Source organism: Telmatherina bonti (genome assembly GCF_933228915.1).
Source record: "Telmatherina bonti genome assembly, chromosome: 4".
NCBI classification, from domain to species: Eukaryota; Metazoa; Chordata; class Actinopteri; order Atheriniformes; family Telmatherinidae; genus Telmatherina; species Telmatherina bonti.
The window spans coordinates 21360776-21494002 of NC_136622.1; the positions used below are offsets into that span (position 1 = coordinate 21360776).

General features: G+C 37.9%; 2 protein-coding genes across 2 annotated transcripts; one reads left to right on the top strand and one right to left on the bottom strand.

Annotated features, from left to right (window-relative positions):
- Positions 1 to 17191: 17191 nt before the first annotated feature.
- On the top strand, positions 17192 to 22577 carry dclre1b (DNA cross-link repair 1B). The gene is made up of 4 exons (XM_079238420.1): positions 17192 to 17426; positions 18063 to 18228; positions 18360 to 18542; positions 19432 to 22577. The coding sequence occupies exons 1-4, from the start codon at positions 17229 to 17231 to the stop codon at positions 20604 to 20606; spliced, it is 1722 nt and encodes a 573-aa protein (XP_079094546.1). The 5' UTR covers positions 17192 to 17228; the 3' UTR covers positions 20607 to 22577.
- A 16148-nt stretch (positions 22578 to 38725) lies between these two features.
- cpne5a (copine Va) lies at positions 38726 to 113874 on the bottom strand (the record flags this gene model as incomplete). Its single annotated transcript, XM_079239558.1, has 21 exons — positions 113753 to 113874; positions 95207 to 95247; positions 94357 to 94403; positions 88041 to 88144; positions 86927 to 86966; positions 85980 to 85994; positions 85745 to 85821; positions 74434 to 74497; positions 69029 to 69132; positions 67314 to 67418; positions 64044 to 64085; positions 63694 to 63769; positions 61831 to 61884; positions 61234 to 61295; positions 48822 to 48868; positions 48224 to 48405; positions 45692 to 45819; positions 43815 to 43917; positions 40158 to 40215; positions 39864 to 39937; positions 38726 to 38914 (listed from the first exon to the last, which is right to left on the bottom strand). The coding sequence occupies exons 1-21, from the start codon at positions 113860 to 113862 to the stop codon at positions 38726 to 38728; spliced, it is 1722 nt and encodes a 573-aa protein (XP_079095684.1). The 5' UTR covers positions 113863 to 113874.
- Between the last annotated feature and the right edge of the window lie 19353 nt (positions 113875 to 133227).

Consider the following 133227-nt stretch of genomic DNA (forward strand, 5'->3'; position numbering starts at 1 on the left):
TCTGGTGGAGCGTTTCTGGCGATTGAAATCCTCCTTAATATTCCCAATGGGTCATGAACTGATGCAGAACAGAAGCACATATCTATATGTAGAGAAAACTCCTGAAAGGGTATTAAAGAATGCATTTCAGTCCTGAATACTTCTACTGATATCATTGCCCAGTGGCGTCACCAGCCAGTTTTTCTGGGGCTTTAGCTCCAGATGTTTTGAGTCTAACCCCGGTAGCCAAAACCAGTGTAATGCCAGGCGGACACTGTGCGATTTTAGAAATCTGATGTCGGAAAAATGCTCCCACTGCACGACCGGGTTTGTCCCTCGTACTCTATTTGACCCTACGACATGTGTACTCATACTGTACGACTGCTGTCAGCCACGATTATTGACAACCACGACTACTTGCCGGTGTCAGTCGGCGTGTGAGGGCACAACGTGCTGGAGTGTGAACAATGAAAAACAAAGGTTCCTAGTTCCTATGACAACCACCGCGTGCCTGACAACAAGATGGCGAGCAGGCAGCAAGTTGTTGCAGTTGTGTGCAGTGTCTTGTGCGCTGAAATGAAAAAAAAAAAGTCCACCACACACATCTGAAGTTTGAGTTGCCCGTCATTGTTTAAAGCTCCACTGGAGTCTTCTGCGCAGATGCGAACGTAGAATCGTGACGTAATACCACTCACACTGTACGAGCGACGGCCAAAATTTCTGACATGCCAGAAGTTTGATCGGGAGGTCGCAGCACGTAGAACGTAGCAGCAATTAATCCTTCCTCGTGAGTGTTCTCACACTGTTCGTCTCCCGACCGGACATCCCAACGCTACGATGTTTCCACGATGATGCAGCGTGGTCTGCGACAGCAAAATCGTAGTGAAATCCCCTCGAAATCGCACAGTGTCCGCCCAGCATAAGTCACTGTACATATGCTCTTAAACTAAGCTGCCACCCGCTCCGTGACTCCGCTCAATTTTTGCTCCTCAGTCGCAGGCTTACACACTCACACACACACCAAAGCAACGCTACAAGCACACATGCAGACACTGTGCTGTTCACAGCGCTGTGTTAACAAAACAGCGTGGCTGCTTTAAGACTGGTCAAGCTAGAGAAAGGACAGATAGATGCACAGCGTGTCAGCTGTATTGGAAGCAGAGGAAGTTATTTCTGAGAAGCTGTCTGTTTAACAGCGAATGTTTTGCTATTAGCTTTAGACATAAACACCACAAAGCGGTGTCTGTTTCACTGCTGCTGGGTGAAGTGAAGGGAGTTTACCCCAAACCTAGCTGAAGCTAGCTACAGCTTCTCGTCTTCCTCTTAGTCCGCCGAGGCGGAAAGTTTATCAGCTGTTTCTGTTGGAGTTTTCAGACAGTGGACACAACAGAGCAGAGCAGCAGGGTTACTAAACTGTTGAAGAGCTGTTGCACTTTAGGACCAAAATGACCAGACAGAAAGACAAGGAAAATAGCTGTTTTCAAGCTGAATGCTCATATTGGTGTTTAGGTCACCTGGTAAAGCAGCTGCTTATTAAACGCACGTGTAAGGTTCAGTTCCCACATCTCCCTGAGTCACTTTCTCATCTACTGCTGGACAATAAAGGACAGTAGAGCCCACACCATGTTAAACATACAAATGTAAAAAACACTTGTGCTTGGATCATACCGTATACAAATATTTTATACCGATTCCATTTGAGTATAATATATAAAACATAAATAAATTTATAAGAACAAAGAAAAAACAACAAATTTCAGATATAAAGAGGTCATTTTTACCCCAGGCAAAATTTAGTTTCTGTCCCCTGATCTATGCTTTTATCTAAGCAGTTATCTGAAACGATTAAGTAATACTGATTCGCAGATCAAGACTGAAATATCTATTTCTCCTATCCCAACATTTTTATAACATATAAGTGAACCTTCAGAACAGGTAGAAACTACTTTTTCAGCTATATATACATACATACATACATACATACATACATACATACATACATACATACATACATACATACATACATAAAATGTGTCCATTAATTTATAAATTTACATCTGGTTTGTGCAAAGCTCAGGTTGTCCTCAAAGGCTGCCACGAATCAAGTCTCTGTCATTGCCTAAAACTAACAAGGTAGTTTGTCAGTCATGGAGGAAAAGTAAAGAAACAGTTGGCTTGTTGGTCTTCAACTTGCATCCCACTGTTGAAAACAGATCAATGACTGTAAACACTAAATTTTTTAGCTACTGCATCTCAATGGGGGGACAAATTGTATAAACTTCAACAGTGCATATTTCCTAAAATGAACATTTGAATTTCTCTTTATAAGAAAAGGAGATATTTTTGTGATATAAAAAACTGAACTTGTTTTGTTTTATCATTCATCAGTTTGCAAATCAATTTGATTGTATGTAAGTGAATCTTATTGCTACAAATCACACCATTTTCTGCTTAGCACACATCTTGAACCATGAAGCAAACATCATAAAAAATACACAGGACAATCAAGGATTTCTTGTGTTGGTAGGAGAAACATTTAGTCCTTGCATTGAAAATATTCTGCACTGAACAACAAAAAGGAGAACAGATGGAAACTGGCATGGTATTTCAGAGACACGCTGGTTGTTATTCTGCAAGCTGCCTGCACCACACTGGCTGCTACCACAATCCCAGCTGCTGAAGTGGAAATTACTGTGCGTCTTGAGGCACAAAAGTCAGGCTCCATTCTATTTCTTCAACTTTGTGGCAAATAAGTAGCAAGTCTGTACAAAAGAAATACAGTTTCAAAAATGTAAACACTGTATCCAAAATTTAAGCATCTTCCAAACAAACAGCAAAATTGAAGCAAAACAGTCAGTAGTGGCAGTACTTGACACAATGCTTATATATATCATAAGTGTACTGATATGGCCATTTTGATAGGAGACCTTGGTGTTATGCCCTTGGACCACATCCTCAGTCTCAGTTAGCTGCTCCAGACAAGCCCAGTCACAGGTGATGCCTGCCTTTGAGGTATTGTGTGATGACCACTGAAATTTAACAAACTGGATGACCTTTTTTTCCGCCTGGTTGTATCTCATTTTAAATCACATCACAAACTTCCTGATCTTTATTTTTCAATCTTTTCCCTCCGCTGCTCCTACATGCCCAGTATGCCCATCTTTCCTGATGTTTTCAGTCCAGTTGGGAGGCTTCTCTCCAGCACGTCTTCTTCCAAACTCCCAGTTCCTCACCTGCCTCAGTTCTCTTTACTCTCCACCCCTTGTTATTCATTTATTAACACTTCAAACTGCACCCTGCCACCCACACCAGCCACCTACAGAGACGTGTTTTCACACTTTCATCCAAGCTTATGTTTTTATATTTCCCCAATTGCTGCTGCACAGCTCAAGCGTCATGCTGACACGAGGGCGCTGCCAATTAGATGGGAGCTTTAATGTAAAATTCTAGTGTGCTCTCAGCAGGAGGCAAAGCACCATTTCAATCAGAACACAACGGACTATAACACATTTCAACCGTGATTCTTACAGCAACGCTCTTTCATGTCATTATAGATACGCTTATGTAATGATGATGGTGGAGTTAATTCCACACATCTGTGGAGGATTTCAATTTGAAAATGACACTTTGTGTGCCGTGATAATGTGTTATGTGTAAATATGTGTCCTTTCATTTCTCTTCTTTTGCCTGTTAACATATTCTCCTTATGTTATGTGACTTAATGAATGTCACTGTGGGAGACTGTGTCACTGTGTGAGTGGATTTTCTCATTGCTCAGCAGAGCAGTGGGAGTTTCCCCATCAGCTGTTGCTTTATAAAAATGTTTTGCCCTGACTTGTTTCTCTTACACACACACAGGCATCCCTCCTGAAAACAGCAGAAATGTAAAAGTGCAGCTTCACGCCATGGCATGTGATGTACGTGTAGGCAGCCAGTGGTTTAAATCAGGACAACTAACACAGAAAAATGCACAGTTCCTCCCAGGCATTACCATTAATCAGCTTTCTTTGTTCAGATATGTATGTAATGCATGCTCACCCCCCCACCCAACACACACACACACACACACACACACACACACACACACACACACACACACACACACACACACACACACACACCCACACACACACAAAGGTAAAAAAAAAAAAAAAATATATATATATATATATATATGCCAACAGGTAGATTCATAAATTGTATTTGAAGTGTTCAGAGCAGAGAACTGTCATTCAGAAATGATTCAAATACTGCTTATTTATCTCTGTCTTGTCTTGTGGTGATACTGACAGATGTGGAGCGTTTTTTGTTTTTTTTTCTAATTATTTTACTATGGCAGGGTAATTTAGCTAGTTCAAATAAGAAATTCTTCATTAAGTTTTTAACAATAATTGTGTAATGATAGAGGTATGAACTCAACATCTACCTAACATTAAAGATTTACATTAAGAGCTGGTGCTGCTCTTATACAATTTTGAAGGCTTTTATTAATAATAATCAAAACCTTTTTATTATTATTGTATGTAAAATGTGTCCAGAAATGGTCACATTTTCAAACCGAATTTGAAAAACTGCCATTTGCAAAGTTTTCAACGTTTTTTTAAACACTTTGTAGTTAAGTGCTTCCTTATGTTAAGTCGGTCCTTTCTGGTTTAGCTTTTCTCTTAAAAAAAGAAAAAAAAGATGTAAAGAGCTGTTTAGCATAGTTAAAGTATCAGATTGATTAAAATTATTAATGAAATAATAATAAATAAATAAAAAACATACAAAGTGTACTTATTGACTGTTGTTTTTGCAGAAACTTTTTTTTAATATTAAGGATTTCACAAACTATCCCAACAAACAAGAAAGCCTGCATGCTTTCTGCTTCCCCTCCCCCACTGACAGCACTGGGAGACACCTGACTGGCTTGCATATGGGTGCACTTGACTGTCCAGCCTGGACCTCACCTGGAGGAACTTTGTGTTACAATAACACATGTGACAGACACCTCTTCCCCATGGCAGCGGGACATTTCATGGCTGACAGCATGTTATTGCTTCTTTCTGTTTGTCTTTACACCTGCGCAGGTTTCATACTGAATGGGACAACTGACTGCTGCAGAGGTGGTTTCAAAAGTTGCTCCCCATAAAGGTTAATGTACTGTACTGACAGTGTGCTGCAGTGGAAGTGCATACAGTCAGCAAAACGGCAATGGGAAGTAAGAGGAACATCCTTAGTTTCTTCTGGTCATATAATCCAATACAGGCTGCACAGCTGCAAGCATGAAAAATCCATGTATGTAAAACTCACACATACAGCAAGGACTTTTTATAACATTAATTATAAATGGACTCTTGCTCATCTCCCAAAATAGTCCTCAGCATGTCAGCCTGGCATGACACTGAGAGGATATTGAATAGTTGACTGCATCTCTCATTTGTGCAATCAATAGCTGGCAGGTCAACATCTCCTCAGTCTATGAATCTGACACATCAAAAATGAAGAGGGTATTTGTGATTACACAAAGACTAAACTGCAAACTCTGGTTCAGCTTTGAGTGAAGATGTTAACAGGTAGATATAACAAAAAAGTATTTAAAAAAAAAAACTTAAAAACAACAGAAAAAACCTGAATAATCATAACTCAGAGATGAAAAGTTAATGAAAGAAAAGCAGTTAATAGTGAGAAAAAAGGAAGAAAAAAAAACTTTTTCAACATCTTTGCTGTGCGTCTGCTTTATCACTGCAGAGAAACGTAGTTTTCTTATCTCTCACGGCCTCTTTGCAGCTTTTTCTCACAATGAGTAAATCTGCCCTCAAGGAGAACATTAAAGCAAAGGCCCATTCCTGATTAAGTACAATTGCAGTCCTCCCCTGTGGACTCGCTTTTTTGTGACATTAATTGCCAAGAAACTCCTTAATGACTCAAGTGGTGTGAGGACAGATGTGGGAGTCAGGGATTTCTTTATAGTATCCTCTCAGAGCTGCTGGCTGCTCACTATTTCAAGTGACTACTCTGTGAAAAAAATCCAAGAACGGTTTATCTGAAACAGGTTTAAGGGAGCGAAATCTGTTGAATTTCTGCTCCAAATCCACTGAAAAGCAATCAGGACACATCTGAAACCATTTTCTTTCATCAAAATGACCTCTTTGTGAGAAAACTTATTTTTTGTTTCGTGTTTTTGACAAAAACTCTTCATATCTGTCAGCATGATAACTGCATGTGTTAGCTTTAAAGAATCCACCATCACCCATGGACACAGATAAGGTGAAGAGCCCAGTGAATGTGCGGTGGTGCTGAGTTTAAAGCTATCTTTGCTTCCCTCCACAGCAGGCTTATCTTTTTCCTCCTAGATGAACAACCACATCTACCAGGATGTGATATATTCAGAGCTGCTGCTGATTTGTGAAGAGTCTCACCTGCAGAGGTAGTCTCAGTGTTGAGAGCAATTCATTCAAGCCAACAACATGATAATAAAGATGTTGAAATTTATCGTTCCATACTGAACAAGATAATAGTAGGGTGTAAATTTACAGCAGACCATGGTTCATCAGTTATCCTAATGAAACGATTGCTTCAATAAATAGTTATTACAAGTCAAATTCGGTTACTGCATTTCTTTGGGCTTCAGTTTCACATATATTGATTTTAGGGAATGAGATGTAGTGGAAAATACATTTTTCTCAATATGAAGTTGATATATGTGAGTGAGAGAGTGTAATAAAGTAAAAAGATCAAACTCCAACTTCTTCATCCTGAATTCTTATCAGCTCAGAAGCAACGGCCCCGGAGCAGATTCTGCCTCTTACTGCCTGAGCTCTGGACATTCAGTCCCTGCAGCCTCTACACGGGAATATACTAAAAATATCCAGAGAGAGATCCTGTTAAATTAATTCACTCCAACAGTTTTTGGGCGTACAGAACTCTGCCAAAGACACTCTGCCAACGCTTCCTCATAAAAAGGTAATGAGAATGCTGCTGACAATGAAATCAGCGCTGCAGACACAGAAGCGCTGGCAGCAGATTGGGATTGGCTGCTTATTTCAGAACTTTGAAAATATATTTATGATTTCTTGACTTTGTCTCACTACTTCAATGTATTCAAAAGAAAAACACTTAGAAGAAGTCTTTTTTCGCTGACTCTGCATTCTGTTGCCTGTCATACAGTGGAGCTGAACAGCTGGCTACCCCTGTCAACCCACTGGCGAATGGTTCATTATTGATAGCAGCATAATCACTGCTGCAGATCAATATGACATAACCTGTCAATTTGCTAAGCACACTTTAAAAACTCAGGAGTAGCTCCTTTCTTTGTTCCCATTTGAGCTAGCAGCTATTTTTGTAATCTACATCAGCTCTTTGCTGCAGTCCCTTGTGAAGACAGTAAACATCATTTGTTAACACTTTGAGCTCTGCAGCCTCTGAAGGTATGAATATTTCACCCTCTGAACAAAGCACAAAACTTAAAAGAGCATCAAACTGACAGTTTGTTTATCTTAAGGGTCAGATGACACAACAGATGGCACGATGAATGTGAATCAAAAGTATTTTCAATCTCAGTGGAGGACTATATGGAAATGTGACTTTCATTGCTGTGCAGGATGCAAACAGTTGAATCCCTCTGTAAGTACAGTCTGCATGGTAATGTGTTTTAGCTGAGCAAATATAACCCTGATCAGGAATTGGATGGTTTCCAGAGTGTAGAATAAAGCCGTTCTGTTAAAGCTGTATAATTAATCATTCTCAAGCAGTATTATCAATAGCTCATGTGACAATGGATGTAAAACTAGCCTCCTGTGGAAACTGTTACAGGGTTGGATTTGTCTTTATCATTTTGTTCGCCTTTACTGCTCTCATTGTGTCATTTTCAGCCGCAGCAGGTTACTGTTTTCATTGCAAAGCTGTAAAAACAGATCAAACCCAGGATCCCTCTGGAATATGTGAGCACTAGCAAGGAGCAATAAAGAGAAAGAGCATTACCCCTCCATTCATCAGTCGGTGAATAAAAGGGCCACAAGTTCATCACATGAACTAGAAGAGATTAAATTTTTACAATGATTTGAAAATGAACTCTTTAATACAATGCTGATCAATCGGACGGTTTAAATATTATGTTTTTTATAATTATGTATTTTATGCTTTGATTTTGCTTCTAATTTTTCTAGTCTAAAAACCTTTCCATTCTTCAGTTCCAGTAAAGAAAATATCTCCTCAACTTATTTCTACAATCTATTCTAGATGTGATGTTTCAGTCTTGACAAGTAAATTGGTTCCAACTCCAATTCATTAAAGACTTTTAACTTGACAGTTTGCATAATCTTGTCAAAATACTGGCTTCTTACCTTAACAAATGAATGCACAGTGTGTTGTTTCTCCTCTAAAGTGGTTTGCTGCCATGCTGTCAAACCAATAAGTGCTACAATGCCACAATGGATTTTTTTTTTCTCGTCTAAGTTAACTCTGATCTTTGAGGTCTGTTAACTCAGACAAGAATTAATGAAGACAAACGAAGTCTTGCTGTTAAGCCTCATTATTGAAAATCATTCTTCTGTATAAATTTTCAGCTCCTGGCATTAAGACATAACAGGAAATGTTTACAGCCATCTTACGCATAAAGCAGCAGTTTACTTCAGGGTTGATTTATTTTGATGCTTGTAGTTTATCTGAAGGAGACTACTTTAATGGCTAATTGGACACACAGTGTATTGCAATCCTGTGCAACAAAACCAATAACAAAATAAAAAACTTTGTAAGGCTTATAATGTTCAAGTTTTTGACAACACACCATTTATTTGAGGGATTTTGCTCAATTTAAAGCTATTTTTAAACTTTTGTCCAACCCTGTTTTTATATAGATGAATGGCAGGAAGGAGGAGTAGACGGGTGTTGCATGCTAGCAGGATATTTGTTTTCTAATATGCAGCAATGGTCAATCCCAATAAATGTTGGCTAAATTAGAAACACCTTTAAAATAAGTGCAGTGCAGTTCAACCACAGCATGGCCAATGGCTTTAAAAACATTCTTGCACTCATGTCAAAAGAAAACAGTGAAAACTCCTACAAAATTAAGACATGTTGTATTTTATAAAACATGTATTGCAAAAGAAAATCACAAAATTAACAGGATCACCCCATGTTGCAGCGCTGCACCCTGATTGACTCTCCCTGCGCCTGCTTGCATAGAAGGAAGATTTCTCTGCATGACCTTTAAAACTGTTGTATCAGCTCTCTAAGTGTTCTACAGTCATAACATGTGCTCTGATTCACCTCACTTTATACAGGCTGTAACTGATGCTGAGTCGGTCATCTATAAGCATTATTTATTAGCATGAGGCTTGTGGGCTAAGGGTAAGAGATAAAAGAGCTGTTTTCATTGTCCAGTCTGTGGTGAAAGCACTTTGAGGTTCACTTGGGTATCTTTCTGTTTCCTTATATGTTCATGTGGGTCTTTTAAAATGTGTAGAAATATGAACTGAACCATAGGTTTAGATCTATCAAGGCTGATTTCAGGAAATTAAAGGAAGAAAATCCTACAGCAAATATTATTCTACAAAGGGATTCTCTGAAATGAGCAATAACTTGATAAACTAATCAGACCCTAATAGTATCTGAATAGTTTGTTTCCTATTGAGAAATAATAATTATTAGGACCTTAGAAATGAGAAAATTAGGACCTCCTTTAAAACCATCTGCATAATAAAATACATTACACATCCTTTTGTTGAGATTTTATCAGAAAACACTTCGACTACCAGAAGTTTTCTCTTTTTTTTAAGGTTGCATAAGACAAATACAGAAAGATCTGCAGAAAATAGAGCAAGAACAGAAACATCCAGGGAAAAACAACCGGGAGAGATGCCATAAAAGTTTCTTTTATGTCAGCTCAACTGGAACTGCATAAATAATTTCAGCCATTTTCTACTGCGCTGAGTGGATCCAAAGCTTTGTTAATGACAGAGGCACAACACAAGTGGGTTAACCAGAAAGTCAAGAAAGTGGGAACCCAGAGGACTCTGAGCTGACATGTGAAATCATTCATTTTAATTTATCTTCTCATCTACATATCCACTTAGAAATACAAACACAACTATGTCTCAATGGAGTGACAAGTTATGGCTTTCATAGAAAATTTACTTTAATTTTTAGGTCTTTTGTACAAACAAGACTCCGCACTGGCTTGTTATCAATCTTTCTGTACAAATGACCTCAGCTACCTGATTCTATAGATGATAAGTCTTAGCAGCTATCAAAGTGAATCCAGCTGATCCCATATTATATATATTTACAGACAATCCAAACTACTCTGGCAAGCTGTTGAACTAAAAACATTTAAATCTTCAGACCCTAGAAGGTCTTAATTAAACACTCTCTAACATGACTGCCCAGTAAAATAATATTCTATTGATAATACATTACGTAAAAATGATCACCAGCTTTTATAAAGCAAACTGATATTGCAGATGTTATATTGATTTCTTTGGAGTCCAATGGGAGTACAATGGCCCTTTAATTCAATGTAAATCAATTATAGGTGCAAGTGTATGAGAGTATCCACTACAATGGCTCACATGGTGGATAATGATGCAGCTAATGAAGAGCTGTCATTTGGAGTCTTGCTCAGATTGACCCACTCGACCTGGATTTTCACCAACCAGTGTTTCTGTTACATTAAACTGTCGCCCATGCTCATTTCACAGGAATACTCAGGTTGACACACATGACTAACCTTCAGGCCTGCTGTGCTGTTGTGCGCATGTGTATTTGTGCACTCGCCCTGGTGCCTCATTACCAAGAGAGTAAAGTACTGTTCTGATATTTGTCTGCTTCAGCAGCCAGAGAAAAATGGGCATAAACAAGGTTACCCCCCAGCTGCTCAATGCCAGTCTTCTTTTTAAGCAACAAACCAACAAAAACATTGCTCACCTTCACTGTAATGCCAACATAAAGACTTTCCCTGTCAATGTAGAGCACTGTTAAAGCATGTAAAACAAGAAAGTACAACATTTTATGAAGTCTTCTTGTGGCCTTGTGGGGGCTCTCATCATGTTGGAAAAGAATGAAGTGCTTCTTGTGCAGCTAGACGTCCCTCTGTGACACTGGTTCATGCATGCACAAGGGAGCACTTTGTTTTTTTGGTTTTTTTAAGCTATTAAACTATGAGCAAAGGTATAATTTGTCACGCACATCGATACACTGAAGCATATTGCAGCACTTCGAGAACAGTTTCTTGAGGGCTTACGTAATAGTGTCCAGGGCATACTTTTGGCACAAATTCAAGCTCTTTAGATCTGAAACATCTGTTCAGAGTGAGAGAAGAATTACAGCAAGCACATCTGATACACAACAATTCTTTTATTTCCAGCATTTTTCCAGTCTTTTTTCACAGTCCGACTCTCTCTTCGATGTAATCACCTTACATTAAGAATATCCATGCTCACTTACTTATTCTGTTACACAAACAGTGTAAGTGAATGAGCATGGATATTCTTTATGTAAGTGAGGGCCCTCCTTTAAAGTCCTTTTTAAATATAAGAAATGTTTCTTATTTAGGTTAATTGATGCCTTCACTGCTGATTTGTTTTTAATCAAATCCACTTTGTGTCCATTATGTAACATTTCAGCAAAATTTCATTTTGAACAGTTTTCATCTTGAAAACGTCTCAATACTGAATTTCACTTTTCTGCTACATAGCCTGAGGACAGTTTATTTTAAAATATCAATCCACGTCTCTGGGATGTTGATCCACATGAAGAGAGTCAACAGAACTGACATGCAAGGTACTGAAAAACATGTAAGACCAGCAGCAAGCCAACTGAGCAAAACAACAGACTGAGGCCATTCAGTGTACATAAACTACCTTGTTGAAGCTCATCCTGAAAAGTGGAAAGATACACAGCTTGTCATATTTGGTGACAGTACATTTGTAAGGAGATGTCATCTTTTTGTCTGGGCTGCTGTAAATGTCAGAGACAATCTGAAGATGCTTTTTAAAAACATAAATGCTTTGACTTATTGTCATGTCATGAGACAAATACACAACATTACAAAACAACATTGAGGATCAGTACAATAAGCATTGCTTGTATCACTTTCATACACCCCAACTTCAAACCAGTGAATTTTACCAGCACATGATGTGTCCAGTGTGTATTTTACAATATTCATGCAAATAAACAGTCAATACACCACAGAGGGATTAGAGCATGTTATCTTATTCTTTTTTTTAGTTTTTTTTTTAGCAATATTCATATAGTTGTTATTCTTTCATGAAAACTGAAGAGTAAGATCAATTTGTTTACTTTCTCCTTCAGAAGCACACATTACATCTGTTTTAATTAAAGACAACTCTAGCTGATAAATTGAGCAGGGCTCAGCCTCGGCACATAGATGGAGAGAATTAATGACCATCTCCAGCTCAGCCCTTTAGCTCTATGATGCTTATGAGGATGGCACTCTATTAAAGCCTTCAGTCCTCTTTGCCCATCATTTTCTTAATCCATGCATCCCACCAGGAAAAATACAAAAAAATACTTGAGACCCCTCCAGGAAAACAATTAGAGTAATATTTCTGTCAGTGTGACAGCAAGCCATGAAGCCATGCTGTAGATAACACAGCTCTGACAATTTCAGCTTTTATTGTTCCATGCTGAATGCAGATGAGCCTACCATTCAGCTGACACTTGATTCTCATGAACTAATCAAATCATATAGATGAGATAATCACCAGCCTACTGTAACTCACATACTGTGCCTCATCACAGTAGAATCTGCAGAAATACCAGCGTCTTCACTTTTGAACAGAGGTGTTATAGCGGTGTGGAAAAGGGGTTGGGTCACTCTTGACTGAAGCACTTATCAAGCTGCCATGCTGTGGTATTGTGGAAGAGTACTGGCACGTCAAAAAAAATTTTTTTAAAAATTGACAAACAGCAAGCTAACAAAAGGAAGGAGCCCTACTGGGGATGGCAGTGGGAGACAAAGAAGTCAAGACAATGTAAGAAAATGTCTACAGAGAGAGTAAGGAGGAAAGAAAGTGACAGAGAGAAAAACAGAAAGGCAGATGGGATCTGTGAGAACACCTGCCAAAACGTGAATGAGTTTCCCCACTAGCTTTAAGCCGCCTGCTCGCTTTTGGCCCCTCCAGATATATTTTAGGCTCCTTTCAAATGTCTATGAATATCTCTGCAAGAGTTTATGTGTGGCACTGCGGCATCATCCCCGGGGGGAGATATAAGGCATAAGCAGCCATCACCTCTGACTGAACAAATTTGTTCATTCTAATAAATGGACACAATGAAGATGGTTCGCAATGCTCCTCATTCCTGTGGGGTCGATAAATAGTGATGCTGGAGATGAGAGAATGCAGACGGAGCCTCAGAGAAGAAACTGTAAGATCACAACATTTCATTTAGTCATCAAACCCATCCTCACAAACATCAAGACTTGACAACCTCAATGCTTATAAGTGCTTTAAATAAAATCTGGATGACAGCACATGAAGCAGTAAGGTCACAGCAGCGCACTGAGGTCAGTACAAGTGTACGTGAAGGATTTAAAGCGTTGACTTCAATAACAGCAGTGGCAGATCCCAGACTGTGCAGCCATCTGTTTTCACAGCATCTCAGTTGCTGTTTCACGGCACTTTGGGTTTTCTGGGTTTTTTTTTCTTGCATAACATGACAGAAAAGCCAACGTCTCCTCCTGACCTCTGCAACCTTTGGTTTGACACATAAACTTGGCCTCTGATTTCATCATTCTGCTCAATCTGTTCTTAATCTGGACAGTGATGAGATCGCACTGATAATGTGTGACTTGCTGTTTATGTTAGTGAGGATTTTCATTTGGGAAAACACTTAGAGATGAAGGCCACATTATGAAAAAGTGTTAATTCAAGTGTGTCCGCATATAATTTATTTTTGGGAATATTTAGCATGGGACTTCAATGGCAGTGGTAAATTTACATCCAAAGTCAAACTTTGATAAATTACTTTACATCTATGGCTTGGCTATTTACAGTTGCACCATCAAGTACTAATATTAAGGGCTCCAAACTGTTTGATGTCTCATTAAAACATTAGTGCGCAGTCACAGTAATAGTCTACTGGCTTCCTGCACAGTAAGTGTATTTGTGTAGTACATAGCGTTAATTAACTGTACAGCAGGCTGCAATTAAAGTGCTTTGGGGTGTGAAAACAGGACACATGCCGTGTGGAAAGGAATGGAAAGAAAGGAATGTGCTGCAATCCCAGGTATAATCCTGGAAGTGGGCAGTGTGAAGCCAGGATGGTGGGGGAGGGGGTATTCAATCAGTCGCTGTCTTCACCATACCAACGTCCCTATTGCATTGTATCCTATTTTCTTATTACAAAACAAATTGTTATCTAAAATTATGTCCTGATCATATTTTGTGTCACATAAATCAGGTGGTCTCCATTTTCCTTTTAGGGGAAGAAAAACAACCTTCCATGCAAGTAAACTAATTTTTAGCTGTTGTTTGTTTTTTGATGTAAATAATCTCAAATAATATTTAGTGAGCTGAAATAATGTCCAGAAGATTATTTTTCTTTCCCTAAAATTCATTGTTGTAGCATAGCTTTTTCTTCTGCTTTGGCGCCACCTTGTGGAAAGAAGAACACAGTGGCATTAGCGTGGCTTGCAGTACTACTGTGAGGAACCTTGAGTCATTTGTGTGATTGGCTTGTACATATGAGGTGTTGCTACAGTTGAGGACATCCTTCCACAGAGTGATGCAAAAAAACAAGTCTGTGCTTTTGTTTCCCCAAGATCCCTCAAGACTACAGCAATTTCTTTATTGGGTTTAAATATACCTTGAAACTTTTCCAGCAGATCCAAAATGGGATATCATGAGAACAAGCATGAAAAATTATATTTCTCCAGTTTAAGCTTCTCTTTATGGACTTCCTTTTAAACCTATGATAGAATTTAGAGTTCTTCTCATAACACAGAAAGACATGACCAAACTCCTTTGCACATCACAGATCTGATAGTTCCTTACTTTCCCAGAAGAGCACGTCACTCTCAGACTGCAGGCTTACTTGTGGTTTGTAGAGGTAGGTTGGTTTAGCCATCCATTTGTTATGTTGTCATAGACTGCTGGGGGAAGCCCCATGATGCACTTCTCTCTATTTTCATCTTTCTGCTCCTAATTTTCCATTTCTAATTACGTGACAGCATATGCATCACTGACTTGTATTTCTCTTCTCTCTCTCAGCTGGTGTTCTTGACTAAACATTGTGTGGTGTTGGTCCCTCTTTCCTCTCCTCTCCACCCCCAACCAGACAGGACAGATGTTCACCCTCCCTGAGCCTGGTTCTGCTGAAAGTTTAAAATGTATGGGTTTTTTTTCTGTCCACCATTTCCCACCATCCTTCACATGCTCAGAATATTAGTATAGAAAAAAAAAGGCTAACTATGATGTAATCCCTTTGTTTTACATAGGAGTCAATTCTTTTTATTAATATGCTTTGATGAACACAGTGATTACAATTTGAAAAAAGTGGACTTGTTTTGTTGTTTCACAATGAATTTACTTAAATTCATTACTTTTGTAAAGTACCAAGAGACAATTTTGTAAACTGTCTCTATTCAAAAGTTTCTGAATTAAACTGAATTGAAATTGTAGAATAGAGCTTATTTGGTATTCAGTAAGATGAATAGATAGATAGATAGATAGATAGATAGATAGATAGATAGATAGATAGATAGATAGATAGATAGATAGATAGATAGATAGATAGATAGATAGATAGATAGATAGATAGATAGATAGATAGAAACCCATTTCTGACCCTACCATCTGAATGTGGCAGCTGAAATAGATACTTTTCACACCAGACAATGTTTTTCCAGTCTTTTATTGTCCAATTTTGTTGAGCCTCAGTGAAATGTAGGCTCATTTTCCTGTTCTTAGCTGACAGAAAGGCCACTGGGTGAGGTCTTTGTGACATGCTGTGCATTCTGAGACAATATTCTGTACTTTAGTTGTTTGTTATTGTCACCTTTCCATTGTCTCCAGCCAGTCTGCTTATTCTCATCCAACCCCTGATATCAACAAAGCTTTTTGGTCCAGACACCTGCTGCTCGCTGGATGTTTTCTGTTTTTTGTACCTCTGTAAAGCCTAGAGATGGTTGTGTGTGGAAATCCCAGTAGATCTGCAGTGCCCAGCCTTTGTGGCACCAACAAGCAAGCCACTTTCAAAGTAATTCACATCCCATTTAGTTCTCGTTCTGATGCTCAGTTTAAACTAGCAAATTCTGACCATGTCTAGATGGTGATTTGCTGCCATGAGATTGGAAAATTAACTTTTAATAAGCAAGTGAAAATGCGTACCAAATAAAGTGGCTGGTGAGTGTACACATGTAGTGACAGGAATCTATTCTATTCTATTCAGTCATTTAGCAGACGCTTTATCCATAGCGATTTACATATAATCCTTCTTTTAATCCAGGGGTGGGCAACTCCTGTCCTCGAGGGACACAGTATTGCAAATGTTGGGAGTGGCCCTGTTGCAACCATAGACTGTAGGTTGCAACACACCTGACTCAAGTCAACAGGCATTTAGCAGACTTGTGCTGAGTCTGATGTCAAGCTTTGCACAAGTCTGTTAATTGTTGTGTGTTAGGTGTGATGTAGCTGGGAAACCTACAACACTTACAGGACCACAATAATTGCAGGACTGCAAGTGTTGTAGTTTTAGGACTGGAAAAGGACTGGACTTGTCGATCTCCATTTTAATGCCCATGTAGTACATATGTTGTCGTGAGCTGTTTAACCTGTAGATGGCAGTATGATACAAAAACGGGCAGTATAGCACATATAGCATGAAAGCAAAGAAGACGCAAAGCAGGAGGAGGCGTTAAAAGGTAAATTAAAAACAGAAATGGCGGGGTATGTAAGCTGCGTAACTATGTAAATTTAACGTGGGACCCAGATATTTAAGAATAAGAAGGCTGGGTAGAAGATTTTTAAAACAACAAATTCATCGCATCTCAGAGCAAAACGATAGCATGTGGTTGGACTGTGTTACGTAGCATTGCAACTGTGAAAAACAGCAGGAGATCGTCAATGTTGGCTAGCTACCACTGTATTGTCTTACTTCTTTTGAATTGCCAAACTTAACTTGACTTTTTGAGTTTTGAACAGTGTGTTGAATTGTGTCATGTACGATGTCACATGTGTGCTTACTTTAGAAAGAGCAGCTACGAAGCATCTGAAAACTTTTGAGCTCCAATGAAGACGTGAAGAATGTCCGTGAATGGGAAAGTCATTCCGCACACGCCTCTGGCTGTAGACTTCTGGCACCTGAGGAAATGTCCAGGCACTCGGTTGTTTTTTCTGTCCCACATGCACAGCGACCACACGGTGGGTCTGACATCCACATGGAGCAACCGGCCCATCTATTGTTCCCAAATCACCGCGAATCTACTCAGACTCAAATTACAGGTGAAGTGTAACAAGTGTTCAGTTTTTCCTAATAACAAGGCAGCAGTGGTGAAAGGATCCCATAAAGAGGGAAATTATTGGTTCTTGCACAACATAAATGACTGTAAAGACCCTTCTCATTTTACATATGTTTTAGTTCTCATCAGGAGAAATGAAACCAGATTTTATGTTGCATTAAAGTAAACTGTAATATCTAATATTATTAGAAAAACTTGTACTTAACATTCCTTCCTTCACAAGTCAAGTAGATGCTGTGATAATGTCTTATACTTTGAAATCAAGATTAAAGCCTAGCTATTACCCCAAATACTTATTTGATATTTTTTATATCCAGTGTAACAGCAGTTGTATGCAAAATAATGTTACATGACTGGATGTAGAATTAAATTAGGGGTATTTTGATTTGATTTCAAATGTAAATATTAATGGTTTACAGAAGTAAATAAACTAGCTGAAAGCTGAAATAATAACTGAAACTAGCTATAATATTCATTTATCCACTTTATCTAGATAACTTTCATATATGTGCATGTAAATAATTATAACAATTCTAATAATAATAATTATAATATCTCTTTCCCTACCTTCCTTCCACAATTTTCCACTGATTACTCTTGTTCTTGTTTCCCTGCTCAGGTGAAAGAAAAGTGGATCCATCCTCTAGAGCTTGGTGAGCCATACCTACTTCCACTGGATGATATAGGAAAGGAGAAGCTTGCTGTCACACTGATTGATGCCAACCACTGTCCAGGAGCTGTCATGTTTCTCTTTGAGGGTTACTTTGGCTCAATCCTGTATACTGGTCAGTATGTCTGTCTGTATCTGTGTATAAATATCCATATATATACATTTCCTTATATTTACCAAGAATATACAATTTTTTTTCCCCTGTACATTATGATTAAAATTCATCGTTGGCATGTCCATTTTTAGGTGACTTTAGATACACACCATCAATGCTGCGTGAGCCGTGTTTAAGGACAAATACCACTATAGATGTTCTGTATCTGGACAACACCAACTGTGATCCCAACCGCACTCTGCCATCCAGACAGAGAGCCACTCAACAAACCAAAGAGATCATTCGCAACCATCCTGACCACAATGTTGTTATAGGTGAGTTAATGTAGAAACAGTGTTTCACCCACATTATTACAAGTCAGGCCTAAAAAATTTTTTTTTTTAACTGGCAAAGTATCTCAAAATAAAAATCATTAACTTGATAGGCTGTGCAGTGGTCAGTGGCACACAATCTCCCTAATATATATTACATTTATGTGATTTATTCAATTTATGTGCATTCATGTAATTTCAACATCACTATGTGTGGTGTCATTTATTGTTCTCATTATTTTCTCATCTTGTATCTGCTCCTCTGTTGCACCAGGTAAGCTCTTTGTGTGTGCAACTGTGCCAAGCAGAACAGAGACAGATTAAAATAATGGAAATTGAAAAAACTATGGACTAGAAAATGTCACCATATTGACTTTTTTATTTTTTAATGTGTTTTCAAACGGCAAATTCAAAAAATGCATATCGACAGACTGATGTTTCTTTGGGTCTTTGTTTCTCTGGTAAATTTGCCTGCACTACTAGGGGATTTGATACTATTTGTGGTATGCAAACAGTCAGCAAAGAATAACCTAGGTTTCCATGTTTTTTTTGAGTGATCAGAGCTCTTTGAGCTGAATGAGGAGGGCCTGCTCAATATTATGCAGGTGTTTGTCGTGGCTGATTGATGTATATCTTTTTAAAAGGCCTTGAATAAAATCTAGCCTTGTATTGGACAAACTAGCTACTTTTCATTCAAAAGGGTTGCAAAAGACTGTCAACAACTGTAGCCTGTCCTCGACTGTAGACATATTAAGTAATTCACACCTTCATCTTACGTGCAGTTAAAGTCAGTATCACAATACAGTTTTTATCTCTGGTCAGTTTATCAGATTACTTCAGGTTTGTAAAACCACTTACGACTGATTTCTTCTCACTTCTCCCTGTCTTCTAGGCCTGTATAGTCTGGGTAAGGAGTCCCTGCTGTTTGACTTGGCAATGGAGTTTAAAACTTGGATTGAGGTGAGCATTGAGAGAATGGAGACCCTGAAAGCTCTGGAGCTGCCTGACGTCTTCACTACTGAGCCTGGGGCTGGTCGTATCCGAGTGGTCGAGCAGTCACAGATATGCTGTTTAGCATTGCACCAGTGGAACAAAGAACACCCCACTTTGGCCATTTTGCCAACCAGCAGACCCCTCATCTCTTTCCACCCCAATGTTCATGTAGTGCCCTATTCAGATCACTCCTCCTACCAAGAGCTGGAGGATTTTGTCTCTGCAATCAAACCCACCTCCCTTATACCCATCGTAGGAAACTGTTTGCCTGGAAGTTTGTCTGCCTTACTGCCACGCAAAAAGAGGCGCGAAGTCCTGATCCCTGAATCCGTTCGACACTATATGCTGAGTCAGCCTGAGATGCAGCTCAGCTCATCAGCATGCACTAGCCTAAAGCGGCGATACGTCAGATCTCTTTTTCCCAGAGGAGTAATATTTGATTCTCCTGTGAAAGACTTTAAAAATTCATGTGAAGAAACTTGGGAAGCAAACAGCCTGGAGGGGGATGAATCTGAGGAGGAGATGGACACAGGAAGTAGTGAAAATGGTGCAGACTGCATCCTTGTAGGCCAAAGCGACAAAGTTACCCCCAACAAAAACACAGGAGGCGCTGGGGATGTGTGGAACCTCAACATTGTCCAGACAGTCTCTGAAGAAATGGTGTTGGCAGAGTCGGTACCACTTAGTCAATTCTCCCAACGCGACTTTGTCCCAATGGAGATTCGGACAAACACCAAAGCCTGCTTAAAGCCTGTCAGCAGCGCGGAGCCTTTTGAAACTAAAGCCAAAATATTCAGTAATCACCACAGAGGACATGGAAATGTTCCGAACTGCCATACGTTGTCAGATGAGGATAGCATGAGCCAGCATAGTGAGACTTCATTTCAGGGCAGCACTTCATCGAACTCCTCAGCCGAGTTGCTGCGTGAACATATAGAGGAGCTTGAAGACAGACTTTTAAGTTGCATCCACTTTTCAGAGGAGGACATAAAGCATGAGGGCCTCCTGCCGCACAGCTTCGTGTGCCAGTTCACTCTCATACCTGTCAAGGACTCTGATGAGGATGACGTTTGAGATGGGTGTTGTGATGTTTCCGTTTCTGCCTTCTTGTAGAGGCCTTTTTGTTCTTTGGGATTAGAAGTATGCTCTTCAAAGAACTGCCATTTCATTGGGATCTGATTTTATTTTCCTTTTGGTGTTTAGTTATTTGTTGGTGACCTGGACTTCACCAAAACAGGAATTTTGAAGATATTGGCAGAAAATCAGTGATTCTGTTTATGCAGCTCTTTTTCTCTTCTGTCATTTATGTTTGCAGAGTCGCCATTTGTTTTTTGTCAGCAGGCAAAGGGCCAGCCTGCTTTTAGTACAACAATTACCAGTATGTGATTTATAATGATCTAGCTGTGGCCCTCCTTGATTTGAGTGGTCCCCAACCAGCTTCTTTTAGTCCTGGGTCTGCTCTGTACTTTGGACCACTGATACATCTGTGTAAAGTCCTACATGTTTTAACTTCTCTCTGTGGATTCAAATTAAGATTTATTCCACTGTGCTCATTTACACTTTCTGATAGCAGTCGTTCTTTGTACTTGCAGCTTGTAAAATTAAGAGTCCATTGATGGTTTAAGGACAGCCAGGCTGGGGCTTAACTGTTCCAGTGTAAGAAAAGATAAACATACTGTATTGCAGATGTAGACATGCTTCCAAACTAGTTTTGTGAAGGTTTATAGATCAGTTTTAACCCAGAAGGTAAAGGACGAGCATTAACAAAGTCTTTTGATTTGAGCCTTTGGGAAAGGAAAAAAACAAGGAAGAAACAAACTACTTTAATTCATGTGCTCTTTATGTGACTGTGTAATGGCCTTTTAAGTTAATTTTGCACAAGTGGCAGCCATAGGATCCCTTAAAATGAGTTTAATATAATTTTACAGGAGCAGTGATTATTGGTTTATTTTGACTTTGCTTTAGGAGATTGCTATGCTTGTAATTTATACTTAAAGGTTAATAATGAATGCTTCTTGTATTTATTGTCATTGTATTTATGTGCGGTTTGTGCAAAAGCTCAATACTAACTGTAAATTGGGATGGATGCATCTGAACTGAGTATTACTAATGCCTTTGTTTTCCATTTCTGTAATGCAAGTTTATCTATCCATCATCTAACAGTGATGCGTTTAGAAGGTGCTGAAACCCTTTTTGAACAAAGATGTTTTGGAACTTGTTTTCATTTGCTGTGTTATGTTTTTTGTTGTTTTTTTTTGTTTGTTTTTGGGCCAATTATTTCTAAACTGTTAAAACTCAGTCGTCTATTTTTCCCTGCAGTATTTGAGAACTAGTTTGAGATTCGTGCCACTATGAATGGCCTACTAAATATGGTTGAACTTAAACTGTGCCAAAACCTTTTTGCAGTTTTCAGACATAATTTAACTAGAAACTCATCAAAAAGACTAAGCTGTTATCACTTTAAGGCTTTGATTCTTGGGTCTGTGTGCTGAGTTGCCAAAGTTTAAGTACTTAGAGCTGATCATCCTTTTCAAGTCAGCAACTTAAACCTGGTTTGAGCTGTTTAGAGTTGGCTGGATTTTCACTTGTACTATATTCATTTGTTTAATTTATGAAAGGGGCCCTTATTCTTGACTCATTGTGGAAACATGTACCATAAGTTTTTCTGATGTACTGATGTACCGCAAAATTAATATGTGAAGATTATTGTGTGTTCTTGGTAAACTACTTTTAGTTTAAACAACCTTACTATATGCAACACTTAGTATTTAGGTATCTTTAATTTAAATAACGATCCTGTATTTAAGACAAAGCGTACAGCAGCAAGGTTTTAGGATTGATGTTTGCCTTTAGTAATTTTCCTAATATGTCTTCTTAATCTGGGCGTACAAAGACGTGGATGCTCTGATTCATATGTGAATTCCGTGTAGCTGAGCACCATGGTCCTTTTTATTTCCTAAAATCCTGTAAGAATAGTGAATCTATTCATTGCCTTTGTGTGAAAAAGCATTTTTTTGTTTCTAAACAAGTCATATGTGACCTGCATACTAGCCTTTCTGTGAATTTGTTTTGACTACTATTTTCTTGTGAACTGAAGGGCAAGGCAGTCCACTTTGCAAGTAATAAAAGTATAATATGTATTAATACAGTATTGTCTTTTAATGCTTTGCATATGGCACACATTGATGTTCAGAGGTTTTCAGATGAAATTCTGTTGTCATCCCCCAGATGGCAGTAGTTAGTTAAAGAATTTCACTGTCTTTAATTGGCTCTTACGCTTTTGCTCGTGGAAATATGTCAGGTGGAAGAAATTAAGCTGGAAATCATATTTGAACAATATGTCATTTTGTCCTGCAAACTTTTTCCATAACCTTATAGAAAGTTAATATGATACAAAATACAATGACAGGAGTTGTAACAGGTCAGGGTGCTGTAAAAAATAACTAGATGCTCCCTGGGCTTTAATTCTGAGAAGCAAGATTTGATTTGACTAAGTATAGTCTTTTGACCCTTTAGACTTCTACTGTTACTGTATACTGAAGCTGATTACACAGCAGAAACAGATGCATATCCGTTTTAGGAGTAGTTGGAAGCACGACATGATCTTCATCCCCCATCCTGAGAGCAAATCCAGCAGAGGGTGATGGACAAATGCAAAAGAGACAAACAACTTGACAGTATTCCACTGAAACAAATCTCTCTAAAACACCACTATGAGCATTATGAAATCTCTTAAAGAAACAACACAACGGGTCCAGCTGTGTGAACATTTGTAGTTGGTCTGAACCTAAGATAACCCATTAAGTTGCACTCTTAGAACATGCTTTATGGGAGGTTATCTCTGTGTGAAGCTCAGAAGTCTCTGAGGTATCATGCAGCAGCATCATCAAGTCACCGTCAGTGAGTTGTTGGGCTGCTACGAGCTGCCAACAGGAGTCTCTTCAGCGCCCTACTGTGCTCATAAAGGATGAATGACCTGCAGGATTTTTCCCAGCATGCTGGAGGAGGCAGCACTCAGCTCGTACACAGATAAATTCCTTGGATGGTCTCTGGTGAGAAAGCATCCACATCTTCCAGGCCAAACCAAGTAAAAGTATCAATACCTCCCTATGGAGATACTCTTAGAGTAAATCACTCGGCACAAGTCCAGTTCCTGACTGTATTTATCTTACAAAAGTGTGTAAAGCTTCAAACATTGTCGGGGATGTATTGCATCATTACATTATAGTTCCTGTTATTGCTGTAGCTGAGTTAGTGGGGGAGATGTTTTGAACCAGTAGATACAGAGTAGTAATTACTCCTTAATTACCAAACAGGATCCAAACCATTTAAAAATAAAAAGCATCATCACTAAGTAGTGAATCATGGACTGGAAACCAGTAATTTACGTAGCATTTTCCAGTAACAAACTTAACAAATCTGCCTTAATGTACAAATGCTGATATTCAATCTCTGATTCTGACTTCGCCCCTCCTTGACAGATAACTGCTACAAGAGTCCTCACCTTCATGAGCAGGATCAGGGGATAATCTGCTCTGTTGAGACATCAAGAAATCCGATTTGAGGACAAAAGGAACATATGGATGGATAGCTTTTGAATGCTGATACTGTGACTCAGATTACATATATCCATTATACATATCCATTTGTAATCTTTCCTGGCAGCGAGGAGGTCAGACTCTTGTCCTCCTGAGATTGGATGAATTATAATCACAGCCAGACTCAAGACTGGATACGCATTAAGATTCCTGCATATTTAACACAAACTTGCTTTATCAAAGATTGTTGCAACGCAGTGCAATGTAATACAATGAAATGACAAAAATAAGAATATGACGCTCTGGCAGAGGGGCCAGGAAGTGGAAGGAAATGGAGTGTCACATACCCTCACGGCATCGCAGCAGGGTATTAGGCCCAAAGTAATGGATTCCTTGCACACACCATTACTTCAAAGTGGAAATCATGAGGACAGTGCCACCTGCAAGGCCAGGACCTCTTACCAGGAGTCACACAACAATGAGGCTTTTGCATTTCGCTCAAGTTCCCTTCAAATCAATATTTCAATTAAGGATGATGATCTGATTATCAAAGACTCTTGTTTCTTTGTCGTGAATGTGATAAATTACAATTTTATGGATGTAATTGCTGGGCAAGGGGGAAAGCAAACAGAACTTCACTCAGAATCAGTGTGGCTGTGGGTGTTTCTTTTCCCTCCGTGTGCTGCAGAGAAGAGAGGCATCCAGCTGCGTAAATTATAGTTCTTCTCCAGCAAGAGTTGTCTGTGTTTTCTTCCACTGCGACTTGCTTTGGAGGATAAAATTCTCTATGAATCACAAACAAAAAAGAAGTTAATGCACATTGTATAGTGACAGATTTTCTGTTTTAAGAGTCCCACAAGCAGTTAACAGACTTTCTGCTGCTGTGGGGAAGTCTTTGAGCAAAGAGGAATGATTTGTTTATAATTCAGTTTTCTTTTTTTTTTTTAGTTTGGATGTTTTAGTAATTTGTTTCATTCGTTCCCATTTCATATTTTTATTTGCAGCAAAACTCCTCTTCAAGTTATTCCATACTGCCTGCCTCATCATATACATCGTAAATCTTGAGTTTGAAGAAAGTTTCTTAGATTTTTCCAATATCGCCTCCCGCAGGTAATATTTTGGGACTTTATTGCTTTTGACCTGGCAGAGGAGAGCTGTAGCTGTGCTGCTTGTTTATATTCTTCAACAGTGAGAACATGGTTTGGATTTTGACTACCAGTGCTGGTGTGACATTTCACTCATAATGGAAACATACTCTCATTTCCAGATTAGGTTCACCAGTATACCCATTGGAAACCTTCCTTTTAGCATGTGTTTAGCTGTAATTTGATGATTTTAATTCATTCAGCTGGTTGACATGATTTCACATGGTCATGAATGCATTGGAGTTCAGGTGTCGCTGATGAAATTATGAAATGCGGTCTGCAACTCTACACTTTCCCTTGGATTGTCTTTGTACTTCATCAAAGACAAAACACAGTAAATCTTTTCATTTCAACAGTTACTGATGGGCTTATTTGTATCTTCTTACAGCATAATTCCTCATAAAGCTGCACTTCTTTGCATGTTTGTCTTTTTCCTCTGTCAGATGAGAAATCTTATCTAGTATTTGAAAATATAAGCTGTATTATAAGAACACAAATGAACATTTTCAATCTGATAAAGTCAACATCTTTACAGGCTTACATTACAACAGATGTGCTAGAATTCAGATTCAAACATGTGCGATTCGTCAGTTGTTTCTGGAGGAATAAAAAAGAAAAAAATCACCACCATTTAGGTTCCCATTTCTCTGCTGTTGCTCCTTCAGCACACCCACCATGCCAGACTCTTATTTCCACGTCTTTCCTGCTTCCTGATCTGATTGGTCTCCTGTCCTTCAGAACAGGGGGGGGGGTTAGGAAGCAGTATTCCTCTGTTACACTGATTTACAGTTAGCTTGGGGTTACCTGTTGTCTCTCTGTTCTGTAATCACACACTAGTGAATACCTTAAACGTTTACCAGCAGTTTAACACAGCGGGGTTTGTATCTGCCTGCTTGTGGTTATTTCTGCCTTCTTAGTTCTATGTCCAACCTAGAAGTGGTGTGGAGCTTTGTTGAGGATCATCAAGGCATTTATGTATACTATATATAATATATATATATATATATATATATATATATATATATATATATATATATATATATATATATATATATATATATATATATATATATATATATATATTATGTATACATAAATGCCTTGATGATCCTCAACAAAGCTCCACACCACTTCTAGGTTGGACATAGAACTAAGAAGGCAGAAATAATATATGTATATATATATATACATATATATATATACATACCAAACCGCTGCTCCTCAACAGTTTGGTGAACCCCTGGTCTAATACTTACCTTTGCAAATAATAAAGACTTTTGAATTGGAGTCTTTTGAGTGGGTGTCACTGATTCTAGCCGCTCAGAGGCAAGCATTCTTTACATGGCAATATAGTGGACGCCTATTTACAAGTTTTTTGGGTTTCTTTTGGTTTTTTTCTTTTTTAGCATATTCATGAATGAGGATGGTGTTTTTATAAATAAACCACTTCAGTGGATGTTAATGAGTTATCTACGTTTCCACTTACTGGGGAATAAATAAATATATGAAATGATTTAACATAATGTAATTACACAAGTTTGCCTTTGCAATAAATAGGAAAATAAAATTATACAGCAATATTTTATAGAAGATTTACATAAGATAATAATAAGATCTTTTAAAAATATTTTATTGAATATGTTAAAATAAATAATAAATTATGATAAATGAATCCACTAATAAACAAAATTATCATTGCATATGTCTGTAGAGGTAAAATACTGTATTTTGATAAATGTTGCATTATTTTATTTTATTTTTTATTAATTCAAGCATGAAAGGAATAATGCAATTTTTTTTTTTTCATTTCTATGTGTATATATTTCTTCATTTATTTCATTATTTTCTCCAGATTTAGTCCTTTTACATGGCTCTTCTATCATTCAATGTATATCCTCCTTGAAGAGAAAAGCCAATGTTTATGTTAATTCTGTGAATAAAAAGCAGCTCTTGTTTCTCTATTGTGCAACCGCTTAGAAAAGATTATTATTGTGAAGATGGGTTTTTTTTTCACAAGGATTAGTTTTAAGTTTAGAGAAACATTCATCCATAATGCAGAAGCCCTCTCCACCGTAGTCAAGCATTTACACAGAAAAGTTAAACCAAACATATCAGCTTGACAAACCGCTTGACTTGACACAGGACCTTTCTGCAGGGTAAACCAATAAGCAACAGGACAGCCTTTCAACTCCCAGCTCAGAGAAAACCTGATTCCCTATTTCATTGCCACTTTAAGGCCTCATAATGCTGAGTCTGTCAGCTTTTTGTGGCTCTTCAAAGCCAACGCCTCTCTGGCAGAGCTGTGTGGGAGACAAGCACCAACTCAGAGCTCAGCAAAGGTGACATCAGACGAGCAGCACAAGTCTTTCAGTGTGGTAGAACAGACAATAAGAAAGCCAGTGGTTTCTGCACTTTGTACTGATGTCTCTTAGTCCCTTCTCCTAGACTGTTGCAGAGAGTCAGAACGATGAGGCTCAGCTGTGTCACACCCACACAGCAGCAGAAGCTGTTATCTTTTTGCTCGCAGTCTGCTGCTATTTCTGTTGCCTCTGCCAGTGTTTTTCTGTGCAGGGGTCTACACACAAATATTGGAGTGCATGTGCTTGTGTGTCCTCTGAGATTGTAAGTACACACGGATGAGCAGGAGTAAGAGGGATGAAAAAAAAGCAGCTCTGTTAAATGGGGAGAAGACAGGAAAAAAGGATTTGGGGCGCAGAGGTAGAAGCTGCCAAACTCATTATTTTCTGAGATGTTGCTGCAGTTTTGTGATTCTCATAGATTTTCTTTTTTTGCACACCATCATTAAACTTAGTCTTTCATATGCAGTGGAACATGAAGACACAAAATAAAAGTTATTTTCATTCATTCATTCATTCATTCATTCATTCATTCATTCATTCATTCATTCATTCAACCTTAAAAGATTCAGCAACTCTATATATTTATTTCTTTACCCTTTATGTTGCTTGCTCCAAGCCCATAAAGCCTGAACAGGCCGGGATCCAGCAGCTGTCTACAACTCATGGGAGTCTCTCTTCTCCACTCCGACTGCCTCTTTTCTTTCTCATGCTATCTTATCCCCATGATACACTTGTTTTCCTGACTCTATCCCCTTTCAATCCTCTTTATCGCACTCTCCACCCTAAACCTCTGTCCTCTCGTCACCTGCTTTTGCATCCCTTTAAAACGCTTTTCTCCCTCATATTTAAAGTTACCTCTCACCTTCTTCCCCATGATTGTCTCCTATATCTCGATTCTCACTCCTCCTTCTCAACACACCACTGATGTGAGGCAGGCTTCGGGGGTCTGTGGAGGTAGCTAAGAAGAGGAGTGCACACATGCAGAGCACCCAGCAGAGAGAGCAGCGGTTGTCGGTGTAGGAATTATTATCAGGATACTACACGACACTACCACCTGCTTTTATTTCTGTGAACTCTCCAAAGCCTTTTACCACATGACATTCTGGCCATGGTGAGCACTGTGAGTGTCTTTCAGTTTAGTACTAAATGGTACATGTCAATAGGGAATGCTTCTCACCAATGAAATGCATTATAGCTGTTGGCAGCACCCAGATGTGTAACATCCTTTTTATTTGCACGGGGTTGAGTTTTCACAAGAGCTATCCCTTTTGAGAATTAAAAACCTAACAAGATTTTTTTTTTTTTTTTATCAATTGGATGAGCGCTTTCTCCATCCACAGCTAAATCTTCCAACAAGCCCTGTAAATGAAATGACTCCATATTTTATTCATCATGTCAAGAACAGAAAAATCACTGTCCTCCTGACATGTCTATCATTACTTGTTTGGGGCTGATTTATACTTTGGTTTGTCGATTTCAAGCACAAAAGCATCCCTTGCCAATTAAAGCTGTGTAGGCATTTTGTTTATTAGTTTCAGTCTGACTTATTTACCTTCCAAGTGTTCCTGTTTTGTCCAGTCGTAAAGAATCAAATGAAAGCCTCAAAATATCCCTGACAGTTTCAATTTCATGTTATTTTAGTCTGTAATGAGAATACATGTTGATGGGGAACAGGCTGATTTAGTGTGCAGTAAACAGTAAATAAGGCTCTCTCTACAAAATGTTAAAGCCATCCAGCACCAAACACTCCCCTTGAGGAGCAAGTACTCGCATGCTGTGTGTGTATATATGATATTAATTTGCCATTCGTTGAGTCGTTCTCTTTTTCACATAAAGGTAGATGTATTTCAAGGTTACTGCTAATCAAATATTTCCATTCTGTCTTTTAAATGAGTAGGTAAATGAAATATGTGTGTTTGTTTCCTTCTACTGAACTTGACCTAATTTTCAAGCTGATCTATCACAATTTTTTTCCTGAGTGGATGGCTATCCCAAGCTGGCCTTATCCAATATAGGCAGTAATGGGAAACCACCCACTGCTCCCTACTGGCTACATTTCGGTGCACCATAAATTCATTCATTCTTATAATATCATTCCTTTTCAGTAGCTTAATGATGATTTATAGCCAGTACTGCAGTAGCTAGTGAATTGTGGTGAGTGGGTTGTGTGCTACGCAGTGAGACCTGTGTTGCTGTCCTGAGGTGAGAGGAGTTGAATGTGAACAGCAGAGCACGAAGCTTAGAAAAGAAAGGAGTAGAGTATAGTTAGTGGCAAATGTTAAAGGAGCTGCAACCTACCAGCAAGTTCATATCTCACCAGAAATAGCTAAATGTTTTCAATTGAGCTGAGCTCAACGAGCAATGGATGTTGTTGTGAGGAAGTTCATCTTGGTGCTTGAGAACATGCAATTTGTTTAAATGGGGCAGAGCTGTGACATACTATGAAGATATGTGGCTATGGTTAGCTTTCAGATCAATACTGGAAGTGCAGCCCACTCTGATACAGAGAGGTAAGAGCTTCTGCACATCTACCTCCTCACCGCTGAGAAGATATTGACTCCTAATGTTTGATCACAGCAGTTATAGACTTTACATATATGTAACCATTTGATGAGTTATTGCTTTGTTATGTGTGTGTAATTCACGCAGCTGATCATATTTAACAAACATTTAAGTGATTCTGTTTTAACTAGTTTGCAGATTCACTATTAAATAAATAGATTTTTTTGGGATAGTAATGACATTTTTTGCAAAGGTTTAGTTGTACCATTTCTGCTGACTTCTCTGAGCACAAGTAGGTTAGAAATTAGACTTTGCTGGTGATGATGGGTTTTGATGACTGAAAATGAAATATTGTTACAAATACACTTTTAAAATTAAACTTGGTTTCTATTATCAAGGAAAAAAAATTAAAGAGGGTGTATTTTATTTTGAATAACTAAAATTCTGCCAAAAAAAACTCCAAGAAAATTTCACTGCCAATATCTGATCAAACTCACCTGTAGTCTACAAGTGCCTCCGGTGGATAGCCTACTCTTGCACCAAAACCTGTAAGCCCGGTGAAGCTACTGAATAATCAGTGACCCCACCTGCAATGTTGGACATGTCCAGAGACAGCTACTCCCGCCACAATTGATACCACACCATCAGACCCCCACCCCCTAAATGAACTCTAAAGGGAATCCGCTCTAAATCCAACAGGGATGGAACCACAGTGACTTTCTTCAGCTGGCCACTGGACCGGCAGAATAAACCCCACAGGTTCACAACAGAAGCTCTTACTGCATACAACACTACCTCCCAATTACTAAGAGAACAACATAAGTCTGACTGCTGTTTCTAAACAAGCTACAATTAAGCATGATCATGCATCCAGGAAAATGGCAGTCTGTGGCTAACATCAATCACATCTCCTGCAAACCACAATCCAATTCAACAACCCCTACTTGTTACAGCCTGGCTCAATGACTGCAACAAAGAGGGAGGCAGGCACAACGTTCTTTACAAAAAATATACTTTATTAACCAAACCATTAAAAAAAAGTAATGTGTAAAGGGTTATAGCTGTTATTTATGTTGTACGTGTAACCAAAACAAGAAGAGCTGTCCAAAACCCAGGTGACCTACAGGCCCAAGCCTGGGAGGCACTCTGACTTCAGGCTGGTGGAGTGCTGACATGAGAAGCAAAGCACGCCAGGCCCTGGTGTGACTCGTACCACTAATCACCAGAAGCTCCTGCAACACACTCTAAAGAAAAGTGGCAGCAGGTCCTTTACTAGGTCTTAACAGAAATATAAATAAGTGTTTGTTCCCAAAATACTAAACTATTCGTTTGGGTTTGTGCACATTTCAGACAAGGCTTATACGTAGATGCTGTTCCATGAGATTTTATTTGACAGAACTTGTCAGTAATAAGGTTCTTAGCAGAACTCTCCTCTCATTCAATTTTGGCTATTACATGGGTGAAATTTTATATGCAGTATAAGTAGGATGTAATTCTATGTCATTAGCTGTGGATTTTATTCCTGGCTGCCAGTTGGTGGTTATTGTTTAGGCAGTATGTGGGTGGGCAAGGGAGGTATTGGTATTATCTTGGGCTGGTAATTTATGGCTCCAGCTGCTGTCTCCCTCTCCCCAGGTGGACATCTTGATTCCTTAGCAGTGCATTTAATTAGGGGGAGAAAAACACATGTCTAAGGGAGATGTGAAAGGACACCAGTTTCCCAAAGGAGCAGATGTGTACATAAACAAATTAGAGGGGAAAAAAATGCTTAAAGTGTTTGATAAAGTCTTGTAACAGCAGTTTTTTAATGCATGATCCCATTTTAGACTGTTATTTCATCAAGTAAAATACAGATTTTTATAGTTAATGATGTTAATAAAATGGTTATCTTCCCTGGTATAGAGCAAAAATTTGTCAACACATCCCTATCTAGAGTCTTATTAGATCAGATGGGACAGAGTGGAGTGTGTCAGACTAATCTGAAGGAGGATAAGCAGTCAGGGTGTTCTGGGAAACACTGGGAATAAATACACCTAGCAATTTAATTCTATACTATACAAGTATTTTCCTACATTCCTGTGAAACACATAGAGAGACCAGCGATGGTTGGCCATCTCTGGTGATGTCAAGCATGAGAAAAAAACACAAGATCCCAAGAGAGAAACTGAAGCTGTCAGAGGAAAAAAGATTTAAAAATCAGTATTAACAAGGCTGCAGGTATGAATAGAACTGACATGTTGACATGTCTGGATATTTCTGTGTGGACCATAAAAATGCTATCTGGAAATTTGATGTGGACCCTCCCTTCTTTTTTAACTAGAATATGTGTGCCAGTCTTCATGGTATCACACTTCTTACCCTCTCTGATAAATATCATGCCAGGTTGCCAGGTTAGGGGTCATGGTTCAGTTCGCTTGGGTGTTTCTGCTGTAAGAAAAAAGCTAAGACGTAAGAAATTCTGTTCAACAGTAAGTGTATGTCTCTAATATCACCACTGAACTTTGGTAAAACTTAATGTCAAAAGTCCAAGCATTGAATCTTTCTCCCCTTTGTATGTAGTGGACAGGATTATTGTCAGGAATGTAATGAGATGCTCAGAAATCAGGGAGAGGTTCAGAGTCAGCTAACTGCTAATCCACACAGAGAAGAGCACAGAGGTTCATGTGCTTGTCAACTGGATCCCCCCTCCTAGATGTTCACCAGGAATGTTGTGCTGGACAGAGGTTCAGTGGTTGCCTTAAGCTACTCTGGAGGGATTACATGGTTAGTACAGCTGCTGCTGGACATCCATCAGATGGAGGCAGAGATTATTTATAGGCAAGTATGTAAATATGTACACACCTAATAATGGAAATTCACACATGTCACAGTTCAAGTTTGGTTATTCAACTATTGCTTTGATTTATATGAAGCATCAGATATGCAACTCAGTGAAGTTTGCATGTGAACATCATCACTTTATCATTGTACTTTTGGACAGTTTAAAATGAGTCCCAGTTACGATATGGCCCAAAAAGGAACTTTAATAAGATTCAAGAAATTAATTATAAAATATTTAATCAATGTTTTTAAAACATACAATCACATTAACAAAAATAATCTCATGACAGATTATATGATTGAGACAAAATATTGCAGTTTTACAAAGCAACTCCAATTTTGTACCATTAATCCCCTGATTTCCATTTAAGAAACTAGTAGTTTGAGACTCCCATGGTACGTTTCCTTTGGTTCCCATGTGTTCTTTTTTCTCTTTGTAATTTTCTACGGCATCGTCAGGGTTAACTCGTTTATATGGAGATCCAAAGGTTCATATTGATTTTTTTTTTTGTGAAGTCTAATGGCGTGTTATGACAATAAATGAGGTGGCATTTTCACACATCTTTTCCTTTTATCTAATCTGTTAGGACAGAGTATAAAAAGCGATTTTACAGAGTTATAATCATAGTTAACTTTTCACCTGGTCACTTTTGGCTTTCTGAAGCTTTATGTTGAGTTTAATCTTATTTGTACTTTTGGCTCACTGGTTTATTGTCTCCCACTGCAGGCAGCTGTTTCCAGCAAAGCTCTTACAAGCCACAATTATGCAGAAATCACATTGTTAATCATGTGTGCAGTACTATAGGGAACAATAGAAACAAGGGAACTTAGACTTGCAGAATACCGATAAAATTTTGGCAGAACATTATGATGTTCCAATTATATTTGGACACCTGCATGAACAAAAAAGGGAATAAAATCATTAAAACTGATAGATTCTTAATGATTACATCCAGTCACACACCTGCAGCTGCAGAGTCAGACTTCCAGAATGAGAAAGACCTTCACAAAATGGTGCTCCTGGGCATAGTAAACTCAAAAATGTAACCCAAAAGAGAGTTAAAATAGATAAATAAATCACTTTCTCCTCTGTGAATTTTGATAGAAGTGTGAACAAAGATCAGTTTATTTGTTCCTTTAATGCTGACTGATATAACTCCACATTACAGCCTTTTGCATGACTATAGGTTAAGATTAAATGTCTAACACTTGCAGATGTCATATTATCATATCACATCATAACACCCCCCACCACGCACACACACATACGCACATACACATACGCACGCACACACACATACACACACATGCATATACACATGGTAAAATGTACCTGTTCTGATAACAACTACAGATAGTTTGTTCAAAGTACATAATAATTTGTTATCATTTGTGATAGCATATTAGAGTCGATTTGTGGATGATAAGGTGTGGACAAAGGTGTTAAAAAGAGTATTGTGAATTGCAGTTCCTGTTATTGCTGTCCTGGTGTTAAATTCCTTGCGCCCCTTCCCATTTGTGAAGAACATCTGACAGAACCCACATGTTTGTATCACAGAAAATACCAGGCAATGTTCATTCTTTTGTTCACAAATAATTTGTTCAGGTCCAGCTAAATAGCTCTAAAACCAAATAATGACTGGATTTTCTGCACATCTAACGTGTTGTTCCCATATGGATCAGGCCCTCTCCAAGCATTCATCTTTTTCTGGATCAATCTAGCTCGATAGCCTAATCCTACTGACAAACAAATGAATGTACTTAATCTTAGAAAAATTAAATGATTATTATCTATAGCCACCAGTTAAGTTGTATTGAGCTTCACTGTTCCTGTTTGTTTTGTTTTTTTTAACTTATATATTCATAATGAAATCATGGATTACTTAACGATGCTGGTTTTATTCCACATAATGTTCCCATAAAAGAGAAAAATGGCATGGCAACTTTTTTCTCTCTCTCCATTTATTTGTATAAATGTTCTGTCACTGATATTTAAACTTGAGACTGACTTCAAGCCTTCTCTCTGATGTTCTGTGCAGAGGCTCGCACAGGGAGTTTAACAGATGAGATCTCCACAGATTTATGATGTATAGCTGCAAGCATTCAAAGTTATTCATGAGTGGTAAAAAGCAAAACACAACAACAACAGCAAAAACACTGAACGCATTATTTTCACCAGTTACATAAGCTGAAGAACATGCAAAGCGTACCAATTATTCCACTATATTAGATTTAATGCAGCGACTTGGCCCAATTATGTTACCTACTCAGATCTGAACACCACAAACACAAAGTTTGAAACGACTCAGTGGAGCATTAGCTACTAAACTGTCTGATACTTCCTCAAAGGTATGGTAGAGATAAAAAAACAAGACTGGATTTTGGACTTACAGCTAGTTTGAGACTTTTTTTTACTTTAAAATTTCTGTTGATATGTTAGCTTATCAAAATAAAGTAATTGTTGTAGGTTTCCTACCTGACAGGGACAGTAAAAACACAACAAGCATTCTGCCAAAGTTGTCAATATTTTATTAATGTTCAATTAAGGCAATCCATTACAAAGCATTTCACAAACCACAGTATGATGACAATATTGTGTCCAACACCTGGTTTGAAAATTATTCAGCATGCAAGTCAGAGACCAAGAGAGGTATGTAAACAACCTGGCATAAACAGGAGAAGTGTCAAGAAGAACCCATACAGTATGTGTGGAACAGAATGGAAAGAAAACGGAGGTACAACATGCTAGAAGTGGCCTTTATCTCCAAAAAACATACTATGTACCAAATAGAATTTGAGGCCACTTTGAGGCTTTCTACCACTTTGGCACAAACATGCACATTGTCTAAAGAGGTTCAACAACTGAACACAAATTGGCACTGAATATATTTCATACAGGGCTTATATACATAATTAGAGTTCAGCCTCAAAGACCATTTAAACAGAGTGACAAATTGGGTCATTTCCACGGGAGAAAATAAATCATTCTGCTGCTGAAAAATGTAATTCGTTATCATTTCTTTTTTTTTTTTCAAATTGCATAAGTGTCAGTAATGTGTCCATGGTAGTTTTTCCTTTGGGGATCTCATAGAGCTTACAAGCTTCAGGGACAAAAAGCAAAATAAAAAAGCTCGGCATAATCTCAGAAGAGGCTTGTAAAAGCCTTTTAATCCTACTCCAGCTGATTTGGAGCCTTAATTACATTAGATGTGTTTGAAAAAGTGCAACATCGCCACTCCACATTTGTGTTTGTTAACTTCTCGAGCACTCTCAGATTATGAGCTGCATAACAATGAGCTTCATGCCTGCTTAATGAATTTTTTCACATTATGAGAAATGCATGAAACCCGACTCATTTTGGAAAATCAAACTTTCAAAATGTTGCTTGCAAAATAAAACAAAATAAAATCAGATAAGTGATCAGAATTTAAGGTGCTAATTCATGGCATTAAATGTATTTAGGGTATATTATTTATTTCTGTATGGACTGAATGACTTCTGTAGAGGTATACTGGTATTTATGAGTGCTATGTAATAAAAAAAAAACACCCTCCTTTCAGTTCAGATGAACCAGTGACTTTGGTAGCAGATTTAATTCTGCTTTTATCTTTTGGAAGAGAAATATCATCAGTAATGAAAATCCAAAAAGAAAAAGCCAAATAAGATTCTGAACTTGTGACAAGAGGGCCTCAGTGCCTCTGGACTTTCTGTGGACTCATCAGACTCTTTGTTCTCTCTGAGAGCACTGAGAGCAGCGGGAGTCAAAGAGCAACAAACAACTCACAAAAATTGTTACATAAACACATTTGCTCCAAACACAAAGTTCTCAAACAGCCCATATCTGTGTAAACATTGCTTGTCCAGTGTCATTCAGTGAAAAGCATGAAGTACAAAATAATACACAAACAAAACTCGTCGAAAACAGAATGATCTCTTAATAAAACCCGTGAGTGTTAACTTTTTCCTTGAGGTGATCGCCACAGCTGAATTGTAAACAAGTCTTGACTTTGAATATTACACAACAAGGCTCATTGACTCCGTCAACTTTCATAACTTCAGAGATTGTTTATGAGGAGATGTGAATATAAAAAGTACAGACTAGTGGTAGAGACAATGTGTACCAGCTGCTGCAGCTGCAATAGTCCTAATCTGGAAACATCTCCAACATTTTTGCATTTACTCATTAAACACGAGATGCTGCTGAATGCAGAATGACACCTGGGTAACAGAATTTGGATATGTTTCAATACAATAGGCACATTTGGATCGAGATAATGACTGACTGAAAAAGAGTGGTTTCTGAAAATTATGACCATTATGTGGAGATTATGTAGTATGTGCACAAAGTTATACACAGTCACCTAAAGAATAAGCCATAAAGATATTGTGTGTGTAACCAAGTGGAAAGTAAGTGCAAAATTGAAATAAATTAATACATGTAAATGTGTCTGAAGAATTTAGAAAGCAACTTAAAAAGTTATGAGATTTAAAGGTTATGAGATGTTGTGCATCTGGTTAAATCAATTTCAATGTTAATTTGAGACAAATATAATTAGACGCAACAAAGCACAAAATACACAAGACACAGACTTTTCAGTTCTGTGCATTCAGTAGTTAACAAAAATAAATGAAAAAGAAAAGGAAAAAGCACTCAGAACCTAATTATCTTCGGGAAAACAAACAAATCAGTTGAAGGAGGAGATGAAGGTTAACATCAACTTTGAAAAAATATCTGAAGGGTCCTTATAAAAGATAATGAAGTGCAACCACAGCAAATACAATGGAAAGGAACATAAGCAGCGAGATGACCACAGACTCTCTTAAGTACCATTTACTTCCTTGCATACTAACAGCCAAAATCAGAATATCCTTTAGATGATCATTTATTTTTCATGTAAATATGCAATAATAAATATCTGTTGTCTTTAATATATTTGTATTGTAAATCTTGTCAGCATTCTTCCTGTTTAAATTTATGGGAGAAGGCGAGGTCAAAGTGCAGTCCTTTCCATTATTTTCATTGTGGTTGGGTTTTTCTAAAATAGTGGTTTTAAGCTTATTAATATTACAACCTTTGTGCTTTTATTTAGACAGTAATTAGTGCATTCTGTTACTATAAATCTTAGAAATACATTTAAGACATGGTGCAGAAAAAATTGCATTGTGATTATTTACATTACAGCTTGTAATTAAAAACTTTCATTAAGTGAAAATGATCCATGAACTGCTTATTATGTTTCATCTCATGCTCTTATATCATATTCTTTATCAAAGTAGAAATAGGGATTGACTTTCTTACACTGGGCACAAAATAGAAGATGGAAAACTACAGGGTAAATATGATTTAGATTTCAGCCCCCACCCTTTAAAACCCTCTCCAAAGGAATAAATTATTTCTGCAATAAATAAACATAAAAATTAATGTACACAATATTTTGTAGTTTAACACACATCAATTCCAGAAGGTATCACAAACATGATACACACTGCCACATCCTAACATATGATGCCTTCAAACAGGCCCTCTCTACGGGTCTACTTGTTGTCCATTACATCACCACTTTGACAAATTCTACAGCAAACAACTAAAACCTCTCTTAACACCAGTCAGCTCTCAGCGCTTTTATCTTCAAGCACTCTGAGAGGAAAATGCTCCCTGATCTTCAGCAGCTTCTTCAGTAATTGTCTTGCCGCTCCAAACCAAGATGGAGTCTTGTTACCTGTTTGTGTGACTGAAGTTAAACCCCCGGAAGCGCTTCCTTTTTCTCCTCAAGGAACAGTGAGTGGTTCCTTGTGGCATTCAAGACAGACCGGTGTTGTGGTGCGGCTCAGACAGGGTTAGTTTCAGGTTGGTCAAGAGTGGAGTAAGCTGGAGGGACTGGGTTGGGTTTAATGGCTCTGCTCTTCATGTAGGAGATCAGCTGGTCAGGGATCTCAGCAAGTACATCTTTAGCCAGCCTCGCCATGCTCAGCACATGGTTACCTGTGCGGTCCATGTAGTCTCTGAATGGTACAAACTGTTGTGGCATAAAGAAGAAATTCCAGTCATTCTACATAACAATCATGGTTACAAAGACTTTATTCTCTGGCAGCTCTTTGTTTACAGCAAACGATCAGGGTTTATTTTGCAGTATTTATGAGGAATGCATGGCATCAAATCTTTGCTAACATCTGTTTTTATGTTTTCCAATTTTTTTAGGCTAAAAGCTGCATCATTTCCTAAATAACTGCAGAGATCATAAACATTCTTCTGTACAAGAATCAATGTTGCCCCCCACCACCAACCTACATTGGTATAGCAAGGAAAAGGAAGAAATAGTCATATATTTAGAGTCATTTGTTCTTGACTGTCTCAGGAAAATGATCAACTAAGGCTTTGAGAGAAATGTTAACTTAAATGTTTGGAGATGTCAAGTGAGAAAAAATCTCTCACGTTTTACAGCTACAAAGTTGCCCATCTGGTGTCAGAAATGTTGTCTATTTTCAGTCAATTATTGTCATCTCAATCATCAGCAAGCACCCAACCAATTACTGTTCAGTCTGTTTTTTAAGGATGTGAGGTTTGTGAGGAGACTGAATGAAAATGCTGTGAGTCTGTACCATGCTCTGCTCTGAATGCAAAACACACATCGAACCCTAGAGGATGTGATTAGTGGTGTGACAGATACACGTAAAAAGAGAGAATACTGAGATAAGAGGAAAAGCTGTTAAAATGTAAAAGGTTTACCCTTGATTGACTGTTTGTATTCAGAAAATGTTGTATAAATATGTCAATAGAATTATGGTAAAACCTAATGGTAGAAACTTTTCAAATGTATGTAGTAGCTGTCATGTAACGTTACATGCACACAGCATAAATATATTAGTATTTGCCTCTGGTAGGTTTGAAGAAAGTGTGTATGTGCTGTTTTTCTTCCTGTGATGATGCTATGTGAAAATGAAACAGTATTAAAAAAAATGCATCACCTGTACAATGTCTCTCTCTGCCAACTTCCCCCTTGAGGATATTCTGACGTCATCACCATCCAGCTCAACCATCGCTACACAGAGAAAAATGTCTTTTCAATTCACAAAATCTAAACAATTCCATAGTATCCAAATGATTGACACAATCATTTGCATATATTAACAATGTGTTTCTAAAGTCAGTTCATAAAACTTGTGAGGTTATTATCCTGAACTGCTTTGACAAAAGCTGACAGACAGCTGTTTGTCTTTGACACATTTTTTGACAAAGAACCTCATTTATTATTCTCTCACCATCAAATTCAGCTTGGCCAACTCCAACAATGATGATCGACATGGGGAGTTTGGCTGCCTGTCATGAACAAAAAGAACTAGCAGTCAGAATAAGGTGGGGTTACTTTGACAATATGCACAGTACCAGATATCTGTCCAATTTTCCCAGAAAAAAATAGAAATGATGGAGAATAGTATTATACATAAGATTCTTAACCATTTCACATCTCTTTGTTTTGCACATTTTGTTTTGTCTTGGCTTGTCCAGGTGGAAAAGAAAAAAAAACAACATATATTATTCAAGGGTTCAAAGGTTGACACAAAGTCCTGCACAAAACAGAATATTTTCTGTCATTTGGTTGGCTGTGGCGATAATGCAGAACATGATATCTAAAAGTGGAACACAGCAAGTATGTTACATTCATGGGATGTCAAGTTATTTCAACAGTGCTCATTAGGCTTGTCTGTGTCTGTATTTCACAGTTTTAAATCTGGGTTTTGTGGTGATACTCTAAAGCTGACGCACAAGACAACATATTTTTATAGATCACCAATTCTTTAATAAAGGTTAAGAGTAAAAAAAAAAGACAGATGTGACTAAAATGAGGCTGTAGGAACTCCAAAAAAGCAAGAAGAACAGTTTAAAACTTAATATAAAACTTATAAATACTAAAACAAACGATTTTTATTGGAAAGAAACCATGAAACTGTGAGGACTACTAGTTTATCACTGGGATTTAACAGCATATGTGTCATTAGTTTCAGACCCAGAAGGGGGACACATAAATTCCACGTTCCATCTTTAAATAAAATCAGATTACACAATGCTCTTGCAGATATAGAAATATATAACAACCACTCGGCATCACATGAATAACTCACGATGTTTGCACACAGAAAGTTTCAAACAGTGTTAGCATCAGACAAAAAGGCCCTATGACCTGTCTGTTTAACTCCAGTCTTAATAAATATTAAACCCACATGTGAGGGTTTTGTAGGGCTCATCTTCTGAACAGATTGTGGCATGTAGATGTCTCTGCCTTACATGAATGTTGACCACTGCGCTGATGTGTAGTACGTGAAAGCTTTGGCATGAATGAATGATATGTGCTTGTGGTAAAAATGCATTTACAGGGTAAAAGTAGGTCAGCTTTCCTGGAAAAAAGTCCTGCGGGAAAAGTCCTGTCACAGATAGGAGTAAATAGACTAAAGAGGGCCACATCCTTCATGGTCTTCATTAATGCACCCCCCTCCCCTCTACACTCAGCAATCTCTTCTCCCATTTTATCCTTTCCTCCATTTGACCCATTCCTCACAATTTCATGCTTTTGCACAAAAAATACATATTTGATTAGCTCTTTTTCCAGCAAACCATAAGCATCGCATGTGCATATACAGAGCCCATAAATGCCGGATAATATTCAGCATTCAGAACTGAATTATTCAGTCTACACCATTTGTTACTTTGCCTCTACTGTAAAGTCCCTCAGGTGACCTCACATCTTCCTATTTCACTCATACTTCTTGTTCCCACTGCACAAAACTACAGCAAGACTCTGAGGGACCAGTTCAGATGAACATTTTATTCATCATTAAAGAACTATAGCTACATTTTGGGTAATTGACCCACTGGCCAAGAAGCATGGGGATCCAGGTAATTAGTCAAAAATATTTTTGATCGAATGTTACCTTAGCTGCACATGACATAAAAGTTCTTTTTTTGTTTTTGTTTGTATCTCTGAATGAAATCTCGTGACCCAACCCAGACTAGTGAGCAGTTTGACAGTGCGTGATGTGCATTATGAAGTTCCTTTTAACTGCCTTTTGGTTTTCACACATAATGCATAATATATTTTTATATATAAATGATGTACCAGATGACCTTACAGACTCATTTTTTATTTCAAAAGAATCAAAATTAGTGCAAAAGAACCATTTTTGTAGGAAATAACATGTTAACTTTCCCTGCAGTAGCTTAAAGGCGGAGTTTAATTAATGACAAAGACCCTTCTTAAATGTTTGCCTGCCAGTAAAAAAAAAAAAAGTTCTTTTTGTCATTTGTCATGTAGTTTAATAATGCATCAAATATGGACAGACTGGAACTTACATGTTCAAAAAACTATCTAATTACGATTATAGTTATTTTATTAGTTAATTTATTTTGAAAATATTGAAAATCTTACATACTTCACCTTTAAAGGCTTGGAAAATACAATATAGCACAAGACTCAGTTTCTTCACTCAAGTTAGAACAATTTTGCAAAATGTTAAAATTAAAAAAAAAAATGTGTCTATCTTTAAAATGACTGGTCTTTTGTGGGCTTATATGACATTTGGCTGTACAACATGAGTCTGTGAGTACCTGTTAAAGCACCTTAAATTCTGCATAGTTCGTTCATTAACAATCATAAAGTAAATGTACAATAAATATAAAGAAAAAAAGATGTAAAAAGGTAAACTAGTATGTACTATGTCAAACTGCTTTAGTTGCTCAAACAGGTGAAACTTTAATTTTTTGTCATTTACTGATAGATTCTGTCAAATGGAGTCCTGTAAATTTCGACAAGCTGTCACTTATTCACAGGAATCACTCTTCCATTCAGACCACAAACAAATGCAGCCAAAATCTAATACCTACCAACAAATTGAGTTATAGTTTTGCATTTTAGGTCATAAAAATACTTTATTATCATATCTGACGCACTAAAATTAAGAAAAAACATTTAAAAAAGAGGTCTGTATTTACTTTAGAGGCTGTTTCGTAACAGACGTGGAAATATTAGACTCTGGGAGCTAAGCCGAACTTGCAGGTGAACAGGCAAGTTGGAAAAAAATATAGACAAAACTTTGCTATTAGTCCTTTTATATAACTTCAACAATTACTCCCCAATATTTACAACATGCAGTCTTTAAAAATAGCTTGACAGACATACTAACAGAAAGCCAAAATGCATGGAGCGTTCCACAGAACTTGTTTATAATTCATCTTTACAGAGCACAAGCTGAACTCAATGAAGCAGGACACCCAGGCTTTTGCTCTACAGGCAAAGCAGGGAGAACGCTGGTCCCAGTGGCAGCAATGTCAGGCTGAGCAGAGAGCAGAGCAGCAGACAAGATCTTAAAAGGAAGGTGTGGCTGTTCGAATGTTTTGATTAACAGTCGCAAATTCCCTTTAAACCCAGTCTGCTGGGGGTCAGAGCATCTTGCTGTGAGGGTCTGTTTGGTTGACGATGACTCCGTAGTGTTAGTCTTTTCACTGTACACACATCCCAGGAGCTGCAGCGTTGCAGGACACGTCATATACACACAATGCTGAATAACCCTTAAACTAACAATAAATCCTAAATAAAGCAGGACACTTATATTAAAGTGAACCTGTTGACCAGTGGCTAAATCCAAGTCGTGCCCATCAGACTGGTGATTTCTGTGGATGTCCAAAAAATAGTGAACAAATTTTGTGCAAAGAATCGAAGCAGAAACTGAGACAAGCGGAGTAGAAAACATCCAATAAATCCTCAAAGCTGGTGCTGCCACTTGGTTTACAAACCCTCAAAGTAAGAGAAAGCCTCAGAGCAATGCCACAGTAGGCTAAAAGCACCTGGAATACCAATGCACTGCAGGGAAATGTGGAATGGAGAGATGTCAACAACCTCCAGATAGTGCTGGAGCAGTACTCACATTCACTATGGCCTCCTTGGTCTGAGCCATGTCTGATATAACACCATCAGTGATGATGAGCAGGACAAAATATTGAGATCCATCCTGCACTGCTGCTGCATACCTGGGCAACAGAAGTCATGAACACAGAAGTGAAGTACAATTGTCCATTCTCATGTATATTAAATAGAAAGAATAAAGTCTGCATTTTCTTGGTTCTAAATATTGGGGTTGGCTTGTACAGTAGAGAAGTCACAAGTGTGTAACAAATACAAATAATAATAAAAAAAAAAACATTAAGAAAACATGTTCTCCCATGCAGTGAGGGACACAAAAGCTTAATATAGACATGAAAACATATAAGATGTGCTGTGTAGCTCTTCACATTTTAGAGGTCTATACAGAAACTATTAGAAAAACCCATCAGAGACACCACAGCGAGTGTGGCCTAGTTTCAGTTGCCCATCGCTGGCTTGTCTATGAATAATTTATTAAACTGTTTATGCAAGTGCAGCAGTCTTATTCTTTCAGAGCATTATTGATTGCCTCACATTCATTTTGACCAGACTCGATGAGCCAGAGGAGAGAAAAAACAAAGCGGATCATCGTGAGAGCCAAGGACGGGTCAGAGGTGAGCCCTTACTCTCAACCCCTGGTGTGATAAATTTGACTGCGAGGCACCGACATTTTAATCAAAGAGCGTGGCCATCGGTGACAGCAGCAAGAACGATGAACGGTATTTAGAGATTAAAGAGGCATTTGTCCTCCTCAACTGCCGTACAATAATGTAGGACACTCTCTGGAGACTGGGATGTTACCAGAGGAGTAACCAAGCTCAGTTCTGTATGAGTGATTTCCACACATATTAGAGCATGGCCTTGGCACATTCACAGTATCTAGATTTATAAAAGCTTTTGTATGTTAACTATACAGAACATATCATATTTCCACATCTTTCCAAACTTCAGAATTATCAATGTGTTTTCTGAATTAGTCGGATCTTTAACAAAAACACTGAGGTTGTTCACGCCTCCTCTGACCGTAAAGTCAGCAGCAGTATCATAAAAGATTTTGCTCTGAATGTAGAATGGTTCAATTCATGGGTTCTGGACAGCGTCTCTTTCTATCTCTGTGGATGATTGTTTCATTGCTCACAACACCCTGTGTGTACGAAGCGAGTGTAAAAAGAGTAACTTCATAAATACTTTCAAATACTTTAAATGGAAACTGTACACAATCATAATGCAAGAATCCTTTTGAAATCTTTATTCTGTAGCTGAAATAAAAGTCTACAACTCTTGTGCTTTTTTGGCTGGATCTAAAGCTGCATGTTACTGAGCTGTCCATTGTGCTTCCTGTTTTTATCAACATCCCATTGTTTATAGTTTAAACTCTTTCTAACTCCTTGGATGTTTCGTGCTGAAACACAACCTTTTCCCATTTTTTATCTCTAATAGGGAGAGAGTTTCTTTCTATTTTATGAATGATTGAACAATCAATGGAAATTTTCCCTGGTACAAAATGGATGTAAACGTTTTGCATCTTTCAGTATCTCTGTTATGGCTTTGGTCTTAGAATATCCCATATTTCTTCTCAGTCCACAATTTGTCACGTTTTGGAGTCAAAATTTTATGGCTCCAAGTCCAGGACAAATTCACTGCTCAGAAGTTCTTAAATATGATTCACTTTTAATATGACCAATAACTACAATGGGACTTTTCTCAGCAGGTTATACCATCATATATTTATAACGACACCATGAAATGTGCCTGATTACCAGTTCTGTTCATGTCAGCCGAGCAGCTGAATCTTAGCTTTTCCCGTATTAGCTCTGCTCAGAATGTACAGAAACCACTGAGCTCAGATACATGATCTGAGAAGGACATTTGTGTTCGCACCTTGCCACATGATTAACAACGGGAGAAAAATTGGTGGGTCCGTACAGCTGAACTGTCTTAAGGCTTTGATGGTAAGCTTCAAGAATCCCTTCCATGCCATTACAGTACGGGTTCTCAATGTTGCCATTCTGAAATGACCAAAAAACAAGTGCATCATTGGAACAAAAACTGTCAAAAAGATTTAAGCAATGAATGAATCATAACATCTTAATAAAGAGTTTCAGTCATTCCATGAGAAGCTACAATGTGTAAGAATGGATGTTGGGCCTCTTGGTGGCAAAAAAAAGTCATACATGCTCAAATTAAACTGATTACTATAAGAAAACTCATTAATATCATGAATTTGTAATTGTTGATATCAGCAAATCTATTGCTCTTTTACACCCATACACAGCAATGCTGTAATTCATTAAGCCACATTTTCTTAAACTCAATGTAGACGAGTCCACATTTAACAGAAACATATACTAACTTCAGCTGCTGAATGTGCTGAAGTCAGCATTTATCTCACCATGCAGTTCAGGTAACATATAGTGAAGTCAAACTAATAAAGTCACCGGCTCTGCCTGTGGCATTAACAAAGTTATGAGACCCCTTCAGATTCACATTTTGTCATGTCACAGCTTTACATTAATTGTTTAGGATAATATGACCTCATCGTTGTAAACTGGGAAAAGAGAAAAATGAGAAGTGTTTTGTAAATCAAAAGGAAAGGCAGAAAAACGGCTTTGAGCAGCTTTACTAAGTACTAAGTCAAAGCAGTTTAGTAGGATTACAGTCTTAAATTTTCACAGGAACAATGCAACAAGCACAGCACACCTGGATTTGAAGATTTTCTGTCATCATTCGCTACAGATCCTCTTATATTCTGTCAGCTTGGACGATTACTGGACAGACATTTTCAGGTTGCCAAAGATGTACAAATAGGTTTGATAAAGGCTCTCACTGGGTCGGCCAAAGTTCTCCTTATGTAACCCAACTTTGATTTAGTTCTGTGAGAGGGTTTCTATCATTATTATTATTATTATTCATTCATTCATTCATTCATTTTCTGAACCGCTTAATCCAATTCAGGGTCGCGGGGAAGCTGGAGCCTATCCCAGCTGGCTTTGGGCGACAGGCAGGGTAAACCCTGAACAGCTTGCCAGTCCATCGCAGTATTATTATTATTATTATTATTATTATTATTATTATTATTATCATTATTATTATTATTATTATTATTATTATTATTATTATTATTATTATTATTATTATTATTATTGCTGTCGGATTATATATCAAAGCACTTGATGTATTTCAGTGAGGATGAGATGCTTATGGTAAATCAAATTCAAGTTCTCAGAGTACAAACAGAGGGGAACCACTCTGGACGCCTGAGCAAAGGCCCTCAACGCCCTAACTCCTCCCTGGGTGTTGGGAAATGGCAGTTTCCTGCTTTAAGGCAAAAATGTACCTCAATGGGTTAAACACAGAGGACTTATTTTGGTATGTTATAAGTTCCAACAAATATAGATCTTCATCCTGTCACAAGTTGAACTGCAGATAAAGTTTACTCCTGTTTACGAAGCAAAATGCTGAATTTATGGTGAACAGTGTTGATGGAATTTACTTCAAAACCATCAAGGCTAATAGCTTTCTTCTTCTCTAGTGTTACTAATAAGTTATCTGAAATGTTTACATACCTTAAATAAAATAATAAAGGACTAATACATGTGTGCTGATAATTATTCAACCTACAGAGCTGATTTCCCTTGACTTTCCGTAATAATACCCCTGCACTACATCTCACTAAGCTCAGGTCTCCTTGTCTGCATGATTTAGACACTTCCATATCAGTTTAGCCAGAGGTTAACTTTATACATTAACTGTATAGAGCTGATGGAGCAGCTGGTTGTATTTCTAAATAACCCAGACTCCTCTCCTTTTTAAAAGATTTATTTAGAGTTCAAGGCTAGGATACGTTTTCGGTATTAAAAAAAAAAAAAGCTAGGAATGTTATTTTCCTTGGCAACAAGGCGAATTATTAACCAAATATAGAGAGTATAATAAATATTCCACCTCAGACTAACTTTACTTTGAAGCCCACTGCAATATGAAAGAATGAGGCTTTAATTATATGGTGAGATGAATCTTCATTTGCTAATTTTAATGGAAGCATGGAGTGACGCAGACGTTACCCTGTAGACACACTCCTCATTAGGCTGCACTATACAGCTGCCAGAGCACATTAGCTGGCTGAGAGAAGCTAAATTGATTTAAGAATCCTTCAGCCTTGCAGAACTTAATTTGCACTAGAAAGGGGAAACGGAATTCCCTCTGAATTATGCATGTTAGAGGTGTAGCTGCATTTATGTCAAAATGGAGACATCCATATTGCACATTACCCATATGCTTAAGCAAACCTAGCCACTCAAAAGTTTGCCCTGCAAGGCCCAAAAGCATCTTCTCATGGATTTGCATTAATTTCATGACAAATATCCAGGCTGAATAACAACTCCAGAGTGTAAAATAATCCTATAATTTACTCACCAGTGGAAACTCATGGGAAACCCTCCCATCAGGCGGCAGCTTAGCGCCAAATCCCAGTGCTGGAAACATCTTATCACTGTCATAGTCCTGGATGATTTCCCCAACAGCCTTCAGGGCCATGGCATAAGCATTCATCTGATAAGGGTTCATGTAGTGCAGGGAAGTGGACTGCGATGGGTTTCCTTTTGTGACAAGAAAATTCAAAGTCACTGATGCAAAGCTACAGACTGGGACCAAGAGCATAGATGCCACAGAGAAATAGAGAATCCACCAAAACTCAACAAAATGCTTTGATTTAGCAATAAGATTTGATCCATTATTTGCAACATTCAGCATTGAACTATTCCAACAATAGCTGCAAGTGTAGCAGTGACAGATTTTAGATCTGCAAGGATCTTCCTTAATCATGATCATTTAATTTTGAGCACTAAACTAACTAACCAACCTCAAAATGCCCCACCCCAACCCCCCAGTCAGTAGAGAAGCTCACAAGAAGGAAAAAAAACTTCCCTCCCTCTTTCATTCATGGAAAAAGGCATCTGATAATATCTGATAACAAATGGAAGCACAGCGATGTAATGCTAGTGGAAATACTCACCGTTTGATGCGGTGAAATCAATGGCCACTGTGAAGTGAATCTGAGTTCTGAAAAAGATGAACAGGGAAATGTTCACTAAAAGAAGCAGGAAAACTGGAAGCTGCAGTTTAATGAGGTTCTCCCAGGTTTCCATGGGCTCTCTGTTGTATTTCTCATCTGAGAAGAGGTGTGACTAAAGGTACAACCAAACACTGTTCATTATTCACCTTTATTATCTACTGTCACAGCTGCTTGTTCACAGACATGGTCAATTATGCAGCGCAGGATTCAGACAGGATTTTATTATTAAATGTTTATAAACAGAGATATATGCAAATGAGCAATTTTCTCATTTAATTTTTTATAAAAAATTTAAAAAGTTGTTTTACTGGGTATGCGATTGCTGTTGTAAACATAAACTTTTAACTCAAGAAAACCTGCCATGCTCATCAATTTCTATTTATTCAAAAGGAGAAAAGAAAGAAAAAGTCGCCAGCTGCAGGATAAAGCAGTAAATCAGAAAAATTAAACAGAATTTACTGACTGGTTCAGATTGGCTACGTTCTCAAGCTCAAATAATCCTTTCTCCACACCTCTGCACAGCATTTCTTTTTTTTTAATAAGCCTTCCTTAAAAGATTGAAGAACAGAGTGGGAAGACTATAAGCACTGTGCAAAACTGATAATAAGACAATAGTTTAACCAGTATTTTTCATAAACACTTTATAAGCTTTCTGTGGGTAGTTCAGTCAATCATCACACTAAAAAAAATGAAAGGTTTGAGAATGAGAACAATAAAGTACAATAAAATGCAAATATAAAAACAAAAAAGATTTTTTAGAAGTTATTATTTGATTATGTGTATTTGATCATGTCTGGTTTTTTTCTTTTGTTTGTTTGTTTGGTTTTTTCCAAAAACTTGAAGCAACCATGATATGTCTCTTTTAAAATATAATAATTTCATGTTTTCCAACCACAGCAAAAAAGAGTCAGAGTTGTTTTTTGACTATTTTTTTGTCTTTTAACTCACACAAAAAATTAAATGCTGGAAATGTTTTATTCACAAGTATAACGATCACCAGAACCATGAAAAGAACTTAAACATGACATAAAGTCTGTGTTGGATTTGCATGTTTCCCAAAAAAGACAAATAATCAGGAAAGGGAATGGGGGCTTAGATCAAAGTGTGTGCCCTTTTGTTGTGATTAACACTGATTGCCATCTCTTGATTTCACCTCTATTCAGAAAATCTCCCGAACCCAGTACAGAGATAATGGCAGCCTCCTCCACTACAGACTGACCTCAGCTCATTAATCAGTATTGAGCCCAACTGCTCAGCTGACAAAGGGAAATTCTTACATTGGCATGCTGTCTCGATGTGAAAGTCTCTGTTGATTTGTGTGTGTGTGTGTGTGTGTGTGTGTGTGTGTGTGTGTGTGTGTGTGTGTGTGTGTGTATGTTTGTGTTTGTTTTTTATATAGTTTGCTAAAAAATATCCCAGTTGTGAGTTCATTCATGGCTTTGAACACAGACACTGGTTCATGAAGAATTATTTACTACTACTGATGTTAGTGATAACAACAAGATAAATTAGTCTATTCATTTATATTATAACATAAATAAACTTATTGAGGATGTTTTCTCTTTAATCTACAAATACGTATCACATCTGATCATTTTTTTCCCTTTTTAAAAGGTTAATTACAGAAGGCTTTTAAAGTACCTATTATTAACCTTTTACTTAAAAGCTCATCCAACTCGGATCCAACTTCCTCTTCATTTTAAGTTCCTTAAAATGTTATTCAAATCACTGCGAACATTTGCAACAATAAGTATTTGACTATAGTACAGAAGCACCATTTGCACAGAGACAGCACTTGTTGAAGACTTCAACAACCATCATGTTTGTATCCCTGTCAGTGTTCTGTTGGATGAATAAACTATCACAGAGGATTTTAGAAGGACTGCATGCTTTTTTAAACTGTACTTTGTCACAGTTTCTTAAAGTTAGTCATGGAGTTCCACATGGTTATAAACTTCTACCAAAGCCTTTTAACTCTTTGAGCTTCCATTTGGCAATTCAGCATTCATAATAAGTCATTTTGGACAAAGATTTGTCCTTAAACTCACACATACAAGAAGTTTGTGGCAGCCTTCTTTCACCAGCCTATTCGTAGAGCTAAAATCCTGACTTATCAAACGTCTGTATTCTCTTTTTATTTTCATTGTGTGCTATATTGTACTGATTTGATCTAGATTTCCCAACAACGCTGAAAAACATCTAGTCAGCAACCACTACAAGAAATCATATTTCTCAATGATTACTTTCTCTTCAGGATTTAAAATCTTTCTTTCATGTACAACAACCAAGCTTTACTGCATCTTAAAGACCTCATAATTAACCATTTGTAATGTAATGTACTGTAACAGTTTGCAAACAGAGCTCAGAGATTTCTTGTACAATTTCTAAAGTAAAGGACAGCAGAGGTTTCAGGTCTTAGGATCCTCATGTCGGACCAGCGCCAGGTTTGGATTGAGAAGACCGCCATCCTCTCCAAGAGATAGTCTATGTTAGAAGTTTTCCTTTTGCTAGAGCTTTTGCTTACTGCTGCTTTGAAAAGGGAGAGATGGCCTTTGGTTAAGCTGCTTTAGATTTAGGCTGCTGAGATATCTTCCATGAGTCCTCTTGTCTTTTCTCCATTCTCACACTCTCCATTTATTGTGATGAAATCACTGCATGTGATCAACTGTGTATCTTCTCCTCTTTGTTGAAGTGATTTTTCATCATCTCTCATTACCTTTCTGGAGGTGTCTCTGGCAACGCGGCTGAATTATTCTGATCAGCAACAACCTGGTCAGTGTTTCTTATTTTACATGTTGTTCATTAAAGGTTGTATTCACCTCATTTTAAGCCATTTCATAGACAAGATAGTATCATTATCTGTCTTAACATGTACAATACTGAAATAAAATGCTAAACTGAGACTCCTTATATGAGTGTATACCATGTAATTTAATTTTCTTTGCGCATGTACAACATGCCTTTTCTTTTGTAATGACTCGCCATCCTCTTATTCCTGGTTAGAGATGGGGTTAGGAAGGATTATTTTTTTTCCTTCTGAACGAATTTAGAAGTCTGTGCGTTCTCAGTGGTGCCACTTTGTATTAGGGAAGTATTGAACCAGCAGGCCATGACCACACATATCTCTCTGAGGATCATTGTTTGCTGCTGTGTGTCTGAAGATAGTTCAAAAACATCTGAAGTGCCTGAAACACTCGTATAGTGCTGTTTGTCTGATTGCAACTGATCTGTCTCTTTTTTTTTTAACTTGTGAAGCAAAGTGGGGATTTGTTAAAGAACTGAGCAAATTATATTGAGAATAAGAAATCAATATGGAACAGTGTTGACTGATGCTGCACAATTGTTTTTTTTTTGTAGGTTCATTTGCAAACAACCAGGGACTAATCAGGAGATGCTATTTCAACTCTTATCGTCAAATCTCTAATCCTTGGTCAAACATAATTATCCTGTTATTTTTCTTTCATTTTTTATATCTATTGCACAAATGACTTTGTAATGTTCCATTACGATTTCCTACAAAAAACACAGTACATCTGACATCAGAATTATAATAGTCGCTTTTAGTAAAATCTCACTCTTGTTCTCAGCTAAAATTACATCTCCAAAACCAGACTACAACCCACCTTCAATTACTTCTCTGTAATGGTTAAAAATGCTGTAAATGGGCGCCTTACACCTCAGAGATTTTGAGACAAATAGGATCTACGTAGCATGTTTTTTTCCAGCCCAGACAACGGATGGCAGCTTGCTTACCTTCTCCCACCAGAACACCTGACTTCAGCTATATGACAAACCAGAAATTTAAGGATAATAACGCATGCAAAGCATTACAAACATGAACAAAAAACTAATTAAAGTAGTTTTCTTGAGGCTATATATGTGACAAATTGAAGACTTGTAATACTTGTATATGCAAATGAAAGAATTTCTAGCAGAAATGAAAAATGGGAAGTAAAATACAGCTCAAATTCAACAGATGCACAAAAGTCTACAGAAACAATGAAGTTACTAAGCACAGTTTCCACTTTAAATATGCCCAGGAGAAACATATTAAGCCTAAGTGTATTCTGAAACTGCCTTCTATTGCTTTCCACTTTAATACCCATAAGGGTAAGTTAAATGACAGAAACACCTCCCTTTATAATGTAATCCTGTTAAACTGCAACACAGTAATAAATGGAAACAAACTCAGACAAGAAGATCAAAACTTTAACCACATAAATTTTGTGGCTTCGTACCAAAATCCAGTAAAAAACTATAAAAGTGATGCACATTTTAATATCCACAATTGGATTCTGAAACAAGAAGAAGACATGTCCCCCGATCCTCAAGAGTTATACCATAGGATCGACAGTATTAACCAGCAGACGCTGCTGAAAAACTACGTTAAATAAAGGTCAGGGAGTTCTGTAAAAGCAAAACTCAGACTGACTGCTCCATTTCTGTTTTTATGGTTCCCTGGAAAAAGGTGTACACAGCTGTGTCATACTTAAATTCAAAGTGACGTGTTCTGCTTCTGCTTCCATGTAAACTCAAACATGAACAAGAGCCACAGTTTCCCCCTGTCAGACTGAAACAGCAGTTACCACAAAATTTGGCACATCGGCACACACACATGTGAAATCGTGTAACGTCTCTACCATCTTGGCTCTTTTTTTCAAAGTACACTTTATAGCACTTCATTGCACGCACAACATAGATTTATAGAAAAGTGAAAAAATGCCACAGCTAAGAAACAGCCCATATTTCAATAACCGGTGGATATAAAAGTAGAAAATTATGTGATTCTGTCAAAGTGTCATTGTGCGGACAGAATACAAAGCTCATCTAGATCAAATGATAGCAAAATTTAAAAAAAAAATATGACTTCCTCTTATTTTGTGACAATATGATATTTTGAGATAAAACCATATTGTGTTCTCCACAAAATAGAGCCATAACACCAATCTATCTGCAGAATTCATTTAAAAAGATCATAAATCTTTCAATACCCTGAATATAAGCAGTATAAGGATTTTGGACTGTAATTACCTCTATTTGACTATATCTCTGCACCGATTGAAGGTTAATGAAAATTAATGACAAACCACTTCACTGTGAAAACGAAAAGGGTGCAATGGTAGGTCTGAAAAAGAAATTGCTTTTTTCCCTCCCACTTAAAAAGTAATCTAAAATGCATCATGCTAGTTTTCATCTGTTATAGATGGAGCAGTAAAACAAACATTCATGAAATGAGAGAAATCAATATCAGTGGAAGAAAAATCAAAGTTGGGGCTTAGTTCAGCTGCATACAGCCTGCTGCTCAGGCTGCTTTTCAAATATCTCATCATCCATCTGAAGAACTATGTTGACAGGCTTTCGACTTTTGCTTTCTTTTTCCTTTTTAAGATGCTTTATCTATCTGAAGGAGCTGGGGAATAAAGGTAATCTTTTTCTCCCAGTAAGCACAGATGTCATATCAAAACCAAACAATCCAGAGTACATGATGTTGTTCAGTGCCAAAGTCATAAATTTAAATAAGAGTATAATCATGTGCACACCTGACAGAAAAGTTTGTTTGCTTGCTTGCTTTTTTTTTAGAAGAAAAACTGAATGTAATGTATTTATACAGCTCTTTTCTACTCTGGCTGACCATTCAGTGCACTTTTTCACAACAAGTCACCTTCATTCTTTCATTCACATTCATGCAGTTCTTCTTCTGGATGCTTTTTTTTCAGGATTACTGTCCTGGTGCTGGGCTGGAGAGGCCATCATATATCAGATAACCATAGTATGAAAAAGGCAAAGGAGATGGTGGTTGAATTTAGGAGGACTAAGAATAAGCCAATCCCTATTTGCATCATGGCAGAGGGGGTAGGACACTACAGATACTTGGACACAGGTCGTCATCAGGAAGGGAAGGAGCATGACCTGTTATTGATAATGTTTAACCCCTTAAGTGTTTGTCGAAAAAAATTGCCTGTCTTTTTAAAGTGTGCAGTATGAAGTGCAACCTGTTAAATAAATACACTAGTAACACTATTTTGGTGTCAGGAACTGGCCCCTGAAGCATATTGTGAGGAAAAGAATCTTGCTCAAGCTTCTTAACATTATGGACAACACCGCACTCCCTCCGCGCAACATAGTGGTTAAACAGTTGGAGGCGTCTTCAGGTCAGCTGGACAGAGTAGCAATAGGAGGTCAGGAGGCACCGGAGGCTATTCCTGTCCGCTGCCATAGCTTTATATAGTAACACTAGAAGTGTTGCTTGTTTTTATTTACTGTGTCAACTTTAATTTGTTTTTAACTTTTTATAACACACTTCTTATTGCAACAACCTAACAAACACTGAATGTTTTCAAAATGACATCACTACACATGTATGGACTCTAAGATAAAGACCCACTGCCTCCACTGGAAGGTGAAGTTCGTTTTGACTCTTTTCTTTACAAGTCACAACAGACATCATTTAAAGTCTCATTTCCTCTGGAACATGTTTTGTAGAAAAAAAAAAAACAAACAGCCTGATTTTATTTACTTGTTTTACGTGACAACGTGTCAAAAAGCTGCTCTCTATGTCCAAGGTTCCATCCTGACCATGTGTAACAACACGTGTGCACACATGATCACACTTTCATGAGCTGACAGAGAGCACTTTTTTGTTTGACAGAGGTGAAAAGAGGTGAAAATAGAAGCACTCCAGAACCAGAGTATTTCTCATCGTATGGTGTTCAGACTGAAAACGTCATGCAGTCACAGAAAAGCGCACATCTGAACAAGCTGAATCTACCGTGATTGTAGTAATTCCCAGTAGTTTTACAATAAACATTTAAGTGGTTTGTATCACAGCTTCTCTGGCTGTAGGGAACAATCTTTAGAATATGGTGTTGTAAGGGTGCTTTTAGACGCATCACATCAGATTATGACAATCATCTGATTACGTCCAGATATTTAATTTTGATGGTCATGTAAACGGAGCTCAGTGTTGTATGAAAGCAGTTATCTGAAAACATCTTTAATAGTCAAGAAAAATTGGTGTTGCAGAAATATCTTTAAATGAATCAATGTCAAATTTATCCAATCAAATAAAGCTGTTATGAATCTAATGGAATTGATTTAGGAAATTAGTGATGATACTCAGCCTAACAGTTAGGAGTGAATATTGATCAGCATACATTCCAATACTGAACTGATCAAACAATATGCATGGATTGATGAAAACAGACCGTAACAGCTAATCTTCTGTGCTCAATAAAATTTAATTCATTAACTGATGAGTCATCTGACTGAACTAAAAACGTTGCTTATATCCTCATCTGTCTAACTGGGGACAGCATTTCAGACCAAGCTGTGTTCACACTGCACTACTTAAATGAACCCAACCTTTTAAATATCATGTTTCACTCTCCCAGTCCCGTTACATCAAGACTTACTGAAGGAGAAGAAGAGACATCCAACGCAGAGAAAAACTTGCTCATGTATTGGTTAATGCAGGACTATTTCTGTTTCTAGTACATACAAAGCTTTTATCTAATTCTTCCATGTACAACCATGAGCCATTTCTCCCATTCATATTTACCTTTGACGCCATGCAATAAACCCACAATGCAATTTGTTTTGTAGTCCACTTCCTGTATTTGGTCAAGACCCGTGATTGTGGATGAATCAACTCTGCTTCCTGGATTGGGATCAGAATTTGTTTTTGCCTTCACAATACCTCAAACAAAGTCGACTTTCCAAACAAACAGACTTACAAAAAGCTGGTGTGAATGTGACCTTAGTCTATTATAACTTTATTTGATTGAAAAGAGGCTATTTACATTTAGAAAATACAGTACGTAGTTGTTTCCCTTTCAGCTTGTCCTTCTGAAGTGGTCGCCACAGTGAATCATCGCTCGCGTGAATTTGCACACGTTTTACGCCAGATCCCTTTCCTGATGAAACCTTCAGCATTTATCTAGACTTGAGACCGGCCCTCAAAGATCAATCCTCCTCAGGGCTGAAGTGGCATAGGGGTGCAGGACTCATATCGCACAAGACAAGCGGTCTACCACCTGAGCCACTGCTACCCCCAAGATTTTACCGGATAAATATGCAAATACAGATGTATTTTATGGGAACTAATTTTTGTTGTTTTTACATATTTGGACATAAAAACACTTCTCTGATGTAGTGCCTTGAGAATAAGGTAATATTCTTCATCAAATTCATTTGTTATTTATACAACTGAGATATAAGTAAACTAAAGCTTCATTACTGGAGTTAACGGCTAGCATTGCAACTTTACCACTAATGATTTATTGTACATGTTTTGCTTAATCTAGATAGGTCTGAAGTTCCAGAGAAATACAATGTTTAAGTTTGCCGTTAGCAAGTTCTGCGTTAAGTGGCACCATTAGCCCAAAAAAGAACAGATGTAAGAATAAGTGAATGGAAAATAAAGTAAAGATCACTTGACGATGAACATGTGGGATTAATGAATACAGATAGTCCTCATTTAAAAAGGTCTCCGGAGCAGGCGTTTTATCCACATGAAGAACGAGAGTTAATGTTGCATTAAATCTTTAATACGTAGGACATTTAGGCCAATGTATCATTTCCGATTCATTTTGACAGCTTTAATAATGCTCCAACCTTCTTTCACGTCTTCCTCATAAAATGACATAAAAACAGAGAAAACCAGCAAAAAGACAGCGCCTCAACCAAAACAGGACTGTCTGGACAGTAAATAGAGAATTAGGAAGGACTGAGAAATACTGGCCTTCCTGCATCCTTCAATAGTCACATTGTTTATGGGATCTTCCAAAAAATGTTATCTGTGTGTGTTCTCTGGAAAAAGAGCATTACTCAGAGGAAACACTGGGACCAGACTTTCTTTCTGATATTAATGTTTTGTTAGAACAGCCAGTAATTGTCATTGTCATCAGCCTCTCTCCAAGGCATCCATCAATAACCATAAACTACAACACATGAATTTTTAGCATCTCTACATGTTTATAACAAGATAAATTAACAATCCAGACAATGCTTCAGTATCCTCACAAGGTCACACTAATTAATGGTAAAGTCTGCCTTATCCCCATACGAGACAGCCATAAAGCTGTAAAGTATCACTTTTTTTTTTACTTAGAAAAAAACTTATGTTGCTTTTAAAATTGATGGTTAGATTATTCATTAATTCTGGTCTGATTGTGAACTTCTGAAATGAGGCTTACCGTATATAATTTCTGCCATTATCAATCTTACAATCAGTGATATGAGAGCCATTTAAGACATTGTGAAGTAGAACTAGAGGAAAAATAGTCTCAAATAAGTTTTTTTCCCCTCCTTTCCCAGCATTAAGAATATTTTCTATTTTGGTTTTTGATCTTTGGTTTTGTTTTAATATTCTGCTAAATTACATTGTTAGATGATGTTGTCCATGAGTTATTCTTGTTATTTATGCTCAAAATAAACTAAACAAATATTATAAGTTTGCTGAAGTGATGTTTTTGGTGTTTTTTTTCTTCTGCTGCATAATGCTGTGAGAAAAATACTATAAAGTGGTAAAGAGCATATGAAGTCAAATGCATTCAGTTACTCTACTAGAAACAGTAACATGTAATCTTACGGTAGTTTATTATTATTCAGTATGTTTTGCTGTCTTGGGCATTTTCAGATGGTTTCTCTGAGACATCACTGTTGTGTATAAAAAAAACACTTACAGATCAGACTGTCACAATAAAAACATGACTAAACCATTTGAGTACCTTGTTAATACTGTGGTGACAGGTATGATGGCTCTGACAGTTTCGTTGACCCGAATACTTGCTTTCGAGGAATGAACTATCTATTTTTAGCAAGTGACTTGCTTTGCAGGTTATCCACTCGGTTCTACAGTTTGTACTAATTGTTTTTAGAAATGCACCAACTATTGTGAAAATGTTAAATCTGTTGTGAAAAATGCACCAAAGCGACTGAGAAAAACTAATAAAGCACATAGTAAGGGCTGGCTTGGATGACCCTTTGCTAGGCAGTAGATGTAAATTGGATTACATTTGATTAAACTGGACCATATTGAATTAAATGGAATTGGGCTGAGTCTGTGTAAGTCCCTTGTGATGACTTTGTTGTTCATTTCTGCTACACATATAACACTGAATTAGATAGATAGATAGATAGATAGATAGATAGATAGATAGATAGATAGATAGATAGATAGATAGATAGATAGATAGATAGATAGATAGATAGATAGATAGATAGATAGATAGATAGATAGATAGATAGATAGATAGATAGATAGATACATACATAGCAGGGCAAGTGTGATCATATCGTTTCTTTCCAGTAAACAGAAGTGCAGCTGCATTAAGAGCGAGCTGCAGGTGATAAAGATGACTGATCCATGGAGGAGCATAAGTGGGAAATAATGAGCTTTATTCACATCCTTTTTGGCAGAAAGGGCTTGACCTTGCTTATATGTTGCTTTATATTCTTTACTAGTGTAATAATAGGCTATATCAATGGGACATTTGCAAATGATGAAGGCCTAATCTACACTTTTACATATAGAAAGAATGCTGCTATATCTCTTTCTTCTGCATTTCTGCTTCTTTTCTGCCAAGTTTCATGCCCAAGTGTCACTAAAACAATGTAAAGAAAAATCTGCAGTGAGATTGTATGTCTTTCGACATGTCCCTAGGATCAGCTAACTAGAGCTTACATGCAGGTTACTGAGAATAGATCTTTTTATGGGATTTTATGAATGCGGCACATTATTATTTTGCACCAACATGAAAATAAGCTACCAATACATTCAATGTTGATCTAATTAGTATTTTCTTGCTGCCATTCTTCCTCCTCATTTCTACAGTATCTTAAGGATGAACTGTATATGTAATAAAGGTAAGTACAGTGTCTGGTATGTGTGAGTGAGTGTGGTTACTGTATGTGCAGGAACAGTAAATGTGTTGAATTGTGTTAACTGGAGAGAGACCAACAGGACAGATCTGGGACACTCAGCCATCAGTAGCAAAGCAGCAAAGAACTAAAACCAGGGCAGATTCTGCTCCACAGAGAAACATTTCCATATGTGACAGGTTGTCCGCCCTTAATTAAGCTCTCAGAACTCTTTACTTCATATTTTATCATAATCCTTCATATTCATTTATACTGAAGTTTTAGCTGTGGACACCATCACCTCCTTTTTTGGGGGGAGAGGCAGGAGATGTTATCTTCCAGTCAGAATGTATATATTCAGCAACACACAGCGAATCGCTAAAGTTGGGTACATGATCATAATTCCTGCTTTAGAACAAGGCAAATAAATGTAATGTACATATAATGAACTTAGAAATCAAATGACATAAAATAAATGTCTCCAGAAAAACCCCATGTGCTGCTAACCTTTATGGCAAATCTATGATGTACCAAGACACACTTGTGTCCTCTTGTTACAAATTGTAGTACTGAGAGAGAGACTGAGGATATTTCAGTAGGTCAAGGAGTGGCTTAGCTAAATGAAACAAGAAGTACGTGCAGCTCAGAGACAGAATACAGTGTGAAGCAAAGATGTTTCAACTGTGCTGTGTTTCTGTTCTGTGTGGCAAACTTTAAAGTTACCGTTTCAACAAGGACTAGAAGGCTGCCATCCGTTCTACTACTAACATGGCTGTAAAAAGGTAGTTTATGATCGATTAAATCAAATGAGTAAAGGCCAAAACCCATGTTAGACTAAATATGATGTAATAACTGTTGAATAATAATATTATCACATTTAATGGTCATGTAGGAGCTTAAATAATGTGAAAAACTCAGTAAATATGTAATTAAACTATCCGTTTTTACTGCTAAGTAGAACTTTTTTGTTGAAATGAATGAAATGAATATTTATGTAAGTTGTAATTACCATAATATTATATCACAAACCTTAACTGTGATGCATGAAGTCAAATAAAAAATGTTGTAGGTCAAACACAGAAAGAACAAAAGCCCATAATAAAGACAAAATAAATCTTTCATTATGTCCTTTACAGAAAGCGTGTGGTCATGGGGCCTCGCCATGAAGTCACACCTGCCTGTTTATTGTACTGCCTTTGCAGGCTGATAGTGATCAAAGCTCCCATTCAGATGTGAGTTAGGACATAAATATTTTGCTTGGGACAGTAATTTGTGTCAGACATGATTTTGCCAAAAAGAAACTTAATTACTGAATTAACACTTGTTAATTGTTGTATTTGCTCCCTTTCCTTCTTAAAGTAACGATAGATCAAACATATTTCTAGAGTTGGCAACTTGAAGAAATCTCGTATGCCGCATGTTATTGCTACAAGGAGACTAGTACAGAGGCCATGATAACTGCATGTACACACAAGGGGATCATTCCACTCACCCTCCTTTGATGTAATCCAGGAAGGTGTGCTCAGACTCTACGCTGAATGACAACAAGGACACCTGGGGGAAAGACCAAACAGATTAACTCATGCTTGAAAATTAAACTAAATAAAATCTTAAATCTGCATTAAAACTGTCCTCTGAGTTAACCACCCACAAAATTACTTAACCATATAGGAAGCTCATGAAGCAAATTAGAATTAGATCACTTGATGTTAACAGAGCCGTGGACTGGTGGATGCTCAGTGCGATTGATAACAGATTTTAATTACTGAGCCACAGCATTTAAAAAGACATGTAACAAAGCTGTGGCTCATTTATAAACATCGATTATTACTTAATTAAAAGGACAGCGACAAGGGTCCGTTAATGCATTTATACAGACTTTGATATTCAGCACTTCTGAGATCCTGACAATGTTCCCTCGTCCACTTAGATTTACTCTCAGGCTCTGGGAGTAGAATAAAAACATGAACAGAGTAAAACTGCCTTGTACAATCCACTTAGTGTAAACTTCCTGATGGCTATGAAAGCAAAGGGGGCAGGAGGGTGAGTGCACCAGGTGGTTTGCTCTTATCTTAGATCTGATACTCACTGTCCCAGAGTTGATGTATCTCTTTTTCTTTAGTTTCTTCTTGGCATTCACCACCTGGTATGAAAGCAGATAAGGATAATGACAATGTAAACTTGCGGCACAATTCTTTCTATCCAGCCCTAGGCAAGTAATAAAAACATCTTTGTCCTCCCATTCCATGTCTGTAAGGGTAATGGAGCATAGGGAATGAATCCAATAACAGCAGTAGGTGTGAATGAGATACCATTGATCATGCCTTGCAGCAAGACACAGATTATTCTGGAGGATTTTTATAAGAACCTACTCTACATCCTCCATGCCCGCCACCATCCTTAGAGACAACAAACATTTGTAACATATTTTGCTCTCATAATAAACAAAATTATAACTACCTGTGAAATAAATCAAATTGTGTGCAATAATGTGAAATGTGAGCAGATACATGTACACAAAATGCACAAAAATGGGTGATAAGCAGAGCAAGCTAAGCGATTACAGCTTTTTATATTTTAGATGTAAGGTACATTAAAGGCTTGCAGCCAAAAACTTGCGTACAACAGTAAGCAAGGTCAGATGTCCCTGCTGCTCATTCTGCATGTCTCTGCACAAACATAAAGGATCATCCTGGAGGAAACTGTGCTGTATTAAAAAGTAAAAGGTATCCCACTCTCTCCTTTTTCTTCTTTTTCCACTCTTTCATTCGGCCTCTGTGGTTTAAAGCTACTCCTCCACTTTTCCTACAAAGACGATGCCTCATAGGTCTGCGGCTGCCACCAAGTTCACATTATTTCACAATAAAATCACATGCAATTATGGCAACCTCCGTTAACGTTTTCCTGCTGTCATTTCAACTCTCAGGACCAATGTTCATAAGCTTTGTGCGTGTCAGGTTAAGTGTATGGAAAGAGAACTTTGCAGCATGTTATCTATTCAGTCTTTATTCGTAGACAGTGAATAGGAAGCTTTGTGTGTCTTTTGTACACATGCTGAAAGTGATTCAAGCTCATTGACCTGGTGAAGGGGGTATGAGGAAACTCCTGTTTCATTCTTTAATAATAAGAAGAAGAAGAAGAAGAAAAAACAGGATGTGGTGAAAAGTAATGACATTTCCTTACACTATACCAGCTGTTTGGTAAGGCAACTCTGCATGCCTCTTCTCTCCATCTTAACCTTTCACACCATCTTTTCCCTTCTAACTACCTTTACTTTTCTTTGGTTTCCTCCATGAATGTTCATGAATGAGTTGAGGCTACTGTAATCTCACAAGTGCTATAATGAGAAGACAGCAACAATACTTGATGTGAGCTCTGAAATACTACAAAAGACAGGAATCAGTTGCAGATCTGCTGTTTTTCTATTAGCATTCATGCCACAGAGGCACCACTCCTCATCTGGTCTGCTGCACCACCTGACCTCTCAGGCTCTTACTGACAGGTAAAGTAAAGACAGCTGCAGCTACAGCTGTTGTAAATGAACAGCGAGCATCTTAAATCTTAAATAAACTAGACCGTAACAGTTTCCTGTTATTTCACAAGATCTGTACTTACTTGTACTTAAATTATTTCTCAAGATACAGAACTCTTGAATCTGTGTTTAGCAGAATAATAACTGTGATAATGAGCACATTACATTTTTCAGTCATGGTTTGCTTGATGTGTTTTTTTTTGCCACAGCACACAGGCACAAAGAATAAATGTACAAAATGTTCAGCTGAACTAATAGATGCATCAATCCATATAAAAACATCAGGAATGTGAGGTTTGCATTGTGCCCTGAAAGTCACTCGTAACAATGTGGATTTTACAGCAGCATCATTCAAATGTGCAACACTTTGGTCTGTTGAGAGACAAAAACAGAGACAATATTGTAATTATCTCCGCTCACCTCATACACATTTAACTGGCTTGGACCCCTACACAGCTCTTTGTAGCTGGTGGTAAATTCACCAATGAAATCGTGGCTATTGGAAGAAGGCAGAAAAGTACATCACAAATTTTATTTAGAAACGGTACTCCTAAACAATCAAAATTAATCAACATGACAGGTGAACTTACAATAATGATGATGTGTAAACTTTATTTATCTATAATAATCAGTCTGTAAAATTGTAAATGTGTTGGCAGAATAGTCTAATACTCAAACTATATGCTGATGAAAAAAGAAGACATGGCTAGAACTCCATAAATTACTTTTTAATCAGTCTGTAACCATAAATGTGCTGTGAGCACCATTACCTCCCATCTCTGTCCCAGTCATATACTTCAGCCTTTATAGTCCTGTAAATTCATCAAAACAGATTGCGTGAGCACTTTTATGAAATACTTGAGTTGCAGTTGTGCTGTCCTTGAGACGAAAGTGCATTTCTGAAATGATTATGCAAGATGATACAAGCTATGAAACCCCATTAATTGTTTAAAAGCTGAATTACATTAGTCAAAGCTCGTCTCCTCTGTGTTTTGAATATAAACAACACAAACAGCTTACAACTGAATAATGGCAGCACACATTTATTATCTGTTTTAAACTCGACAGTGAGAAAAGATTAATTACAAAACAATACCAGTCTCCGTGAATAAAAAGATTTAAAGTCTCACTCCAGCAGCCATTAATCCCCTGAATGGGGATGTATAAATACGCTAATCAGACGTTGCCCATGTCTCCACTTACCTGCAGATGACACTACCCTATCTTCCCCACTATGCATTGGCTAGGTCTAATACTGGGCCCATTTATCTGTACATGTTAAAACCGGGGAGGGATTTTCAGTAAGAGAACACTGAGTTATACTGAATCTTCTGCAACGGGAAATATTGGAATAATGTGTTTATTTTGTTTTGCTATTTGTCACATTTTAGCAATGATAGAATGCACTTCTCTTTGCCAGAGGGGGAGCCTGCAACTTACGGACACCAACTATGTATATGCACCTAGTTTCAACTCTTTCTGCACCTAGCTTGTGCTAAGTTTGTGCCTAGTGTTGCCAGTTATTGTTAATGTAAAGTGGCTACTCCAATAAAGAAAAACTAAAAAAGCACTCGGAGAGCAAAGACCCCGCCAAATAGCTCATTTTGACGCATATTGTGGATGATTCTTCCAAAAATCCTTCTGTCCACAATTCCTTCCAGATCACTCCCAAAACTGAATGCAAATAAAAGTTTGATCACGATCCATTCTCAGAAAAAAAATTGCAAATGTAGTTTTTGCCTAAAGCTGCTAACATGCACAAACAGACAGATAAATGCAGGCAAAAACACTCCTTGGTGGAGGTAAAACTCCCTGGATAACATCATGTGGAATTGCTTTGCATTCTGCTTGGTTCCAGCACTTTTTTTTAATTCATTTTCTCGTCTGCAGCTCACTGCGCACTGATCCACTGTATTTTAACTTCATTTACATGTTCTTTGTTTTAGCTTTCAGAAGATGAAAAAAGTCAGTAAAGCAAGCGAGTGCATACAAGCCGGCGAGAGTGTGGACATGTTCACTAAAACACGCAACTAACACACAGCAACATTGGTGGCTTTCTTCTTTATGAAGCAGCGAAGGGTTGTTCTAAAAGTGGCTAGATTTCTTTCATGCTGCTTTTTTTAAAGGCACCGAGGGGGGGCTGAAAAGTAGCTAAGTTCTGTTCTAGTTTGCACTAGATTCTTATTTCATCACCTCCTCACAGCTCCTGGGAATTAGTTGCCAACTCCCACTCCATAATTCCAGTCTTCATTGCAGAACATAATGGGCTGTATTAGCTCACCTTTGTGAGACTTAATTACATTTTTGTAACACAAAAAGAAATATTAAATGAATATAATAGTTAAGTTTTATTTTCTTTTTGCAGAAAGTAAAAAAGACAGAAAAAGAGAGAAAGAAAGGAGGAAAAAAAAGAGTTTGATATTTGAGAGTTTGTTATCCAAGATGTTAATGGAATTTTTAGTGTTATTGTTTCACAGAAGACACTGCAATAATTGTTCAGTTTGGGTGCAATATTTTCACAACACATGCCAAAAACAAAAAATTCAGCTTTTGAGAAGAAGCATATTCTTAAAGCCCCAAAACTGAGGGGAAACGTGAAAGTTCGCAAATATATGACTTGAACAAATTGTCTACAAAAGAAGAAAGAGTTTCGTTTTGTTTTCTCAACAGGAGGGGAAAAGTAGTGTTTTGAAACCACCAGCATCCCATCAGCTGCTGTCAGTCAAATACCAGTGGGCTTTGCCTTCCTCTCCTGACAGGATCTCAATCTGTTTACAGCCTACATGTGGAAAATATGTGGTGTGCAACTAAATCTAACAAAAATTCTGTTGCAAATCTGTGCTGAAAACAGTTGTTACCTTCTAATTACTGAAACAGCAAATGACACAAACAGATACTCTGAATCAATGTGACAAAGCAAACAAACTTTCGATACTATTTTGATTAAAATAAAACAAAAAAAAAATTTTTAACTACTGCTCTACAACATATCCTGAGGTTTTTCATCAGTATTCTAATCTGTTTCACTCCAATGCTGCTTGCTTGGTTGAAAATGGAAGTAATTTCACTTAATAAGCAAACTAGATAATTATAAGAGTTTTACCAGATTCAAAGATGAAAGATGTGTTGGCAATGAGCCAGCACGAGAGTTATTGTCCTCCTCCTCCTCATAATTTTGGGTGTAGAATTATAGAAGACACGTGTACAGTGTAAGAAGGAAACGTGACGTAAAAATCAACAGATGCGTCTTTGTATGCAAAGTGAAAAGCTATTATGAATTACTGTGAAACCATGGATTGCAACTAAACTCAATCATCAAAGAGCAAAACATTTTAAAGAGAATTTAAGATGGCTGTGGATCTACTTGAAAATAGTTTCTGTCAAAATTAAAAAGAGAAAAAAAAATGGCATGACTCCAAATTTCTGTGGATTTCTCCTGCCATCAAAATCCTCAAAGGGAATCAGGTGTCTTTCATGTTTCTGCTCCATCTGTCTGACCCAATTAACTTCTCTGGGCAGGTGAGCAGAGACAGGATTGCAGCAAGGAACCTTGCTGACACCCAGTGTAGAGGGGAGGGCAAAGTTTAACATCTTTTCTCTTATGACTGTCCGGGTCGGTGCGCTTCATCTGCACACACAGACACACACTCATCCATCAAGCGGGGCTGCACTGTTTAATTCAACTAGCTGTCAACATCTATGGGATGATGATAAAAAACACTCTCTCTCTCCCTCATGCTGTAGTTGTTTATCGTCATATTCCTGTCCAAACTACGGTATGCTTATGTGGAGACCATATGGTCTGAAGGGTTGGATAAAAAAGAAGATGCCACTGCCAATCGGATACTTGTAATACTGTATAAGTATTTTGAAGTTTTTGCAAAAATGGCATTTACTATAAAACCCTGTATTATTATCTGTTGGAAAATCATTTAAACTAAAAGAACCAAATCATTTTTCCTGAGTTTGATGAATGACCCAGTCGGTAAAATTAAATTGTAATGTCTGTATAAAAAACACTGAATAGTCTTTCAACTTACCTTTCATAGTCTCCATTGCAGAGTGCTCTGACGGGAATGGAGAAGGGCTGCCATACAGGATTTAGTGTGTTTTTGACCACTTCAGTCTTGTGACAAATGGTGAACCTGGAGCAGACAATAAACAAGAATTTGACATTTTCAAATATGCATCTCCAAAAGTTAACTCAGCAATAAATATTCTTCCCACAATAATTTTGCTTTGGTATCATACGTAGACGTATCTGTAGAATTATAAGAGCTCGCAAAATTTATTTAGTTCCTCAGCAACTGATATAAAAAACAAATTGAGAGCTAATGATTACATAGTAATTACATAAGCTTTGTAATCCTGTCACATCAGATACCTCATGATAATGAAATAATTACTTTCTGCTTACAAACTAATTACTAATTCTTCATTAAATAGTAAGGCTCGGGACAATATGCTTTTCCCTCATTTCAATTTTAAACTTTTTTTTTATTTTTTTTTTTTAATTAATATTTTGGATGGCAATTCGATTTAAATTGCGATTACTCAGTATTGCCAATTTTTAGTTTGATTTTTAAACATCAGACCATGTGAAACTTTAGAGACTATATCACAAGGCAGATTTTCCAAACAAAAAAAAAAAAAAACTGTCAGTTTTTTTTATTTATTCAGCAGCAACATACCTGAACCAGCAGTTTGAACTCATACTCTTGTTTCAAAAGCTTGAACTGCATAGAAAAGTGCTGTTTTGAGTGTCTGTTAGCTTGCTGCTGTGGTACATTTGGCTTTGCATTTACCTCAGGGTGCTGTACTGATCCAGTACGCGGCATGTATATTACGGAGTTTACGAACAGTTTTTGACATGTCCAGCTCTGCTTTTCCCTTCAAGGCAAAAAAATCCAAAATGTGTCCAAACTTTTGACTTGAATACTTTAAAAACCTCCACCATCACATATAGTTATTGTGGAGGTTTTATCTTTTGTTTACATTTTTCCAAAACGAAACATAACGTCATGTTACTAGACAGTCAACGAGAAACATTTCACCCACTACTGGAGCAAAGCAGTAACTTCTTCTCCATCTGACATCTAAACATATAAACATTTAAAATTGAAAAAAAAAAAAAAATCGATTTTGGCCAAAAAAGTGAGAGCTTCATGTTAAGAAGCTGGACAACAGACAACATGTTGAGTTGAGGTTTCACTTTACTTCAGGGGCTACAAAATGTTTATGAAGTACTACAGAACTAGTGTTGATCAAGCAAATAGTAAAAAGTAGTTGTTAGAGTTTGGTACTGCTGCTCAGCTCATTTACTCTAAATCAGTCATGGTAAAATTAGTAAGATACTCATCAACAAGGAATCATTAAATAATCAGTACCCATTTAAAAATCAATTTGCAATCAATACCTGATTAGCTTTTAGGCATTTTATAAATAACTTAGCACTAAGTAATCATTTGTAGTTATTAGGTAAGTTACTTAATTTCACAGGAATGTAAAACTTAGGTAATTATTAATGGATCATTAGCTATTGATTTGCTCCTCATGAGTTGCTAAGTAACTAAGCAAATTCTTTTGGGCCTCTATTGTACATTTTTATAGATGTATGTATAGGCAGCCAAGCTGAAAGGTTCTTTATCCAACCCTCTCCATTTTGGTTTGTGTCCTCTTTGATCTTTGCGCATACCAACCTGGCTTAAAACACACTTAGAAGTTCATTGATAAAATAACCATTTGACAAACTCACGTGCCGTCCTCATTACTTCTATAGAAGACCATGAAGGGGTCTGACTTTCCAAAGAAGTCCTTTTTATCCAATTTGTTGGCACAGAACTGCATGGTGGTGTAATCCTACAAAAGAAATAAAAGAATTAGTTATAAAGAAAGACAAAATGTTAAGGACATTATATGTCAGAGCTATTCAACTTGGTTTTACAAGCCCTGTAGCTTTTCAACATATACCTGCAACAACACACCTGATTCAAAAGAACGAGTCTTTGTACAGAACTTCATTGGCTGGCGGACCCATTTAATTTGGGTCAGGTGCGTTCAAGTAGGGATACAGTGAAAATCAGTACGGCTGCGGTCCTTATGGGACTGCCTTGAATAGCACTGCATGTTTCTGCCTCCACGTTCTTTGTTTATGCATTATATGTCCCAAGATATTAGAGCACAGAAGTACCCAAAAGAAATTGACCAAATCTAAATAAGAGCGAGCAAACCAACCACTGGGCACTAGCTTTGAAAATCTACAATGTATTCATTACCATTTATTTAATTGACCGCATTGAAAACACTGTATTTGTGCTGAATATAATAAGTTGCAAAACTACTCACATGCAGTATGAGAGTGGGGGGGTTATGTGCAAAAAGGATGTGGAGATTTTGAGTGTAGCTAATTATACAATATAAAGACTAGTATTATTATAATTATCCTTATTTAGGCAGAATTTCAATACGTACTGTTGTTATCAGCAACAATCTCTGCAGCCCTTAATGTTCTTAATTTCAAACAACCTCCTGTGGTCAAGGTATTAGTCTGGATTCCATGATAATAAGGCTGTGCAGCAAATACACTGGACAGATAATGGCCTAAATCTTTGCAGCTTTTTCCATTGCCAACCAAGTCGTCATCTCAGCACTGTGTGAGCCATTTGCACAACTTTTCAGCCTTGAAACATGCTGCATATGCAAGTCCAGATTTACTTATCATATCTGTCAATATGCGATAAAGAAACAGAAGAAGACGTTTGAAGCCTTTCCCTGCAAAAGCGGAGCTCGTTTTACCCTGCGGGTCCCTGGGCTTTTAGGTTTTGAAGTGTAGCTATTTGATCTGAATCAGCCACGTGATGAGCAGGATCTCTATCGATTGCTTTGACCCACATCGGTGAGGCACACCCTGGCTGTGACCTACCTCTCACTAATCCCCCTCACATCACTTTATGGTTTGGACACAGATTTGTAGCATGGATGATTGCCCTCATAACACAATAACACATGAAACACTCTGTGAAAAATAATCTAACTTAGTTGTTATGCCATTTGTAATCAAAGCTTTGATTTTTTTTTTTTTTTCTGTTGGTTTTTTTTTGTTTGTTTCTTTGTTTTTTCACTCAACCTAATAGAAATGTTGAAACAGAAAGCCTTCATTGGGTACAGATAACATAAACCCACTTTTGTGCTGTGCAGTGTTCTCTCATTAACTGAGGAAAAGGCAGAATGTTAATTTCAGCTACTGAGATTCAGCAGCAGCAGCAGGGGAATACTGCATGCAGTCTGCCTCTTTCTCCGGGCTACCACGATGCATGGAATAAGTGGCAGAGCAGTGCACACAGTCACTTTCACAAAGTGGGACTGTTCTTTCAAAGGGACACAAAGCAAGCCAGACAATATCTGAATTTATGTTACATAAGCCCTTCTAACATCCTCAGGATCTCAGAATATAGTGATTCACAAAATAAATCATGTGTAGGGATGATATTAGCCAGACATTAACACAGCCCCGTTAGAGGCTTTGTGCATCATCCCATTTATTCCTCTGTTTGCATATTTTCACTGAAAGCCTGAAGGCTGGATCTCTATCAATGTAAGAATCAACTATTCAAGGAAAAAACTTTCAAGAAAAAAGTAATAATTTACAACTAAAAACGGAATCAAATGTTCACCTTCTAAGGGTAGAAGACACAATGTGCAGATATAGTTCTTTGGAGCACATTTGTTATTGTGACCCTTACTTTGACTTGATAGTGCTCTAACTCTTATTATTTCATAGGCAGACGAACATTTTGGTTTACAGCTGTCATATGCAAATAGTTTACTTAGATTCAAATCAAAGCTGTAGGAAGATCAGTAGGAAGTAGGGCCAGATGCTGTCATATGTGCCAGCGAAAACGACAGCCAAGAAGTCTTTGATCCATGCAGAGGCTGTTGCTCTGTCTAATGATACCTGGCAAATCCACCCCAAAGGTGAGAGCCAACCCTGCAGAACTTTCCCTGTCAATTCCTGCTCTGCTGGTCTCCTTTTCCCAAAGCAGGAGTTGCAGTGTTTACCTGAGGCAAAGCAGGAACTCTGTAGTCCTTTATTTATTGGTCACAGGTGAATAACAGTATAAACACCATTCAAACAGATGGTAGCAGTAAAATTCATTGATGTAAGACTTGTGCTGACAGCAGGCTTTTTTGCAGCCATCCACTAATCTTTCCATTCTTTCATTTTTCAGTTCTTCTCAAGACTAAGATATTGCCAATCAGGATTAAATTCTATGTGAACAGAAAAGATCTGAAGTGACATGTCTTTTTATCTCCAATTGACTGTTGTGAAAGGAAAACAGTTATTTACAGTAATAAACATTTGCATATATCTATAACTAAATAGTGGCTTGAAGGGGTTTTTCACACTAATGGAACTTACTCCCATCATCGTATGTGCATTATACCTGATGACTCACAGCAGCACTTTAATGAGCACTGACACAGTCATAAGCTAGCAGGGCAGAGTCAGTAACAATTATCATAGCAGTTTCATTATCCGTCTCATGCTACCACTCGAGTGAAAGCACTGCCTGCATTCAAAAGTGACCAAAACATCAGCCAGAAAGCATCGAAACTGAGAAGTGGTTTGTGGTCACCACCTGCAGAACCACTCCTTTATTGGGTGTGTCTTGCCAATTGCCTATAATTTCCACCTGTTGTCTATTCCATTTGCACAACAGCATGTGAAACTGATTGTCAATCAGTGCTGCTTCCTAAGTGGACAGTTCGATTTCACAGAAGTGTGGTTGACTTGGAGTTACAGCAGGGACATCGGAATGTCATTTGGACTGGAGAAATGTGAGCGAATGATATCAGGGAGAGGGAAAGTAATCCACATGTAGGGCATTGCACTCCTAGAGGGCAGGACAACAGATGTGGAAGAAAGCTACAAGTATCTGGGCATACCACAGGTGAATGGCAACCGTGAAGAAGCCACAACCAAAGCTGCCACAGCTAAATACCTGCAATGAGTGAGGCAAGTACTGAGAAGTCAGCTCAATGACAAGAACAAGATCTGGGCAATTAACAGTTCTGCCCTGCCAGTGATCAGATACCCTGCTGGAATAATAAGCTGGCCAAAGGAGGAAGCTCAGACCATGGATGTCAAAACACGGAAGCTGCTCACCATGCATGGAGGGTTCCACTCCAAGTCCAGTGTCCAGCCACTATACACTAAGTGCAAAGAAGGGGGCCGAGGACTAGTGAGTATCAAGGCCACTATCAAAGATTAAACATCCAAGCTCCACGAATACATCAGGAAGAGGGCACTGAGGGATGAAGCACTTAGTGAATGTCTCAGACAATGGAGTCTGGAGGAACAAGAGATGGAAGAACCATCATGGAAGGAAAAGCTCCTGCATGGGATGTACCACGGGCAGATCAACAAAGTGGCAGATATAAACAAGTCCTATCAATGGCTGGAGTGGGCTGAACTGAAGGACAGCACAGAGGCACTGGTCATGGCAGCACAGGAGCAGGCCCTGAGCACCAGAGAAATCGAGGCCCAGATCTACCATACCAGACAGGATCCCAGGTGCAGACTGTGCAAAGGAACCCCTGAAACAATCCAGCACCTCACAGCAGGGTGCAAGATACTGGAAGGCAAAGAATACATGGAGCATCATAACCAAGTAGCTGGCATAGTGTACAGGAACATCTGTGCAGAATATGGACTGGAACCCCAGTGAGAAACTCCCCCCAAGGTGGTGGAGAATGAGAGGGCTAAGATCATCTGGGACCTCCAGATCCAGACAGATGAAATGGTGGTGGCCAACCAACACATAGTGATCATGGATAAGCAGCAGAGGAAAGCCATAGTGATCGATGTATCCATCCCCAATAATGGAAATATCAGGAATAGGGGAGCATGAGAAACTGGTGAGATACCAAGGACTGAAGGAAGAACTGGAGAAGGCCTGGAGGGTGAGAGCAACAGTAGTACCCATAGTGATCAGAGCATTGGTGGCCGTGTCCCCCACACTGGAGAAGTGGCTCCAAGAGACATCAGACAACTCTGTCCAGAAAAGCACAGTCCTAGGAACAGCTAAGATACTCCGTGGGACCCTCATGCTCCCAGGACTCTGGTAGAGAACCCAAGAGATGAACAGCCACCCACCCTACCCTGAGGAGATGGGAGGGGTGGGTGAAAGAGAAGTTTTATTTATATATATATATATATATATATATATATTCATTCATTCATTCATTTTCTGAACCGCTTAATCCAATTCAGGGTCACGGGGAAGCTGGAGCCTATCCCAGCTGGCTTTTGGGCGACAGGCAGGGTACAACCTGGACAGCTCGCCAGTCCATCGCAGGGCCACACAGAGACTAACAACCACTCACGCTCACACTCACTCCTATGGGCAATTTAGAGTGACCAATTAACCTAAACCTTAGAGAAAAAAAAAATAAATAAATAAATAAATAAATAAATAAATAAATAAAAAAAATAAAATAAAAAAAAAATAAAAAAAAAAAATAAAAAAAAAAAAAAAAAATATATATATATATATATATATATATATATATATATATATATATATATATATATATATATATATATATATATACATACAAATAACAACATTGTAGCGAAGCTACTAAAGTCTAGCTAGTAAAGTCTCTACTCTTTCACTGGCAGCTCTGTTCTGTAATTATTTACTATCTTCATTTAGCTGTGTGGTTTTTGGAGGGGAGGCCAATGAGCATTAGTGGACACAAGTTATTAATGCAGAATCATGGATTAACACACCACACATTGAGGCAAATGCCTGATTTAGTGATTTGAATAAAGGTGGTCTCATTAAATAATCATTTTACCACATAGAATATTCACTATATAAACAACTTCCAAATGACAAACACATTTGCATGGTAACATTGTGTATCCTGTTAAATAAATGTCCCCATTTAATGGGGACATTTATGAGAGAATAAATCTCACTGATGGCAAGGGTACTAAACCTCCTAATTCACCTCAGCAGGCTTGTGAGTATTGTTAAGCATGCATTGTGCACTAGTTTCAAACAATTAAACTTTAATATACCATTGTCTGAAAAGAAAAAGATAGTTAAAGTCAAATTAAGGAAAAAACTGAGTGAAACTTTTTGGACTTACTCTGCAGTTTCCCAGCTCCTCAGCAGACAGAATAATGGTTCCACACGTCTTCCCAGGTATGCCACTGTGAAAATAGACATCATTCACTTTTGCAATAAAAACTGTCACAGTGGCCCAATGAATAATAATACATTTAGTAGCTTGGGTTTCAGAAGCACTGTATTGTTCTTTATAGTGCCAATAAGTCACCTCAGTGAGCAGCAGACTGTCCAAGCTAAACTTTGTCATTGGCTCATTTTTTATGTATTTATTTATTTTCGTCAGCTTCTTAACAATTAGTTAGAAGCAGTGTTTTTACTATAATTCTGTATGAAAGGATAACAAATGGCTGTATTGTTCCTGAGGTTTTATATAACTCATTGATCTATTTTATTTCTTTTTTTTCATATTGAACTTTAATGAGCTTGATTTCTTTTCCAAGCTTAAGTGAATTAAAAAGAAATTATGCTCAAATGCTTCCTCTTTCTTTAGATCAACGTAGGAATAAACCCCTAAAACACAAAAAATGTATGATCAAATTTTCCAGGTTTGTTTACTGCTGAACTTATTAAATAATTGAGATTTATTACATCAAAAGTGAGATGGTGCTGGTTTCTAGAAAGCTCACTTTTATTTTCTTTGTCAATCCTCTGACATTTCCCCACAAGAAAATGTTCTGCTTTGAATGTTTGGCTGTTTTGTTGTTTGTTTGTTTTTAGGTGGAAAAAATTAGATTTTCCTACATGGAATATCATCAATTTCAGTCATCCACCAACAAGACAAAAGAGATGAGGACATGGTGCAAGATATCCACAGGAAACCATTCCAGAGCCGTAAACATCCAGGGACTGGATGCTTAAATGATTGGGGAGTACAAGTACCTGAGTGTTCACCTCACTAATACTTGGACTTGCACACCAACACTGATATACAGCAGAAGAAATGCTAAAGTTGCTTCAACTTGATAAAATGGCAGGTGTTCTTTGATGTGGGGAGATCACTGCTTAAAATATTCTTTGACATTGTGCTAGTAGCAGTCTGTTTATACTCTGTGGAGTCTGTGTGGTTGTTGATGGACAAAAGAAAAGTTAGTCTGTGGTGCCAACTTCTGACTGGACCACTCTCTAAACTCCACTGGAATTCCATTGGTGCAGGAGAGGATGAAGCTACCAAGGTAGCATCAGTTGTGTAGTGTCGCTCACACCCTGCATAAGATTGTGAAGTGTCTGAACGGGTCTGAACGCTTCCTTTACACTGCAGACTGATTCACCCACAGTGACAGAGGCAGTGCTGCCACTCATTCATCCTTACAGCAATTGTGATACAAGAAACCCACTGCTGTGATTTCTTCACCATCTCAATGCAATATTTTTTGTTCTTTTAATTTATATCCACAAACCTGTGTGTGTAGTGCAGTTACAGATCAAATCTGTATACAAGTCAACATATTGTGTCTGACCTATGTTGGGAATGTTTGTAATCTCTTATTTAAAGTTTATCTGAACATGTTTATGTGTATTTAGCCTCATCTCTCCTTTTATTAATACTATTCTTGACTGCCTTTGTCTGCTGTCATGTGGGGGGAAAATAAAGTCATATCTTATCTTCACTGTAGCTGTGAAAAGCAGGCAGAGCCCATTCCAGCCTTTACAGAACAAAATGAATTTCAATTTTCCAATCACACAGTAGCACTCCAGCTGCTGACACTCCTGTCATCTTTTTGAATAAAGAAGGAAATTACACGTGTGTCCTGCTGTGGCCTTAGCTTGAGTCCAGTCATTAGGAGGTCAAACTTACTGCAGATCCTCATCAAGCTGTGACAGCTGATCTGACTGTCATTAATACTGGATTCTGTACTGAACCAGAGGGAGTCTGAAGCTTTCATTATTAACAAAGTCAATTTGACGCACAAACCTGCAATAACTGAACTTCCAACCATTTTCATTTTTCTAGAAAACCCATTAAGAGACGCAGTATGCTTCTCTCTTTTCTTCCTGTGCAGAAAACGTTTGCATTATTTTAAAGCCCAGCAGTTTGAGGTGTTTCACAGGCAAGTTATATATTTAGTGAAATGCTCCAGAAAAGCAAATGTACCTCCCAAAGCATTTAACTGTAACTGCTGTATCATTTAATGAAGCAACATGTAAAATTATGTCTTTGTCATCAGATGGCAGGCACACTTCATTCTCAGGGTCTGTCTAATCTCTCAGGGAGCGATTAGTTTCAAGGTGAATTAACTGTCCTTGAATTATTGATGTTGTACTCCCAGCTGCTGCTTTGTAGTTTGTTAGCTTGTGAAAGAGCTGATAAAATGTTCACCAATAGCCCATAAACCATGTGAACTCCCCAGGTCAAATTATCTTCTGAGGTTGTAGCAATGGCTGACAATCCCATCAAACTGCTATAAGACCCAGTGATTGGTGAAATATATACCCCAGATGCATCACTCTGCTCTAATCAGTGCTCCTGATAAGAGCGCAGGTACCAAAAACCCAATGGTCTTAAATTAGTCGTGCATTATTGAGCACAACTATGGCATTTTCACTGACAGTTACTTGTTAATGTGAAGTGTGGACATGTGCTGAATGGATAAATACAGTTTCTGCCTATTATGGTACATCTGGTAAGCTGAAATGTGCATGCCTTCCTTTTACTATTCAGTCTTTTTTTTTACTGAAATTTGATTTATGTAATATGCAGTGTTTTGCATAAAGAGGCACCATTCTCTCAGCTTTCATCGAGACATATTTTCATAGATGGTGAAATATTTTTAAATGTGCCAGGGAGAGGTCCTTTTTCCTGTAATTGCACCTTGTTTAGAGTCCCTAAGAAGAACTGAAATGATCCAGCTGGTCATGTAAATGTGTGTGACACTCTGACATTTTAATATTTCAATGACCAGTCATGCAGTTTTATTCTGTTTCATGATGTAGCACAGTGGGGTAAACGGACTTGTACTTATATAGTGCTTTTCTAGTCATGCAGACCACTCAAAGTGCTTTACACTACTTGTCACATTCACCCATTAACTCATACAACACACTCTGATAGGCACAGCTACAGCCGCCCAATCTTCTGCTAAGCAGCAGTGAAAAAAAACTCACAGATTTATTTTATTTTATTTTATTTTATTTTATTTTATTTTATTTTATTTTATTTTATTTTATTTTATTTTATTTTATTTTATTTTATTTTATTGTGTTTTCTGGATGTGAGTTTGGACAAGCTACAGCATAATAGTGCCATATATTGTAGGAATGACATAGTTAATAGAGATTTTTAAATTCAGAGTTAAATGCATATAGTTAAGAGGAGTTTTGGAGTGACTGAATGTTTTTTTAAAGCAACATGTTGACAGTTTTCTATCTGCCATGGCTTCTGTACTCTCAATCAGACATTAACTTGATAGTGTGGAAATTGCAACAGATGAAGAAGCAATTTCTCACTTTGATCACGCAACAGCGTGTCGTTTATTAAAGGTCTAACACTCAAGAGAGCAAAAAAACATGGCGCAGCTCCTGTTTTACCCAAAACCCCTGGAAACCCCGTCTTTAAAGGGACAGCGTCCTCCGCAGATCAAAAGCTGGTCCAGGACTCCTGAGCAACCAAGAACATACTTTTAATTACTGCATGGTGAATTATGCATGAATATATATATAAGAGTCACTACAATACCATACAATAAATGTCTTCCTGTATCACAGCAATGTAGCTGATAAGTGATGGCATATGCTATAGAGCCAGGATTTTTAAACACCATTCAGATAGCTTAATAATATAGTCACTTGCAAATACCTGTTGGCACCCAGAAGACACTGTGCCATATGGTCATCATGACCAATCCAATGCTTCATGTTTGCTGATGTAGCCTTAAAAAAAGTATTTTATTTACAGAGTTGGTTTGCCATTAGCTCTCCTGAAGAGAAACACTAACGGTCAAATAAAACTTCATAAGTTAATAAACAAACTGAAACATAACCGCAACAGGACCTGGGAGAAAAGTGGCTTTCTTAACTGAGAAAGAAGTGAAGGGAAAAACTGCTGTCATATTCTTCGTTCAGACTGAAGCAGAGTTAGCCACAGCTGCCTTGACAGATCCACTGTTTGATCAACTGAATGGAAAGAGATCAAGCAGCATACTTCAGCATCACTACAATTACTTGGCAAGAGATTTTGATTCTGCTGTTCTGCAGACAAGAATGAGAACAATTGTTCTCTGTTTTTGCAACAGAAGAGAACAAGAATAAAAGATTATAGCGCATGACATTTTACATTAGAAACATTTACAGGCAATGTATGGCTTGGAAAATTTCCCATCTAAAGCTAGTTGCTGTTGTGAAATTGTGACTCACTGAGCCTGTGTTCTTCATTACCTGTCAGTGGGGAGCTGAAGCAGATGGAGGTGGGTGAGATTAAAGTCCAAAAAGGGAGAAAATCCATTGTTGATGCAGTTCACATTAGGTCATTAGGATGAGGAATGGTCTTGATATTTAACAACGCAAGAACGTGTCAAGCATACGAGAGCAAGGGCAGGTTATCTTCTCAACAACACAAGTGAGAGCACAATAGGAAGTGGTTTTTTTTTTAATACTGCAGTTTTTGCAGGGCTGATCCTATTTTCCTAAGAAGTGAAATGACTGCAACGTTATCATGCTTGAAAAAAAAAAAACACAATATTTTGCAATTTCATAGTCAAATGGAGATGAACCAGTATTAGATATTATTTTAGAGGGAGAAGGAAAAAAAAGGCTTTATTACACAAATGAAATCCGTGACTCAGGAGGAGGTCAGTGAATGTAATGAAAGTGACAACCGACAAACTGACAAATCTTTATGGCCTGAGTTGAGTCAAAGAGCAAGAGGGAGGATGGCAGACAGATAACCTGGCTTTGTGCCTCTGTAAATGTTTGGGGCAGTGGGCTGATCATTGCTGACAGAATTAGACAAGGTTGCCAAAACTCTATGTGGGTTTAAATGAGATTATACCACTAATCCCCTTGATTTACATACTCTGATAAGCATTCATAATCCATCACCTCTCTGGGATTTAAAAATGAAAAAGAAAAAGGAGGATGAAAAGTGCACTAACAAATTGTAAATGACACCAGAATACATATGCAAGTCCTCAGAGAGAGACAGAGAGCTGCCTCATACTGGAGTTGCAGCTTGTGTTTCAAAAAGATGACTAAAGGCAAACTGTGTGAAGCTCTTTGAATCTTTGTGCAAATGAGCACAAAGGTAAACAGGGCAAGAAAGTGAAGTGTAAAAAATGTCAGATGGAAAGAAAAACACAACAAGTAAAGAAAGTGTTTGCTCCATGGAGACAAGGTTCAAGTCAGGACAGAAGTTTACATGTTGAACACCAGCATGATCATTCATGGAGCAACTCTGTGACCTATTGAGAATTGTTCACTGGTTGCTACTAATGGATAATGATCACTACCACATCTTCAGTCACAAAAAAGCAGTGCATGTGGTAATGAACATTAAATATAGCATCCTAGTAAATTACAAATATATTTGATATTAAGTGTGTGTTCTGACTGGCGTTGACATTTTGATTACATAAATTTCATTGCAACTTTAATTATTGCAACAGCGTTTGATTTCTGGGGATTCTAAATAAATGAGGCTTTCATCAACCACCTGCAAGCCAGAAATCACTTGTTTTGACAGTGAAAGAGAAAATTTAAAAAAAGATTTTAATCAGAGGGACATTTTCCCATCTAAATGCAAAAACTGCTCGGCCACAGTGGTGAATTCACTCCAACCCCTGCGTTCTGCCCTGCCAAGAAGAGATACCGCTTCACCACATATCAAGTCCATTTCAGCTTCCCTCTGGCAAGAAGGCTGCATCTGTCTCTTAGAGGCCAATAGAGATGCTCTGGTGTCATCTTAGGAGGTGAACTGTATTCTATCCCAGTTTCCCACTGCAGGTGGTTGATATCAACAAACAACTGATTTTCCTCTCCCTTGTCACTTATGACGAGTCACACTCGTGCCCCAGTGCTGGGCACAGGCAAATGAATTAATGTTGTGCTGTTTCACCCTGACCAGATTTTTTCCAGCTGCTATGAAAATTAGCAGCACAGACATTTTCAAATGGGCCAGCACAGCAATAATTCACTTCGTTTCAGGTTTGCTCTCTGACCTTTCCAGCAGATAATACATCTGGTCATGACAGAAACAAACACGTTCTGCTCTTCAGTGCTAAAAAAATTAGCTAGGCTTACTTGCAGATTTGTATAAAAATATAAAAATCTTTTATAAGCAATACTCTTACCAACTGCTGTATATATTAAATAGACTATTTTATGGCAGAACAAAGAATGGATATTCTGATTTTCTATCATGTCAAGGTTATAAACAAACTACCAAGTCAACTTAACTTGCAGGAAAGTCAAGTTTAAAAAAGGTTTACTGAGCATTTTTGTTATTTACATAACCTAATAAATCCCCAGTTTTTCAGGGTAGAAAAGCTTTCTTGCACAAACAGCTTTGCTTAGGTTTTCCACATTATTACAGAGGGACCCTTGTTACTGCACAGCCTTCAAGCCCAAATTGGTATTTAGGGAGGCGGCAAAATGCTTTAATTGTGTGTGATGTCTTGAGGCAGAGGATGTTGATTACTGTAAGCTGTCTAAAACGCTTCACCTCCCAGTTAAACAGAGCAAGCGAACATAAGAAAACACTGTTCCTGCTTCCATATCTATATTTACACTGTCAAGACTGCTCCGATTAGGGATCTTTAGTTTCAGCAAAAAAAAGAAAAAAGAACTCCTTCCACTCCCACTCATTATTTAAATCTGCAGTTCATTTCATCTCAGATGAAGTGCTGCTGCGAAGCCCGGAGTCAGTCAGCCAAGAACATTAACCAACAACTTAATAAGAACGGAGTTTCTGAAGTAGAAAGGAGACAAGTGATTCCCTTTGGGTGAACTAACAAAGTAGTTTAAAGTGTTGCTATCATGACATTGTTTATCTTTCACAATATTTCAGTCATTTACGATGCGATTGTTTTTTAAACCAGGCTGTTTTTAAAGGTCAACATAGAAACTATCATCTTGCTAGAGTAATGCAACAAGCTGCTTAGCAACTTCACAAGGAGCTGGTGAGCAGGTTTTCACGCTTTTGAGGTCATAAAGGTCAATAAAGCACAAAAGATCGATATATTCAGGAATAGTCAGACTGTGCTTCAGCTCTTTTGTGGGTAAACCTGAGTTAATAAGGACCTGACCAGATTACTAAAAACAGACGCAGCTTTAGCTTAGTATGAATTTAAAGCAATTAGACAATATGCAAGTCATAGCTTTGATTAAAAATTCTTTAATTAGTGTTGTTGCTGCATAAAGTGTTATATGCATCCTGTGTTTAACTTTTAAATCATATACTGCTTGACAGTTAATGTTTTCTTTATATATATAAAGACAATATTCAGCTTCTTCTGTTGATATCAGACATGTTACACTGTCACACAAAGAAATATTCAGCAAAAATTGTATTATTTTTACTAAACTTTCATTTTATTCTTCTTCTACTTTCTAATTTCCAAGATCCACCCTTAGGCTCATTTAGTTTCTGCCTGGCTTTTTACTTTGAAACATTTTACAGTGGTGCAGGCTGTGTTGGACTATAAAACATATCCTACTCACTAATTAAAACATTTATCTTTAACTATATACACTGTATAGGACAATACACTGACCAAGGAATAGTGGAGCTAATGGCCAAATATAATCATCATATTACCTTGTCAAAGCATTTCTATATTCAGGATTCATTACTTACTTCATAGAACTTAAATAGTGATATTACATTCCCTTTAACTGTACTCCTTCCCACAGGAACAGTGATCTAGTGGCAGTGACCTTTCCTGTGGGACAAAGCGAAGCATCATACCACAAACACTAATGAGGGACCTTGTGAGAAGAAAAGCCATGTCCCAGTTACTAAAACAGTAGCAGTGACTGGATGAAATGTGACCAAAACCAACAATATGTTACTGATTTTAGTACTTTAAAAACTATCCACAATACCGCAGTTGTTGCTTCCATTTTGTTTTTATTGTGACCTCAACACTAACAAAATGAAAATCTTATTTATCATCCACATGTTCTTTGTTCATGTGCAAATCTCAACAATCTTTATCGTCTCCAAATCTAATGTGCCTTTCAGTGGACTCCCCCAGTAAGTTGTATTGTAGAACCAGTTATCTACCTGAGTATAAATAAATGTTCACTTATTCATTTTCTTGACCAGTTTTTGTGTTTCCCTGATACAACCCACTTGATTCAAATAAAAGGTTTTCCAACAACTTGTTGTCATCTTCTTCACCTGCCATTGATTTGGTTCAGGTGTGTTACAGCGGGGAAACAATAAAAACCTGCAGGATGGTAGCTCACGACGACCAGAATTTGGGGCCCCTGGCTTAGTCCAAATAGAGTCCCAGTGAAGCTGGAGCCTAGTCCACCAAACATTGGGTGAGAGGTAGGGTACCCCCTGGACAGGTTATCAGTCCATCACAGTACAAATAAACAATATATTCAAATAATAAATATCATGGCCTAAAATGAATGTATGTGAAGAAATTCTAAATATTTCTTAATAAATGTTTGTTCTGATAAAGTGCCACTCTCTTCAGATTTGCACTACATCAGATATAATAATCAATGGTGGATTTTATGGCTAAGATCACTGTTGCAAAATGTTGAGACAAAAATAACCACAAGGGTCATTAAGACATGACCACAACTCATTCAGTTGCCATCGGATTAAAGAGCAGCTCTGTACAACTGAAACAGGCTGTCTTTACTCAAAAGTCACATATAAATTAACAGAAAACTTGCTTTTTGCACCAACTGAGTGAAGAACAAAACTATACCTCTTCCCATTAAATCACTGCTCTGAATTCAGAGCTGCAGAAACAAGTGAAACACAAAATTAGTCCTTTTGATGATGGGTTCGTTTCCCCACAGGTTGGAAAGTGGAGGTGAGCCTTTGATGTGAGGTACAGCTCTCAATTTATTCTATTTGGCATGCATGATTTTTTTTCAGACACTATTTTATATATTTTAAAAAATACTTCCTCCTCCTTCTCCTGGGCTGTCATGGGTGCAGCCAACCCACCCACAATAGTCACTGTAAATTCGTTCATTTCCAGCTTGAAGCATACAGCAGGAGGACACAGTTGCAGTAAGGTAATGGGTTTAACATGCTAATGTTGTGCTGAATTCATACGCTCAGTGTGTGGTATAAATCACCTGACAGACAAAAAGGTTATTCCCATTTGTTTTATAAGTGCTATTTCCATGTTACCTATACTATTACTACGACATCATGTTTCTTTCCTGCTGGCTACCCATAAGAATCAGGTTGCAGCTATCTATTTCCCAATAAAATGTGTCATTCACCTGAATCAGTACTCTAACTTTTGTATTTTTGCTTAAAATTTCTTTCATGCACAACTTATTAATGAGTATAAACTGTCTTTATTCAGTCTGTTATAGTTTGCACTCTCTAAACGGGCATATGTTCCTAAATAAACAATGACAAATTATTATCTCAAAAACAAACAAGTATGTTGAATTTTGCTCAGAAATGGCGGCAAATGCATTACAGTGATCCTACACACACAGCTTAGGCATGCATTGATGTTTTTTTGTTTTTTATTTAATCAAATTCAAAGGGAAATTTAAAAAAAACTGTGTTTTTGATAAAGCTGTACAAACAGCTTTATCAAAAACAGAGTACATCTCTTATTTTTAATAGTTTTAATATGTCTGTATTTTCAGAAATTGAAAAAGTGTTCTGGCGCTGAATAAAAGTGAAATAAGAATGTAGCCACGCTGTAAAAATTAATTTACGTTACATCTGAGGGACTCCACTCATAGATTAGTTGTGTCAAATGAGAACTATTTTCAATTTTCCTTATGAATCAATATGTTTGAATAAATTAGATGGTGCTGCCCATACTTCTGCATTCCCCGTATTCTAGATCATTTTACACTAGAACAATAAACTGCAAAGCTATAATTGAGAGCATGACAGATACAAAAGGAGGTTTGGAATGATATAAAGAAACAAAACCACGAAGAGGAAAAAAGGGGTCAAGCCAGAAAAAAAAGAATCTAGTGATTGGATGGCAAAAGAATGAAAGAAAGATGAAGTGTGGAAAAGAGGAAAGGGGGTGTTGATATGCTTCTTAAGCAGGTCATTTGGAGCTGTGTGCCTTTGGAGGACTTGTTTAAGCATGACTAACATATTTTCTCAGTCCATGCAAGTGCCCTTCCTCAAAGCTACGGTCCAGAGAAGCACTGTCACTTCAGTGTGCAGACAAGGAAATTAAGCACACAGCCATTAAACAACTCCTCGTCTCCATCCTCACACAAGATGTGAGGAAATCTCCACTAAGGCTAGAAACAGTTCGGCAGTCTGAAATGTATCGAAACAAAATGTTTGCTGACTAAACTCCGAAATGTAAAAGCTGTTGGGCAGTTAATACCAGCACAGCTGACTGTTTGAATACCGTGGTGTGAATCGACAGCCACACATTGTCATTATCATTCGCTCAGCTGTGATCAAGGTGCCCTGTTGAAGCTGTGGAATCACTGCTGTTTTCCATCAGGTCTACTTGGGAACGCTGATCTCCCCCCTGCCTCTGAAGCGGGCTGTGAAGCTTTGTATACAGCATACTGGTGAGCACTGTCTCTTGATCCTCCTCATCCTCTTATTCAGCAGTGAAGGGCACCGAGCTCTGTAATCCAGCCCACCAGTCTCTGGCAGAGTTCATGGTCGACACCAAAGCCGATGCGTTCTTACAAACTCCCACCTATCGGAGGGAATCTGGCTTGGTAACTTGGTGAGAGCCCCATTGCTTCCATATTGAAAAAGACAGAACTGAGGAATTCAATGCTCCATATCTCCCAATTCATATCTGGGTGAAGCTGATTGTGTTATGCGTGTCATGCTGACTTCAATCCGCTCTCTATGCTGGATCATCTCCCTGATGATAGTGATTGCACTGAGGAAGCCCCCGGTCATGTTCAATTATCAATTTCCATCTAAGCACATAGGTCTAATCTTACCCTGTAATGTACAATACAGATGGTCCCAAAAGAAGACATATTCTCATCTCTGCTTGGGTGTGTGAGATGAATGTCTTATTGTCTTATATTATCAAAAATGTGTGTTTTCCAAACTTTAAATAGATTAATTTTCCTGTTTAATATGAAGTATGTAAAACCATCTTCATATTGGCTCCAATTTGTGTCACACATCTCAAAATATTTTTAAAAAAATGGAGGGTAAAGAGAGGAGTAAAAGAATCACTCACACAAGAGGTTTCTCCAAGCGACTGGCTGGTGAACCCACAATCTCCCCCAGCGTACAGAAGACCTGTCCCAGGAAGTCCTGCCATAAGGAGGAGGGCAAAAAGTGGGATGGAGAGAGATGCAGGACAGGGGCATTCAAGTGGATTACAGGGAGTAACAAGGAAAGTCGGTGAGGAGTTAAGCATCATTATATGCATTGTACAGTTATATATTATGATGTCTGAAGCAGACACGTACGTTAAAGTCGGTGGGCTTCCAGGGTGGAGGAGGAGGAGGAGGAGGAAGAGAGAGAAAGACCAGGCAGCAGCAGTGACACAACAGAGCATATCATGGAACAAAAGACACATGACTCAAATACCAGACTGTCATCACCCAAGTGCAAGAAAAAAAAGAGCAAAAGTGGATATTTGAAAGAGCAGATAGTCAGAAAGGGATCGGCATGGTCACGGAGTCTCAGAGTAAGGACAGAGACAAAGGACAGTAACAAGGAACAGGAGAAGGATGGGGATGAAGGCAGACAAAGTGGTGCAGGAAACAGTTTACATCCAGAGCAGAAAACTCAATGCAAACACACAACAATCAAAGAATCGATATGACAAAAGCAGATTTAATCATGAAGCTTTCGGTAGTATGCAAACCAAATCTGTCAAATATATTATATTTATCACTGTAATGTGTGTTTATTCACCAAAGCGTTCAGCATTTGGGACAAGACTGCATACATTCACCTAAATAAAAGGTTTTCCTGAATGTATGATCTACAGTTGAGCAGAGAGCTTTGAGTCAACACATTATGCAGAAAAAGCTGTCATTTTGAAGTAAACGCATACTGTATGGAAAAACTGTATGCTGTGCACTAGCATAGTACACAAGGAAATGCACGTGAACAGCTTTCATAATGATGCATAATGTTTCTATACTCATTTACTTGGAGGAAAAAAGGGTAATGAGGGTATTCCAGATGCAAGTGAAACTTGGATTTTCACTGCTGTGGTGGAAATGAACATCATGGGGGTTGTATGGAAAAAAAAATCACCCATTATTTCAAAATATATTTGAACACAAGGATGTTGCAATGTTTGGTTTACATAGAACCTAAATATCAGAGACATGCACTGATAATTCCATAACGTAACGTAAAGTCGAGCTCCTCACCCCCAAAAAGAGAAAAAGTCTTTACTTACATGTTTGGCCAGCTCTGGACTTTTAGAATCAATATCGTATCTGAAATCCCAAAGAAACCACAAACCATGGAAAGTTCAGAGGTGAGCAACACAGACGATGTTACAAATACTGACGATCGAGCCAGTAGATATTGACTGTGAATAACACACCTGGATCATTGAAGAGGCAAATGGGAGCCAACCAGGAATAAAAAAAAAAAAATAAATTAAAAAAAAAAATGCATAATAGATCATTTCACAATTAATCAAGTAAATAATTCCAGAGTTTATGGCTGTAATTTCCATACTGAGCCAAAGGGAGACATATTGAAACAAGCAATCAATGCAGAGAAAGTTTTGAGCATCTGCTAGTCAAACTGAAAGCAAAAGTAATTAAATGTGAGTATACCCAAACTCCCAAACTCCCAACTCTGATGTAATAGAGATGTAAATGAGTAACATTAATTGTGAAGGGGTTCACACTCTCCTTTTCCAGTCTTTCAATGCTGTATCAGTAAAGCATGTCAAATAAATTAATTAAGAGCCAAACAATCCTCAGAGACTTCTGGTTCATTCCTCTACACACTGTGTCCACCAGGGACTTCATGCTTGAGGGGAGTGGGATTTGGAGGCCTGTCTCCTCTCCTTGAGAAGAGGTGTGGTGGAAAGAACTATCCTGAACCTTTCCTCAGAGAACTTGAAATGGAGCTTCAACCTCCTTACTCAGTGATCAGTCTGGTCTTTTCAAGAGGAAAAAGTCAAGACAGAGAGGGGACAGGGGTCTTGGCTTTACTTTGCAGCAGGGAGACGATGAATAAAAACTTTATATGAATTTTTTATAATGCTTATACCAATCTCCTTTTAAATAAATGACTACTGAGACATTGCACCAATGAATAATTCCTTGAGAGAGAGAGAGCTGCTGACAAGGAGAGGAAATTGAGAGACAGGAAAATGGGGGCGGGAGGGGGGGGGGGGGGGGGGGGGGGGGGGTAGACATAATAGAAAGTGGGCGAGGAAGGGTAATGAAAAAAAAAGAGGTAAGCCTTACAGTGAAAAGGAGAATGAACTGGAGGTTAGAAGCTGTGAAACACACACCTTGTGTACTCAGAGTCAGATCAAAAAAATAACTCACACGTCAAAGCGCAGGTTCTGCTTCTCCTCAAAGAAGTAGTCCAGGATGTACTTCCTGACAAAGTCTGGGTTTAGTGTGTTGTCTATCACCTCTGTTCTCCCAAACTGGATCAGAACCAAAAGAGAAGGGGAAAGAAAAGATGGCAAGGAAGATGTGAGCACAGAGCTTAGAATAACCACATTATGTACTTCCTCTTGTCGAGAACATCTCCCCTGATCCCTCTATTTACCCTTACAGCTGTAGTCATGGATTCTGATTAGATCCTATTTAATTAAAAGAAGTCAGTGACTGCATGGTATCACTTCTCTTTTGCTGCTTTTTACTTTGTACAGCATAAGAGTTAGAAGAAAGTTAATCGATTTCAGTTACTCAAACAAAATTTATTAATTCCACATTTGTACCATTGTCATCACCTCAAAGCAGAGGGAGAATTAAAAAAAAAAAAAAAACGAGGAAAAGTCAAATAAATGGCTGATATTTTGTCCTTTAAACCTTGCAAATAACCGCAAACTTCAATCAACTGGTGTCAAAAGAATAATGTTGGAGCTGCAGAGGAATACGCTGCATTGAGGTGATGTGCGAGAAAACAATCCAACAGATCTTCTTGCAACCTCGTCCACTAGCACACACATATTAATTGTCCAAAATGAATTATTCATATTCAGAGAACTGATGTTTCTCTGCATAAATAAAACATCTCAAGTTAAAAAGTTGCCATAAACTGACACAGTGAATTAATAATAGCAGTGTTGGGGCTTAATGAGGATATGGAACAGCAGGATTACAGTTCTGTGATTGCATCCGACAGGAGGAAAACTCAGAGTGAGATTTAAAATGGTAGAATACACGTAACACAACAGCAGCAGAAACGAGCTGAACTGATGGATGCAAGACAGTAGCATAAAGACAAAAAGGCTGAATTACGTGTGAGAGTCAGAGTTTGGATTTACTGACGTGAATCTTGCTCTTAATTATAAAAGTGTGTCTAAAGTCAGTAAAGATTGAGCACCATGTGACTACATCCCTTCGTGTGGCTTGATGTGTGAGAGCTCAGCTATAGCTGATGCCAAGTAGGTGATATCTCTACTGAGAGAACAGGAGCCTGTTTTAATGATAGACCCTTGAGTGTGACAGTAAGGCTGGTATAGCATATTCACTTTAGTCCCATGCCTTAAAAAGCTACCACAGCACTGATCAGCCATCTGTGGAAATAATAAATCTCCCTCTCTTTATAGGATTCCTACCATGGCAAGTACACGACCAAGATGTAAAGTCAAGGTTGCAAAGTGCTACAATTAACTCTCCTGGGAAGTGGGAGAGAAATCTAAAAAGATGTCTCAGTGCTTGCAATGTACACTTCTTCCCACTCTGATAAGACTGACCTGAAAATATTTTGAGCCAGTGCTTCAGAAAATCTATCTTGGTAAAGAGATTACCGTCTGAGAGTTTGAAGTGGAAAGGCCAGGCTTTGCTTGAATTCAGGGAGGTTTTATTGTGTCAGCTGTTCAGTCAAGTGAAAGTGGTCGGCAGAGGAGGCTGTCTTGCTTTAGATGTAGATGAGGAAGTTGGAAATGAGCACTTTAAAGTCATACGGTAGCAGAGTGATGAGCTTCTATTCTGTTTTTATCATTTGATCAAATAAATTTGTTACGGCGACATGAGTCAAAGGATCTGGAGATGTAACAGAAAACCCAATATATCTATGAGAGTTATTAAGATATTCTCCTGCAAATGAGGAATATGAATGACAAAGAGCCAGTGGGAGAATTTGGCCCATAAAAGAGTAATTGGATTACAGGCAGACAGTTGGTAGCACAGTGAAAAGGTACATCAACCAGCCATATCGCCTCCCAAGACAACTAAAACACATTAGGCAGAGGGGCTAAAAAGATGCTTAGCTTTATCAAAGCTGCACAGCTTGACTCTGCTGCTTGGCCAGCTGTCATCTTACTGAATACACAGCTCTGTATCTCTTTCAAGGAGAGGCATTTGGGCAGCACCCATAGCCCTTCAGCTGGAGGTGGGGCACTGGCAGCAGTGGTGAGAGGTGTCGCAAGCTCTTCTCTTTTCAGCATGATACTTGATGCCTGTCGACACTTGCATGTAAGTCAGTAAAATAACATTTTGGCTTAGGCACAGAATGTCACTGTGTTTGCTACATAAAATTTCAAATGCAACAATGAGCTTTTTTCTTTTTTTTTTTTTTGAGAGCCAAGGTTAGCTGGCCAAAGGTCAAGCTCCATCATTATTTGCTTATCTCATTTTTTTTTCTCTCAAAGCAGGTTTTTTATTTAGTCTGCAACAAGGTCTATGTTTTTGTTAGATTCTATATATTTGCTCCATTTAGGTTTGGTTTCACACTGTGGACTATATGATCTACATGCTTTAAACTTGACATTAACTGGCTGACAACCAGTCCAAGTCTGAATAGGTGTGTTGACTTACTGGCAGGTGGCCATTTTAATGAAGGGGGAATTAATTTGACTATCAATTTGTCAAATAAACCAATACAATATATGAAATCCTGCTTCTGAGCATTGGTCATTGTCATCCTCCTGACTTCCTGCAGGTCTGGAAAACTCCACTTTGGCAGAGATCACTAAGTTGAGAGGAAATCTTTCATTGTGGGAGGATTTCAAAGGATTAAATAAACCTCCACTCCCAAAATGCATCCACTGATGCTGATGTCTGAGGGGAAACCCTTTGAGCATTGTGACATGAAGGAATGGCATAGATATAGTGGTGGACAACAGCTATAATAAACCTTAATGTCTTAATGTCTAATTTTTAAAACTGCAACTGAGGAAAGTTTTGTAGAGTTTGTTTAAACCAGTAGATCAGAGCTTCTGCTAAACACCGGTCAGTGAACCTGTTAATTAAAGAGAAGAGAACTGTGTTCACCATTGCTCTCCCAAATGCACTCTATGAAAATAATAGTATGTTTATTTAGCAAATGATTGGAACTAGAGACAATTTTATTTCGTCTTAGCTAATTCTGCAGCTTTCAAGCAGATCGGGTCCACTTGTTTGCCGTGCACAAGGTGCGATTGGTGCCAAATAAATTGTACCATCCCTAGAAATGGACCACAGTCCATTTGAAGTGGACCAAACAGCAGCAGTGTGAATATGCCCATATATAATAATTCATTAGCTATTTATAAATTATTTAGCTGTACTTTTACTTGAACAAAACCCTGATAGTGTCTTTGTTATTAATACATTATGTTAATGATGTCTCTCATGAGGCGGTCTCACACAAGTGTAAATGCTGCTTTGTCATGTGAAAGAGCGATTTTTGATTCCTTTGGCCATGGTCACGTGATGGTTTTTAATTCTGAATTATTTATTTAGAATGAAATAACTCAGAATTAAAAGTAATCATGTGTAATGAAGGAGCGGAGTTCCACATGGAAAACATATTTAATCACCTTTAATTCAGATCTGGGGGCTGGGAAGGGTTCTGATTGGACAGGATGCAAATATGACATATTTACATCTACTAGGAGAAAACTAGCTCTATTTCCGGCTTTTTTTCAGCTACAACATGGAAGATCACAAAATAAGAATCAGTTCCGCTTTCATTTTTATTATAGGTTTGTTGCAGCAGTTCGCCACAAGCATTCTACTTTACTTTTGTTACTTAGGGAGGAGAAAAGGACATAATAGTACTGGAGAATGGAATATGTGTCCTCCAATGTGGAATATGGTGTCATCATGACAGGACAAGGGAACAAACGTGCGAACAATGACTGGAATTCATTTCAAGCAGAATGAACTCATCAGCATGGAGGAATTATTCATTTCAGATTTAAAATCAAGATTTAAAAAGATTTTAATCTTTTAAAAAGATTTTATTCTTTTTAATATTATTTAAAGTAAGTAAAGAGTATTTTATTTTTATTTCAACTAAAGGAGAATTAAAACTCATGTTGTGAGGTGGTTGTTTAGAGTTTTGGGCACTTAGGAAACTGGTAAGCAAGATTTATTCCCCATCTGAGCAGCAAGTCAGACAGCTGGTTACAGTGAGACAAGCAGGCCCAACATCTTTTTGAAGATAGATAAAGTACTTATGCAGCCTTTTGTAGTCTGAGTGAAGCTTTTGTAACACTCCTCCAGCCTTTAAATACTATCCTTATGCCTGTCTTTATTCTATATGCATGACTAAAATGTCTCCCCGAAGAAACTGGAAGATAATTTATACCATTTTTAAACAGCAATGTTCCTCTAGAGGGAAAAAAAGACAAAAAGTAGTACATTTCTAATTTCACTGCATGTAGTTTAGAAAGAAAAAACCATTGCCCTATGCCTTAAAAATGTATGAAGTTTATTGCTTTGCAAGCAAGTAGACTTGTCAGGCTTGATGTTTTAGTATTTAGTTTGCCATCCTTTAGTTTGAGAAAGGGTTTAAAAACAATGTGAACATTCACTTAGTGGTCTGTACTGTTACCAAGCAGCCGTTTCTTTCTCCAAGACATCCCAGTATACTCTGTAAGGTTCAGGTCTATGCAGGTCATTCATATATATTTAGCTGAAAATATTCTATCAACAGGCAAGTGCGCATTTCATTTATGTTTTATGAATGGTTTATGCCATGTCAATCTTTCCTGTTCGGCTGTGGTCATACAGTGTCAAAAGCTCTGTGAACTGAATCGTACCTGGCATTTTCCTCTCTAAAGAAATCCTTATTGTTGTTCAATACTAATTTTTCTCTATTTTACTGACATTAAGTGCTTTTTTTTTGGCGGGGGGGTAGTGTATGATCGCTGTGACAGAAGTTCTGAACTGTTTAACAATATAACAAATGGGTGAAGATAGATGTAGATTTTTTTTTTTTTTTTATATATTGAAAACAGCCTTTTTCATACAAACAATCAACACAGTCCTGTGATATTTTATAGATGAATCAAGGAGAGTTTTCCCAAGTGTATAAGTGTATATTTGATAAATTGACCATTGAAATCATATAAATACTAAGCAATTTAATAAGAATATTACATTTGGCCTGAACATTGAAACCTGAACATTGTTTTCAAACCAGATGACCTCATGAAGCATATTTTTCTGGTAACCTCTAGAATTGTTTTTACACCACTTTTTGTTCACATCTGTATTGTCATTTTGGATGTGTTTTATATGAAATGAAAAGTCAAACCTTTCTTATTTTTGAAAGACAATGTCCTCCTAATGAATGCAGCTGGCATATTTGTTTTAGTTTGGACGCCCCAGTTTTTGACATTCTGGGCTCATGCAGACACGTTAAAAACAACCATTTAATTGATGGCACATATGTAATGCAGATCTTGTTTCATGTATTTTCACTTACGTGAATTGGAAGCCAAGCTGTTTGTATGGTGTCAAAAAAGTATGTTTACATAAAAAAAAGTATAAAAAAAATAAATAAACCTGAAAAATAAACTTTTGTAGGTTTTTTGGTGGTTTGTTGTAAGTGTCCAGTTTAGAGTTACTTTGGTTTAGAATATGCTACCATTTACTGGTACAAAAGCAGGAAATTATCTTTTAAAAGTCTCTTAAATACAAATTAATGAGTCCAATGTAAATTGGTATATGTGGTGTAACTGCTCTGATTATCTGAATATTTTGTATGTGCTTAAACTTGTGATTGTTTGTTTGATTAATATGGAGAGTAACTTTACTCATTTCCACATTTTTATATTCAATCTGCTTGTGTTTTTTGTTTTATTATATAGTGTTATTTAACTTCTGTATGTTTTTATTGTTGCAATATTGTGAGGACCTCAGGACATGTCTCTCTGTATATATATATATGTATATATATATATATACACACACACACACACACAACAGAGATAAACACAACAGTTGAGCTGTATAAGATTAAAAAATGGAAGAAAAATAAAAAAGGGTAATTATAAGAAGAAAAAGCACATAAGTTATTCAGCTATTTCTTGGTCTTTCCATCTATTTTGATCACAACTATGCATAATTATTCCAGAAAGACTCTGTTTTGTTCCAACCTCTGCCAGCTTTATTAGCCTCTCTGGTCTAATTAAGGCCCCACTTCCAACACCCAGAGGGACTCATGCTGAGAGGAAAATCTTTATGGATACATGTGACTGCCACCTTAATCAGTCAATCAGTCACAGCTAAAGCAGTGCTGACCAGCCTCACCACTATTCACAGGGTCAATCATTTGCAAATGATTGGCACACAGCATTTACCTTGAGAGAGAGAGAAGGTGAGGAAGAGGGGGGTAGGGCGGGGGTGAACCGCTGTCATTGAGAAGAGATGTGCTGATTGAGTTGTGTTCACAGAGGGAAAGACTGTGATCTCTTACCTCTCTCCATTGTTTGGATTCCACGCCCTGTGTATATAACACAACCACTGAGATGGGGAGGTAAAGAGAAATAGAGAGGGAGAACAGAGGGGCACATTGTCACTGAAAAATCTCAATCAAGTGTTCTTTATCCATAAATAGTGTTTGATTTGTCCCTTCTCTCCATCATTAATTACCCTGTCACATCTTGACAACAGAGAGAAGTGATAAGCCTAATAATCCTAGAATGACACCCATGTGCACAGAACAAACCCCGAAAAGGCACAAATTACTGTAAGTCATAAAATCAAAACACGATTTGGTAATGAAGGTAATCTCCTGATTCCTATTTGATTTTGTGGCTTGAAATGAAACTGTGGCAGGTGTTGTGAAGGTGATGTGACCTGTCATATATCCCATTTTTATGCTTCAGGCATGCACAAAAGAGGATGAATATTTTTTTCTCGTAGCTTATTTATCACAAGGGCTTGAAGGTCCTTCCAATTATTTAAATTGTCTCCTCCATTCTCTATTCTGTGGGGAATATAACAAAAATGCCTTTATGGCAATTCCTAATGTGTCTTACCAAAAAACAGCCATTTGTATTCAAGGGCTGGTGTTTATACCCTCCATGCATTATGGTACTTTAGCTCCCGGTGAGGAAAGGTTGTCACATTACTGTGCAAATGATATGCAGTTATTGAAGGAACACTTTGAAATTGCAAAGTAAACTGAATCAAAGTTAAGCTCAGCAAAAATGAAAAGTAAAGCATTGTCAAACAGACAGGAGGTTTCAATAAGTCATACCCTGAGTGGAGCTGCCAGCAGGAAAAAATACTAGATGCAGTTTTTGCAAAAGCTAAGAACTTACACGGGTCAGATTTGGAGAAAGTGTCTCTGTCCAACAGATTCCTGTAAGAGAGGAAAACAACCATTTAAAAATCTCATTCAAGTTAAGCATCTGTATATATTATTGTAATGAACGAACTGAAGCATTAACATGTACATCCACCTTTAAATAAATATAACTACTCTGACACAGATAGATAGATAGATAGATAGATAGATAGATAGATAGATAGATAGATAGATAGATAGATAGATAGATAGATAGATAGATAGATAGATAGATAGATAGATAGATAGATAGATAGATAGATAGATAGATAGATAGATAGATAGATAGATAGAATTTTATATCTAAAAAGCTAAAAAAAAGGTTTACATAAGGTATAAGTGCACAATCATTCATAATCACACTAGCTTTACAAAAACCACACTGCAATGGAAATTTAATTTCCAAGTGAGAGTACAATAAGCACACTGGAGCAAGAAAGGACACAGAGGACACAGAGGAAGATGTGCATTGCATGCAGACGCTATTTACTTATGCTAAATAAAAGACGAGCGCATGTGTGGCTGTTGCACAAATCACAAGTTTACATGTGGTCTTGAGTCTATAACAAAGCCCTCTGACACATCTTATTACAATCTGCCAAGTGGACTACAGTTTCAAAAAGACAAGAAAACATTACATTTGACAGCCTATTTTGCGTAGCGTAGCTTAATAGAACTGCTGTAATGCTAAACTTAGTGGATATTGTTTTGCTACTTATTGTCTTTCGCAGTTTTTGTACAATATTCTGTTCTCACTGCTGTTAACTGTAAAAAAAAAAAAAAAAAAAACGACAACATTTCCCGAAGCCACAGAAATAGCACAGAACCAAGCAGCAACTCTGACACAATGGACACAGTCACGACTGCAGGTCAAATGGCTGAATCTCATTTTTCCAGACAGGATATTTACAGAAGAAAATCTGGCAACACAATGAGGAAAATGACACAAATTCATTCAGTATTATTAAAGTGAGATATTGTGCCCACTGGAAATAACAAAGCTTTTCAGGGCTGAATCGCTACATCATTTAATGTGCCAACTGCAACATCCTTCTGTTAAACCAGAGAAAGAATCTAATTGGGGATCTGTTTGCAACTTTGGTAGAGCTCAAAAGACATTTTGGTTATTTTTTGGCTATTTTACAAAATTAAACAATTATTAGTCATATCAATAATTATTAGTGGCTGCTCCTTCTCTAATGCATTTCTATGAACCATGGAAAGGTACATTTCTGAACTACTATTATAATCAGATGAGTCTTTTTTCATATATATATATATATATATATATATATATATATATATATATATATATATATATATATATATATATATATATATATATATATCAACAGTTACATGGTTAATATCTTCTAATAAATCAAAGCTTAAAGGGGTACTATTATGGTAGTTGGAGTTTTCTGATCTTTCTACAGTGTTACAGTGTTGAATCCTCATCAGACATGTGAACGGCATGTTTGAGTTTGAGTTTGACTTCCAGCACGTTCTCCGTTCGGTTTCCATGGCGACGAAAAACGCGTCATTTTAGAGAGTTTTTTCTACTTCGAAATCCCTTTGACGTCCCGGTGGATAAGGTTCGGTGATTGGTTATCTTGTACTGGTTAACAAGGGCATGTACAAATACATCAGGCGGGTGGAAAATGTCGGATAAAGTTATTTCCAACGATGACTGGTGAGTTTACCAAAGAGAGACATCCTGCTGCATTCATTGCTGTGGGTTGTTGTTTTCCACTTTGTTTTCAGGGTCTGATTCAAGTTCCAACATGTAGGGCTGTATGCTATGTGTTGACATTGTATTTTGTTTTTTTAATGAGTTCATATTAGCCTAATCTTTCTGTTTATGAGATGTACAATGACGGCGAAAGCAGGTGCGGTGTGCGCTCCCGATGTAGTGCTGTGGCGGGAGGCTTAATGCGGAAGAGTCTCAATCCACTCGTTTTGCCCACAGGCTGATCTGACAGCCTACGGAGAGGGTCGGTCTGAAGTAAATAAAGCAATTTGTGACAATAACTCCATCAATCACAGCCGTTCTGGTCTCAGAAATAAAAATAAATTAGCCTGAAATGCACATAATAGTTCCACTTTAAAAGTGCAAAAAAAAAGCTAAGTTTTCTGGTTTGTTTTACTTCTGGGCAAAAAGCAATACACTATAAGAAAGTTTTATTTATAGAGTTCATTGAATTGTTCAAATGAAGCCACACAGTCCAAAGTATGTTTTACACCAGTAGCAGCTAGTTATATGCAGACAGTTGGATTATTCCCATCTATACTTTTAAATAGCCTCTTATATGTACATCACGAGCTGGACTCCTGCAACCCCGAGCAGGAACAGAAAACAGATCAATGTACATTTCTCTGTTCTAATTGCCTTGAATGGATGGGTTAATTAGGTTCATGCATTAGAGTAAAGGAATTAATTTCATACCCATGCTTACTTCCTATAGTACAGCAAGAGAAAAATATATGATAAGGTACAAAATACTACTGGCCCATTTTTTTTATCATATTAATATGCCAAAGCACTTATTGTATGTCACTCTTTACTGCACTGAGCATAAACTTTTTGTGGGCACATCTCTAACATAAAACTGGTCACAAATCTGGCCCTTCTTGAGGCAGCTCAATATCTCTGCTTAATGTGCATGTGATGTTTCAGTGTGACATATTGGTACATTTCTGTGTCCACGTAAGAAACTACAGAAGATTCTGTTAAATTAAAAAAGAGAATGGATATATTGCAGTTCCTAAACAATTCCTCATGTTTTTCATTAAAACATTCACCAACTGAAGTTTATTTTCTTAAAATGGGCAACCTTTGGCTGCATGAATAAGGGACAAATAGAAGGTGTTCTGGCATTCTGTAAGCCTCCTTATCCTACAGAAAGCCAAACTAAGAGAGATGTATGCAGCTCACATTGGATCTGCTGAGTGTTCTATAGGCTGTCTGTCCAAACTAATGAGCATGTGTGTGTGTGTGTGTGTGTGTGTGTGTGTGTGTGTGTACACAAATACATGGAAATGTAATGTCTATGAAAACTCAATATGTAAGACTTTTTACTTTTTATATTAAAAAGCTTGACAAATAAAAACATTTTATTGTGCAATAGAAAAAAAAAACTTCTCATAAAAAACATCTTATCCTAGAAATTGAACACAGGAAATGTTTAATCTATGCCAGTTATTGCTTTTGATTCTTGTGCTAAGTGTGGGGGCTGTCATGATTATGAAATTATAGCTTTGATTAACCCCTTTACACTGCAATCGATTCACAACTGTATGAAAAAATAAATAAATGCAGGAGAATAAATCAGTGAAAAAAATGGAATAAAATTAAATTCAATTAAATGCTAAATATACTCCTAATAAATAAACACAAATAATGAGTATATTTTTAAAAAGAAAGATAAATGCATAACATTAGATCAAATAAAAGCAAATATTAAAATAATTAAGTATTAAGAAATTAAATAATGTGATTTGTCACAATTTGCGACAACAGGTGTCAAGGGTTTAACTGCTTTCCATGTAATGGCAATTATTTGAACTCATGTACTTGCTTTATGTTACTTTTATGTATATGGCTACTAATAATCAAAAAAGTCAAAAAGATTATTTTTTTGTAAGTAACCATTATACATTACAAATTAATTAAATGAAATTAAAACTATAAAAACTCCCAGAGAGCACAAAACATTGCCAAGCGGCTCATTTCCACCGTTACTATGAAGAATCCTTTGTTTGTTTTTAAGTGTCTGCATTGATATTAATTTAGTTTGAGCCTTTACTGATTGTAATGGGAGATAAAGGGAAATTCAGAATTTCCCCCAATGACTTGAATTTTTTTTTTCTAATTTCATTTCACAAGTTGTTAGAAGTCAGACATTACTTTTACTAAATGGAACAGGGCTTTCATTAATCATCTCATCTAATACTCAGATGTAATTTTCTGTTGGTTTCAATCATCCCATCATCATATCAGTATATAACACAAAACATATAAATATATCCTGTACTGTCTCTCATTGTGAGATGTACCTGTAAATAACTGAAACATAGTTGAGAATAATTCTTATCCCTTTAGGGGATGGTAGTATTTCAATGAATATAGATGAGATTGAATCCAACCAATATGACACTATTCATATGCATAAATTTGTACATTCCAGTACAAAAAACAGACATACAACACAAGATGACAGATGCAGCCTCATTGGGTATTAGCCTTGGGCTGACCTGACAACAGTTGGAAAATTGTCAGCACAATTATCATTGTGGAAAACAAAACCATCCATGACTAAATGCCTCTTTGTAGCCACCTGTTTCTGTCTGGCATCCATATCCCTTCAACAATTATCTTGTCCATCTCCAGAGCAGTGAGTGAATCACTTAAAGATGAGGACGACAACATCCAGTTTTATTTGGCACTACGTCGCATGTTGAGTCTAACACATCTTCATTCCATATAGCCATGATGAACTATCAGATTTACACATCAATGCAAATTAATCCATTTGCCTCTTGTGCACATGGCCAGAGTACACACATATATGATGCAGGACGGGTGTTAACATCTCAGTTAATCCATCGGTTTGCATTGAAGTAACGTTGCAGATTTCACGTTAACTCCTTCCTCGGTACTATGCCCACTGGGTTAAGACAAGATCATTATCCAGGAAGATTATGCAGAAAAAAGAGCTTTGATGAAGAAGTTTATGAAAAGTAGGACAAATGTCATTAGATATAGTAACTTTTCATTCCTGCCACATTTTATGCATAAGACCTTTTTCAAGCTCTTTCCATCACTGGCCATACCATTACAATTATTACAATTATTATAAATGTAAAGCAAACTAACTACAATTAATTCAATTTAGTTTAGGCTGAGAAGAAACGTTTTCTACTCTGGAAGTAATTTCCAAAAAAGAAGTCTTTGTTTTCCCCAGCATTTAGTTATACTGATAGTCACTGACAATGCACTTTTTAATTACAAACTGATTAAAGCAGCACCAGCAAATTTAGCAAATTACCAGATGTATATATTCTAAAACAACTCTGCAAACTCAAAAAAGGAAAAAAATAAAGCGATACGAAAACACAAATAAATGCTTTTTCTACACATCAAATGTATATTTAATAAAGTAAAAACGAAAATGTGAAATAATATATTAAGGAGACCGTTTGTCTTGTGGCTAGATCTTTAAGAGCCTTGTAATCCATGTAGTAAACTACTACAACTATGAAATGTTGATTCTTGCAGCCCACAGCACCTTTTCGTCAGCAGTCCTGTCATTTATCCACATTCTTACACTTGTCAAAATCATAATTGCCGCCCTGCAGAAATGGCATCTGAGTCAGGCTAGATTGGTTTTGAATAGTATTGCTTCTAACGTCCCAATGGCCTGAAGCCATACTGTATTTTAAAAGGACACTGCAAATGCAAGACTGAAAGACAAGCGTCTGACCCGTTAAAGAAAGAAAAGTCTTTATATTACATTAGCGACAATGGAGATAGCTGAGAGGAGAAAGTGAAAGATGGTTTGCATTTTGAGGGCTACTGTGGCACTTGAGTTCCTTTTTTGCCCTGTGGCCCTTTATCCTTTGACCGAAGACAGACAAAGTCCTTCCACTCACACTTCACAGGGTCACTAGGTCTTCTTTTTTTCTTCTACATCCTTAGGCAGTTTTTGGAGGTCAAACCTCATGAAACCAAGCACAGGAGGCATAGGAAGCTGCAGGGTTTAGCCAACTCAATGCAAGTAAGAGGAATCCCATTATGTAGACATAAATGTTTATCCACAGGGGGATTTTTTTCAACTTAAAAAAGCACAACATGCTATGTTGGGTAGCTTAAGTAATACATGAGCACCACCTCTCAGGTTAAAACAAATACAAGCACCCACAAATTAAAATATGAATTTCTGTGCTTCATCATTTTAAATTATTGCTGTTTTGTGTTTGTGTTCCCAGATAAGCGGCGGAGAATGGATGGATGGATGGATGGATGGATGGATGGATGGGCTGCTTGTATTTGAATCATTTCATGGTAAGATTTGATGCTGGGCAGTAATGTTGCTTTTTTCTCAGAAATTCTTCTACATTACATTCAAAGGATATTCTGGCTTTCTGATTAGTAAGAGATGCATGACTTTCATTGAGATGGCACCAGGTGTATTCTTTTCCTCCTCCATCTGTTTAATAATTCTGCTTCATCCTGGGGTCTTTCAGGTTGACGATACCTGCAGCACAGCGCTCTCTTGGCAGCCATTTCTTGGGCAGTGACAGAATCTCAGCCATAAACCTACTCCTCTGTTGATATAATAAATGAATATGCACACATACTGTGACTCCTTGTTTCAGACTGGCTTTTGGTGTGTAACTAATGTCTGACTGGGGAAAAATAACAATGCTGACAGCACTCTGTGGACAGCTCATGGTTTGTGCTGAGAAAGGTTGGGGTTTTTTTCAAAAACTCAGGAAAAAACACACACCAATCCTATAAAGCTGCTATAAGCCTGGCACAGGCTTGTGTGTGTTGTGTAAATTCAAACCAATTTTATTTCGTCTCCCTGTTCCATTTGACAAAACCCAAGCTGCAAATATGCATACTATCCATGCCCTTTACTGACTGGTGACATAGTTTTAGAACGCTTTAAATAGTACACTAGAGTCAAATTGAGCGCAGTAAATCGCTCCTAAGCTCATACATATTTTGGCTTTGAAAAAGAAGCAACAGATCATTAAACTGAGGCAGACAGAAAAAAATCTACGTGGATTCGGTCTAATGTGGAGTGAAGAGAGAAAAGTCAATCTCAACAGCGATCATCAAAGTAAAGCATGCAAACAAAATGTCTTAATAACCTGTGTTAGTGAAGGTTGAGTTACTATACGGTGTGAAAACGGGGTGGTAAGTTGTCATTAGCAACCCTGGTGTCACAGCAAAACGTGAAATAAAAAGCAAGAAACTTTGTATTTGTGCAGAAGGATACAGAGTATTTCAACTGGAAGTGTGATTTGTATCTTCAATAAGTTTAGTGTGTCTCATCAAGGTGATAAGAGGACTAGAAATGTGGGAAATAAGGATAAGTTTCTTTTAGCACATTTCACTTTTAACACAGTACACTTTCATAGTGTTTGTTTAACACAAGCTCTAGTGTTTTTTAACCTTAGCCAAGTTCATTTTAATCCCTTATTTCTTCTCATTGTCAGTGCTTAAATATTTCCAAACAGCAACTAAATCCAAAAAACTGTATTCTTAAAGTTACAATGAAGATTCACAGACAGGAGTAGTTAAAGAGGTGCTATTATGGTATTTTGAGTTTTCTGAGCTTTCTACAGTGTTACAGTGTTGAATCCTCATCAGACATGTGAACGGCAGCGTTTTTTATCACCTAAAAGCATTTTTGAGTTTAAGTTTGACTTCCAGCACTCTCTCCGTTTGGTTTCCATGGCGACAAAAACGCGTCGTTTTAGAGAATTTTTTCTTCTTGGAAATCCTTGTGACATCCCGGGGGATAAGGTTCGGTGATTGGTTCCCTTTTACTGGTTAACAAGGGCATGTACAAATACATCAGGCGGGTGGAAAACGTCGGATAAAGTTATTTCCAATGATGGCTGGTGAGTTTACCAAAGAGAGACATCCTGCTGCATTCGTTGCTGTGGGTTGTTGTTTTCCACTTCCTTTTCAGGGTCTGATTCAGGTTCCAACATGTAGGGCTGTATGCTATGTGTTGACATTGTATTTTGTTTTTTTATTGAGTTCATATTAGCCTAATCCTTCTGTTAATGAGATGTTACAATGACGGCGAAAGCAGGTGCGGTGCCTGCTCCCGATGTAGTGCAGTGGTGGGAGGCGGGGCTTAATGCGGAAGAGTCTCAATCCACTCGTTTTGCCCACAGGCTGATCTGACAGCCTACGGAGAGGGTCGGTCTGAAGTAAATAAAGCAATTTGTGACAATAACTCGATCAATCCCAGCCCTTCTGGGCTCAGAAATAAAAATAAATTAACCTGAAATGCACATAATAGTTCCACTTTAAAGTTAAAACTGAGTCAACTGAGATACAGTAACATGTGTAGCATCACCGCCAAATCTCTACAATTTACACAAACACTTCTTTCCTGATGGCTTCACAAATGACTTTATAACAGCGGTAGGCTACTTCGCTTCTCAAGGACCGCTGTCCTGCAAGTGTTAGGAGTTTCCCTGCTGCAACACACATGACTCAAATCAATGGCTAATTAGCAGACTAGTACAAAGTTTAATGTCAATCTCTGCACAAGCCTGCTAACACTTACAGGACTGGTCCTCAAGGACCACAGTTATCCGTCCCTGCTTTAGACTCTACTTTTCTGTTCAGTTCACTTCCTGAGAAAATGAGAAAATTGCATCTCTGGACAGAAATCAATAGATTAAGATTTATTCAAGGTTGAATTAGCAAAAATTGACAAAGATTACCACTGCTAAGATCAGGCCACCTTAAGGCACATATAAACATGCAAAGTAAAACTGACTGGCTTTGTAATGTACGATGCTGCTTCCCAATAATCTGATAATGACACTTCTTGGCTTAATTCCACAAAATGAGTTGAAGTTGTCGTTTCTTGAGGCCATTTTTATACTGATCAAAAATTATGTTTAAAAAGTTATTCTGTCTGTAAGTCAACTTATATGGCTGCATCAGTCCCATTCTCCATTTGGTGAACAGCAAGTAAGATCATCCATCCATCCATTTTCTTTACCACTTAGACCAATAAAGGGTCACAGGGAAGCTGGAGCCTATCACAGCTATCACTGGGTGAGTGGCAGGTACACCCTGGACATGTCACCAGTCCATCACAACACCGAGAGACAGACAACTAAACACACAAATACTTCTAAGGACAATTTAAAGTAGCCAATTCACCAAACATGCATGTCTTTGGATGGTGGGAGGAAGCCAGAGGAAAAAATCAATAGATTTAAAAGTTTAGTCTCCGGAAAGACCAGGAGAAACTTATCCATGCATTCATTCCAGTAGACTGGATTACTGAAATGGTTTCTTGACAGGACTTCCTAAAAAAAGCATTAAACATCTGCAGCTCATCCCGAATGCTGCTGCTAGAGTTTTCTCTAGGACTAACATTAACTCATCACACTAATTTTAAAATCTTTACACTGGTTTCTTGTCAGTCACAGGAGGGATTTAAAAGCTCTACTGATTGTTTACAAATCCCAGAACAGTTTAGGCCCAAAATACATCAGTGATATGTTCAGAGAATATAAACTAAGTAGAGCTCTTAAATCCTAAGACCCAGTTCAGCTAGTCCAGGCCAGAGTCCAGACTAAACACGGAGAAGCAGCATTTAGCTGTTATGCTGCAAACATGTGGAAGAAACTCCCAGTGGAGATTAAACTTTCAACAAATGGAGACACTTCAAGTCAAGGTTAAAAACCTTTCTTTTCTTAAGTGCCTGTGCATGAAATCTGCATGGTAACATTTAACTGCTACTTTTAATTGTTTCAATTTGATTAATGATTTTATAGTGATTTTTGCTATTTGCTGTTGTCTTTTATCCTTCTTTATACCACCTGTAATGCTTTTAATGTTTTAATGTAAAGCACTTTTGAATTGTCTTGTGCATGAAAGGTGCTATGCAAATGAACTTGCCTTGGCTTATGATGTGAATCCCTTGTATTAGGACTTGTTTGAAACACTTACCCAATATTATTCCAATACCTCACCATCAGCCAGGACCATAACTTTCCATTCCATGATAGTCTAATGTGGCATGTCTTGCATGATGTTATCTTCGTTGTCTTATTTTGTCTTGCAAATAAGTATGTGTGAGATAAATGCTTTTAATGTCTGCATCTGTCTCTGGACAATCAAGATAAGAGTAGATATAACAATATGCAAATCCCACAACAGGACACATAGAAGAACTTGATGTTTTAAGTGGAAAAACTAAATGCCAACAGGCAATCTGCAAAACTTAATAGAAATGACTTAATAATAATATACTGGGCAAAAAAATCCACTATATTGCATCACTATAATCACTTCACAGTTTGTTAAACACAAGCTGGGATATTCCTGACAGCAGAAGTAAGTTGCATTTGTACAAAGGTTTATAAACAGCTATGTACCAAAGGGACATATAATCATCCGCATACGCAGAAATGTCCCTTTTGGCTGCTCTGTAACATGTCCACTTTAATGTATCAAACAGAGCTCTCTGAACACTGACAATGAGTAGCTTGTTCTTCCCTGCAGCTAAGATTGTCAACAAGTGAAAAACCTTCAACATATGCGACTGTGTGGCCAAACTTCAGTGAGCAGTCTGCCACATTTTCCAAAGATCTGACATAAACTCCTACAATTCCCAGACAAGCTGTGATGTTAGGTCAAACATACCTCACGTTAAATCTTTTGACATTCTCCACTGACCCTTGGGTTTTCTGAAAATAGTGACAAATGCAGTTTGATAGTTCAGAGCCACGAGGGACTACTTTGATCTCTTAGTGCTACACTTCCCTCTTAACTTTCCTGCCACTCCAATCAACATTTTAACATGACGAAGATAACACACAACCTCTGGCATATCACTCATCACTGTGGTCCAAAAGATTCTACCTAGGCTGCCATTTACTCCAATGAGTATTGTAAAATGGTCAATAACAAAAAGAATAACACTGACATTACCACAAACATAATATCTAGGATCCTACCTCCATTTACAGCCATAGATCTCAGCGTAATCATAAGCTTTGTTGACCTGTGAGTCTAGCCTGTTCCTACCATAACACACTAAAAATAAAAAAAAGGGGGAAAAATTCTCCTCTTGGCACCCTTGTGTCTCTAAGCCTTGATTCAAAAACAGATATGGCACATTGTTCACAAATACAAGCCATCCTGTTAGATAAAAGCTGAAAGCTTGCCCCAGGTCACTCTGCAAATTGAAATGTCTCTCTTTCTCAGAGAGGTCTTTTATTAATATTTCATATTCTTGCACAATAAGAACTAGTTCATCTCAAACTTGCTGCCTGCCAGGGCAAAACAAAAGGATGCTTCAACCAGAAAAAAAACAGGTCACAGAGTTTGACTGAAAGGGTAACCAGGACTAAATGAGAGCAACAACTATCACAGTTATCAACATCCTCAGAGTAAAAAGCCATTACAGCACATTCAGATAAACAATGCATTGCTCACACATGCGGATTACAAACTGCTGGTTTAAGCAATTGTTTCTGACAGATCAAGCAGTGATGGCACACATCTAAATGGTCCTGATGATTTCATTATGCCTCCTCCTTGGCTGCAATGTTTGCTGCAAGAACAGACCTGATCAAGATGCCACAAGTTTTCATTTGACACCGGGAGACAGCAATCAATGACCTATTTGTATCAGGAAGCCAAATTCGTGTGACCCTTGTGTGTTTCACCAGGTAATGAATCCCTTGGAGGCAGTCTGGTCGGGTTGAGTTAGATCCCCCATCTATGGAATTCAGTGATTCAATCCAACGCCACTCTGACCAATCTATTGCAGAAATTGAATGGTTACGGGGCACACCACAGAAACAGCAGAGACCAGAAAAGGATGGACCAGATGCAGCATCTTCATCCCCCTGGAATTGGCTGTAGGGGCTGATAAAGTTTCATGTTCAAGCTCTCAAGTGGGGGGTGAAAACAGAGAATGTGGGGGAATTTGTCAGCTGCTGTTGGTTTTAACAGCATACCTGCAGTGTGTTTAGACATGCTAAAGACGTAATATTAAATTCTTTAACTGTTTTAAAATGACAATTAAAAAAAAACTCAGGCTGTGTCATTGAGTTGGTGTTTTTGTTGTATTTCATTAACTCCCATTAGTGCAATGTCCTCTGCCTTTTTTTTCTCCAACTTTTTAATGGATATTTTTTAACCGGACATATGGTGGGTAGGAATACACATATAAACAATGATATAAACACATGATAAACACTTTGAAAAAATGTATATCTACATCATGAAACCATCATGAAAGTCTCTAAATGTGTAAAATAGCATGAAAAAAAACATTGGTGAAACAAAAAAAAGAACAAGAGTTGCTAATTGCGCATAAGTGCAATTCAAAGACTATTCTCTGTGTATTAAAGGATCCCAAATGGGTTGAAATAAATGCAGTGACTAAGTGAAAACCTGAGTAAAAGCAGAGTCACACTGTTGATCAGTTAGATTGCTTCCAAGGCTCTCCCTCCTCACAGTTTGAACCACTCCGACCGAGGTTGCAACCATTCTCAAAGTGGTCGCTGCCATTCTCCCAGCATTGGCACGCTGACTGTTATCACTTTCAGAATGGTTGATAAATGTTGCAACCATACAGAGAATAATGGTGTATTTTCAGAAAGCTCTATAAAATATGCTGCCATCAAGTGAAAACTCGGGAGGTTTTCAGCGGTCAGTTTGGAAAGTTTTGGAAACAGTTTCTTTACATATAATTGGATGTGGAGAAAACTAAACAGGTGCTGTTAGGGAAGTTATACGTACATGGCCAAGAAGGACGAAACGTGTCATTGGTACATGATTGGTTTTTTTTTTATCCTGTTATTATGTAATATGGCATCATTAGAAGATTTAGAAGTACCATTCGTATTGAGAAAGGTTAAAACAGAAGGTCTGGAAAGACCAAAATATTTTCAGATCTGGTTCCAGATCTTTATGGACACTGACACAACTGGTTAATTAGGATGGCGAGAGAGTGGAGATAGAAGCTCTAACCTGAAAATGTATCACAGTAAAAAGGGGAGGAGTTATTTTCCAAGTATACCCAGACAGCCATCAACACCTGATATGCATTGATCTAAAAAGAGAAATTAATGCACATTGGCAGCTCAGTAATGATGTCTGAACTTTGTAAGAGGCATAAATCTCCTCTGTCTTTGGTTGATTGTAGGATTAATCTGCGAGTTCATGATGTTTTATCATTCCATATGAATAATAAAATGATCTAACAAAAAAAAAAAACAGGGAGATGTTAAAACCAATATAAAACCCGAGAAAGAATAATCATCTTGATTATATTTATACAACCTTCAAGAGATAGGGGCAAAAAAAAAAAAAAAACAGCAGACAAAGTCCCCTTGTCTTGTTTCATTTAGAGGGGTAAAAAAATCAGAATAAAGGTTTGAAGAGATGTGGAGACATGAACAGCCAGGTATTGAACACCACTACTAGACCATCTAGAAAGGACTACTACTCCAAGTGTAGCCAACAGTAAATATAAATATATAAATAACAGTAAATAATAATGGTGACAGATGACAGCCTGTCTAATACCACAACCTTGTAGGAAGTTAGAGGGGAGGGTGGTGTTCATCTGCATTTGGAAACAAATATAGGAGTTTAACCAAATGGCTAAAGTAAAGTCCCAGTGCAAACCTTGTTAGTACTTTGTAAAAGACACCCCACTCCATCTCATCAAACGCTTTCATTGTGTGAAGGTTAATAAAGTCTTAGCCGACTTGGTCAGCGGCACAGGATCTTCAACTAAATTAAAATCACCTCTGATAATTATCTAATGTTAACCCAGATCTGGAAAAAATTAAAACAGACTGGTTATAAAGAGGCTGTTATTCCAGTTAGGACCATAGATAGAGACAAGTAAAATGCAGGTGTCCTAGAGCATCCCAGTAACTATTATGGATCCACCATTAGCGTCTGAAACTGATTTATTGGAGATGAAATGAAGACCCTTGTGGAAATTAATAGCAGTGCTCTAGGCTTGACTGTTAAATGAGGAGTGAAACACCCCAACAACCCACCCCTTTGTTAGCTGCATTATCTCCTTATTGCACATACGTGTTTCTTGAATAAAATGTCATTGAGGAAAATATCACCAATTAGGTAATTCACATGGGCCATGATCCACTCTAGTTTTGTGTTTGGTTAGCATCACCATTAGCAATCCTGTATGCCAGGGATCATCCCGTTCTTCTTGTTTCTTTTTTGACTTGGTTGACATTAGACTGAACACTAACCACTATACACTTTCAGCCCAAGATTACTATGCACGAAAGTCGGGTTATAGTAAATAAATGACCGTGTAGAAGTGGGAGTGCAGGCTATTACATCTAGTCCATCAGGCCAGAAGTCCCATCTCCTCAGGCATTGTTAATAAACTTCTTCCCTGACAGTGTGAAAAAAAAGATGTAAAAGTGTCATCTTGCTAAAGCAAGATACATCCACTCTGTCACATTCTCCCAGAATTCAGATAAGGCTGCTAAACATTTTGCCTGGGTTGCCACATTTATTAGCATGACAATTGTTTTGCTCACTAAAAAAGATTACATTTTACAATCATTGCTAGTAATCTGTCTCTGTTTGTACGGTTACAAGCCACAGAGAAATTGTGTGAAAAAATATCTCCTTTCAAAGAAGCTCTGCATGTCAAGTCTCAAGGGTCTGAGTGAGTTTTGTCTGTGTGCACATTTTTTCCAACATTCGTAGCTAAAAGGGTGCTTCACAGTGGAGCAGCAGAGCTAAAGCCCCAGTTTTCCTAAAGCCATTTTACATGGGAACTCTGAGACAGTCTGGTAAGCTGAGATATAGAAAGAGCACTTTCCACAATCCAGCGAGATTTACATCCACCACTTTGCTCATAATTATACACAATGTCACAAAACACATAGAAAACTACTAAAACATTCAGCAGATCTGCTTAAATATTAAATCACTAAAACAGTCATTACTGCCACTTAAGATGGAGGGTCAAGCCTATAAAACACCAAGGGACCACTGGTCTTAACCCACTGAACTGGATTCACAGGGATGTGCTTGATGAGACAGATGAAAGAAAAAGACCACTTGAGTGGGACGAGCCATCTTAGCGCTGAGCTGCAATGTAGCCCTTCCAGCTTGGAAGCAGCTACTGGAGGTGCAGATCGCTGGCTGACCTGTGAGCAAAACCAATCAGAGACAGGCAACGATGTGCTATCACAGTGATATGCACTTGTTTTGATAAGCGTCTGCGTGCTTCCAGTTCATCAGGGGGCTTGCTGCAATATTGGCAGAGGGTTATGAGAATGCCTGTAGGGCTGCACGGCACAGTTCAATTCCATGTGCACTGCAATCTCAGAGCTTTCAGGCTTACTGAATCAATTACACAGGGTTGTGGAGCCTGTGCCTCTTTCCCCTCATAATACCCATTGTTTCTGTATGCCTCTATTAGAAAGACTGACGACACACTCTCTGATAAGTTGATAAGAGTAGCTGCATGCATGGCTGTGTACTTCATGTGGTCTGCTTTTGAGCTGTCTGCCCAGATCTTAATCTTCCAAGCAGTCGTAAGAGGTCAGACTGGAGAAACCTCCACAAGTCACAATGAAGAAAAGACAGGACTTCAAGTCTAAATTTAAAGCAGACAATGTTTCAAGAGCCAGTGAGAGCAAGAATTACTTTTTCCCTCTATCACACCGTGCCCATGAGCATCTTTGTGTTTGGATAGAAAGGAAAGACAAGCAAACTAAAGATCAACAGAGCCTGAGAGAAACAAACAAATCCTTAGGTGTGAGGGGTAAAGAAATAATTAATCACTTTACATATATATATTTATATATATTTAATTTTTTTGGTGACAACACTGACCCTACTCTCGTGTGACTTAACAACGCTCTGTGGGATCTTAGCATAAATACACAACTGAAAAGTTAGTTCAACCCCAGCTTTCCTCACTTAGAAAATGAGAAATTCTGATTTTTTTCATCACTTATTGGATAACATTCAGCTTACTGCCTCTCACATTAGCAGCTAATGCTAAGACAATGGGCTTTGCCAAGTTCAGTAAACACCAAACACAAACATCAGGAAGTGACATCACAGTACACAAACGTACTCAGAAAAAAAAATCCAATAATAAGCCAGCAGTTTTTCCCCAACCATTATAACAAGACTGGCCCCACTATGAGGTCATGTTTTTTTTTTTTTATCTTGTCTTTTTAACAAGGCCAAGTCACAACAGACATTTAAAGTTTAATTTCCTCTATAACAGGTTGACACTTCATTCATTTATGAGAATAATTCAGATGTTATTTATCTGATTTACATGACGGCATGTCTGCTCTCTGTGACCACAGTGGAATTTTTCCCTAAAGCCACACGCTTAGACACATGAAAGTACAGACAAGTGATCTTGCTTCCATCAGCAGACAGAGAACTGAAATCAGACTAAAATATCAAACAAAAATGTTCTTGGAAGGTGAAGCTGAAAAATGTAATTGGCTTTAATTGTAAATAAAGTCTGTAAAGTACGCTGAGGTGACATTGTTGTTAAATGGCGTGATACAAATAAAGCTGAATTGAATTGAATTGAATTGAATTGAATTGAATTGAATTGAATTGAATTGAATTGAATTGAATTGAATTGAATTGAACTGAATTGAGTTGAACTGATTTGATTTGATTTGATTTGATTTGATTTGATTTGATTTGATTTGATTTGATTTGATTTGATTTGATTTGATTGGATTTGATTTGATTTGAGCTGAATTAAGTTGAGTTGAGTTGAGTTGAGCTGGAAAATAAATTTTGCCTAAATTGGTATGTCTCTAAAGTACCCTGAGGTGACATTGTTGTGAAATGGCGCTGAAAAACTGAATTGAATTGAATTGAATTGAATTGAATTGAATTGAATTGAATTGAATTTAACTGAACTGAACTGAACTGAATTGAATTGAATTGAACTGAATTGAATTGAATTGAATTGAATTGAATTGAATTGAATTGAATTGAATTGAATTGAATTGAATTGAATTGAATTGAGCTTGTTTTTCTTGGGTGCTTTTTATCACATTGTCTCTGGCTGCAAACTTGTAGAAAAGATTGATTTATAAAGGTAGACAGCAATCTTTAGAATCACATGTAGATGTTTCAGATCAGATTGAAACGATCATCAAATTACTCCCAGATATTTCATTTTCAAGGTCATGTCAACAGGTTCAATGTTTTATAAAAATAAAAAAAAAATGGTTATCTGTGAATTAAATTGAGAAAGAAACTAATAAGATTTAATCCAATCAGGTGGTTGTGAATCTAATCAAACAGATTCAGAAAACTAGTGGTGATACCTCGCCTACTAACGTCACCTATCACTTTACCAAATGGCCTGAAATGGATAAAAACAAAATAACATGCAGATATGCAAGCACAACAAGAGACGTGTCTTCTCACAAACTCTATGTACCTACATTTGAACATTATTGTATTTTAAAAGAAAATGCATAATCAAAAAGGTTTCCTTGTTTTTGTTGCTTTTACAATATTTCCATCCACTCATTCTCCTCAGATGAGTAATTACCAAGAGCTGCATCATCCTCAAACCTGTCCACCCCATAAAGGTAACGTGTATTGTTCCGAAATGTGACTAACTGATATCCAAAATGGTTTATTATTTCAGCAAAAACTGAATGTGTCAAGTAACTGCATAATTTACAAACCCGATACAAATCTCCTTTTCCTTTTCCGTTTCCTTTTACCCAATTCAAGTGAATAATGCAGATAAGAGTTAAAATCTAATTAATTATAAAATGCAGACATAATGTGTTTTAGTAGCTTGGAAGCTTTGCATGCTTCATTTACATAACTCTTACACTGCAGAGACCAGCAGCCACAGATAGCATAGATCAGGGTTAAATGTCGCACACTGATCAACATATTTCACGCGAAACATAGGCTACATTGTAATTGTAGGCTACATCATGTATTTAAAGACTTGAAGTGATCCTGCTTTAGCACCATTCTGTAGTCCATCCAGCATCACTACACCTGCAGCTTCTGCCCCACCCTACCTAACTGAGGCTCCTCTGGCACATTTTCCCACGGCTCTTTAAACAAATTTAGTGGGGCTTTAAACGGTTTCAGGGGAAATATGTTCTGCGTTTATTTCTACATTTCTGATATGAATCGGTGTCGTTGTCGCAGTGTGGAAAGCAGCTTCACGCCTGACGCGCTGCCTCGAGGGGAAACCTCGCGTAAAGATCTCCTGACGTGGCGCGCGCAAAAGCGGCACAGGGCGCTGTAACCAGCCTGGCAGTGAATGAAGAAGATACCAAGGAGTTAATCTGAACGATTAATGGGACCCAAAAAAAAAAGCGTAAAAGTTCAGAAGGACACATTTCTGTTTGTATGATCTACTCTATAACTTTTTTAAAAAAACCGCAACACTGACTGAACGCTGTTTTTCTACTTTACAGGTGTTACATACATTAAATTATTTACTAGTAGATACGTTAACACCTGTGAGGAGGCGGGTGAGGACTGTATACAATCTAAGTTTTTTTCTATTCTTAAAAACTTTAATACAGCTCTTTTTCCATCGTTTTTAATAAATGGCGCAGTTTAGGTTATTTCATCTTTTTTTTTCCATTTACATTTAACCCTCACGCATAATGTCCAGTCTGATCATCTCCCACAGCAAAATGTAACAAGAACGCGCAAAGCTTGCCAAACGTTGACGCAAACCCAGCACCACCAGAGCCGGTTTGGACTCACCTGCAGGAGACGGTGATCTCCACTTTGGTGGCAGGGATGCTTCCGCTGGTGGGGTCGAAGTCACAGACCGTCGCCGTGGCCTCCACCTTGTCCATAACGTCTCCCTCCATGCGCGCGGGAGACCCAGGCCTGCTCCACTGGGCGCGGGAGTCCTTGTGAACCTGGTGAGCCGAGGGTGGAGATCTGGAGCGCAGCGGACGAGCGAATAGCAGCGAACACGGTCCAGACAAACCTGCCAGGTACTGCCCGCTGGACGGGCACCCGCATAGAAAGTTTAACTGGACGCTGCAGCTGTGAAGCGACCCATTTTACCAAAAGTGGGGTCACATGCTTAGACGCATCCACGCCAACTCCGCTGTTTGTCTGACAAAGAAGGAGCTTCTCCTGCCTGAGCCAGAGCAGCTTTGAAAAGTAAATGCAGTGAACTCCGCCCCTCCCGTCCGCATTCTCCAGCTGTACAAACGGAGCTGTGACTGACTCTAAATGGAGTTTGGGTCTGGTGATCTGTGGCGAAAGGATTTTATTCTTGGTCCAAATGCGTATTGAAGGATCTCTGACAGAGAATACAAGACCACAATACCTGCTGTATCTTTTGGTACTTCAGAAAGGGTTAACATTTTTCACTCAACTGAAAAAGCCATCAGGAGCGTAATTTTCTTTATTTCGACTTTTTTTTTTTTTTTTATCAAACAAACCCACGTCCATTGAATTAATGCTAAAGAGAAATGTTTAGATTAAACTTTTGGATGACATGCACTCTACTTCTATTAATGACGCCGGTCCCTGGAACCAGCTAACTAACAGGGAGGCTGGTGCTCTTTCAGCATCTGGACAGCTCCTCAGTCTCACGCAGCTTCAGTCAGATTCATTTCTCCTTCACTATGCCAATAAAGACTTTATAAAACGGATGTTGATGAAATTTGAAAAGCGATGAGAGATTTTTTTTTGATACCTGGTGGTGACACACGACTGGGAAATCATCAAGAAATTACTCCCTAACACTTTTTTTTTTAGATACATCCCTAGATTTTCATACTCTGAAACCTTTCCCGGCAATAAAAAGTATATTTTTGAAACAGCAAATGCCAACTTAATCATGAATATTCAGACAAATATAAACAGATAGAATTTGTAATATACTGAAATTTCTATATGTTTCTCCTCATATGGAAGATATTTATGTGTCAACATAGTTTATTTGCCAGATAGTCATGCAGCGACTATCTCGGTGTGCTCCATGCGACAGGCCATTCATCATTTTCCTACTGTCATATCTGAGCAGCAAGCATTGTGGGGGATCTGTCTTGGATTTGGATTGACTGGGCAGAGAGTGCTGCATATTTTGGACCAACAGAGCACTGATTTACCATTATTCATATTCCGTCTGTAATTAGGCCTGGCGGTGGCTGTTGGTAGACTGATTCTTAGCTGCCTTTAGCACACTGTTCCTGTCTGCCTGCTGAGAAGCTCTCCTCCATTCCCACCCGCAGCCACCCCGCTTCCTATAGCTGTGGAAAGAGTGTAATTATGGCCATATGAACCCTCTCAGTAGGGAGTATGTGTGAGTGTGTGTGAGTGTGTGTGTGTGTGTGTGTGTGTGTGATAAGTAAGCAGTATTACCTCCCACACCTGCTCTGCATCAGCAGCAGGAGGTCCCATCTAGGGGTAAAAGAATAGAGAAACAAGAAATGTTGAACTTGGCAAAATAAAACAAGTATAAATATTTATATTAGGCTGTGTAGTATACAGTATATCTCTCATTTCATTGGAAAACTTTGCAACACAAACGTAGCTTAGTTAGCATAACAATTTCTCTTCTTTAAAACCTGAAGATCTAAAACAGTTTTGAACATTTTGGGGTAAAGATTTGACACTACAAAAACAATTGTGTATTTTTGGGCTAAAAAATGCAGCGTCTGAAATGTATGACAGAAAGCAGACTGGAAGTTTGTTGCTTCTTGATCAGGAAACTTACAGTATTTGTGCAGTTGTCCACAAATACTGTAGCCACTGCTCACACTCAAGTGGTAGAAGCCCTGCATATCAGATATGCATATTTGTGTTGTTTGTTTTAGGCCTATACCATACTGCAACCATATGTTTGAAAAAGGTCTGAAGATCATATATACCAAAACATTACTTTTGAATATTGTTTAACCCTTCATATTTAAAAGCAGTACAGTGCAGCAATGCTGAGTAGACCATGGATCGTAAAACATACCATGCCAAGTATGACTGAACCTTCACTGGCAGAATTTGATTTGAGGCCCTTTACCAACATGTCAGTGTATTTGCAGTTGGTTTCCATTACAGTGTCAGTCTGGCTGATCTGTCAGTGATAAAAGAAAAAAAAAACTATGCACATGCAATATTTAATAGAGGCAGCAGCCTGCAGCAGTAACTTAATAAACAAGTACAATTGATGTTTTTTGGTTGAAGATATTCTTACATTTTAAGATCTGTTAGGTATCCCCTGATGATGTGGGGGACCTGGTAAGCTACACTTGAGCCAGTTATTTGCAGTTTTGTCAAAACTATTGTGAAAATTGTACTTTCTCCATAAATAGCCTAATGGATTACACAAAAAGTGTACTTTTCTGTTATCAGCTGCAGAAGAAAGATTAACTTGAAATAAAATCAAGTAAAAAGCATAAAAATCAACTTGATTGAAAGCATCACTTCAGTAAATCTCATTTTTGTTGACAACGCTCATTAAAGATGGTGCGAGCTACAATGGTTAGTACACAAGTGCTGGTAGCTTTACTGGCCCAAATTTCATTTTTACTAAATAAGACACCTGAGATAAACTTAAAATAAATTAAAGATATATATGATATATACCACCTGTAATTTCTAGACTTATATGAGCATTAACTTTCAAACAGAGTTTAGATACCTTGCTGCTTGACAAATAAAAGTCCTATGTCCTTTTTTTCTAGAGGTCTTCACTGGTTTCAAAGACAAGTTGGCAAGAAGTGCTCATTGGGTTTATTAAAAAAAAAATCAAATCAAATCAAATTCTGCTGAGGAGAGCAAAGCGTCGCTGCAACCATAGTTTTCAATGCAGAATATATTTGGTATTGATTTGTCAGATGATACATCTGCTTAAATTTAACAAAGAGCTAGGAATGAATTCTACAGCAAGATGTTATGAAGAGAGAGAGGATGTGCATTTCTGCTGTTTGCATTTCCTGTTTTCTGAAGAGGCATTATAATAAAGACCAACCGCTCACGTATATATAATTTTTTTTTTTTTTTTTTTTTTTTTGCCTGGAAACATTCCCTGCATCTACTTTGAAATGAACATCTGTGAAGCAACATATTTCAAATGTACCATGGAAGAAATACTGGAAGCCCATTCACTGCATGATTGTAGTAAAGAAAGAATTTTTGCTTGTCGTGGTGTTGGGTTTCGCAACAGTTTTCAACATTTCTATTGAAACAAACATGACATTTGTAGCAAAGATGTTTGTGTTCCAAAACCACTCACTGCTGTGGGGATTAGTTTCAGTTCATCTTTCTTTTTTCAAGTGAAAAAAAAAAAAGTGGAGAATCACAAGGGGAATACAGACAGGGGAGCTTCTGTTAAATCTATTTATTCAAGACTGTGGATGAAAAATACATTTTTAAAAAAAACATATTTATTACTGATTTTCAACTATGTGAACAGCTTTTTTCTTCTTGTTTCTTTTTTTTACTATGTCTAACATCTTTTTCCCAAGGTTTGAAAAGATTTTTCTATCCATGAGACTGTTTTTAAGGTTTGCCTATAAAGCCTTTTACCAGCAGGTCCCTGAAATGCTGCCGTCTTATCTGATCCACAGCTCGTGTCAAACTGATTGAGCTAAAGTGGAGAATTGCTCTGTAGTCAAATGTATTGAATTTTGAAACTCTTTCTGGAAAGTATGAATGCCATGTCTTTCAGGCGAAATAAGAAGTTGTTATCAGCAATACTTTGCATCTTTGATGGTACATTAAGTAAGGATTAAATAATGAGGAGCCATGCATTACAAGGTTATAATGCACAATGTGATGTCTAGAACACCACAATGCGCAGCACATTGTTCCTCTTCGGTGTGCAGTAAAACCATGCAACATACAGATCCACGTTGTGTGAGCGACTTACACCATTGTCTCACACAGTAAACATTTTACATCAATTTCTTATTTATTTTTTACAAAACTTGTTAAGTATGGTGAAGTATAGGGACTATTTCGTGTTGGCCTCAATGTAGTTTTTATGTTAAACAACTGTTGTCAAGCTAAAGCGAGTTTCTCTCATTCACCTGTCAAAAGCCAGTTGATCTGAACCAGTTGATTAATGCGTTGCTATGGTGACGTCCATAACCAAGTGATATAACAGTGATTTAATTTGCCAAATTATGTGTGCATATATACAAAAATACTGCACACCAGTTGGCTAAACCACCGACCATGGTATAATGCATGTAATGTATTGTAACTATTTTCACATCTAAAAAGGCACCGTTGATCATAAAGGTACAAACTGGTTTTAAAGAAACACGCTCCCTTCCAGGTGAGATCTTCTTTTATGGAAACTACATGCTGCATCTATTCCGACATAGCTGAAAGTCCAGGTGCAGGAAAATGTTCTGTTCAGGCCTTTTACTGACTAAAACATTTGGCACATCATGAAATTAAAAGGTGATACAGAAAATCAAGGACCGCTGAGCAGCTGGGGTCACATATCAGGCAAAAGCAAGACAAGATTCCTCTCTCAAAGGTTCAGCCATTTCTTAGTGTGAGGCCAGATACCATTCTCAACTAAAAGAAAAGCCTTTCTTTCATTTTTCCATCACAGGAATAAGCATCACTCTGAGCCGAGCTGGAAACACATGTCATTCAACAGTTTAGAAAATCTCACCACTCTGTCAGTGCTGAGGCTTCTCTAAAAAAAAAGAAAACTGGCAGCATTATATTCTTCTAGTGTAACAATGCAACTTTGGATTTCCTGTCATACATAATAGAACAAATGAACAATGGAACTCAAACAAGAAATGGTCTTTAGTTCATTGCTACACCGCTGCGTTGTCCAGTATAGCTGCACTGAGGTGAGGTGGTGTCACTAACTTTGCAGGGAGGAAGGACTGGCAGATTCTGGCTCATTCATCTTCCATGTGCCAGAGAAAATACGAGACGTGGCCGCTACAGATAGGATCATAGGACATGCCTTCTCTATGTGTGTGTATGCATGCATGTACATCAGCGTCACTATAGCAGAGACTCAGCGGCTGCATTGATTGAACACCAATAAATGGGATGTCAGCCGCCTCTCCCCAACCATTACTACAACACTAAGGCTTTTTTTCAGTTGTAGTGACAGGAAACAGTTTTGTTTTACTTCCCTGTCAGGGAGTTCATTATGTTGAGACAGAGATTCACAGTCCCATAAAGTGGAGACATTTCTTATTATATAGCTCACTAGATGCATTTCAGCCGGTGACCTGCTCTGTATGGTGTGACTGGAAGCAGCTGCTGGAAAAAGAGACAAAATCCTTTTGTTGAGCGAAACTTAGATTTTCTCCTGCGATGATATGTTGCGACTTTCAGTGACAAGTCGAGTTTCAGCTACCCACAGATTTGGTTTTCTGTGGCTTTGCTTTGAAATGTTGCACACAGAAGATGAGGTAATGCATTGAAGTCATTTTCCCTCAAAATGAAAAAAGATCAGAAACAAATCACTGAATTTATTGAGAGCTGTCATGCGTGCAGGAATCGTATAATGTTTCAATATTCTCGTGTGTGATTGCAAGTGATAGAAAGAAATGCTTGCACATTTTAATGAAAGAAAATAATGGAGGGGGGAATTCTCATATCCTCTGACAGATCTGTTGGTTAGACATCTGTGACAGGGGGAGAAGAAGACTCAGCTGCATGGCAGCCAGGTATTTTCTCTCATTCTTTTAACTTTTTAACATAAAACCAGGCTAAAGAAATGTGTTCCACCGTCTTCACAGAACAAATTACATATGTTTATATGTCAGTTTGATATTTTATTTTAGGAATGTGCAGCATTGGCCATTATTACTTTTAATGATGCTTTTTAGTCATTTGGAAACATAGTATGTTCATTTTTGTGTTCATTCTTGCAGATTAAAAATGCTCATCTGCTAATCTGCTTCAGCCCTGGTTGTTTAGTTATTGTATTTTTGTAATTGTATTGTCCCATACATTTTCTAAAAAGAATCCGGTCTGGACGACAGACAGGCCTGCCAAACACACATACTGCGTACACACTGCTGAAATAACCATACACACTGAATTCCAATCAGCTTCCTTCACACATGTGCTAAAATTCCACACTATGGTCACTGGTGTACCATCATGTCAGAAACTGGCTTCAACACCTTTCACTTATAGCAGCCTGGATTGTCCTTGTCATCACTGGCATTGTTGTCAAGTGTCTTTCAGTCCAGAGAACTTGGCAGCATTTCTGCACAGAGTTTATACAGCACAGGACAAGTACTAACAACTCTGGACTTTAAGAACCATTTTTTGCTGGTCTTAGATGCACCCCAGCTGCAACACACCTGACTAAAGATTAATGGGTTATGAAGAGCCGTTGTATTTGAATCAGGTACTTTGCAGCATATAAAATGTTTTATTTTTCCCAAAATAATATAATTTCCTGTATTCTGTCATTTGTTTTCATTTACATTTTTACAATTTGTGTGTGTGTGTGTGTGTGTGTGTGTGCGTGTGTGTGTGTGTGTGTTGCGGGTCTAAGTGTCTCACTAGCCTTTCTAAGATGCCATAGTAATGATCCTGTCTGGAAAAAGGATTTGGGGCTGAAAGCACCTACTTGCTGTGGATGCTAAAGGGTCATTGGAAATCTGATTTATGACTTTTGAATCCACAACTTTTTTTTTTCCTACTTTTCACTTATTTGTCAGAAGGAATTTCTGAAAGGATTGCAAAAGATATTCTTTTGACACTTCACCTATCCTTAGGCTCTAACATGACTTTACCATCATGGTGAAATGTCTGCTTCATATTCTGTTTGCAGAGTTCAATCAATGAACCCAGTTGCTGTATTTAAATGCCAAGCTGTAACAGACAGAAACGATCCCCAGAGAAGTCATTTAGGACTCCTCAGCAGGATGAGCCGCCTCCCTGTGAATGCCAAACTTGTTATGGACATAATCTGGGAAAGTTAAGGTCCCTCACATCTGAGTGCCTCTCGAGGACTTCTCTGAATAGTGCACAATTATTGTGTGTCTTCTTGGTTCACTTCACAAGCAACCCATCATCCACCAGCAGCCTGACCCAGATTCAGCCATCCTTGTGCTCAAACCATATACATATTCATTGGGCTCTCTTAATCATAAAACAGCCCCTTGAGCGGAAGAGAAAACTCTCTAATTAGTTGCTATCATCTGGCAGCAGCTCATCGGCTGCATTTGTATTGCCTGTCACATGTTTTTGTTTCTGTACGCTGCTCCAATTGTTTCTATGCACGTTCAAGCAAAGTCGTTGTTTGTCTCAGATGTGGTCACATGTGAAAAAGGACTGTGATGAGCTTTGGTTAATCTCATCTTGCCACATTAAGTTTGTTAAACACATGAAGGATGCTCTGTACAAGTGATGCTTCAGAGGCAAAACCTTGCAACTGATGTTACGATTGATGTCTTTTGTGACTGCTATCGGCTTCTCTTTCTGTTCATGTTAACTAAGAAAAGCTAAAGATTCAATCAAACCAGGATCAGTAAAAGCAGTGTCAGTTGTGATTGCTGTCTGACTGGTAGCTTGTATATGTGAACTCCAACAGATGCAGTGGATTGCATAAGACTGCTGGTTGCATTAAAATTTCAACCTTTTGTTTGTCTCTGGGTTTGTACAAGTCATTAAGAAGTGATGAGTAAATGTGACTCTGAAACAAGCTCTTTCATTGTCCTCCAGCAGTTTTTGATTTCTTTTTCTGAATGGTATGGGGGCATGTGCGAGTCAGATTGAAGTCAGGTTAGAAGAGACCAAGAGGGTTTTATTTTTACAGTGGGTTAGGCTATATTAAAAACTAAACACCACAAATCAACATATGCATCTTGTTTCTTTACATCTTTAATGTATAATTAGTCCACTTTTTTTTTTCTTTTTTTTTTTAAGAAAAAAAGCTCCATCACAAAATCTGTCATGTTCACGCCAATTCTGATTTATGTGTTACGTCTAAAAACCTTTTCCATGAGTTTAAAGAGCACTTTCACATTCACAAAGGTAATTATGATAAACTTTTCACACAGGCTGTAGAGTACTCCAGGAAATTCCTTTTGACATGTAAAATTGGTGGAGCGGCCCTGTAAATTGAATTTAATGGGAGGCAAACACCTGTGGTCAGGTTTGATGGGTCATTGGCTCGGTACCTCAGGCAGCTACGAAAAGGATTGAGACAATCGTTACAAATATAATTATCTACAAAAGTCAGCACACTCAAAGAGGCACCAAAGCTGCTTGAAAATAAAAGAGTGCTGCTCTTCCTTCAGCCCGGTATTTGACAGAAACAGACAAGGCTTTCATGAAAAAGTCTTAATATCTTCAAAGGCTGCAGAAAGTTACAATGTCAGAAAGGTAGACAAAACCAGCCCAAAGTTGACAGCGTCATGTTGTGTTCTGAAGACAGAATTCCTGTTTGTGTACTTCAGTGCCAATGAGGATGCTGTTCTTCGGTATTCACTTCTTTCTGTTCTACAGAGCAGTTCAGCAGGGATGAACTCATACAGTTTTCCTGCCTGTTGACTCAATCTCACAATTTAGGCAGCCATATACCTGGTAATCTGCTAGAATCCCTAAAGTTAATAATTGCTTATAGTAGAATTTTTCTCATTAAAGAAACAGATATTTTAATCACTAAACACTCAACAATGACTTAATGTTGGGCTTTCACCTTGTGACCAAAATACCCAGCTTCAAATAACCAAAAACCAGGCCTTGCATGTTTGAAAAAGACAACACCCACTAAAATGCCTGACAGAATTAAAATCACAGCTTGCTGGTTTGACTTAAAACTATTTTTAATCTTAACCCCAAAACCTCAAGTAGCCTAACAACAAAATGAAGACCTGCCAAAATGTGTCCTTCAATCAAACTGATTGATTCTTACCGACATGGACATACAATACCACACACATGGCCGTGGTACTGTACTTGCGGAAACACCCCCTCTGTGTCACTTGGCTAAATCTAACACCAAACAAGCCCTCCAACAACATGCCCTAGAAATAGTGTGCAAAAATAATCTCTGTCTCAGGCAGGTTCCCACAAAGACAGAGGTAGTATAACCCACACACACTTGCCACTAGTTGTCAGCTTCCACTGAGCTGTTATTAATTTTCAGATGCCGAATGGCAAGAAATTTCTTCGTTATCGACGCCTGCTTGCATGAACCATAAACGCCACGCTGTCCTGTGTCAATCAATAAAAGAAAATTAATAGAGGCAGGGAGCCTGAGAGAAATGTATCATCTGTTCATCTGCTGAAATCCAGTGCACAGAGCATTGTCTAAATTTTCAATTTCACTTTCCTCGTGCAGTAGTAGCACACACCCACTAATCAGTCTGCCTCAGAATGCTAACTGAAGCATTTTAGTTTGTGTTGAGAGAAACTCAGAGTCTGCTGCTCATCTTTAATGAAGTCAGAATGATGTAGATATCTAATAAAAATCTCCTCTCTTCCTCAGTGGCGTGAACTGCATAATGGAGACTTGTGTGCTTAATGTCCCCTCATCTTCTGGCTGAACAAGCTGTAGGACTGTTCTTAAATACTGCACCTTGTAACCTCCTGCCCCTGCAGTGCCAGGAGGAACGCATACTTTTCTCTTGTAGCCTGAATTTCCATTTTGGGTAGGAGGGATTTCATCACAGTGTTTTCTCAGAGCTATATCCATGCAAATCATTGGATTTATCCCCTGTGCACAAATACAGAGACGGTAATATGTGAACAGCGGCATGGTGAGGCTCAGAGCAGACATTGTGCAGCAGCAATGGCTCACTGAGGAGAAATAGCAGGATTCCTCCCACACAGAGAGCTAATGCAGGTGCACCAGAGCACCGATGAGTCGGAGAACTACATTACAGCACACGTCCATGAATAATATCAAGAGAAATCGGCCAGCAAAGAAGAAAAACAGTGTTAGTCCTGTGGTATGTGCCTGAATACCTCAACAACTACTTATTGTCTTATGCAGTGCATCATCATGCAATGGTTTGAACTGTGTGACAGCATGATTAATGTGACTACACACCTCTTTGTGTAAGTCCACCCTTGTGGCTCTCACATCCAGATAATGAGGAAATCTTGTTCGCCAGCTGTAACACCCCCAACAAGCCCTAACCATCTCTGTGCACGTGCCCTCTGGTAGAGCCAGCACAGCCAAAAAGTGCCCAAAACATGATTTTGCCATCATGGATTTCCTCATTACACGACCAGCATGATTTTCAAAGTTGATGGCCATCCACATGCTCACAGAAGCCCGAGGACGTCATCGCTGGCTGAGAAAAAAAAAAAAAAAAAACAACTCATCAGTGGCAATTGCGGGTAGCAGAACAGGCCTGCTGTGGCATCGTTAACACCAGCAGTCTTTAACCCCTTTGAGCTATTCCTTAACACCAACGGCTGCCGCTTTCCATTTCCATAGAAATGACAGCTCTCTTGCCTGCATAATACTCCACAATCAAGCCAGTCAAGAGCAGATGAAGTGAAAGGACTCATTACTCGGTATAAATACTTCTCTACACTATCACATTGTTTACAGTTTGCCCTTCACACTTTAAAAAACACTCATGACCACCCCTAGAGGTAAAGGATACGAGGTCAACAACTGAACATTTCTTTCATGAACACCCTGAGGTCTAAATGCATGAGTAAGAGTGTGCCACTCAATTTCTAACATCATGTCCAATACCAAGCCAAAACCCCCACTTTGTGACACGGAGCACTGCTCCGATCTATTTTGGGGGGAAAAAAAGGAGCACTTGGTTACTAAATTGCTAAAGATGTAGTTTATCTGGGCTCCACACTGCTTGTGCTACCATAACTGTCAGAAACGCACTCAGTAAGCTAATATGAACTATACATCAAATCTAGTAGAGACCAGATGTAGGAAGAAAACATTGCAACACCAAGTCGAGGTGGGAATGAAGACTGTATTTGCAAAAGCATTTTTGAAGCTTGTTACAGTTGTACTGGTTTACGTGAGCTGGCATCATCATCGCTTACTGTTTCATCAGCTTTTGATGCAAATTATATTTGTTTGATGGTATTCGCCTGAGCAACCTTGCTGAAAATGTGTGAAGAAGACAGAGCAAGGCACAGATGCTTTTATGCCAAGTTTCACACTACATTTTAGTGCCAACCAAGTTCTGTTGGCACTAAAATGTGTGCATTCACACTGAAAGTATAAACAAAATACATTCTACACCAGTGTGCATTTATATTCAGTTTATTCCTTAGTGGCTTGTTAATGTTCCACATTGAATTGCTACAAGACATAGAGGAACACGCAGCTGTAGGGCAATAAAACATTTCCTGTAACATCAGCCAAATGTTTTGAACATAATGATAACCATGGTGTTTGTTGGTGAGGACTGTCATCCTCTCCCTGGTCTGAAAGTTAGATACAGACCTGCTGCCAACAGGTTTGCTCAGTTTAATATGAAAAGCACAAACTGAGAGTCTGTCCTTGTATTTTTATATCATAAGAAATAAACATTTTTTAATTTTATATTACATAATACAGAAGACATAGAGTGTGTTCACCCATGTACAGGTAGTTTTCTTTCCTTATCTGCACCAAAACATTCATTTAGTTTGCTTTAACACCCATGCTGTCATTTTTGCTTTAAACTAACAAATTTCTCATGAAAGACAGACAAATAGATGAGATCATGCCTGGACTAGACAGCTGCTTTGACCCAGTTTTTTTTTTTTTTTTTTTTTTTACAGCCAGTAACATTTTTAATAGTAATGCTGTATATATAAGTAATACGTATGCTTTTTGGATATCAGGGAGCTGTCTACTGTTTTATTACCAGCAGAAATGTCACAAAGACATTTTGAAATATACCAGAAGGAAAATAGCCAAAAAGAGTTGCTGTATTGTTGCACAAATGAAGATATGCTGCAGGGACATGTTGATTCCAGCCTATGTATAAATGAGCAACATAGTTTTTTAGAGAAAGAAAGGAGCCTTAAAATTACAATTCAGTTCCTAAACATTTGTATGGTATAAACTGTCCTGTGTTTACGTTTCAAATGAACCTATACCAGAGTTCATGTGGAAGCCAGCCAAAAAAACCCTTTGAAGCAGTCTCTACTTGCTTGCATCTCATCCATCTTCTCTCAGTGACCGGTTTTCCTTACAACTCATATTATGTAAGTTCATGAGAGACTGTTATTGGCTCACCTCAATAAGTGAACACCTTTCAGAACCCATTACAGTTTGCTTAATATCATGGGTTTGGGGTTAGAGACACCATCAGTGAGCCCACTCTCCCCTGAACAAATCGGGCAGCGTTGTAAAGATTATGGCTTTTGATTTCTCAAGTGCCTTTAACACAATTCAGCCTTCACTGTTATAAGAAAAGTTTCATGAAATAAAATCACCTGGATATATGACTACCTAAAAAACAGTTTGTTAAACTGAAAAATTTTGTTAGAAAAGGTAGTCAACAGCACAGAAGCACTACAGAACTGTGCCATTACCATTTCTCCCCACACCTCACACTTCCAGTAGAGATAAATTCCTGTCATCTGCAGAAAACTCTGATGACTGCAGTTGTGGGACGTATCAGTGATTGATAAAAAGCTGAGCACAAGGAATTGGAGAGTCAATTTGTGAGCTGGTACGGAAACGTTCACCTCATCTTGAACACAAACAAAATCAAACAGAATATTCTGGATTTTAGAAGAAAAAGCAACAAGCAAATCCATCCTGGAAAAAGAGGTGGATGTGGTAAAGGAAAAGAAAGCTTAAAAAGCAGCGTATACGGAAGCTGCTGCTTCCATGTGGTGATTTTGAAAGCCATGCATAAATATTAAAACACTTCATCCCTATCTGTTTATTTTTCTATCATAAATGTTGCAACATCTAATCCTAACAATATTAACTGACTCCTGACTACTAGCTTTCATCTTCTAACCCAATCATAACTATTCATGCTGAAGCAGAAAAATAAAACAATGGACCATGTCGTAATGGATGGGATGATGATCTTATGGTCACTTGCATGAAAGTCAGCAGTATAGCAACACCTTCCATACCTCCACTTTATCAGATCAAACGTTATAAATGTGTGCATTGTCATGTGGTGAGACATCACAGGTAAACAACACAATTACATGTGGCAGCATGGATGGTGATGTAATTGTCAAGCTTGCTGAGGAGGCAAGACCCCCACACCTGAGCTTATTTCCCTTAATGACCAGTAGCTGTTTTTATAAGTCTGTGCTTCCTCCTGCAGTGCCAGATTGCTGTGTCGCCAAATGTGGTAACGCACTCAGGCCTGGTTTCCTTATTTTGTGTTTGTTTGTTTGACAAAGCCAGTAACTAGTCTGTCCTGTCACCCACAGTCACCAGTTTCTGCCAAGAAGCTACAGTCGCCAGTTATTTGGCAGACGCTTTTATCCAAAGCGACTTACATGTGATAAGTTATTCATTAACCATAGCAAATATCCTAACATGCATGTCTTCTGGGTGGAATGACACCAGAGTACCCAGAAGCGAACACACACATAAACGATGAGAACATGCAGACTCCCCATTCTCTCCCTTTAGCTGCTTGGTTCCTCTTTACCTGACATGTATCAGTATGACATTTTACTGTCGCTTACTCCAACTTTACTTATCACAATTAAATACCTGAGCCCAACCTTTTAACCTTTATTACACCAATCCTAGTTCAATCTCTTAATCCTTCAAATGTCCTCATAATCACAAAATGTTAACAATTCAAACTGGGTCTTACAGAGATGGCTGTACAGTAAAAATAAACACACTCCATAGGTAATGATGGAGAAAGCTTTACTTATCAAACAGGCCAAAGTTATTCTTGCCAACACAATCAAAAAGTAGAACCAAACAAGACTTTTTGTCTGCTTTACAGAGCCAGAATTGAATACAACCCCCACCACCCATTTCCAGTCATGATAGCGCAATCAAGTACTCCCCTGCTGGCTTGAGTTTTATTCTTTTATTCTTTTATTTATGACTCTCTGGAACCAAAAAACTAAGATTATTCCCTCGGCTCCTGTTATAATGTCTAGCATTGATTGCACTTAATAACTTATAATAACAGAGCAGCCCTGTGATAGCAAAATCTGCACACTTTTCGTTTCCAGTGGGATGATCAGAAGAAACAGAAAACAAGTTGTGAAATTGATACATCGTTGTGATCTGTGGGATTAACATGCAAAATAAAATAAATAGTGACATGAAGAGTCGGCTGAGTCTTGAGTAAAAATTCTCCCAATCCAATTAAATGAAAGAATTTTTCCCACAGCTAAAGAACCACCCCACTATCTTTTGGTGCTAAAATGGTGGATCCATCCTCATATTACTTCTGCCACGAGGTTATGAAACTGGAGCATCACTCGTGGAAGCAAAACTGAAGTCAGACTTTCTCAGCCATACCGCTGAAAGACAATGATTCCTTGTGGCACACACACACTCACTCACACACAAAATACTATAAACTTAATGAGTACTTGTCTTCCATTCAAGGTATTGACAAACATATTGATGGTGACATTTCAAAAGGGAACAGCAGATCATGTGTTTTCATCAATCATCTAAGGGCATGTGATAAACAAGTGACAACACCCCTCCACACACACACACACACACACACACAAAGCTCAGAGGCCTGGCCTGACAAAGTCAGCCAGAAGATAGAAGAGAGGAAAGAAAGCAATGACTTTTATTCCTGAGATAAAAATGCTTTCTTGTTATGCATGCCCTTGCATAACAACACCACCACCTGATATCTCGTGCAGCGTGTGAGTGTGCATATGCAAACTCAGACGTGTTGTTGTACCAATAACAGCCAGTCTGGGAGAGGCAGAGGGAGTAGCAGGGTTTTCACAGGGATTCAGGTTATAGGGTTCTGTGATGACCCCATCTCACACTTGATATCCAGTTTAAGGACTGGGCTTAAACCATGGAAACAAATATGGACATCTGCATGAGGTTCAAGGAATAAATGTAATATTCCCAGATCTCAATGAGAGAGTCGGACAAAGAGATAGGCAACAAGGGAATCACTTTAAAGTAGGTTTTTGGAAATTAAAATGATTGGAGATTGGATATGTTATACATTAACTCTAAAGTCAGAGCTCTTCAAAGACCATCATACCACTAAGAACTTGGAAAATACACTTGAGATCTGTTGCAACATCAAAAGATAACACAGGAATACCCGGCAATAAAAAATACTCTCAAGTTGATTTTTAAATAGATCTGTTGTTATTCGTGAGTTAGTCAGAGTAAAAATAATGCAAATGTGTGAGAACAGTGTGTTCTTCATCTGGTTGTTTGTTTAAGCTAGAGTGTGGAGGAATACATGCTTAATTCCACCGTCTTTGCATGCATACATTCAAAGATGGGAGCTGACTCAGAACAGCCAAATGGTATACTGCCACCTTTTGGACAATCTGAGATCATAAAAGGTAATTTCATCAGAAAATCATTTTGAGGCATTCTCTGCGTTCCCCCACCACCACCACCACACACGCACACACAAACACACACACCTTGCACCACAGCAGTTTCTCATTACGGGGATGCCAAACATACATTCCAGGAGCTGTAACCATGGAAGCTGCCTCAGGTATCCTGATGACAGCAGTGTCTCCTTTGCTCTTTTCTCTGTCTGAAATAACAAGATGCATCTAACTGGGGTTTGGATCAGCATCTGCCTTCTGCTGCCAAATCATGTTGCTTCTAACAGAGATGGAAAGAGAGAAAATTGGCTGCAGAGTTGGCTGGACAAGCATCTGCAAGGCTGCCATAATAAAGGGGAGACAACATGAGCAAGGGAGGGGGGATCATGAGCACAAACTGCTGCTCCTTATAGAGAGTAGTGCAAAAGTATGGACGCTCATTTCTTGTCTTTTGTCTGCAACTGTTACAGCACCTGCACTGGACTGACATGACTCACTATCACCATGCACGGTTGTTGCAATTAGACAAAGTTGCAATGAAACAGAGTCGAGGTTAGTGATACAACACAAGGTGGAGTTTAGGGGGCTATTTTGATATGCATAACCCTAGTTAGGCTGAAGTGAAAAAAATAGAAGAATATAAAAATACCCTCCGAAACAGATTGCTCCAGTTATAACACTCCGGCATACTAATTGTGGAGGTTTGTTAAATCGAATACCAAATAGAGGACTAACCAAATCTTATTATTCTCCTCATCAAGCACATTTCCATAGAAATCTGTGCCTGACTTGATATAATTGCTGATATGCTGATGCATAACCTTCACATTTAATTAGCAGCCGTATGTAGAGCTGCTGGAATATGGGAATAGCTGGTTTTCACAGCACAGGCACACACCATACTGGGGGTAAAACTCAACAACGTGAAGAACCTAATAACAGCATGAAATTTGTTGCATTTTTAGAAAACAAGATGATATACTCTGTGTCCTGTCTCAGCAGCACACTCTAATCACATCAAAGAATAGGCATGTTGCTCATTTGATGAAAGTTGGCCATAAACGTAATAAAGCTGGCAAAGTTATTAGAAGTGCCACAGGCCATTTTATAGCAGCTCACACACACCTCATATTGGATTATGGAGAGAAATATGATGAAGCAAAGGAAGTAGAGCTCGCCCATTTACAAGGGACCCAGGGAGGTTTAATGGCTTGTGACTGATTCCAGTCATACACATTAATTCCTGCAGGAATGACAATCTGCAGATTTTTTTTATTTTTTTTTATTTTTTTTTTTTGGCCCTGTGGAAATTCTCAGACATCCTTTTATGGTTTCTGCAGTTATGTTTGGTTAATATGTTTGGTTATAACTAGGTCATGAGCACAATAAATATCTTGTATCCATATTGTCTAAAGAGTAAAATGATGAGCCAGTGATTTATTTCCACGTTTTTATTATTATAACGAAAAAAAAAAAAAAAAAAACAGATACCGCTGTTCATATTTTAAGTCATCGCCTTGTACTCTTCCTAGCAAGTCTGCAATCTGTTTTGTGACAGCTGTTCTGTGCTGAGTATATGTGGTATTTTTTATCATCATTTCTTCTTTTTGTTTGTAAAAATGACAGTATAGTATGAGAGCAGTGGGATTGAACCACAACAGGAGAGCCGTCGATTTGAAATCCTTACCATGCGGTTAAAGCATCTAATGGTACAAATCCGGTGGAAGTGTGAAATGCAGTGATAATTATCATTCTGTTACTCTGAAAAATCTCCTTTAACATATTGGCAACCATTGGTCTCCACTTGGTAACATTAACATACTGATCATAGCTGATTTATTGCCTGTTTTTTTCAAATGTTTTTGTTCTTTTTATTTAAGGTACAGTGTGTGAGAATTTTTGACTATAAAATGGTTATAAAAACTACTTCAAATGCAAAGTACAGCTTTAAATGAACAGTGGCCAAAATGTAGTGCCCTCAGGTGCAGTAGTGACAGGCACTAATGGCAGCTACTTTGCAGTGGTGTACTTATGTACAGTCTTCTGTGTGTGTTTTGAAAATGTTACTTATCCCAATTGGTGTTCTAGCCTCTATTAAATTTAAAAAAGAAAAAATAAATAAAAATAAAAACGGTTTGTCTGTTCAGAGACACTATAGGGAAAATGGTGGCACAAATATGGCAGCCACCTTTTTGTGAACCCATGCCAAGTAGATTTAACTGGCTCATTTTAAGATAAATAAAAAACACAACAGTTATTTTAGAAAAAAATATGTTACACAAAATCTCTTCAAATGAAGGGAAGCCATTCACACAAATAGCTGTGGTTACAACAGACATTGGTTTGTAAGGTCCACTTGGGCTTTGTAGCTCCTGCAATATTAGGTAAAGTATTGGTTTGAGGATTGTCATCTCAACAAGGTGAGTGGGATGCTCATCTTTTCCTCAGAACATCAAGTAGAATGAAACTCATGGAAGGATTCATTGAGTGCTCTTAAAGAGTAGTGGTCAAATCCAAAGGTGCTCCTTACCTGAGTCTCTAACAGAATAAGGAGCTGTGCATTTTCTCAGACGTGTCCGCAATGAATAATGGCACTGTGGACTATTTAGGACTATCAATACTTAATCCTTAAAGTTCAAAAAGTTCAAGTTTTAGAACATGAGGTCTTTATAAGCCCCTTTAACAAAAGGAAAAAGGTAACAATTTTTAAGGGATATTTATAGTTTATTACCATGGTATATGTCAAAATTCTTACAGTTTAATCATCGGCTTTTTAGTATCCATTAAGTGGCACAAGACAAGAATCAGATTGTGTTCAAATGTCTCAGAAACTGTATGTATAATATATGTCTCATTGGGCTCTTATGCGTTTAGGAAAGTGGGAAGTTGGCAAAATCAAGTGCAACATATATCTGCATCTGTTTGCTTTGATGTAATCCATTTCCAGTCTTTTTTTCATCTTCACAAATCTTCTCTGTCCAGCTGTCAGACTTATCAGATATTGCACCTCGGTAGCAAGACATGCAAAAGCAGTCGTGTGCCCTCCAACAGCCCCCCACCCCATCCCACTTGAAGCTCCTGAGCTGCAGGGAGCCATCAGGGATCTCTGAATTCTGTATATCTTTACATGAAGTCCCAAAGCTCCTTGTTACCAACTCTGACTGGAGGATGAGGCCCGCAGATGGTGGGATGCCTCTGCCCAGCTGTTCCTGTCAGTCTCCTGCCAAACCTGCCATCCTAAAGCAAATATGGCACCAGTAACAATAAATTACAATGAAGCTGCTGCAAAAGAGAGTTAGATTAACAATCCACAGAGGCCAATGAATATAAAAAGAGCAGTCTTTTCAATAGCAGGAAGTGGCAGACAGCACAACATCCACAAAGAGCTGGATCCACCAGTGTTTAAAAGATGTCTCCTCTGGCATCACACGTTACAGATGAATTGGCCTTGAATGGCAAAATTCTGTTGTGTGACTTGGATGCTGCCCATGTGTTTACTGTTAGTTTAGCAACATCTGTTCCTTTTCTGAGCTTCACCAGGTTTCTCTACAGTTCAGTACCCTGTAAAGTAGCTTAACTATAAATACCTTCAGCAACAATCAAAAGTCACAATCTACCCACATGGTTAGGCTTTTTTTTATTATTAGTCCAAATAAACTCTTTATTATTCTCACATCACTGTCAGCAGTTTTAAGATAAGCAGTACTTCAATTAGATGACTCAGTTGGAGCAATATTAAATATGATATAGGCAAATCTTTATTTTCACTTTATTGTGCATTAGCAATAGATTTAAGGAGGGAGCCC

Excerpts from the sequence above, each read along its gene's own strand:
- dclre1b (XM_079238420.1), top strand. The coding sequence starts at position 17,229 with ATGTCCGTGAATGGGAAAGTCATTCCGCACACGCCTCTGGCTGTAGAC. Across the intron at positions 18,229-18,359 it reads TGGCTCAATCCTGTATACTG|GTGACTTTAGATACACACCA; the intron begins GTCAGTATGTCT and ends GTCCATTTTTAG. Across the intron at positions 18,543-19,431 it reads TGACCACAATGTTGTTATAG|GCCTGTATAGTCTGGGTAAG; the intron begins GTGAGTTAATGT and ends CCTGTCTTCTAG.